The sequence below is a fragment of the Lissotriton helveticus genome, chromosome 3_2 (genome assembly GCF_964261635.1).
Source record: "Lissotriton helveticus chromosome 3_2, aLisHel1.1, whole genome shotgun sequence".
Classification (NCBI taxonomy): Eukaryota; Metazoa; Chordata; class Amphibia; order Caudata; family Salamandridae; genus Lissotriton; species Lissotriton helveticus.
Window position 1 is genome coordinate 370,711,031 of NC_136062.1, and position 144,179 is coordinate 370,855,209.

Genomic DNA, 144,179 nt, shown 5'->3' on the forward strand with positions numbered 1-144,179 from the left:
GACACATGACACCACATGACACATGCCACCACATGACACATGACACCACATGACTAAACAATGACACATGACAACACATGATAACACATGACACATGATGATACATGGCACATGACATATGATGGCACGTGGCACCACATGACAATACATGACACATGACACCACATGAAACCACATGACAACACATGACAATGCATGACACATGATGACACATGATACATGATGACACATGACACCACATGACTGACAACACATGACACATGATGACACATGGCACCACATGAAACATGATGACACATGACATATGACACCACATGATGACACATGATGACACATGATGACACATGACACCACATGACTGACAACATATGACACATGATGGCACATGATGACATGGTACCACATGACACCACATGACACATGACACATAACACCACATGACACCATATGACACATGATACCACATGACACATGACCATGTGACACCACATGACATGACACCACATGACACCACATGATACCACGTGACAAATGACACCACATGACACATGATGACACATGGCACCAAATGACACATGATGACACATAACAACACATGATAATACATGACACATGATGACACATAGCACATGACACCACATGACACAGCACAACACATGACACCACATGACACCACTTGACACCACATGACAGCACATGACACATACCACATGACACAGCATGACACATCACCACGTGACAACACATGACATGACACCACATGACACATGACACCACATGACACATGACACCACATGACACATGATGACACATGACAACACATGATAACACATGACACATGATGACACATGGCACATGACACCATATGACACCAGATACCACATGACACATGACATATGATGGCACATGAAACCACATGACAATACATGACACATGACACCACATGATGACACATGATACATGATGACACATGACATCACATGACTGACAACACATGATGACACATGGCACCACATGAAACATGATGACACATGACACCACATGACACCACATGACACCACATGACACATGACACATACCACATGACACAACATGACACATGACCATGTGACACCACATAACATGACACCACATGACACCACATGACACATGATGACACATGGCACCACATGACAATACATGACACATGACAAATGACACCACATGAAACCACATGACAACACATGACAATGCATGACACATGACACCACATGATGACACATGATATATGATGACACATGACACAACACGACTGACAACACATGACACATGATGACACTGGCACCACATGACTGACAACACATGACACATGACGACACATGATGACACATGGCACCACATGAAACATGATGACACATGACATTGGGAGATTATGCTAAGTGGTCTAAGCCTCACGAGAATGTTCCCTGCAAATGTGATGATTTTTCTGACCAGGACATATTGCATTTTGTGTTTTTCTGCCCCTTTTTTAAGAGTGGCAGGGATAAATGTATCAAGCCAATTCTAAAGGATAAAGAGTTTAAGCAGGTAAAACCGGCTCTATTGTACCTGCAGCTTATGGAATCACCATTAGTAATGTATGGGGTAGCTAACTTCTTGACAGTCTCAATACAGTCCAGGCAAAATAGACTTCGGCCGTCTGTGGTTCTACATCATGGAAATGATGAATGACCAAAATAATTTTAGGTAATAGTTTTGTAACAACTGAACTGCAGTAAATATCAATTTATGAATTTTGCAAGGTTTGCACATTTTTTCTATGGTTGTAAAAAAAAAAAAAAAATTGAAACTGTGATTAATTGGACGTATAGTTACCCTGATCACCACTGAAGATGTGTATTCATTGAACCCTTGTTTTTAACAATTTTTAAAACTGTTTTTTAACAACTTATTGTGTTTTTGATGATTAAATGTGACTGCATAGCATACTTTTATGATTTTAAAATAATCGATTAAAGTGGTTTTGACTCTGACTCTGACACATGACACCACATGACACATGACACCACATGACACCACATGACACATGACACCACATGACACCACTTGACACCATATAACACCACATGACACATGACACATAACACCACATGACACCACTTGACACATGACACCATATGATACATGACCATGTGACACCACATGACATGACACCACATGACACCACATGATACCACATGACACCACATGACACATGATGACACATGATACCACATGACACATGATGACACATAACACATGATAACACATGATAACACATGACACATGATGACACATGGCACATGACACCACATGACACAGCATGACACATGACACATGATACCACATGACAACACATGACACCACATGACACCACATGACACAAGACACCACATGATACCACATGACACATGACACCACATGACACATGACACGTAATACCACATGACACCACATGATATGACACCACATGACACATGACACAACATGACACATGACACCACATGACACATGATGTCACATGATGACACATGACACATGATGACACGTGGCACATGACACCACAGAACACCACATGACACCACATGATACCATATGACACCACATGATGCATGATAAGACATGACACCACATGACACCACATGACACATGTTGACACATGACACCACATGACACCACATGACATATTACGACACATGACAATACATTATGACACATGACACACGATGACATATGGCACATGATACCATATGACACCACATGACACCACATGACACACTACACTACATGACACCACATGACACATGACACCACTTGACACCACATGACACCACATGACACATGACACCACATGACACATGACCATGTAACACCATATGACAAGACACCACATGACACCACATGACACCACATGACACATGACACCACATGACACATGGCACATGATGACACATGACACCACATGATACATGACCCATGATAACACATGATGACACATGTCATATGACACCACATGACACCTGATGACACATTGCACCACATGACAACACAGCCACACGACACATGATACCACATGACACATGACACCACATGACACCACTTGACACCATATGACACCACATGACACATGACACATAATACCACATGACATGACTTGACACATGACACCACATGACACATGATCATGTGATACCACATGACATGACACCACATGACACCACATGATATCACATGATACCACATGACACATGATGACACATGACACCACATGACACATGATGACACATAACAACACATGATAACACATGATAACACATGACACATGATGCCACATGGCACATGACACTACATGACACAGCACGACATATGACACCACAAGACAACACATGACACCACATGACACAAGATACCACATGACACCACATGACACATGACACATGACACGTAACACCACATGACACCACATGATATGACACTACATGACATCACATGACACATGACACCACATAACACATGACACATGACACCACATGACACATGATGTCACATGATGACACATGACACATGATGACACGTGGCACATGACACCACATAACACCACATGACACCACATGACACCATACGATACCACATGATGCATGATAAGACATGACACCACATGACACCACATGACACATGTTGACACATGACACCACATGACACCACATGACATATTACGACACATGACAACACATGACACACGATGACACAGGACACATGGCACCATATGACACCACATGACACCACATGACACACTACACCACATGACACCACATGACACATGATACCACTTGACTCCACATGACACCACATGACACCACATGACACATGACCATGTAACACCATATGACAAGACACCACATGACACCACATGATACCACATGTCACATGACACCACATGACACATGGCACATGATGACACATGACACCACATGACACATGACACATGATAACACATGACACATGATGACACATGTCATATGATACCACATGACACCACATGACACATGATGACACATTGCACCACATGACAACACATGACACCACACGACACATGATACCACATGACACATGACACCACATAACACATGATACCACATGACACATGACACCACATGCCACCACATGATATGAAACCACATGACACCACATGACACATGACACAACATGACATGATATATGACACCACATGACAAATGACCCATGACCATGTGACACGACATGACATGACACCACATGACACCACATGATACCACATGACACATGATGATACATGACATCACATGACACATGATAACACATGACAACACATGACACCTGATACCACATGACACATGACATATGATGGCACATGACACCACTTGACAATACATGACACATGGCACCACATAAAACCACATGACAATACATGACACATGATACCACATGATGACACATGATACATGATGACACATGATACCACATGACTGACAACACATGACACATGATGGCACATGATGACACATGGCACCACATGAAACATGATGACACATGACACCACATGACACCACATGACACATGACACCACATGACACCACTTGACACCACATGACACATGACACATGACCACGTGATACCACATGACATGACACCACATGACACATGACACCACAGGACACATGACACCACATGACACATGATGACACATGACAACACATGATAACAAATGACACATGATGACACATGGCACATGAAACCACATGACACCTGATACCACATGACACATGACATATGATGGCACATGACATCACATGAAACATGATGACACATGACACCACATGACACATGACACCACATGATACCACTTGACACAACATGACACATGACACATGACCACATGACACCACATGACATGACACCACATGACATATGACACCACATGATACATGACACCACATGACACATGATGACACATGACAACACATGATAACACATGACACATGATGACCCATGGCACATGAAACCACATGACACCTGATACCACATGACACAAGACATATGATGGCACATGACACCACATGACAATACATGACACATGACACCACATGAAACCACATGACAATACATGACACATGACACCACATGACTGACAACATATGACATGATGGCACATGATGACACATGGCACCACATGAAACATGATAACACATGACACCACATGACGCATGACACCACATGACACCACATGACACATGACACCACATGACACCACATGACACCACATGACACATACCACATGACACAACATGACACATGACCACATGACACCACATGACATGACACCACATGACATATCACACCACATGACTCATGACACATGATGACACATTAAGCCACATGACACATGATGACACATGACAACACATGATAACACATGACACATGATGACACATGGCATATGACACCACATGATACCACATGACACATGACACCACATGACAACAAATGGCACCACATGACATATGCCACCACATGACGCCACATGACACCAATTGACACTACATGATACCACATTACTCATGACACATGACACCACATGACACCACATGACACATGACATCACATGACACCACATGACACCACATGACTGACAACACATGACACATGACGACACATGGTGACACATGATGACACATGGCACCACATGAAACATACTGACACATGACACCACATGACACTACATGACACCACTTGACACCACATGACACATAACACCACATGACACCACATGACACCATATGACACCACATGACACATGACACATTGCACCACATGAAACATGATGACATATGACACCACATGACACATGACACCACATGACACATGACACCACATAACACCACATGACACATACTACATGACACAACATGACACATGACCACGTGACACCATATGACATGACACCAAATGACACATCATACCATATGACACATGACACATGATGACACATGAAGCCACATGACACATGATGACACATGACAACACATGATAACACATGACACATGATGACACATGGCATATGACACCACATGACACCACATGACACATGATGACACATGACGCCACATGACACCAATTGACACTACATGTCACCACATGGCACATGACACCACATGACACATGACACCACATGACTCGTGACACAACATGACACCACATGATATGACACCACATGACAACTCATGATGACATATGATGACACATGACACCCCATGACACCACATGACTGACAACACATGACACATGATGACACATGGCATCACATGAAACATACTGACACATGACATCACATGACACCTCATGACAAATGACACATGACATCACATGACACCACTTGACACCACATGATACCACATGACACATAACACCACATGACACCACATGACACATGACACCACATGACACATGACACCACATGACGTATGATGACACATGACAACACATGATAACACATGACACATGATGACACATGGCACATGACACCACATGACAACACCACATGACACATGACACCACATGATATGACACCACATGACACTTGATACCACATGACACATGATGACACATGACACCACATGACACATGACAACACATGACACATGATGACACATGGCACACAACACCACATGACACCACATGACACATGAAACCACATGACACATGACATATAATGGCACATGACACCACATGAAACCACATGACAACACATGACAATACATGACACATGACACCACATGATGACACATGATACGTGATGACATATGACACCACATGACTGACAACACATGACACATGATGGCACATGACACATTGCACCACATAAAACATGATAACACATGACACCACATGACACATGACACCACATGACACCAAATGACACATGACACATGACACCGCATTGCACATGACACCACATGACACATGACACCACATGATATGGCACCACATGACACCACATGACACAACACAACATGACATATGACACCACATGACACATGACCATGTGATACCACATGACATGACACCACATGATACCACATGATACCACATGACACATGACACAACATGGCACATGAAGATACATGACACCACATGACACATGATAACACATGACACATGATGACACATGTCACATGATGATACATGACACCACATGACACATGATGACACATGACAACATATGATAATACATGACACATGATGACACATGGCACATGACACCACATGACACCTGATACCACATGACACATGAGATTTGCTGGCACATGACACCACATGACACATGACACCACATGAAACCACATGACAATACATGATACATGATACCACATGATGACACATGATACATGATGACTTATGACACCACATGACACATGATGGCACATGATGACACATGGCACCACATGAATCATGACACCACATGACACCACATGACACATGACACCACATGACACCACGACACCACATGACACATGACACATACCACATGATAAAACATGACACATGCCACATGACCACGTGACACCACATGTCATAACACCACATGACACATGACACCACATGACACATGATGACACATGATACCACATGACACATGATGACACATGACAACACATGATAACATATGACACATGATGACACATGGCATATGACACCACATGACACCACATGACACATGACGACACATGACACCACACGACATATGACACCACATGACACCACATGACACCAATTGACACTACATGACACCACATGATACCACATGACACATGACACCACATGACACATGACACCACATGATATGACACCACATAACACCACATGACACCACATGATGACACATGACGACACATTACACCACTTGACACCACATGACTGACAACACATGACACATGATGACACATAATGACACATGATAACACATGGTACCACATGAAGCATGATGATACATGAAATCACATGACACCACATGACAAATGACATATGACACCACATGACACCACTTGACACCACATGACACCACATGACACATGACACCACATGACACATGACCCCACATGACACATGATGACACATGAAACATGATGACACATGACACCACATGACACCACATGACACATGACATATGATGGCACATGGCACCACATGACAATACATGACACATGACACATGACACCACATGAAACCACATGACAACACATGTCAATGCAGGACACATCACACCACATGATGACACAGGATACATGATGACACATGACACCACATGACTGACAACACATGACACATTTTAAACTCACAGACACAGCATGCTTGGCCCTGATCTAAATCCATACCCCAGTAACACCAAGTATTGTTCTATCGATGTCTCACTAGCTCCCTGGCCAAAGTTCAAGTTCAAGTTCAAGTTCAGGCATTTATAAAGCGCACTACTCACCCAGAGGGTCTCAAGGCGCTAGAGGGAGGAGTTCATTGTTTGTCGAATATCCATGTTTTCAGTTCTTTTCTGAAGGAGGTGTGATTCTGAGTAAGGCGGAGGTGGGTGGGGAGTGAGTTCCAGGTCTTGGAAGCCAGGAAGGAGAAGGATCTGCCACCCATGATGGTTTTTCGGATGCGCGGGACTGCGGCGAGGGCTTGATTGGATGATCTTAGTTGGCGGGTGGGATAGTAGAAGGACAGTCGGGTGTTGAGGCATTCGGGTCCTAGATTATAAAGGACCTTGTGTGCGTGGGTAAGAAGGCGGAAAGTAATTCTTTTATTGACGGGAAGCCAGTGGAGGTTTTTTAAGTGACCGGTGATGTGCTCTTGGCGCGGGATGTCTAATATGAGTCTCGCTGATGCGTTTTGGATGCGCTGGAGCTTTTTCTGCAATTTTGTTGTAATTCCGGTGTAGAGTGTGTTGCCATAGTCCAGTCGGCTCGTGACCAGTGCATGGGTGACAGTTTTTCTCGTTTCGAGGGGGATCCAGCGGAAGATATTTTTGAGAATGCGAAGGACGTTAAAGCAGGAGGACGATACGGCGTTGACTTGTCTGGACATTGAGAGAGAGGAGTCTAGAATGAAGCCAAGGTTACGTGCATGGTCTGTGGGTGAGGGCGCTGATCCCAAAGCGGAAGGCCACAAGGAGTCGTCCCAAGCTGAGGGGGAGGATCCTAGGATGAGCACCTCCGTTTTGTCTGAGTTGAGTTTTAAGCGGCTCTGTTTCATCCATTCGGCTACTTCTTTCATACCTTCGTGGAGGTTGTTTTTGGCGGTGTTGGGGTCTTTGGTGAGGGAAAGGATTAGCTGGGTGTCGTTGGCGTAGGAGATGATATTGAGGTTGTGTTGACGTGCGATGGAGGTGAGGGGACTCATGTAGACGTTGAAGAGGGTGGGACTGAGTGAGGAGCCTTGAGGTACGCCGCAGATTACTTCGGTGGGCTCTGAGTAGAAAGGGGGGAGTCGGACTCTCTGGGTTCTCCCGGCTAGGAACGAGATGATCCAGTCCAAGGCTTTACCTTGAATGCCGATGTTGTTGAGGCGTTGTATGAGGGTGTTATGACAGACAGTGTCGAAGGCGGCGGAGAGGTCGAGTAGAATGAGGGCCACTGTTTCACCGTTGTCCAGGAGTGCTCGGATGTCGTCGGTCGTCGCAATGAGGGCGGTTTCGGTGCTGTGTTTGGCTCGAAAGCCGTTCTGTGAGGGATCCAGGGAGTTGTTGGATTCAAGGAAGGCTGCGAGTTGGCTATTGACGGCTTTCTCGATGACTTTGGCCGGGAAAGGGAGGAGGGAAATGGGTCGGTAGTTTTTCAGTTCTGAGGGTCTGCTGTTGGTTTTTTCGGAAGGGCGCTGAGTTCGGCGTGTTTCCATATTTCTGGAAAGGTGGCGGAGTTGAAGGAGCAGTTGATGACGTTGCGGAGATGTGGGGCGATGATGGAGTTAGCTTTGTTGAAGATGTAGTGGGGACAGGGGTCAGAAGGTGAGCCGGAGTGGATTGAGTTCATGAGGCGAATGGTGTCTTCAATGGTGACTGGGTTCCAAGAGTTAAGGTAGTTAGTTGGAAGGGTGGGATCTGAAGGGGGTGGGATGAGTTGTTCGTTGGGAGTATTCTTGAAGCTGTTGTGGATGTCGGCAATTTTGTTGTAGAAGAAGGAGGATAACGCATCGCAGAGGACTTGGGAGTTAGTGATGTCGTTGGATGCTGCGGGAGGGTTGGTGAATTCTTTGATGATATTGAAGCGTTCCTTCAAACACCTCTTAGACATGAATGGTCAGCGCCAAGATGCTCCGTGGAACGTAAGCTGCGCTATACAAAAATAAAATTACATTACATTACATTACATTACACATGATGACACATGGCACCACATGAAACATGATGACACATGATACCACATGGCACATGACACCACATGACACCAAATGACACATGACACCACATGACACCACTTGACACCATATAACGCCACATGACACATGACACCACATGACACCATATGACACATGACACCACATGACACATGACACATGACCATGTGACACCACATGACATGATACCATATGACACAACATACCACATGACACATGACACATGATGACACATGACACCACATGACACATGATGACACATGACACATGACATATGATGGCACATGACACCACATGACAATACATGACACATGACACCACATGAAACCAAATGACAATACATGACATATGACACCACATGATGACACATGATACATGATGACACATGACACATGACCATGTAACACCATATGACATGGCACCACATGACACATGACACCACATGACACATGACACCACATGACACATGATGACACATGACAACACATGATAACATATGACACATGATACCACATGACACATGACACCACATCACACATGACACCACATGACACATGACACATGACACCACATGATATAAAACCACATGACACCACATAACACATGACACAACACAACATGACATATGACACCACATGACACATGACCATGTGACACCACATGACATGACACCACATGATACCACATGATACCACATGACATATGCCACAACATGACACATGATGATACATGACACCACATGACACATGATAACACATGACATATGATGACACATGTCACATGACACCACATGACACCTGATACCACATGACACATGACATATGATGGCACATGACACCACATGACAATACATGACACATGACACCACATGAAACCAAATGACAATACATGACACAAGACACCACATGATGACACATGATACATGATTACACATGATACCACATGACACCACTTGACACCATATGACACCACATGACACATGACATATAACATGACCATGTAACACCATATAACATGGCACCACATGACACATGATACCACATGACACATGACACCACATGACACATGATGACACATGACAACACATGATAACACATGACACATGATGACACATGGCACATGACACCACATGACACCTGATACGACATGACACATGACATATGATGGCACATGATATCACATGACAATACATGATGACACCACATGAAACCACATGACAATATATGACACATGACACCAGATGATGACACATGATACATAATGACACATGACAGCACATGACTGACAACATATGACACATGATGGCACATAATGACACATGGCACCACATGAAACATGACACCACATGACACCACATGACACATGACATCACATGACACCACAACACCACATGACACATGACACATACCACATGACACAACATGACACATGACACATGACCACGTGACACCACATGTCATGACACCACATGACACCACATGACACATGACACCACATGACACATGACACGTAACACCATATGACAACACATGATATGACATCACATGATACCACATGACACATGACACCTCATGACACCACATGACTCATGATGTCACATGATGACACATAACACATGATGACACATGGCACATGACACCACATAACACCACATGATACCACATGACACATGACACCATATGACACCACATGATGCTTGATGGCACATGACACCACATGACACATGTTGACACATGACAACACATGACACTACATGACATATAACAACACATGACAACACATGATGACACATGACACATGACACATGACACCACGTGACACCACATGACACACTACACCACATGACACATGACACCACATGACACTTGATACCACATGACACCACTTGACACCACATGACACCACATTACACATGACACCACATGACCACATGACACCACATGACATGACATCACATGACACCACATGATACCACATGACACATGACACATGATGACACATGACACATGATGACACATGACACCACATGACACATGATGACGCATAACACATGAAACATGACACATGTCATATGACACCACATGACACCACATGACACCACATGACACATGACACCATGTGACATATGATGAAACATGACAACACATGTTAACACATGACACGTGATGACACATGGCACATGACCACATGACACCTGATACCACATGATACATGACATATGATGTTACATGACACCACATGACAATACATGACACATGACACCACATGAAACCACATGACAATACATGACACATGACAACACATGATGACACATGATACATGATGACACATGACACCACATGACTGACAACACATGACACATGATGGTACATGATGACACATGGCACCACATGAAACATGACACCACATGACACCACATGACACCACATGACACATGACACCATATGACACATGACACCACATGACACCACATGACACAAGACACATACCAAATGACACAACATTACACATGACACATGACCATGTGACACCACATGATATGACACCACATGACACATGACACCACATGACACATGACTCATGATGACACATGACACCACATGACACATGATGACACATGACAACACATGATAACACATTACAAATAATGACACTTGGCATATGACACCACATGACACCACATGACACATGATGACACATGACACCACATGATAACACATGACACCACACAACATATGATACCACATGACAACACATGACATTAATTGACACTACATGACACCACATGACTCATGACACATGACACCATGTGGCACATGACACCACATGACATGTGACACCACATGACACCACATTATATGACACCCCATGACACATGACACCACATGACACCACATGAAACCACATGATAACACATGACACCACATTATACCACATGACACCACATGACACCACATGATGAAACATGATGACACATGATGACGCATGACACCACATGACACCATATGACTGACAACACATGACACATGACAACACATGTTGGTACATGGCACATGATACCACATGACACATCATGACACATGACACCACATGACACATTACACAACATGACACCACATGACACATGACACCACATGGCACCACATGACACATGATGGGACATGATGACACATGGCACCATATGAAACATGATGACACATGATACCACATGACACATGACACCACATGACATGACATGATACATGACACCTCATGACACATGACACATACCACATTACATAACATGACACATGACACATGACCATGTGACACCACATGACATGACACCATATGACACATGACACATGATGACACATGACACCACATGACACATGATGATACATGACAATACATGAGAACACATGACACATGATGGCACATGGCATATGACACCACATGACACATGATGATACATGACACCACATGATACATGATAACACATGACATATGATGACACATGTCACATGACACCACATGACACCTGATACCACATGACACATGACATATGATGGCACATGACACCACATGACAATACATGACACATGACACCACATGAAACCAAATGACAATACATGACACAAGACACCACATGATGACACATGATACATGATGACACATGACACCAGATGACACCACTTGACACCATATGACACCACATGACACATGACATATAACATCACATGACACCACATGACACATGACACCACATGACACATGACATATGACCATGTAACACCATATGACATGGCACCACATGACACATGACACCACATGACACATGACACCACATGACACATGATGACACATGACAACACATGATAACACATGACACATGATGACACATGGCACATGACACCACATGACACCACATGACACCTGATACGACATGACACATGACATATGATGGCACATGACATCACATGACAATACATGATGACACCACATGAAACCACATGACAATATATGACACATGACACCATATGATGACACATGATACATAATGACACATGACAGCACATGACTGACAACATATGACACATGATGGCACATAATGACACATGGCACCACATGAAACATGACACCACATGACACATGACATCACATGACACCACAACACCACATGACACATGACACATACCACATGACACAACATGACACATGACACATGACCACGTGACACCACATGTCATGACACCACATGACACATGACACCACATGACACATGACACGTAACACCACATGACAACACATGATATGACATCACATGATACCACATGACACATGATGTCACATGATGACACATAACACATGATGACACATGGCACATGACACCACATAACACCACATGATACCACATGACACATGACACCATATGACACATGTTGACACATGACAACACATGACACTACATGACATATAACAACACATGACAACACATGATGACACATGACACATGACACATGACACCACGTGACACCACATGACACACTACACCACATGACACATGACACCACATGACACATGATACCACATGACACCACTTGACACCACATGACACCACATTACACATGACATAACATGACCACATGACACCACATGACATGACATCACATGACACCACATGATACCACATGACACATGACACATGATGACACATGACACATGATGACACATGACACCACATGACACATGATGACGCATAACACATGAAACATGACACATGTCATATGACACCACATGACACCACATGACACATGACACCACATGACACCATGTGACATATGATGACACATGACAACACATGTTAACACATGACACGTGATGACACATGGCACATGACCACATGACACCTGATACCACATGATACATGACATATGATGTTACATGACACCACATGACAATACATGACACATGACACCACATGAAACCACATGACAATACATGACACATGACAACACATGATGACACATGATACATGATGACACATGACACCACATGACTGACAACACATGACACATGATGGTACATGATGACACATGGCACCACATGAAACATGACACCACATGACACCACATGACACCACATGACACATGACACCATATGACACATGACACCACATGACACCACATGACACAAGACACATACCATATGACACAACATTACACATGACACATGACCATGTGACACCACATGATATGACACCACATGACACATGATACCACATGACACATGACTCATGATGACACATGACACCACATGACACATGATGACACATGACAACACATGATAACACATTACAAATAATGAAACTTGGCATATGACACCACTTGACACCACATGACACATGATGACACATGACACCACATGATAACACATGACACCACACAACATATGACACCACATGACAACACATGACATTAATTGACACTACATGACACCACATGACTCATGACACATGACACCATGTGGCACATGACACCACATGACATGTGACACCACATGACACCACATTATATGACACCACATGACACATGACACCACATGACACCACATGAAACCACATGATAACACATGACACCACATTATACCACATGACACCACATGACACCACATGATGAAACATGATGACACATGACGACACATGACACCACATGACACCATATGACTGACAACACATGACACATGACAACACATGTTGATACATGGCACATGATACCACATGACACATCATGACACATGACACCACATGACACATTACACAACATGACACCACATGACACATGACACCACATGGCACCACATGACACATGATGGGACATGATGACACATGGCACCATATGAAACATGATGACACATGATACCACATGACACATGACACCACATGACATGACATGATACATGACACCACATGACACATGACACATACCACATTACATAACATGACACATGACACATGACCATGTGACACCACATGACATGACACCATATGACACATGACACATGATGACGCATGACACCACATGACACATGATGATACATGACAATACATGATAACACATGACACATGATGGCACATGGAATATGACACCACATGACACATGACAACACATGACACCACATGACACCACACGACATATGACACCACATGATGCCACATGACACCAATTGATACCACATGACACCAAATGACTCATGACGCATGACACCACATGACACCATATGACACATGACATCACATGACACATGACATGTGACACCACATGACACCACATGATATGACACCACATGACACCACATGATGACAAATGATGACACATGACACCACATGACACCACATGACTGACAACACATGACACATGACACATAATGACACATGATGACACATGGCACCACATGAAACATGATGACACATGACATCACATGACACCACATGAAACATGATGACACATGACATCACATGACACCACATGACAAATGACACATGACACCTCATGACACCACTTGACATCACATGACACCACATGACACATTACACCACATGACACATGAAACCACATGGCATATGATGACACATGACAACACATGACACATGACATATGACCATGTAACACCATATGACATGGCACCACATGACACATGACACCACATGACACATGACACCACATGACACATGATGACACATGACGACACATGACACCACATGACACCATATGACTGACAACACATGACACATGACAACACATGTTGATACATGGCACATGATACCACATGACACATCATGACACATGACACCACATGACACATTACACAACATGACACCACATGACACATGACACCACATGGCACCACATGACACATGATGGGACATGATGACACATGGCACCATATGAAACATGATGACACATGATACCACATGACACATGACACCACATGACATGACATGATACATGACACCACATGACACATGACACATACCACATTACATAACATGACACATGACACATGACCATGTGACACCACATGACATGACACCATATGACACATGACACATGATGACGCATGACACCACATGACACATGATGATACATGACAATACATGATAACACATGACACATGATGGCACATGGAATATGACACCACATGACACATGACAACACATGACACCACATGACACCACACGACATATGACACCACATGATGCCACATGACACCAATTGATACCACATGACACCAAATGACTCATGACGCATGACACCACATGACACCATATGACACATGACATCACATGACACATGACATGTGACACCACATGACACCACATGATATGACACCACATGACACCACATGATGACAAATGATGACACATGACACCACATGACACCACATGACTGACAACACATGACACATGACACATAATGACACATGATGACACATGGCACCACATGAAACATGATGACACATGACATCACATGACACCACATGAAACATGATGACACATGACATCACATGACACCACATGACAAATGACACATGACACCTCATGACACCACTTGACATCACATGACACCACATGACACATTACACCACATGACACATGAAACCACATGGCATATGATGACACATGACAACACATGACACATGACATATGACCATGTAACACCATATGACATGGCACCACATGACACATGACACCACATGACACATGACACCACATGACACATGATGACACATGACAACACATGATAACACATGACACATGATGACACATGGCACATGACACCACATGACACCTGATATGACATGACACATGACATATGATGGCAGATGACATCACATGACAATACATGATGACACCACATGAAACCACATGACAATATATGACACATGACACCATATGATGACACATGATACATAATGACACATGACAGCACATGACTGACAACATATGACACATGATGGCACATAATGACACATGGCACCACATGAAACATGACACCACATGACACCACATGACACATGACATCACATGACACCACAACACCACATGACACATGACACATACCACATGACACAACATGACACATGACACATGACCACGTGACACCACATGTCATGACACCACATGACACCACATGACACATGACACCACATGACACATGACTCGTAACACCACATGACAACACATGATATGACATCACATGATACCACATGACACATGACACCACATGACACCACATGACTCATGATGTCACATGATGACACATAACACATGATGACACATGGCACATGACACCACATAACACCACATGATACCACATGACACATGACACCATATGATACCACATGATGCTTGATGGCACATGACACCACATGACACATGTTGACACATGACAACACATGACACTACATGACATATAACAACACATGACAACACATGATGACTCATGACACATGACACATGACACCACGTGACACCACATGACACACTACACCACATGACACATGACACCACATGACACATGATACCACATGACACCACTTGATACCACATGACACCACATTACACATGACACCACATGACCACATGACACCACATGACATGACATCACATGACACCACATGATACCACATGACACATGATGACACATGACACATGATGACACATGACACCACATGACACATGATGACGCATAACACATGAAACATGACACATGTCATATGACACCACATGACACCACATGACACATGACACCACATGACACCATGTGACATATGATGACACATGACAACACATGTTAACACATGACACGTGATGACACATGGCACATGACCACATGACACCTGATACCACATGATACATGACATATGATGTTACATGACACCACATGACAATACATGACACATGACACCACATGAAACCACATGACAATACATGACACATGACAACACATGATGACACATGATACATGATGACACATGACACCACATGACTGACAACACATGACACATGATGATACATGATGACACATGGCACCACATGAAACATGACACCACATGACACCACATGACACCACATGACACATGACACCATATGACACATGACACCACATGACACCACATGACACAAGACACATACCATATGACACAACATTACACATGACACATGACCATGTGACACCACATGATATGACACCACATGACACATGACACCACATGACACATGACTCATGATGACACATGACACCACATGACACATGATGACACATGAAAACACATGATAACACATTACAAATAATGACACTTGGCATATGACACCACATGACACCACATGACACATGATGACACATGACACCACATGATAACACATGACACCACACAACATATGACATCACATGACAACACATGACATTAATTGACACTACATGACACCACATGACTCATGACACATGACACCATGTGGCACATGACACCACATGACATGTGACACCACATGACACCACATTATATGACACCACATGACACATGACACCACATGACACCACATGAAACCACATGATAACACATGACACCACATTATACCACATGACACCACATGACACCACATGATGAAACATGATGACACATGATGACACATGACACCACATGACACCATATGACTGACAACACATGACACATGACAACACATGTTGATACATGGCACATGATATCACATGACACATCATGACACATGACACCACATGACACATTACACAACATGACACCACATGACACATGACACCACATGGCACCACATGACACATGATGGGACATGATGACACATGGCACCATATGAAACATGATGACACATGATACCACATGACACATGACACCACATGACATGACATGATACATGACACCACATGACACATGACACATACCACATTACATAACATGACACATGACACATGACCATGTGACACCACATGACATGACACCATATGACACATGACACATGATGACACATGACACCACATGACACATGATGATACATGACAATACATGACAACACATGACACATGATGGCACATGGCATATGACACCACATGACACATGACGACACATGACACCACATGACAACACATGACACCACACGACATATGACACCACATGATGCCACATGACACCAATTGATACTACATGACACCAAATGACTCATGACGCATGACACCACATGACACCACATGACACATGACATCACATGACACATGACACGTGACACCACATGACACCACATGATATGATACCACATGACACCACATGATGACAAATGATGACACATGACACCACATGACACCACATGACTGACAACACATGACACACGACACATAATGACACATGATGACACATGGCACCACATGAAACATGATGACACATGACATCACATGACACCACATGAAACAGGATGACACATGACATCACATGACACCACATGACAAATGACACATGACACCTCATGACACCACTTGACATCACATGACACCACATGACACATTACACCACATGACACATGAAACCACATGGCATATGATGACACATGACAACACATGACACATGATGACACATGGCACATGACACCACATGACACCACATGACACATGACATATGATGGCACATGGCACCACATGACAATACATGACACATGACACCTTAATAAACCACATGACATCACATGACAATACATGACACATGATGACACATGATATATGATGACACATGACACCACATGACTGACAACACATGACACATGATGACACATGGCACCACATGAAACATGATGACACATGACACATGACACCATATGAAACCACATGATGATACATGATGACACATGACGACAGATGATACCACATGACTGACAACACATAACACATGACGACACATGATGACACATGATGACACATGGCACCACATGAAACATGATGACACATGACACCACATGACACATGACACCACATGACACCACATGACACATGACACTACCTGACACCACTTGACACCATATGACACCACACGACTGACAACACATGACACATGATGACACATGGCACCACATGAAACATGATGATACATGACACATGACACCATATGAAACCACATGATGATACATGATGACACATGACGACAGATGATACCACATGACTGACAACACATAACACATGACGACACATGATGACACATGATGACACATGGCACCACATGAAACATGATGACACATGACACCACATGACACATAACACCACATGACACCACATGACACATGACACATTGCACATGACCATGTGACACCACATGACATGACACCACATGACATATGATACATGACACCACATGGCACATGACACCACATGACACTGCATGACTCATGACACATGACACCACATAGCATATGACATGTGACACCACATGATATGACACCACAAGACACCACATGACATATATGACACCACATGACACCACATGAAACCACATGATGACACATGATGACACATGACAACACATGAAACCACATGACACCATATGACTGACAACACATGACACATGATGACACATGACAACACATGACACATGACAACACATGACAACACATGACATATGACACCACATGACACGGCTTGAAATCACATGATACATGACACATAACACCACATGACATATGACACCACATGGCACATGACACTTGACCATGTGACACCACATGACATGACACCACATGACACGACTTTATACCACATGATACCACATGACACCACATGATGACACATAATGACACATGACACCACATGACACCATATGACTGACAACACATGACACATGACAACCCATGATAACACATGAAACATGATGACACATGGCACATGACACCACATGACACAGGACACCACATGACAACACATGACACTACATGACACATTACACCACATGACGCATAACACATGAAACATGACACATGTCATATGACACCACATGACACCACATGACACATGACACCACATGACACCATGTGACATATGATGACACATGACAACACATGTTAACACATGACACGTGATGACACATGGCACATGACCACATGACACCTGATACCACATGATACATGACATATGATGTTACATGACACCACATGACAATACATGACACATGACACCACATGAAACCACATGACAATACATGACACATGACAACACATGATGACACATGATACATGATGACACATGACACCACATGACTGACAACACATGACACATGATGATACATGATGACACATGGCACCACATGAAACATGACACCACATGACACCACATGACACCACATGACACATGACACCATATGACACATGACACCACATGACACCACATGACACAAGACACATACCATATGACACAACATTACACATGACACATGACCATGTGACACCACATGATATGACACCACATGACACATGACACCACATGACACATGACTCATGATGACACATGACACCACATGACACATGATGACACATGAAAACACATGATAACACATTACAAATAATGACACTTGGCATATGACACCACATGACACCACATGACACATGATGACACATGACACCACATGATAACACATGACACCACACAACATATGACATCACATGACAACACATGACATTAATTGACACTACATGACACCACATGACTCATGACACATGACACCATGTGGCACATGACACCACATGACATGTGACACCACATGACACCACATTATATGACACCACATGACACATGACACCACATGACACCACATGAAACCACATGATAACACATGACACCACATTATACCACATGACACCACATGACACCACATGATGAAACATGATGACACATGATGACACATGACACCACATGACACCATATGACTGACAACACATGACACATGACAACACATGTTGATACATGGCACATGATATCACATGACACATCATGACACATGACACCACATGACACATTACACAACATGACACCACATGACACATGACACCACATGGCACCACATGACACATGATGGGACATGATGACACATGGCACCATATGAAACATGATGACACATGATACCACATGACACATGACACCACATGACATGACATGATACATGACACCACATGACACATGACACATACCACATTACATAACATGACACATGACACATGACCATGTGACACCACATGACATGACACCATATGACACATGACACATGATGACACATGACACCACATGACACATGATGATACATGACAATACATGACAACACATGACACATGATGGCACATGGCATATGACACCACATGACACATGACGACACATGACACCACATGACAACACATGACACCACACGACATATGACACCACATGATGCCACATGACACCAATTGATACTACATGACACCAAATGACTCATGACGCATGACACCACATGACACCACATGACACATGACATCACATGACACATGACACGTGACACCACATGACACCACATGATATGATACCACATGACACCACATGATGACAAATGATGACACATGACACCACATGACACCACATGACTGACAACACATGACACACGACACATAATGACACATGATGACACATGGCACCACATGAAACATGATGACACATGACATCACATGACACCACATGAAACAGGATGACACATGACATCACATGACACCACATGACAAATGACACATGACACCTCATGACACCACTTGACATCACATGACACCACATGACACATTACACCACATGACACATGAAACCACATGGCATATGATGACACATGACAACACATGACACATGATGACACATGGCACATGACACCACATGACACCACATGACACATGACATATGATGGCACATGGCACCACATGACAATACATGACACATGACACCTTAATAAACCACATGACATCACATGACAATACATGACACATGATGACACATGATATATGATGACACATGACACCACATGACTGACAACACATGACACATGATGACACATGGCACCACATGAAACATGATGACACATGACACATGACACCATATGAAACCACATGATGATACATGATGACACATGACGACAGATGATACCACATGACTGACAACACATAACACATGACGACACATGATGACACATGATGACACATGGCACCACATGAAACATGATGACACATGACACCACATGACACATGACACCACATGACACCACATGACACATGACACTACCTGACACCACTTGACACCATATGACACCACACGACTGACAACACATGACACATGATGACACATGGCACCACATGAAACATGATGATACATGACACATGACACCATATGAAACCACATGATGATACATGATGACACATGACGACAGATGATACCACATGACTGACAACACATAACACATGACGACACATGATGACACATGATGACACATGGCACCACATGAAACATGATGACACATGACACCACATGACACATAACACCACATGACACCACATGACACATGACACATTGCACATGACCATGTGACACCACATGACATGACACCACATGACATATGATACATGACACCACATGGCACATGACACCACATGACACTGCATGACTCATGACACATGACACCACATAGCATATGACATGTGACACCACATGATATGACACCACAAGACACCACATGACATATATGACACCACATGACACCACATGAAACCACATGATGACACATGATGACACATGACAACACATGAAACCACATGACACCATATGACTGACAACACATGACACATGATGACACATGACAACACATGACACATGACAACACATGACAACACATGACATATGACACCACATGACACGGCTTGAAATCACATGATACATGACACATAACACCACATGACATATGACACCACATGGCACATGACACTTGACCATGTGACACCACATGACATGACACCACATGACACGACTTTATACCACATGATACCACATGACACCACATGATGACACATAATGACACATGACACCACATGACACCATATGACTGACAACACATGACACATGACAACCCATGATAACACATGAAACATGATGACACATGGCACATGACACCACATGACACAGGACACCACATGACAACACATGACACTACATGACACATTACACCACATGACACCACATGACACATGATACCACATGACACATAACACCACATGACATCACATGATATGACACCACATGACACCACATGACACATGATACCACATGACACATGACACCACATGACGTCACATGATGACACATGATGACACATGGCACATGACAATACATGACATATGATGGCACATGGAACCACATGACAATACATGACACATGACACCACATGAAACCACATGACAACGTATGACAATACTTGACACATGACACCACATGATGACACAAGATACATGATGACACATGACACCACATGACTGACAACACATGACACATGATGGCACATGATGACACATGATGACACATGGCACCACATGAAACATGATGACACATGACACCACATGACACCACATGACACCACATGATGACACATGATGACACATGATGACACATGACACCACATGACTGATAACACATGACACATGACGACACATGATGACACATGATGACACATGGCACCACATGACACATGATGACACATGGCACATGACACCATATGACACAGCATGACACATGATGACACATGACACCACATGACAACACATGACACCACATGACACCACATGACACCACATGACACATGACACGTAACACCACATGACACCACATGATATGACATCACATGACACATGACACCACATGACACCACATGACACATGATGTCACATGACGACACATGACACATGATGGCACATGACACCACATAATACTATATGACACCACATGACATATGCCACCATATGATACCACATGACGCATGATAGCACATGACACCACATGACACCACATGACACCACATGACACATGTTGACACATGACACCACATGACACCACAGGCCATATGACAACACATGACAACACATGATGACACATGACACACGATGACACATGATACATGACATCATATGACACCACATGACACCACATGACACCACATGACACACTATACCACATGACACCACATGACACCACATGACACCACATGACACATGACCATGTGACACCACATGACATGACACCACATGACACATGACACATGATGACACATGATAACACATGATACATGATGACACATGACACCACATGACAACACATGACACCACATGACACATGATACCACATGACACATGACACCATATGACACATGACACCACATGACACATGACACATGACACCACATGATATAAAACCACATGACACTACATGACACAACACAACATGACATATGATACCACATGACACATGACCATGTGATACCACATGACATGACACCACATGATACCACATGATACCACATGACACATGACACAACATGACACATGAAGATACATGACACCACATGACACATGATAACACATGACACATGATGACACATGTCACATGACACCACATGACACCTGATACCACATGACACATGACATATGATGGCACATGACACCACGTGACAATACATGACACATGACACCACATGAAACCAAATGACAATACATGACATATGACATCACATGATGACACATGATACATGATGACACATGACACATGACCATGTAACACCATATGACATGGCACCACATGACACATGACACCCCATGACACATGACACCACATGACACATGATGACACATGACAACACATGATAACATATGACACATGATACCACATGACACATGACACCACATCACACATGACACCACATGACACATGACACATGACACATGACACCACATGATATAAAACCACATGACACCACATAACACATGACACAACACAACATGACATATGACACCACATGACACATGACCATGTGACACCACATGACATGACACCACATGATACCACATGATACCACATGACACATGCCACAACATGACACATGATGATACATGACACCACATGACACATGATAACACATGACATATGATGACACATGTCACATGACACCACATGACACCTGATACCACATGACACATGACATATGATGGCACATGACACCACATGACAATACATGACACATGACACCACATGAAACCAAATGACAATACATGACACAAGACACCACATGATGACACATGATACATGATGACACATGACACCAGATGACACCACTTGACACCATATGACACCACATGACACATGACATATAACATCACATGACACCACATGACACATGACACCACATGACACATGACATATGACCATGTAACACCATATGACATGGCACCACATGACACATGACACCACATGACACATGACACCACATGACACATGATGACACATGACAACACATGATAACACATGACACATGATGACACATGGCACATGACACCACATGACACCTGATACGACATGACACATGACATATAATGGCACATGACATCACATGACAATATATGATGACACCACATGAAACCACATGACAATATATGACACATGACACCATATGATGACACATGATACATAATGACACATGACAGCACATGACTGACAACATATGACACATGATGGCATATAATGACACATGGCACCACATGAAACATGACACCACATGACACATGACATCACATGACACCACAACACCACATGACACATGACACATACCACATGACACAACATGACACATGACACATGACCACGTGACACCACATGTCATGACACCACATGACACATGACACCACATGACACATGACACGTAATACCACATGACAACACATGATATGACATCACATGATACCACATGACACATGATGACACATGATGACACATAACACATGATGACACATGGCACATGACACCACATAACACCACATGATACCACATGACACATGACACCATATGACACATGTTGACACATGACAACACATGACACTACATGACATATAACAACACATGACAACACATGATGACACATGACACATGACACATGACACCACGTGACACCACATGACACACTACACCACATGACACATGACACCACATGACACATGATACCACATGACACCACTTGACACCACATGACACCACATTACACATGACACCACATGACCACATGACACCACATGACATGATATCACATGACACCACATGATACCACATGACACATGACACATGATGACACATGACACATGATGACACATGACACCACATGACACATGATGACGCATAACACATGAAACATGACACATGTCATATGACACCACATGACACCACATGACACCACATGACACATGACACCACATGACACCATGTGACATATGATGACACATGACAACACATGTTAACACATGACACGTGATGACACATGGCACATGACCACATGACAACTGATACCACATGATACATGACATATGATGTTACATGACACTACATGACAATACATGACACATGACACCACATGAAACCACATGACAATACATGACACATGACAACACATGATGACACATGATACATGATGACACATGACACCACATGACTGACAACACATGACACATGATGGTACATGATGACACATGGCACCACATGAAACATGACACCACATGACACCACATGACACCACATGACACATGACACCATATGACACATGACACCACATGACACCACATGACACAAGACACATACCATATGACACAACATTACACATGACACATGACCATGTGACACCACATGATATGACACCACATGACACATGATACCACATGACACATAACTCATGATGACACATGACACCACATGACACATGATGACACATGACAACACATGATAACACATTACAAATAATGACACTTGGCATATGACACCACTTGACACCACATGACACATGATGACACATGACACCACATGATAACACATGACACCACACAACATATGACACCACATGACAACACATGACATTAATTGACACTACATGACACCACATGACTCATGACACATGACACCATGTGGCACATGACACCACATGACATGTGACACCACATGACACCACATTATATGACACCACATGACACATGACACCACATGACACCACATGAAACCACATGATAACACATGACACCACATTATACCACATGACACCACATGACACCACATGATGAAACATGATGACACATGACGACACATGACACCACATGACACCATATGACTGACAACACATGACACATGACAACACATGTTGATACATGGCACATGATACCACATGACACATCATGACACATGACACCACATGACACATTACACAACATGACACCACATGACACATGACACCACATGGCACTACATGACACATGATGGGACATGATGACACATGGCACCATATGAAACATGATGACACATGATACCACATGACACATGACACCACATGACATGACATGATACATGACACCACATGACACATGACACATACCACATTACATAACATGCCACATGACACATGACCATGTGACACCACATGACATGACACCATATGACACATGACACATGATGACGCATGACACCACATGACACATGATGATACATGACAATACATGATAACACATGACACATGATGGCACATGGCATATGACACCACATGACACATGACGACACATGACACCACATGACAACACATGATACCACACAACATATGACACCACATGATGCCACATGACACCAATTGATACCACATGACACCAAATGACTCATGACGCATGACACCATATGACACATGACATCACATGACACATGACATGTGACACCACATGACACCACATGATATGACACCACATGACACCACATGATGACAAATGATGACACATGACACCACATGACACCACATGACTGACAACACATGACACACGACACATAATGACACATGATGACACATGGCACCACATGAAACATGATGACACATGACATCACATGACACCACATGAAACATGATGACACATGACGTCACATGACACCACATGACAAATGACACATGACACCTCATGACACCACTTGACATCACATGACACCACATGACACATTACACCACATGACACATGAAACCACATGGCATATGATGACACATGACAACACATGACACATGATATATGACCATGTAACACCATATGACATGGCACCACATGACACATGACACCACATGACACATGACACCACATGACACATGATGACACATGACAACACATGATAACACATGACACATGATGACACATGGCACATGACACCACATGACACCTGATATGACATGACACATGACATATGATGGCAGATGACATCACATGACAATACATGATGACACCACATGAAACCACATGACAATATATGACACATGACACCATATGATGACACATGATACATAATGACACATGACAGCACATGACTGACAACATATGACACATGATGGCACATAATGACACATGGCACCACATGAAACATGACACCACATGACACCACATGACACATGACATCACATGACACCACAACACCACATGACACATGACACATACCACATGACACAACATGACACATGACACATGAACACGTGACACCACATGTCATGACACCACATGACACCACATGACACATGACACCACACGACACATGACACGTAACACCATATGACAACACATGATATGACATCACATGATACCACATGACACATGATATCACATGATGACACATAACACATGATGACACATGGCACATGACACCATATGACACCACATGATGCTTGATGGCACATGACACCACATGACACATGTTGACACATGACAACACATGACACTACATGACATATAACAACACATGACAACACATGATGACACATGACACATGACACATGACACCACGTGACACCACATGACACACTACACCACATGACACATGACAACACATGACACATGATACCACATGACACCACTTGACACCACATGACACCACATTACACATGACACCACATGACCACATGACACCACATGACATGACATCACATGACACCACATGATACCACATGACACATGACACATGATGACACATGACACATGATGACACATGACACCACATGACACATGATGACGCATAACACATGAAACATGACACATGTCATATGATATCACATGACACCACATGACACCACATGACACATGACATCACATGACACCATGTGACATATGATGACACATGACAACACATGTTAACACATGACACGTGATGACACATGGCACATGACCACATGACACCTGATACCACATGATACATGACATATGATGTTACATGACACCACATGACAATACATGACACATGACACCACATGAAACCACATGACAATACATGACACATGACAACACATGATGACACATGATACATGATGACACATGACACCACATGACTGACAACACATGACACATGATGGTACATGATGACACATGGCACCACATGAAACATGACACCACATGACACCACATGACACCACATGACACCACATGACACCATATGACACATGACACCACATGACACCACATGACACAAGACACATACCATATGACACAACATTACACATGACACATGACCATGTGACACCACATGATATGACACCACATGACACATGACACCACATGACACATGACTCATGATGACACATGACACCACATGACACATGATGACACATGACAACACATGATAACACATTACAAATAATGACACTTGGCATATGACACCACTTGACACCACGTGACACATGATGACACATGATACCACATGATAACACATGACACCACACAACATATGACACCACATGACAACACATGACATTAATTGACACTACATGACACCACATGACTCATGACACATGACACCATGTGGCATATGACACCACATGACATGTGAAACCACATGACACCACATTATATGACACCACATGACACATGACACCACATGACACCACATGAAACCACATGATAACACATGACACCACATTATACCACATGACACCACATGACACCACATGATGAAACATGATGACACATGACGACACATGATACCACATGACACCATATGACTGACAACACATGACACATGACAACACATGTTGATACATGGCACATGATACCACATGACATATCATGACACATGACGCCACATGACACATTACACAACATGACACCACATGACACATGACACCACATGGCACCACATGACACATGATGGGACATGATGACACATGGCACCATATGAAACATGATGACACATGATACCACATGACACATGACACCACATGACATGACATGATACCTGACACCACATGACACATGACACATACCACATTACATAACATGACACATGACACATGACCATGTGACACCACATGACATGACACCATATGACACATGACACATGATGACACATGACACCACATGACACATGATGATACATGACAATACATGATAACACATGACACATGATGGCACATGGCATATGACACCACATGACACATGACGACACATGACACCACATGACAACACATGACACCACACGACATATGACACCACATGATGCCGCATGACACCAATTGATACTACATGACACCAAATGACTCATGACGCATGACACCACATGACACCACATGACACATGACATCACATGACACATGACACGTGACACCACATGACACCACATGATATGACACCACATGACACCACATGATGACAAATGATGACACATGACACCACATGACACCACATGACTGACAACACATGACACACGACACATAATGACACATGATGACACATGGCACCACATGAAACATGATGACACATGACATCACATGACACCACATGAAACATGATGACACATGACATCACATGACACCACATGACAAATGACACATGACACCTCATGACACCACTTGACATCATATGACACCACATGACACATTACACCACATGACACATGAAACCACATGGCATATGATGACACATGACAACACATGACACATGATGACACATGGCACATGACACCACATGACACCACATGACACATGACATATGATGGCACATGGCACCACATGATAATACATGACACATGACACCTTAATAAACCACATGACATCACATGACAATAGATGACACATGATGACACATGATATATGATGACACATGACACCACATGACTGACAACACATGACACATGATGACACATGGCACCACATGAAACATGATGACACATGACACATGACACCATATGAAACCACATGATGATACATGATGACACATGACGACAGATGATACCACATGACTGACAACACATAACACATGACGACACATGATGACACATGATGACACATGGCACCACATGAAACATGATGACACATGACACCACATGATACATGACACCACATGACACAACATGACACATGACACTACCTGACACCACTTGACACCATATGACACCACACGACTGACAACACATGACACATGATGACACATGGCACCACATGAAACATGATGATACATGACACATGACACCATATGAAACCACATGATGATACATGATGACACATGATGACAGATGATACCACATGACTGACAACACATAACACATGATGACACATGGCACCACATGAAACATGATGACACATGACACCACATGACACATAACACCACATGACACCATATGACACATGACACATTGCACATGACCATGTGACACCACATGACATGACACCACATGACATATGATACATGACACCACATGGCACTTGACACCACATGACACGTGACACCACATGACACTGCATGACTCATGACACATGACACCACATGGCACATGACATGTGACACCACATGACACCACATGATATGACACCACATGACACCACATGACATATGACACCACATGAAACCACATGATGACACATGATGACACATGACAACACATGAAACCACATGACACCATATGACTGACAACACATGACACATGATGACACATGACAACACATGACACATGATGACACATGGCACATGACACCACATGACACCACATGACACATGACATATGATGGCACATGGCACCACATGACAATACATGACACATGACACCTTAATAAACCACATGACATCACATGACAATACATGACACATGATGACACATGATATATGATGACACATGACACCACATGACTGACAACACATGACACATGATGACACATGGCACCACATGAAACATGATGACACATGACACATGACACCATATGAAACCACATGATGATACATGATGACACATGACGACAGATGATACCACATGACTGACAACACATAACACATGACGACACATGATGACACATGATGACACATGGCACCACATGAAACATGATGACACATGACACCACATGACACATAACACCACATGACACCACATGACACATGACACATTGCACATGACCATGTGACACCACATGACATGACACCACATGACATATGATACATGACACCACATGGCACATGACACCACATGACACTGCATGACTCATGACACATGACACCACATAGCATATGACATGTGACACCACATGATATGACACCACAAGACACCACATGACATATATGACACCACATGACACCACATGAAACCACATGATGACACATGATGACACATGACAACACATGAAACCACATGACACCATATGACTGACAACACATGACACATGATGACACATGACAACACATGACACATGACAACACATGACAACACATGACATATGACACCACATGACACGGCTTGAAATCACATGATACATGACACATAACACCACATGACATATGACACCACATGGCACATGACACTTGACCATGTGACACCACATGACATGACACCACATGACACGACTTTATACCACATGATACCACATGACACCACATGATGACACATAATGACACATGACACCACATGACACCATATGACTGACAACACATGACACATGACAACCCATGATAACACATGAAACATGATGACACATGGCACATGACACCACATGACACAGGACACCACATGACAACACATGACACTACATGACACATTACACCACATGACACCACATGACACATGATACCACATGACACATAACACCACATGACATCACATGATATGACACCACATGACACCACATGACACATGATACCACATGACACATGACACCACATGACGTCACATGATGACACATGATGACACATGGCACATGACAATACATGACATATGATGGCACATGGAACCACATGACAATACATGACACATGACACCACATGAAACCACATGACAACGTATGACAATACTTGACACATGACACCACATGATGACACAAGATACATGATGACACATGACACCACATGACTGACAACACATGACACATGATGGCACATGATGACACATGATGACACATGGCACCACATGAAACATGATGACACATGACACCACATGACACCACATGACACCACATGATGACACATGATGACACATGATGACACATGACACCACATGACTGATAACACATGACACATGACGACACATGATGACACATGATGACACATGGCACCACATGACACATGATGACACATGGCACATGACACCATATGACACAGCATGACACATGATGACACATGACACCACATGACAACACATGACACCACATGACACCACATGACACCACATGACACATGACACGTAACACCACATGACACCACATGATATGACATCACATGACACATGACACCACATGACACCACATGACACATGATGTCACATGACGACACATGACACATGATGGCACATGACACCACATAATACTATATGACACCACATGACATATGCCACCATATGATACCACATGACGCATGATAGCACATGACACCACATGACACCACATGACACCACATGACACATGTTGACACATGACACCACATGACACCACAGGCCATATGACAACACATGACAACACATGATGACACATGACACACGATGACACATGATACATGACATCATATGACACCACATGACACCACATGACACCACATGACACACTATACCACATGACACCACATGACACCACATGACACCACATGACACATGACCATGTGACACCACATGACATGACACCACATGACACATGACACATGATGACACATGATAACACATGATACATGATGACACATGACACCACATGACAACACATGACACCACATGACACATGATACCACATGACACATGACACCATATGACACATGACACCACATGACACATGACACATGACACCACATGATATAAAACCACATGACACTACATGACACAACACAACATGACATATGATACCACATGACACATGACCATGTGATACCACATGACATGACACCACATGATACCACATGATACCACATGACACATGACACAACATGACACATGAAGATACATGACACCACATGACACATGATAACACATGACACATGATGACACATGTCACATGACACCACATGACACCTGATACCACATGACACATGACATATGATGGCACATGACACCACGTGACAATACATGACACATGACACCACATGAAACCAAATGACAATACATGACATATGACATCACATGATGACACATGATACATGATGACACATGACACATGACCATGTAACACCATATGACATGGCACCACATGACACATGACACCCCATGACACATGACACCACATGACACATGATGACACATGACAACTGATGATAACATATGACACATGATACCACATGACACATGACACCACATCACACATGACACCACATGACACATGACACATGACACATGACACCACATGATATAAAACCACATGACACCACATAACACATGACACAACACAACATGACATATGACACCACATGACACATGACCATGTGACACCACATGACATGACACCACATGATACCACATGATACCACATGACACATGCCACAACATGACACATGATGATACATGACACCACATGACACATGATAACACATGACATATGATGACACATGTCACATGATACCACATGACACCTGATACCACATGACACATGACATATGATGGCACATGACACCACATGACAATACATGACACATGACACCACATGAAACCAAATGACAATACATGACACAAGACACCACATGATGACACATGATACATGATGACACATGACACCAGATGACACCACTTGACACCATATGACACCACATGACACATGACATATAACATCACATGACACCACATGACACATGACACCACATGACACATGACATATGACCATGTAACACCATATGACATGGCACCACATGACACATGACACCACATGACACATGACACCACATGACACATGATGACACATGACAACACATGATAACACATGACACATGATGACACATGGCACATGACACCACATGACACCTGATACGACATGACACATGACATATGATGGCACATGACATCACATGACAATATATGATGACACCACATGAAACCACATGACAATATATGACACATGACACCATATGATGACACATGATACATAATGACACATGACAGCACATGACTGACAACATATGACACATGATGGCATATAATGACACATGGCACCACATGAAACATGACACCACATGACACATGACATCACATGACACCACAACACCACATGACACATGACACATACCACATGACACAACATGACACATGACACATGACCACGTGACACCACATGTCATGACACCACATGACACATGACACCACATGACACATGACACGTAATACCACATGACAACACATGATATGACATCACATGATACCACATGACACATGATGACACATGATGACACATAACACATGATGACACATGGCACATGACACCACATAACACCACATGATACCACATGACACATGACACCATATGACACATGTTGACACATGACAACACATGACACTACATGACATATAACAACACATGACAACACATGATGACACATGACACATGACACATGACACCACGTGACACCACATGACACACTACACCACATGACACATGACACCACATGACACATGATACCACATGACACCACTTGACACCACATGACACCACATTACACATGACACCACATGACCACATGACACCACATGACATGATATCACATGACACCACATGATACCACATGACACATGACACATGATGACACATGACACATGATGACACATGACACCACATGACACATGATGACGCATAACACATGAAACATGACACATGTCATATGACACCACATGACACCACATGACACCACATGACACATGACACCACATGACACCATGTGACATATGATGACACATGACAACACATGTTAACACATGACACGTGATGACACATGGCACATGACCACATGACACCTGATACCACATGATACATGACATATGATGTTACATGACACTACATGACAATACATGACACATGACACCACATGAAACCACATGACAATACATGACACATGACAACACATGATGACACATGATACATGATGACACATGACACCACATGACTGACAACACATGACACATGATGGTACATGATGACACATGGCACCACATGAAACATGACACCACATGACACCACATGACACCACATGACACATGACACCATATGACACATGACACCACATGACACCACATGACACAAGACACATACCATATGACACAACATTACACATGACACATGACCATGTGACACCACATGATATGACACCACATGACACATGATACCACATGACACATAACTCATGATGACACATGACACCACATGACACATGATGACACTTGACAACACATGATAACACATTACAAATAATGACACTTGGCATATGACACCACTTGACACCACATGACACATGATGACACATGACACCACATGATAACACATGACACCACACAACATATGACACCACATGACAACACATGACATTAATTGACACTACATGACACCACATGACTCATGACACATGACACCATGTGGCACATGACACCACATGACATGTGACACCACATGACACCACATTATATGACACCACATGACACATGACACCACATGACACCACATGAAACCACATGATAACACATGACACCACATTATACCACATGACACCACATGACACCACATGATGAAACATGATGACACATGACGACACATGACACCACATGACACCATATGACTGACAACACATGACACATGACAACACATGTTGATACATGGCACATGATACCACATGACACATCATGACACATGACACCACATGACACATTACACAACATGACACCACATGACACATGACACCACATGGCACTACATGACACATGATGGGACATGATGACACATGGCACCATATGAAACATGATGACACATGATACCACATGACACATGACACCACATGACATGACATGATACATGACACCACATGACACATGACACATACCACATTACATAACATGCCACATGACACATGACCATGTGACACCACATGACATGACACCATATGACACATGACACATGATGACGCATGACACCACATGACACATGATGATACATGACAATACATGATAACACATGACACATGATGGCACATGGCATATGACACCACATGACACATGACGACACATGACACCACATGACAACACATGATACCACACAACATATGACACCACATGATGCCACATGACACCAATTGATACCACATGACACCAAATGACTCATGACGCATGACACCATATGACACATGACATCACATGACACATGACATGTGACACCACATGACACCACATGATATGACACCACATGACACCACATGATGACAAATGATGACACATGACACCACATGACACCACATGACTGACAACACATGACACACGACACATAATGACACATGATGACACATGGCACCACATGAAACATGATGACACATGACATCACATGACACCACATGAAACATGATGACACATGACATCACATGACACCACATGACAAATGACACATGACACCTCATGACACCACTTGACATCACATGACACCACATGACACATTACACCACATGACACATGAAACCACATGGCATATGATGACACATGACAACACATGACACATGATATATGACCATGTAACACCATATGACATGGCACCACATGACACATGACACCACATGACACATGACACCACATGACACATGATGACACATGACAACACATGATAACACATGACACATGATGACACATGGCACATGACACCACATGACACCTGATATGACATGACACATGACATATGATGGCAGATGACATCACATGACAATACATGATGACACCACATGAAACCACATGACAATATATGACACATGACACCATATGATGACACATGATACATAATGACACATGACAGCACATGACTGACAACATATGACACATGATGGCACATAATGACACATGGCACCACATGAAACATGACACCACATGACACCACATGACACATGACATCACATGACACCACAACACCACATGACACATGACACATACCACATGACACAACATGACACATGACACATGAACACGTGACACCACATGTCATGACACCACATGACACCACATGACACATGACACCACACGACACATGACACGTAACACCATATGACAACACATGATATGACATCACATGATACCACATGACACATGATATCACATGATGACACATAACACATGATGACACATGGCACATGACACCATATGACACCACATGATGCTTGATGGCACATGACACCACATGACACATGTTGACACATGACAACACATGACACTACATGACATATAACAACACATGACAACACATGATGACACATGACACATGACACATGACACCACGTGACACCACATGACACACTACACCACATGACACATGACAACACATGACACATGATACCACATGACACCACTTGACACCACATGACACCACATTACACATGACACCACATGACCACATGACACCACATGACATGACATCACATGACACCACATGATACCACATGACACATGACACATGATGACACATGACACATGATGACACATGACACCACATGACACATGATGACGCATAACACATGAAACATGACACATGTCATATGATATCACATGACACCACATGACACCACATGACACATGACATCACATGACACCATGTGACATATGATGACACATGACAACACATGTTAACACATGACACGTGATGACACATGGCACATGACCACATGACACCTGATACCACATGATACATGACATATGATGTTACATGACACCACATGACAATACATGACACATGACACCACATGAAACCACATGACAATACATGACACATGACAACACATGATGACACATGATACATGATGACACATGACACCACATGACTGACAACACATGACACATGATGGTACATGATGACACATGGCACCACATGAAACATGACACCACATGACACCACATGACACCACATGACACCACATGACACCATATGACACATGACACCACATGACACCACATGACACAAGACACATACCATATGACACAACATTACACATGACACATGACCATGTGACACCACATGATATGACACCACATGACACATGACACCACATGACACATGACTCATGATGACACATGACACCACATGACACATGATGACACATGACAACACATGATAACACATTACAAATAATGACACTTGGCATATGACACCACTTGACACCACGTGACACATGATGACACATGATACCACATGATAACACATGACACCACACAACATATGACACCACATGACAACACATGACATTAATTGACACTACATGACACCACATGACTCATGACACATGACACCATGTGGCATATGACACCACATGACATGTGAAACCACATGACACCACATTATATGACACCACATGACACATGACACCACATGAAACCACATGATAACACATGACACCACATTATACCACATGACACCACATGACACCACATGATGAAACATGATGACACATGACGACACATGATACCACATGACACCATATGACTGACAACACATGACACATGACAACACATGTTGATACATGGCACATGATACCACATGACATATCATGACACATGACGCCACATGACACATTACACAACATGACACCACATGACACATGACACCACATGGCACCACATGACACATGATGGGACATGATGACACATGGCACCATATGAAACATGATGACACATGATACCACATGACACATGACACCACATGACATGACATGATACCTGACACCACATGACACATGACACATACCACATTACATAACATGACACATGACACATGACCATGTGACACCACATGACATGACACCATATGACACATGACACATGATGACACATAACACCACATGACACATGATGATACATGACAATACATGATAACACATGACACATGATGGCACATGGCATATGACACCACATGACACATGACGACACATGACACCACATGACAACACATGACACCACACGACATATGACACCACATGATGCCGCATGACACCAATTGATACTACATGACACCAAATGACTCATGACGCATGACACCACATGACACCACATGACACATGACATCACATGACACATGACACGTGACACCACATGACACCACATGATATGACACCACATGACACCACATGATGACAAATGATGACACATGACACCACATGACACCACATGACTGACAACACATGACACACGACACATAATGACACATGATGACACATGGCACCACATGAAACATGATGACACATGACATCACATGACACCACATGAAACATGATGACACATGACATCACATGACACCACATGACAAATGACACATGACACCTCATGACACCACTTGACATCACATGACACCACATGACACATTACACCACATGACACATGAAACCACATGGCATATGATGACACATGACAACACATGACACATGATGACACATGGCACATGACACCACATGACACCACATGACACATGACATATGATGGCACATGGCACCACATGATAATACATGACACATGACACCTTAATAAACCACATGACATCACATGACAATAGATGACACATGATGACACATGATATATGATGACACATGACACCACATGACTGACAACACATGACACATGATGACACATGGCACCACATGAAACATGATGACACATGACACATGACACCATATGAAACCACATGATGATACATGATGACACATGACGACAGATGATACCACATGACTGACAACACATAACACATGACGACACATGATGACACATGATGACACATGGCACCACATGAAACATGATGACACATGACACCACATGATACATGACACCACATGACACAACATGACACATGACACTACCTGACACCACTTGACACCATATGACACCACACGACTGACAACACATGACACATGATGACACATGGCACCACATGAAACATGATGATACATGACACATGACACCATATGAAACCACATGATGATACATGATGACACATGATGACAGATGATACCACATGACTGACAACACATAACACATGATGACACATGGCACCACATGAAACATGATGACACATGACACCACATGACACATAACACCACATGACACCATATGACACATGACACATTGCACATGACCATGTGACACCACATGACATGACACCACATGACATATGATACATGACACCACATGGCACTTGACACCACATGACACGTGACACCACATGACACTGCATGACTCATGACACATGACACCACATGGCACATGACATGTGACACCACATGACACCACATGATATGACACCACATGACACCACATGACATATGACACCACATGAAACCACATGATGACACATGATGACACATGACAACACATGAAACCACATGACACCATATGACTGACAACACATGACACATGATGACACATGACAACACATGACACATGACAATACATGACAACACATGACATATGACACCACATGACACGGCTTGAAATCACATGATACATGACACATAACACCACATGACATATGACACCACATGGCACATGACACTTGACCATGTGACACCACATGACATGACACCACATGACACGACTTTATACCACATGATACCACATGACACCACATGATGACACATGATGACACATGACTACACTTGACACCACATGACACTATCTGACACATGACACATAACTCCACATGACACCACATGACACATGAAACCACATGACACATGACACATGACACATGACCATGTGACACCAAATGACAATACATGACACATGACACCACATGATGACACATGATACATGATGACACATGACACCACATGACACCACTTGACACCATATGACACCACATGACACATGACACATAACACCACATGACACCACATGACACATGACACCACATGACACATGACCATGTAACACCATATGACATGGCACCACATGACACATGACACCACATGACACATGACACCACATGACACATGATGACACATGACAACACATGATAACACATGACACATGATGACACATGGCACCGGGGGTGGCTTCCTTCGGAACCAGGACCACAGGGCTATCCCATGGGCTGTCAGAGGCCTCGACCACCCCGAGAGCTAGCATCTTTGATACCTCGGCCTTGATACAGGCCCGGACTCGGTCAGGGACGCGGTAGGCTCTGTGCCGTACCGGTGGGCTGTCCCCGGTGTCAACGTTGTGGACGCACCAGTTGGTGACGCCGGGGGTGAGGGAGAAGAGGTCCGAGAACTGTCCCAACAAATGGCGACAGTCCCCGCGCTGCTCGGGAGAGAGGGAGGAGGAGAGTCTCACTCCCTCTACGGAGCCGTCTTTCTCTCTGGTACACAGGAGATCGGGGAGAGGCTCCGTTTCTTCCTCTTCCCCGTCGTCCGTGGTGAGGAGCAAGCTCAACTCCTACCTGGCGAAGTGGGGCTTGAGGCGGTTCACGTGAAGGACCCGCAAGGGGTTCCTGGGGGACTCTACATCGATGAGGTAGGTCACCTGACTCTTGCGCTCTACCACCTTGAAGGGCCCTGTCCACTTGTCTTGCAGGGCACAGGGCTCCACGGGGGCCATCACCCAGACCTGCTGTCCGGGTTGAAACTCGACCAGAGTGGCATTCTGGTCATACCACCGTTTCATTTCTTCTTGACTGGCCTCGAGGTTGGCCTCGGCCAGTTCTCTGAACTTCCTCGTCTGGTTCCGGAGGGCCAGAATGTATCGAAACACATCGGGAGGGGGCTCTGGGGCCGCTGTCTCCCACCCTTCCTTGACCAGGGTGAGGGGTCCCCTGACGGGGTGCCCATAGAGGAGCCCGAAGGGGCTGAACCCCAGGGACTTCTGGGGGACTTCGCAGTATGCGAAGAGGAGACAGGGAAGGAGGACGTCCCACTTACGCCTCAGGAGCTCTTCGAGACCCATGATCATTCCCTTGAGGGTCCGGTTGAATCGCTCCACCAGACCGTTACCCTGGGGGTGATATGGGGTGGTAAATTTGTACGTCACCCCACATTTTTGGAGATGAAGTTGGTCCCTCGGTCGCTGACGACTTCTCGGGGGAATCCCACCCAGGAAAAGATGGCCATAAGGGCCCGCCCCACTATGGGGGCGGTCACCGTTCAGAGGGGAATGGCTTCGGGGTATCGGGTGGCATGGTCCACCAAGACAAGGATAAAGCGGTGCCCCAGGGAGGTCCGGGGGTCGAGGGGGCCCACGATGTCGATTCCCACCCTTTCAAAGGGGGTACTGACCACGGGGAAGGGTTGGAGGGGGGCCTTGCGCTTCCCCCCGCTCTTTCCGCTGGACTGACACGTGGGGCAGGACTTACAGTGGGCCTCAACATTGGAGCGCATGCCCGGCCAGTAAAAGTGGGTGACTAGGCGGTGATATGTTTTGTCTTGACCCAAGTGTCCTGCCAGGGGCACATCGTGGGCCAAGTTCAGGAGAAAGCCGCGGAAGTGTAGGGGTACCACCAGCACTCGGGCTGACCCTAGCTCGGCGGACTTTTGTTCGCTATACAAGAGGCCGTTTTCCCAATAGACAAAGTGGGAGTTGGACTGGTCACTGGCGGCCTGGGCGGCGGCCTTCTGCCGCGGCCCAACCAAGGATGGACAGGAGGTCTGTTCTAGGCAGAATTCTTCTCGGGATGGTCCTCCTTCCTGGCGCCACTGGGCCAGCTCAGGAAGATCGTCCAAGCTCGGGGTCAGCTCGACGTCGGGGCCGAGGGGCCCTGCGTCGGGGGGAAGCTCCCCCCTCGGAATAGCTCAGGGGTCTCAGGGGATTCAGGGACCTCGGGGTCCTCGGGGGTAGCCGGTGCCACCTCTACAGTCGCCCCTTCGGGGGTGGTCCTTCGGGCGGTCAACGACCGGGTGCTCACACAGGCCCACTCGGGCAGGCCCACCATCTCCAAGTGGGTCCTTTTCTCAACCCGCTGCCATGGGGAGCTCTCTAGATCGTTGCCGAGCAGGCAGTCCATGGGCATGTCTGAGCGGACCGCCACTCGTAACTCTCCGGAGATGCCCCCCCATTCGAACGGGACTTGAGCTATCCGACAGGTGCGGACGGAGTTATCGGCTGCGATCACCCTGCAGGAGATGTGGGGAACAATCTGGGCTTCGGTGACGAGGTGCCGTTTGACAGCAGTGATACTGGCCCCAGTGTCTCGGAGCGCCCCTATGTGGTGGCCATTGACAGTCACCTGCTGTCGGTATTTCTCTGTGTTGTCGGGTAGGGGGGCTCCTGGGACCATCTCCCTATCACCCAGGGAGACTAACATCATCGCTGCGGGGTCTGCTGCCTCGAACTCTTCCTCCCCCTCCTCTTCTAGGGCTACTGAGGTGATGTGGCGCACTGGGGGCCCTGCAGCGGCAGGCTTCTGGAAAAAAGGGCAGCGGGGGTAATTGGCATAGTACCCTGGCTGCTGGCAATGGTAGCAGGCTTGGCTGACCCAGGGCCCTGGCTTAGCTGGGGGGAACCCTGCGTGCGCTGTGGGAGGCGAGGTGCCAGGCTGGTTTCTGGGGGGGCTGCGCGGGGACCCTACCTGGGATCCCCTCTGTCTATTCTGACTTCCCCCTCCCCTCTGGTGGAAGATCCCTGTTCATTTCGGCCAGAGTCTCCCCCGGGCCCCCGGGGTACTCTGGTGCTCACCCAGCGATCGGCCTCGATGGCCAGTTTCCGTGGGTCAGCCAACTTGCTGTCCAGGAGGTGCTGTCAGAGTTCCACAAAGCAATTCAGGGACAAATGTTCATACGCAATGAGGTCGATGAGTCCCTCGAAGGTGGACACTTTGCTGCCCTTGATCCACCCTTCCAGGGCCCGGCTGTAGAAATTGACATATTCTACCCATGTGGTGCCGGGGATCTTCTTGCATTCTCGGAAGCGTTGGCGGTACATTTCTGGGGTGAGCCCGTACCTTGTGAGGAGGGCCTCTTTCATGTGGCTGTAGGAGGTCTGTTTGGCAGACGGTCGGTCGAGTAGGGTGTCTCTCCCCTCACTCAGGAATCGACCCCACAGCCCGGCTCCCCAATCTTTCTGCGGAACTCGGTGGAAGGTCATGGCGACCTCGTAGGCCTTGAACCATTGCTGGATGTCATCGTTTTTGTAATATTCTTTGACCACATCCTTGGGGATATGGACCTTGGGTTCCACTGGGGGAACGGACTCTCGGGTTGCTGCTGTTCGGTTGTCTTCGTTCCGGGCCTTTAGTTCTATTTCCAATACGCTGCGCTCGTGCTCCAGCTGGAGCTTCTTTCCGTCATGTTCTCACTGGAGTTTCTTCTCCTCCAGTTCTCCTTACAGCCGCAGCTGCTCGATGGCTAGCTTTTCCTCGGCCAGCTTGAGTTCTACCTCCAACTTCAACCGAGCTAGTTCTAGCTCGTGGCTTCGGTTGCGTTCTCGGTCGGTCATCTCTTCTCGAGATAGACCTCTCTCTGTGCTGTGAGTCCGCGTCGGGGACTCGGCTCTTTCTTGCTCTGGGGCGTGGGTTTTGATCCGGGGGTTTCCCCCTCCATCGGCTTCTGTTGGTGCTGGAGGTTGGGCTCCGGTCTCCATCCAGGCTGTTAGGGCTTGTTGAAAGTTCGCTTTGGTGTTTAGTCCCGTTGTCGGGATTTGGCGATTTATGCAAAACTGCTTCAGCTGCCGGTGTGTATAATCTCCCAGAAGTTCCATCTGGAAGGTGGTTTCGTCGTTGGTGATGCTCATGGTTGCTCTTCGTTCAGGTAGTGTGTCAGTGCTGTACGATCCCTAGACGTAGGTTCTTATCCCACCGCTGCCACCAATGTTAGAAGGGGCGATCTCAGAGGGCCAGGTTGTGCTTCCCCAGACACCCCAAGACCCACCTCTTCCCCAGAACTTGCCGAGTCTTGATTGTGAGGTCCTCACCGGGGAGGTCTTCGGGTCTAGGATCATACACACGGAGCTCACACCACACTATGAACAGACACCACACCGTTGGAATCTAGTAACAAGTTCTTTATATAAGTAATAAACGAAGGAAGCACTCTTATATACACAGTGGTCGAGGGACCACAAAGTCTTGGAGGATTCAGGAAGGGGGAAGCGGGACAGTCTTTTAGTCTCTGGGTCAGTACGAGGCGTACCCTACGCACAGCTCTCAATCCTCGAGCCGGGGGATACGGGATGATGGTCGTACTGGCTGCCTCACCTCCGTCGAGTCGGCTCGGTCGTGATGGTGGTCTCGATGGTCCAGCCGGACCAGAGTACTCCTCGAGCCGCGACGAGGTCAGCAGGGCTCAATCTGGAGAAGTTTGTGAGGAGCCGCGACAGCGTCAGCAGGACTCGGGTGGTCTTAGAGGTCGAGCCGCGACAGCGTCAGCAGGGCTCTGATGGTTACAAGTTCAGCTTGAGCCGTGACAGCGTCAGCAGGGCTCCGGTGGTCTGAGAGATCGAGCCGCGACAGCGTCAGCAGGGCTCCGATGGTTACAGGTTCAGCTTGGGCCGCGACAGCAGGGCTCAAGTGGTTCAGTTCCTTAAGGCGAAGAAGGAGCCGCGACAGCGTCAGCAGGGCTCAGAGGTTCAGGATGAGTCTTCTTAGTGTCAGCCGCGATCAGATCAGCAGGGCTTCAGTTCCAAGATACAACTGCCCGCTAGTTGTCGGGCCGGCCCAGTTATAGTCCTTTTTCTCTTGGATCTCCGGACCCTCGCAGGCAGAGGTCTCCTGCCCGGGGGGCTGGTCGTTGGCGAGGTCCGGCGGTTGGCTCTTTGATCCCTTGGAAAGATGGGTCCGGGAATTCCCAGACGCCCAGCGGGTCTGGAGCCAGCCCTCGGGGAGGCCAGAGGGGTGATCGAAACTGGCCCACAGGGGAGGGCCAAAGGTATGACAGATACCAGACTCTCAGGGGAGGCCAGAGGTGCCATCGAAACTCCCCGGCTTATCTCACTCGGGAAGCCCTTTACCCCCCATCCGGGACTGGCGCGCCTTTGGAGTCTGGGTTTCGCGGGGGCCGGGGTCACGCTAGACCCAGGGAGACAGGGATGTCGGGAAGGGAAGATGGCGTCCAGGCCTTGTGGGGCATGCAAGGTTTAGGGGCTCGGAGCCGGACATGGAGCGGGAAAGGCAGGCCTGGTCGAGGTTCTAGGGGGATCTAGGCTTAACTGGAGTAGGACGACCAGGCTCGGGGTGCAGGCTACCTTAACGGGGAGGCTGCGCAGGGGACTCGGGGTACAGGCTTACGCTCACAGGGTGTGGAGGGACAGAGATGAACCACGCCACGAGGCCGGGTCCAACAATGATGACACATGACACAACATGACACATGACACCACATGACACCAAATGACACATGACATCACAAGACACCACTTGACACCATATGACACCACATGACACATGACACATAACACCACATGACACATGACACCACATGACACATGACACATGACCATGTGATACCACATGACATGACACTAAATGACACCACATGATACCACATGACACATGGGACCACATGACACATGATGACACATGACACCACATGACACATGATGACACATGGCACATGACACCACATGACACAGCATGAAACATGACAACACATGACACCACATGACAACACATGACACCACATGACACAAGACACCACATGACATCACATTTTATCACGACACATAACACCACATGACACCACATGATATGACATCACATGACACCACATGACACATGACACCACATGTCACATGACGACACATGACACATGATGGCACATGACATCACATAACACGACATGACACCACATGACACATGATACCATATGACACCACATGACGCATGATGGCACATGACACCACATAACACATGTTGACACATGACACCACATTACACCACATGACATATGACGATACATGACAACACATGATGACACATGACACATGATGACACATGACACCACATGACACATAACACCAAATGACACATGACACCACATGACACCACATGACACCACATGACACATGACCACATGACACCACATGACATGACATCACATGACACCATATGATACCACATGACACATGACACCACATGACACATGATGACACATGACACCACATGACACATGATGAGGCATAACACATGAAACATGATGACACATGTCATATGACACCACATAACACCACATGACACCACATGACACATGACACCACATGACACCACGTGACACATGATGACACATGACAACACATGATGACACATGGCATATGACACCTGATACCACATGATACATGACATATGATGTTACATGAGACCACATGACAATACATGACACATGACACCACATGAAACCACATGACAATACATGACACATGATAACACATGATGACACATGATACATGATGACACATGACACCGCATGACTGACGATACCACATGACACCACATGACACATGACACCACATGACACCACATGACACCATATGACACCACATGACACATGACACATGGCACCACATGAAACATGATGACATATGACACCACATGACACATGACACCACATGACACATGACACCACATGACACCACATGACACATACTACATGACACAACATGACACATGACCACATGACACCATATGACATGACACCACATGACACATCATACCACATGACACATGATGACACATGTCATATGATACCACATGACACCACATGACACATGATGACACATTGCACCACATGACAAAACATGACACCACACGACACATGATACCACATGACACATGACACCACATAACACATGATACCACATGACACATGACACCACATGCCACCACATGATATGAAACCACATGACACCACATGACACATGACACAACATGACATGATATATGACACCACATGACAAATGACCCATGACCATGTGACACGACATGACATGACACCTCATGACACCACATGATACCACATGACACATGATGATACATGACACCACATGACACATGATAACATATGACAACACATGACACCTGATACCACATGACACATGACATATGATGGCACATGACACCACTTGACAATACATGACACATGGCACCACATAAAACTACATGACAATACATGACACATGATACCACATGATGACACATGACACCACATGACTGACAACACATGACACATGATGGCACATGATGACACATGGCACCACATGAATAATGATCACACATGACACCACATGACACCACATGACACATGACACCACATGACACCACTTGACACCACATGACACATGACCACGTGACATCACATGACATGACACCACATGACACATGACACCACAGGACACATGACACCACATGACACATGATGACACATGACAACACATGATAACAAATGACACATGATGACACATGGCACATGAAACCACATGACACCTGATACCACATGACACATGACATATGATGGCACATGACATCACATGAAACATGATGACACATGACACCACATGACACATGACACCACATGACACCACTTGACACAACATGACACATGACACATGACCACATGACACCACATGACATGACACCACATGACATATGACACCACATGATACATGACACCACATGACACATGATGACACATGACAACACATGATAACACATGACACATGATGACCCATGGCACATGAAACCACATGACGCCTGATACCACATGACACATGACATATGATGGCACATGACACCACATGACAATACATGACACATGACACCACATGAAACCACATGACAATACATGACACATGACACCACATGACTGACAACATATGACATGATGGCACATGATGACACATGGCACCACATGAAACATGATAACACATGACACCACATGACGCATGACACCACATGACACCACATGACACATGACACCACATGACACCACATGACACCACATGACACATGACCACATGACACCACATGACATGACACCACATGACATATCACACCACATGACACATGACACATGATGACACATTAAGCCACATGACACATGATGACACATGACAACACATGATAACACATGACACATGATGACACATGGCATATGACACCACATGATACCACATGACACATGACACCACATGACAACAAATGGCACCACATGACATATGCCACCACATGACGCCACATGACACCAATTGACACTACATGATACCACATTACTCATGACACATGACACCACATGACACCACAAGACATGACATCACATGACACCACATGACACCACATGACTGACAACACATGACACATGACGACACATGGTGACACATGATGACACATGGCACCACATGAAACATACTGACACATGACACCACATGACACTATATGACACCACTTGACACCACATGACACATAACACCACATGACACCACATGACACCATATGACACCACATGACACATTCAACAACAGGGAGGGACATTGGGGGGACAATATTTATAGGGGTCCAGTGTGCATGTCCCAAAAGCTGAGCAACAATAGATTGCACACAGTTCCCCTGAAGATGGGTGATGGCGTAAGGCGGTGTGCTGTCTTCCTCTCTCCCTCGTGTGCGAGGCGTTAGCATGCCTCAGTAAAGCAGGGAAGGGTATCCCTTGTCGGAACTAGGGATGCCTCACACAACAGACTGGTTTAACGGCTGTTGTCATGTCACCAGTTAGTCGTATCGTAAAATCATCGGCTCCCTGCTCCAGCGTCAAGCCGGCGCTGCAATGCCTGACGGGTAGCACTAGGTGCTACACTCTTGTGGAGATCTTTTGTTCCTATGCCGATAGGTGTAAGGGTGTGAGGGCCCTAGTGAGTGAAGTAGTGAGCGTGGGTGAGGTGGATTAAAACAGGTTGGTATGATACACCACATGACACCACATGATGACAAATGATGACACATGACACCACATGACACCACATGACTGACAACACATGACACACGACACATATTGACACATGATGACACATGGCACCACATGAAACATGATGACACATGACATCACATGACACCACATGAAACATGATGACACATGACATCACATGACACCACATGACAAATGACACATGACACCTCATGACACCACTTGACATCACATGACACCACATGACACATTACACCACATGACACATGAAACCACATGGCATATGATGACACATGACAACACATGACACATGATGACACATGGCACATGACACCACATGACACCACATGACACATGACATATGATGGCACATGGCACCACATGACAATACAGGACACATGACACCTTAATAAACCACATGACATCACATGACAATACATGACACATGATGACACATGATATATGATGACACATGACACCACATGACTGACAACACATGACACATGATGACACATGGCACCACATGAAACATGATGACACATGACACATGACACCATATGAAACCACATGATGATACATGATGACACATGACGACAGATGATACCACATGACTGACAACACATAACACATGACGACACATGATGACACATGATGACACATGGCACCACATGAAACATGATGACACATGATACCACATGACACATGACACCACATGACACCACATGACACATGACACTACCTGACACCACTTGACACCATATGACACCACACGACTGACAACACATGACACATGATGACACATGGCACCACATGAAACATGATGATACATGACACATGACACCATATGAAACCACATGATGATACATGATGACACATGACGACAGATGATACCACATGACTGACAACACATAACACATGACGACACATGATGACACATGATGACACATGGCACCACATGAAACATGATGACACATGACACCACATGACACATAACACCACATGACACCACATGACACATGACACATTGCACATGACCATGTGACACCACATGACATGACACCACATGACATATGATACATGACACCACATGGCACATGACACCACATGACATGTGACACCACATGACACTGCATGACTCATGACACATGACACCACATGGCACATGACATGTGACACCACATGACACCACATGATATGACACCACATGACACCACATGACATATGACACCACATGACACCACACGAAACCACATGATGACACATGATGACACATGACAACACATGAAACCACATGACACCATATGACTGACAACACATGACACATGATGACACATGACAACACATGACACATGACAACACATGACAACACATGACATATGACACCACATGACACGGCTTGAAATCACATGATACATGACACATAACACCACGTGACATATGACACCACATGGCACATGACACTTGACCATGTGACACCACATGACATGACACCACATGACACAACTTTATACCACATGATACCACATGACACCACATGATGACACATGATGACACATGACACCACATGACACCATATGACTGACAACACATGACACATGACAACCCATGATAACACATGAAACATGATGACACATGGCACATGACACCACATGACACAGGACACCACATGACAACACATGACACTACATGACACATTACACCACATGACACCACATGACACATGATACCACATGACACATAACACCACATGACATCACATGATATGACACCACATGACACCACATGACACATGATACCACATGACACATGACACCACATGACGTCACATGATGACACATGACACATGATGACACATGGCACATGACACCACATGACATATGATGGCACATGGAACCACATGACAATACATGACACATGACACCACATGAAACCACTTGACAACGTCTGACAATACTTGACACATGACACCACATGATGACACAAGATACATGATGACACATGACACCACATGACTGACAACACATGACACATGATGGCACATGATGACACATGATGACACATGGCACCACATGAAACATGATGACACATGACACCACATGACACCACATGACACCACATGACACCACATGATGACACATGATGACACATGATGACACATGATGACACATGACACCACATGACTGACAACACATGACGACACATGATGACACATGATGACACATGGCACCACATGACACATGATGACACATGGCACATGACACCACATGACACAGCATGACACATGATGACACATGACACCACATGACAACACATGACACCACATGACACCACATGACACATGACACCACATGACACATGACACGTAACACCACATGACACCACATGATATGACATCACATGACACATGACACAACATGACACCACATGACACATGATGTCACATGACGACACATGACACATGATGGCACATGACACCACATAATACTATATGACATCACATGACATATGCCACCATATGATACCACATGACGCATGATAGCACATGACACCACATGATACCACATGACACATGTTGACACATGACACCACATGACACCACATGCCATATGACAACACATGACAACACATGATGACACATGACACACGATGACACGTGATACATGACATCATATGACACCACATGACACCACATGACACCACATGACACACTATACCACATGACACCACATGACACCACATGACACATGACCATGTGACACCACATGACATGACACCACATGACACATGACACATGATGACACATGATAACACATGACACATGATGACACATGACACCACATGACACCACATGACACATGATACCACATGACACATGACACCACATGACACATGACACCACATGACATATGACACCACAAGATATAAAACCACATGACACTACATGACACAACACAACATGACATATGATACCACATGACACATGACCATGTGATATCACATGACATGACACCACATGATACCACATGATACCACATGACACATGACACAACATGACACATGAAGATACATGACACCACATGACACATGATAACACATGACACATGATGACACATGTCACATGACACCACATGACACCTGATACCACATGACACATGACATATGATGGCACATGACACCACATGACAATACATGACACATGACACCACATGAAACCAAATGACAATACATGACATATGACACCACATGATGACACATGATACATGATGACACATGACACATGACCATGTAACACCATATGACATGGCACCACATGACACATGACACCACATGACACATGACACCACATGACACATGATGACACATGACAACACATGATAACATATGACACATAATACCACATGACATATGACACCACATGACACATGACACCACATGACACATGACACATGACACCACATGATATAAAACCACATGACACCACATAACACATGACACAACACAACATGACATATGACACCACATGACACATGACCATGTGACACCACATGACATGACACCACATGATACCACATGATACCACATGACACATGCCACAACATGACACATGATGATACATGACACCACATGACACATGATAACACATGACATATGATGACACATGTCACATGACACCACATGACACCTGATACCACATGACACATGACATATGATGGCACATGACACCACATGACAATACATGACACATGACACCACATGAAACCAAATGACAATACATGACACAAGACACCACATGATGACACATGATACATGATGACACATGACACCACATGACACCACTTGACACCATATGACACCACATGACACATGACATATAACATCACATGACACCACATGACACATGACACCACATGACACATGACATATGACCATGTAACACCATATGACATGGCACCACATGACACATGACACCACATGACACATGACACCACATGACACATGATGACACATGACAACACATGATAACACATAACACATGATGAAACATGGCACATGACACCACATGACACCTGATACGACATGACACATGACATATGATGGCACATGACATCACATGACAATACATGATGACACCACATGAAACCACATGACAATATATGACACATGACACCATATGATGACACATGATGCATAATGACACATGACAGCACATGACTGACAACATATGATACATGATGGCACATAATGACACATGGCACCACATGAAACATGACACCACATGACACCACATGACACATGACATCACATGACACCACAACACCACATGACACATGACACATACCACATGACATAACATGACACAAGAGACATGACCACGTGACACCACATGTCATGACACCACATGACACCACATGACACATGACACCACATGACACATGACACGTAACACCACATGACAACACATGATATGACATCACATGATACCACATGACACATGATGTCACATGATGACACATAACACATGATGACACATGGCACATGACACCACATAACACCACATGATACCACATGACACATGACACCATATGACACCACATGATGCTTGATGGCACATGACACCACATGACACATGTTGACACATGACAACACATGACACTACATGACATATAACAACACATGACAACACATGATGACACATGACACATGACACCACGTGACACCACATGACACACTACACCACATGACACATGACACCACATGACACATGATACCACATGACACCACTTGACACCACATGACACCACATTAAACATGACACCACATGACCACATGACACCACATGACATGACATCACATGACACCACATGATACCACATGACACATGACACATGATGACACATGACACATGATGACACATGACACCACATGATACATGATGACGCATAACACATGAAACATGACACATGTCATATGACACCACATGACACCACATGACACCACATGACACATGATACCGTATGACACCATGTGACATATGATGACACATGACAACACATGTTAACACATGACACGTGATGACACATGGCACATGACCACATGACACCTGATACCACATGATACATGACATATGATGTTACATGACACCACATGACAATACATGACACATGACACCACATGATAACATATGACACCACACAACATATGACACCACATGACAACACATGACATTAATTGACACTACATGACACCACATGACTCATGACACATGACACCATGTGGCATATGACACCACATGACATGTGAAACCACATGACACAACATTATATGACACCACATGACACATGACACCACATGACACATGATGACACATGACACCACATGACACATGATGAGGCATAATAACACATGAAACATGATGACACATGTCATATGACACCACATGACACCACATGACACATGACACCACATGACACCACGTGACACATGATGACACATGACAACACATGATGACACATGGCATATGACACCTGATACCACATGATACATGACATATGATGTTACATGAGACCACATGACAATACATGACACATGACACCACATGAAACCACATGACAATACATGACACATGATAACACATGATGACACATGATACATGATGACACATGACACCGCATGACTGACGATACCACATGACACCACATGACACATGACACCACATGACACCACATGACACCATATGACACCACATGACACATGACACATGGCACCACATGAAACATGATGACATATGACACCACATGACACATGACACCACATGACACATGACACCACATGACACCATATGACACATACTACATGACACAACATGACACATGACCACATGACACCATATGACATGACACCACATGACACATCATACCACATGACACATGATGACACATGTCATATGATACCACATGACACCACATGACACATGATGACACATTGCACCACATGACAAAACATGACACCACACGACACATGATACCACATGACACATGACACCACATAACACATGATACCACATGACACATGACACCACATGCCACCACATGATATGAAACCACATGACACCATATGACACATGACACAACATGACATGATATATGACACCACATGACAAATGACCCATGACCATGTGACACGACATGACATGACACCACATGACACCACATGATACCACATGACACATGATGATACATGACACCACATGACACATGATAACACATGACAACACATGACACCTGATACCACATGACACATGACATATGATGGCACATGACACCACTTGACAATACATGACACATGGCACCACATAAAACCACATGACAATACATGACACATGATACCACATGATGACACATGACACCACATGACTGACAACACATGACACATGATGGCACATGATGACACATGGCACCACATGAATAATGATGACACATGACACCACATGACACATGACACCACATGACACCACTTGACACCACATGACACATGACCACGTGACATCACATGACATGACACCACATGACACATGACACCACAGGACACATGACACCACATGACACATGATGACACATGACAACACATGATAACAAATGACACATGATGACACATGGCACATGAAACCACATGACACCTGATACCACATGACACATGACATATGATGGCACATGACATTACATGAAACATGATGACACATGACACCACATGACACATGACACCACATGACACCACTTGACACAACATGACACATGACACATGACCACATGACACCACATGACATGACACCACATGACATATGACACCACATGATACATGACACCACATGACACATGATGACACATGACAACACATGATAACACATGACACATGATGACCCATGGCACATGAAACCACATGACGCCTGATACCACATGACACATGACATATGATGGCACATGACACCACATGACAATACATGACACATGACACCACATGAAACCACATGACAATACATGACACATGACACCACATGACTGACAACATATGACATGATGGCACATGATGACACATGGCACCACATGAAACATGATAACACATGACACCACATGACGCATGACACCACATGACACCACATGACACATGACACCACATGACACATGACCACATGACATCACATGACATGACACCACATGACATATCACACCACATGACACATGACACATGATGACACATTAAGCCACATGACACATGATGACACATGACAACACATGATAACACATGACACATGATGACACATGGCATATGACACCACATGATACCACATGACACATGACACCACATGACAACAAATGGCACCACATGACATATGCCACCACATGACGCCACATGACACCAATTGACACTACATGATACCACATTACTCATGACACATGACACCACATGACACCACAAGACATGACATCACATGACACCACATGACACCACATGACTGACAACACATGACACATGACGACACATGGTGACACATGATGACACATGGCACCACATGAAACATACTGACACATGACACCACATGACACTATATGACACCACTTGACACCACATGACACATAACACCACATGACACCACATGACACCATACGACACCACATGACACATTCAACAACAGGGAGGGACATTGGGGGGACAATATTTATAGGGGTCCAGTGTGCATGTCCCAAAAGCTGAGCAACAATAGATTGCACACAGTTCCCCTGAAGATGGGTGATGGCGTAAGGCGGTGTGCTGTCTTCCTCTCTCCCTCGTGTGCGAGGCGTTAGCGTGCCTCAGTAAAGCAGGGAAGGGTATCCCTTGTCGGAACTAGGGATGCCTCACACAACAGACTGGTTTAACGGCTGTTGTCATGTCACCAGTTAGTCGTATCGTAACATCATCGGCTCCCTGCTCCAGCGTCAAGCCGGCGCTGCAATGCCTGACGGGTAGCACTAGGTGCTACACTCTTGTGGAGATCTTTTGTTCCTATGCCGATAGGTGTAAGGGTGTGAGGGCCCTAGTGAGTGAAGTAGTGAGCGTGGGTGAGGTGGATTAAAACAGGTTGGTATGATACACCACATGACACCACATGATGACAAATGATGACACATGACACCACATGACACCACATGACTGACAACACATGACACACGACACATATTGACACATGATGACACATGGCACCACATGAAACATGATGACACATGACATCACATGACACCACATGAAACATGATGACACATGACATCACATGACACCACATGACAAATGACACATGACACCTCATGACACCACTTGACATCACATGACACCACATGACACATTACACCACATGACACATGAAACCACATGGCATATGATGACACATGACAACACATGACACATGATGACACATGGCACATGACACCACATGACACCACATGACACATGACATATGATGGCACATGGCACCACATGACAATACAGGACACATGACACCTTAATAAACCACATGACATCACATGACAATACATGACACATGATGACACATGATATATGATGACACATGACACCACATGACTGACAACACATGACACATGATGACACATGGCACCACATGAAACATGATGACACATGACACATGACACCATATGAAACCACATGATGATACATGATGACACATGACGACAGATGATACCACATGACTGACAACACATAACACATGACGACACATGATGACACATGATGACACATGGCACCACATGAAACATGATGACACATGACACCACATGACACATGACACCACATGACACCACATGACACATGACACTACCTGACATCACTTGACACCATATGACACCACACGACTGACAACACATGACACATGATGACACATGGCACCACATGAAACATGATGATACATGACACATGACACCATATGAAACCACATGATGATACATGATGACACATGACGACAGATGATACCACATGACTGACAACACATAACACATGACGACACATGATGACACATGATGACACATGGCACCACATGAAACATGATGACACATGACACCACATGACACATAACACCACATGACACCACATGACACATGACACATTGCACATGACCATGTGACACCACATGACATGACACCACATGACATATGATACATGACACCACATGGCACATGACACCACATGACACGTGACACCACATTACACTGCATGACTCATGACACATGACACCACATGGCACATGACATGTGACACCACATGACACCACATGATATGACACCACATGACACCACATGACATATGACACCACATGACACCACATGAAACCACATGATGACACATGATGACACATGACAACACATGAAACCACATGACACCATATGACTGACAACACATGACACATGATGACACATGACAACACATGACACATGACAACACATGACAACACATGACATATGACACCATATGACACGGCTTGAAATCACATGATACATGACACATAACACCACGTGACATATGACACCACATGGCACATGACACTTGACCATGTGACACCACATGACATGACACCACATGACACAACTTTATACCACATGATACCACATGACACCACATGATGACACATGATGACACATGACACCACATGACACCATATGACTGACAACACATGACACATGACAACCCATGATAACACATGAAACATGATGACACATGGCACATGACACCACATGACACAGGACACCACATGACAACACATGACACTACATGACACATTACACCACATGACACCACATGACACATGATACCACATGACACATAACACCACATGACATCACATGATATGACACCACATGACACCACATGACACATGATACCACATGACACATGACACCACATGACGTCACATGATGACACATGACACATGATGACACATGGCACATGACACCACATGACATATGATGGCACATGGAACCACATGACAATACATGACACATGACACCACATGAAACCACTTGACAACGTCTGACAATACTTGACACATGACACCACATGATGACACAAGATACATGATGACACATGACACCACATGACTGACAACACATGACACATGATGGCACATTATGACACATGATGACACATGGCACCACATGAAACATGATGACACATGACACCACATGACACCACATGACACCACATGACACCACATGATGACACATGATGACACATGATGACACATGACACCACATGACTGACAACACATGACGACACATGATGACACATGATGACACATGGCACCACATGACACATGATGACACATGGCACATGACACCACATGACACAGCATGACACATGATGACACATGACACCACATGACAACACATGACACCACATGACACCACATGACACATGACACCACATGACACATGACACGTAACACCACATGACACCACATGATATGACATCACATGACACATGACACAACATGACACCACATGACACATGATGTCACATGACGACACATGACACATGATGGCACATGACACCACATAATACTATATGACATCACATGACATATGCCACCATATGATACCACATGACGCATGATAGCACATGACACCACATGACACCACATGACACATGTTGACACATGACACCACATGACACCACATGCCATATGACAACACATGACAACACATGATGACACATGACACACGATGACACGTGATACATGACATCATATGACACCACATGACACCACATGACACCACATGACACACTATACCACATGACACCACATGACACCACATGACACCACATGACACATGACCATGTGACACCACATGACATGACACCACATGACACATGACACATGATGACACATGATAACACATGACACATGATGACACATGACACCACATGACAACACATGACACCACATGACACATGATACCACATGACACATGACACCACATGACACATGACACCACATGACATATGACACCACATGATATAAAACCACATGACACTACATGACACAACACAACATGACATATGATACCACATGACACATGACCATGTGATATCACATGACATGACACCACATGATACCACATGATACCACATGACACATGACACCACATGACACATGATAACACATGACACATGATGACACATGTCACATGACACCACATGACACCTGATACCACATGACACATGACATATGATGGCACATGACACCACATGACAATACATGACACATGACACCACATGAAACCAAATGACAATACATGACATATGACACCACATGATGACACATGATACATGATGACACATGACACATGACCATGTAACACCATATGACATGGCACCACATGACACATGACACCACATGACACATGACACCACATGACACATGATGACACATGACAACACATGATAACATATGACACATAATACCACATGACATATGACACCACATCACACATGACACCACATGACACATGACACATGACACCACATGATATAAAACCACATGACACCACATAACACATGACACAACACAACATGACATATGACACCACATGACACATGACCATGTGACACCACATGACATGACACCACATGATACCACATGATACCACATGACACATGCCACAACATGACACATGATGATACATGACACCACATGACACATGATAACACATGACATATGATGACACATGTCACATGACACCACATGACACCTGATACCACATGACACATGACATATGATGGCACATGACACCACATGACAATACATGACACATGACACCACATGAAACCAAATGACAATACATGACACAAGACATCACATGATGACACATGATACATGATGACACATGACACCACATGACACCACTTGACACCATATGACACCACATGACACATGACATATAACATCACATGACACCACATGACACATGATACCACATGACACATGACATATGACCATGTAACACCATATGACATGGCACCACATGACACATGACACCACATGACACATGACACCACATGACACATGATGACACATGACAACACATGATAACACATGATAACACATGACACATGATGACACATGGCACATGACACCACATGACACCTGATACGACATGACACATGACATATGATGGCACATGACATCACATGACAATACATGATGACACCACATGAAACCACATGACAATATATGACACATGACACCATATGATGACACATGATACATAATGACACATGACAGCACATGACTGACAAAATATGATACATGATGGCACATAATGACACATGGCACCACATGAAACATGACACCACATGACACCACATGACACATGACATCACATGACACCACAACACCACATGACACATGACACATACCACATGACATAACATGACACAAGACACATGACCACGTGACACCACATGTCATGACACCACATGACACCACATGACACATGACACCACATGACACATGACACGTAACACCACATGACAACACATGATATGACATCACATGATACCACATGACACATGATGTCACATGATGACACATAACACATGATGACACATGGCACATGACACCACATAACACCACATGATACCACATGACACATGACACCATATGACACCACATGATGCTTGATGGCACATGACACCACATGACACATGTTGACACATGACAACACATGACACTACATGACATATAACAACACATGACAACACATGATGACACATGACACATGACACCATGTGACACCACATGACACACTACACCACATGACACATGACACCACATGACACATGATACCACATGACACCACTTGACACCACATGACACCACATTAAACATGACACCACATGACCACATGACACCACATGACATGACATCACATGACACCACATGATACCACATGACACATGACACATGATGACACATGACACATGATGACACATGACACCACATGACACATGATGACGCATAACACATGAAACATGACACATGTCATATGACACCACATGACACTACATGACACATGACACCACATGACACCATGTGACATATGATGACATATGACAACACATGTTAACACATGACACGTGATGACACATGGCACATGACCACATGACACCTGATACCACATGATACATGACATATGATGTTACATGACACCACATGACAATACATGACACATGACACCACATGATAACACATGACACCACACAACATATGACACCACATGACAACACATGACATTAATTGACACTACATGACACCACATGACTCATGACACATGACACCATGTGGCATATGACACCACATGACATGTGAAACCACATGACACAACATTATATGACACCACATGACACATGACACCACATGACACCACATGAAACCACATGATAACACATGACACCACATTATACCACATGATACCACATGACACCACATGATGAAACATGATGACACATGACGACACATGACACCACATGACACCATATGACTGACAACACATGACACATGACAACACATGTTGATACATGGCACATGATACCACATGACACATCATGACACATGACACCACATGACACATTACACAACATGACACCACATGACACATGACACCACATGGCACCACATGACACATGATGGGACATGATGACACATGGCACCATATGAAACATGATGACACATGATACCACATGACACATGACACCACATGACATGACATGATACCTGACACCACATGACACATGACACATACCACATTACATAACATGACACAGGACACATGACCATGTGACACCACATAACATGACACCATATGACACATGACACATGATGACACATGACACCACATGACACATGATGATACATGACAATACATGATAACACATGACACATGATGGCACATGGCATATGACACCACATGACACATGACACTACATGACAACACATGACACCACACGACATATGACACCACATGATGCCACATGACACCAATTGATACTACATGATACCAAATGACTCATGACGCATGACACCACATGACACCACATGACACATGACATCACATGACACATGACACGTGACACCACATGACACCACATGATATGACACCACATGACACCACATGATGACAAATGATGACACATGACACCACATGACACCACATGACTGACAACACATGACACACGACACATAATGACACATGATGACACATGGCACCACATGAAACATGATGACACATGACATCACATGACACCACATGAAACATGATGACACATGACATCACATGACACCACATGACAAATGACACATGACACCTCATGACACCACTTGACATCACATGACACCACATGACACATTACACCACATGACACATGAAACCACATGGCATATGATGACACATGACAACACATGACACATGATGACACATGGCACATGACACCACATGACACCACATGACACATGACATATGATGGCACATGGCACCACATGACAATACATGACACATGACACCTTAATAAACCACATGACATCACATGACAATACATGACACATGATGACACATGATATATGATGACACATGACACCACATGACTGACAACACATGACACATGATGACACATGGCACCACATGAAACATGATGACACATGACACATGACACCATATGAAACCACATGATGATACATGATGACACATGACGACAGATGATACCACATGACTGACAACACATAACACATGACGACACATGATGACACATGGCACCACATGAAACATGATGACACATGACACCACATGACACATGACACCACATGACACCACATGACACATGACACTACCTGACACCACTTGACACCATATGACACCACACGACTGACAACACATGACACATGATGACACATGGCACCACATGAAACATGATGATACATGACACATGACACCATATGAAACCACATGATGATACATGATGACACATGATGACAGATGATACCACATGACTGACAACACATAACACATGACGACACATGATGACACATGATGACACATGGCACCACATGAAACATGATGACACATGACACCACATGACACATAACACCACATGACACCACATGACACATGACACATTGCACATGACCATGTGACACCACATGACATGACACCACATGACATATGATACATGACACCACATGGCACATGACACCACATGACACGTGACACCACATGACACTGCATGACTCATGACACATGACACCACATGGCACATGACATGTGACACCACATGACACCACATGATATGACACCACATGACACCACATGACATATGACACCACATGAAACCACATGATGACACATGATGACACATGACAACACATGAAACCACATGACACCATATGACTGACAACACATGACACATGATGACACATGACAACACATGACACATGACAACACATGACAACACATGACATATGACACCACATGACACGGCTTGAAATCACATGATACATGACACATAACACCACATGACATATGACACCACATGGCACATGACACTTGACCATGTGACACCACATGACATGACACCACATGACACGACTTTATACCACATGATACCACATGACACCACATGATGACACATGATGACACATGACACCACATGACACCATATGACTGACAACACATGACACATGACAACCCATGATAACACATGAAACATGATGACACATGGCACATGACACCACATGACACAGGACACCACATGACAACACATGACACTACATGACACATTACACCACATGACACCACATGACACATGATACCACATGACACATAACACCACATGACATCACATGATATGACACCACATGACACCACATGACACATGATACCACATGACACATGACACCACATGACGTCACATGATGACACATGACACATGATGACACATGGCACATGACACCACATGACATATGATGGCACATGGAACCACATGACAATACATGACACATGACACCACATGAAACCACATGACAACGTATGACAATACTTGACACATGACACCACATGATGACACAAGATACATGATGACACATGACACCACATGACTGACAACACATGACACATGATGGCACATGATGACACATGGCACCACATGAAACATGATGACACATGACACCACATGACACCACATGACACCACATGATGACACATGATGACACATGATGACGCATGACACCACATGACTGACAACACATGACACATGACGACACATGATGACACATGATGACACATGGCACCACATGAAACATGATGACCCATGACACCACATGACACATGACACCACATGACACATGACACCACATGACTACACTTGACACCACATGACACTATCTGACACATGACACATAACTCCACATGACACCACATGACACATGAAACCACATGACACATGACACATGACCATGTGACACCACATGACATGACACCACATGATACCACATGCCACATGACATCATATGACACATGATGACAAATCACACAACATGACATATGATGACACATAACAACACATGATTACACATGACACATGATGACACATGGCACATGACACCACATGACACAGCATGACACATGATGACACATGGCACCACATGATAACACATGACACCACATGACACAAGACACCACATGACACCACATGACACATGATACCACATGACACATGACATCACATGACACATGACACATGACACCACATGACAAATGATGTCACATGACGACATAAGACACATGATGACACATGGCACATGACACCACATGACACAGCATGACACATGACGACACATGACACCACACGACACCACATGACACAAGACACCACATGACACATGACACATGACACGTAACACCACATGACACCACATGATATGACATCACATGACACCACATGACACATGACACCACATGACACATGACACCACATGACACATGATGTCACATGACGACACATGACACATGATGACACATGGCACATGACACCATATAACATCACATGAAACCACATGACACATGCCACCATATGATACCATATGACGCATGATAGCACATGATACCACATGACACCACATGATACATGTTGACACATGACACCACATGACACCATATGCCATATGACAACACATGACAACACATGATGACACATGACACATGATGACACATGGCACATGACATCATATGACACCACATGACACCACATGCCACCACATGACACACTATACCACATGACACCACATGACACCACATGACACCACATGACACATGACACAAGACCATGTGACACCACATGACATGACACCACATGACACCACATGATACCACATGACACATGACACCACATGACACATGACACATGATGACACATGATAACACATGACACATGATGACACATGTCATATGACACCACATGACATCACATGACACATGATGACACATGACACCACATGACAACACATGACACCACACGACACATGATACCACATGACACATGATACCACATGACACATGACACCACATGACACATGACACATGACACCACATGATATAAAACCACATGACACCACATGACACATGACACAACATGACATATGACACAACATGACACATGACACATGACACCACATGAAACCAAATGACAATACATGACACATGACACCACATGATGACACATGATTCATGATGACACATGACACCACATGACACCACTTGACACCATATGACACCACATGACACATGACACATAACACCACATGACACCACATGACACATGACACCACATGACACATGACCATGTAACACCATATGACATGGCACCATATGACACATGACACCACATGACACATGACACATGATGACACATGACAACACATGATAACACATGACACATGATGACACATGGCACCGGGGGTGGCTTCCTTCGGAACCAGGACCACAGGGCTATCCCATGGGCTGTCAGAGGCCTCGACCACCCCGAGAGCTAGCATCTTTGATACCTCGGCCTTGATACAGGCCCGGACTCGGTCAGGGACGCGGTAGGCTCTGTGCCGTACCGGTGGGCTGTCCCCGGTGTCCACGTTGTGGACGCACCAGTTGGTGACGCCGGGGGTGAGGGAGAAGAGGTCCGAGAACTGTCCCAACAACTGGCGACAGTCCCCGCGCTGCTCGGGAGAGAGGGAGGAGGAGAGTCTCACTCCCTCTACGGAGCCGTCTTTCTCTCTGGTACACAGGAGATCAGGGAGAGGCTCCGTTTCTTCCTCTTCCCCGTCGTCCGTGGTGAGGAGCAAGCTCAACTCCTACCGGGCGAAGTGGGGCTTGAGGCGGTTCACGTGAAGGACCCGCAAGGGGTTCCTGGGGGACTCTACATCAATGAGGTAGGTCACCTGACTCTTGCGCTCTACCACCTTGAAGGGCCCTGTCCACTTGTCTTGCAGGGCACAGGGCTCCACGGGGGCCATCACCCAGACCTGCTGTCCGGGTTGAAACTCGACCAGAGTGGCATTCTGGTCATACCACCGTTTCATTTCTTCTTGACTGGCCTCGAGGTTGGCCTCGGCCAGTTCTCTGAACTTCCTCGTCTGGTTCCGGAGGGCCAGAATGTATCGAAACACATCGGGAGGGGGCTCTGGGGCCGCTGTCTCCCACCCTTCCTTGACCAGGGTGAGGGGTCCCCTGATGGGGTGCCCATAGAGGAGCCCGAAGGGGCTGAACCCCAGGGACTTCTGGGGGACTTTGCAGTATGCGAAGAGGAGACAGGGAAGGAGGACGTCCCACTTACGCCTCAGGAGCTCTTCGAGACCCATGATCATTCCCTTGAGGGTCCGGTTGAATCGCTCCACCAGACCGTTACCCTGGGGGTGATATGGGGTGGTAAATTTGTACGTCACCCCACATTTTTGGAGATGAAGTTGGTCCCTCGGTCGCTGACGACTTCTCGGGGGAATCCCACCCAGGAAAAGATGGCCATAAGGGCCCGCCCCACTATGGGGGCGGTCACCGTTCAGAGGGGAATGGCTTCGGGGTATCGGGTGGCATGGTCCACCAAGACAAGGATAAAGCGGTGCCCCAGGGAGGTCCGGGGGTCGAGGGGGCCCACGATGTCGATTCCCACCCTTTCAAAGGGGGTACTGACCACGGGGAAGGGTTGGAGGGGGCCTTGCGCTTCCCCCCGCTCTTTCCGCTGGACTGACACGTGGGGCAGGACTTACAGTGGGCCTCAACATTGGAGCGCATGCCCGGCCAGTAAAAGTGGGTGACTAGGCGGTGATATGTTTTGTCTTGACCCAAGTGTCCCGCCAGGGGCACATCGTGGGCCAAGTTCAGGAGAAAGCCGCGGAAGTGTAGGGGTACCACCAGCACTCGGGCTGACCCTAGCTCGGCGGACTTTTGTTCGCTATACAAGAGGCCGTTTTCCCAATAGACAAAGTGGGAGTTGGACTGGTCACCGGCGGCCTGGGCGGCGGCCTTCTGCCGCGGCCCAACCAAGGATGGACAGGAGGTCTGTTCTAGGCAGAATTCTTCTCGGGATGGTCCTCCTTCCTGGCGCCACTGGGCCAGCTCAGGAAGATCGTCCAAGCTCGGGGTCGGCTCGACGTCGGGGCCGAGGGGCCCTGCGTCGGGGGGAAGCTCCCCCCTCGGAATAGCTATGGGGTCTCAGGGGATTCAGGGACCTCGGGGTCCTCGGGGGTAGCCGGAGCCACCTCTACAGTCGCCCCTTCGGGGGTGGTCCTTCGGGCGGTCAACGACCGGGTGCTCACACAGGCCCACTCGGGCAGGCCCACCATCTCCAAGTGGGTCCTTTTCTCAACCCACTGCCATGGGGAGCTCTCTAGATCGTTGCCGAGCAGGCAGTCCACGGGCATGTCTGAGCGGACCGCCACTCGTAACTCTCCGGAGACGCCCCCCATTCGAACGGGACTTGAGCTATCCGACAGGTGCGGACGGAGTTATCGGCTGCGATCACCCTGCAGGAGATGTGGGGAACAATCTGGGCTTCGGTGACGAGGTGCCGTTTGACAGCAGTGATACTGGCCCCAGTGTCTCGGAGCGCCCCTATGTGGTGGCCATTGACAGTCACCTGCTGTCGGTATTTCTCTGTGTTGTCGGGTAGGGGGGCTCCTGGGACCATCTCCCTATCACCCAGGGAGACTAACTTCATCGCTGCGGGGTCTGCTGCCTCGAACTCTTCCTCCCCCTCCTCTTCTAGGGCTACTGAGGTGATGTGGCGCACTGGGGGCCCTGCAGCGGCAGGCTTCTGGAAAAAAGGGCAGCGGGGGTAATTCGCATAGTACCCTGGCTGCTGGCAATGGTAGCAGGCTTGGATGACCCAGGGCCCTGGCTTAGCTGGGGGGAACCCTGCGTGCGCTGTGGGAGGCGAGGTGCCAGGCTGGTTTCTGGGGGGGCTGCGCGGGGACCCTACCTGGGATCCCCTCTGTCTATTCTGACTTCCCCCTCCCCTCTGGTGGAAGATCCCTGTTCATTTCGGCCAGAGTCTCCCCCGGGCCCCCGGGGTACTCTGGTGCTCACCCAGCGATCGGCCTCGATGGCCAGTTTCCGTGGGTCAGCCAACTTGCTGTCCAGGAGGTGCTGTCAGAGTTCCACAAAGCAATTCAGGGACAAATGTTCATACGCAATGAGGTCGATGAGTCCCTCGAAGGTGGACACTTTGCTGCCCTTGATCCACCCTTCCAGGGCCCGGCTGTAGAAATTGACATATTCTACCCATGTGGTGCCGGGGATCTTCTTGCATTCTCGGAAGCATTGGCGGTACATTTCTGGGGTGAGCCCGTACCTTGTGAGGAGGGCCTCTTTCATGTGGCTGTAGGAGGTCTGTTTGGCAGACAGTCGGTCGAGTAGGGTGTCTCTCCCCTCACTCAGGAATCGACCCCACAGCCCGGCTCCCCAATCTTTCTGCGGAACTCGGTGGGAGGTCATGGCGACCTCGTAGGCCTTGAACCATTGCTGGATGTCATCGTTTTTGTAATATTCTTTGACCACATCCTTGGGGATATGGACCTTGGGTTCCACCGGGGGAACGGACTCTCGGGTTGCTGCTGTTCGTTTGTCTTCGTTCTGGGCCTTTAGTTCTATTTCCAATATGCTGCGCTCGTGCTCCAGCTGGAGCTTCTTTCCGTCATGTTCTCACTGGAGTTTCTTCTCCTCCAGTTCTCCTTGCAGCCGCAGCTGCTCGATGGCTAGCTTTTCCTCGGCCAGCTTGAGTTCTACCTCCAACTTCAACCGGGCTAGTTCTAGCTCGTGGCTTCGGTTGCGTTCTCGGTCGGTCATCTCTTCTCGAGATAGACCTCTCTCTGTGCTGTGAGTCCGCGTCGGGGACTCGGCTCTTTCTTGCTCTGGGGCGTGGGTTTCGATCCGGGGGGCTCCCCCTCCATCGGCTTCTGTTGGTGCTGGAGGTTGGGCTCCGGTCTCCATCCAGGCTGTTAGGGCTTGTTGAAAGTCCTCTTTGGTGTTTAGTCCCGTTGTCGGGATTTGGCGATTTATGCAAAACTGCTTCAGCTGCCGGTGTGTATAATCTCCCAGAAGTTCCATCTGGAAGGTGGTTTCGTCGTTGGTGATGCTCATGGTTGCTCTTAGTTCAGGTAGTGTGTCAGTGCTGTACGATCCCTAGACGTAGGTTCTTATCCCACCGCTGCCACCAATGTTAGAAGGGGCGATCTCAGAGGGCCAGGTTGTGCTTCCCCAGACACCCCAAGACCCACCTCTTCCCCAGAACTTGCCGAGTCTTGATTGTGAGGTCCTCACCGGGGAGGTCTTCGGGTCTAGGATCGTACACATGGAGCTCACACCACACTATGAACAGACACCACACCGTTGGAATCTAGTAACAAGTTCTTTATATAAGCAATAAACGAAGGAAGCACTCTTATATACACAGTGGTCGAGGGACCACAAAGTCTTGGAGGATTCAGGAAGGGGGAAGCGGGACAGTCTTTTAGTCTCTGGGTCAGTACGAGGCGTACCCTACGCACAGCTCTCAATCCTCGAGCCGGGGGATACGGGATGATGGTCGTACTGGCTGCCTCACCTCCGTCGAGTTGGCTCGGTCGTGATGGTGGTCTCGATGGTCCAGCCGGACCAGAGTACTCCTCGAGCCGCGACGAGGTCAGCAGGGCTCAATCTGGAGAAGTTCGTGAGGAGCCGCGACAGCGTCAGCAGGACTCGGGTGGTCTTAGAGGTCGAGCCGCAACAGCGTCAGCAGGGCTCCGATGGTTACAAGTTCAGCTTGAGCCGCGACAGCGTCAGCAGGGCTCCGGTGGTCTGAGAGATCGAGCCGCGACAGCGTCAGCAGGGCTCCGATGGTTACAAGTTCAGCTTGGGCCGCGACAGCGTCAGCAGGGCTCAGGTGGTTCAGTTCCTTAAGGTGAAGAAGGAGCCGCGACACCGTCAGCAGGGCTCAGAGGTTCAGGATGAGTCTTCTTAGGGTCAGCCACGATCAGATCAGCAGGGCTTCAGTTCCAAGATACAACTGCCCGCTAGTTGTCGGGCCGGCCCAGTTATAGTCCTTTTTCTCTTGGATCTCCGGACCCTCGCAGGCAGAGGTCTCCTGCCCGGGGGGCTGGTCGTTGGCGAGGTCCGGCGGTTGGCTCTTTTATCCCTTGGAAAGATGGGTCCAGGAATTCCCAGACGCCCAGCGGGTCTGGAGCCAGACCTCGGGGAGGACAGAGGGGTGATCGAAACTGTCCCACAGGGGAGGGCCAAAGGTGTGACAGATACCAGACTCTCAGGGGAGGCCGGAGGTGCCATCGAAACTCGGGGAGCCCTTTACCCCCCATCCGGGACTGGCGCGCCTTTGGAGTCTGGGCTTCGCGGGGGCCGGGGTCACGCTAGGCCCAGGGAGAGAGGGATGTCGGGAAGGGAAGATGGCGTCCGGGCCTTGTGGGGCATGCAAGGTTTAGGGGCTCGGAGCCGGACGTGGAGCGGGAAAGGCAGGCCTGGTCGAGGTTCTAGGGGGATCTAGGCTTAACTGGAGTAGGACGACCAGGCTCGGGGTGCAGGCTACCCTAACGGGGAGGCTGCGCAGGGGACTCGGGGTACAGGCTTACGCTCACAGGGTGTGGAGGGACAGAGATGAACCACGCCACGAGGCCGGGTCCAACATGCGTCCCTCCCAGCTGAAGGCGGGGAGAACTACCCATCCTCTTGGGGGTTCTCTTCGCTGAGGCGGAAGAATCGGGACAGGCCGTCTGCGTTGGTGTGGTCAGAGCCAGGCCGGTGCTCAACAGTGAAGTCCATCCCCTGGAGGGAGATGGACCAGCGCAGCAATTTGGGATTCTCCCCTCTCATCTGCATTAGCCACCGGAGAGGTTGGTGGTCGGTCTGGACCCGGAAGTGAGTACCGAACAGGTAGGGCCTCAGCTTCTTCAGGGCCCAAACCACCGTGAAGGCCTCCCGCTCGATGGTGCTCCACCTTTGTTCTCGAGGGAGTAGCCTTCGGCTAATGAATGCCAGTGGTTGGTCTAGGCCGCTCTCGTTCACCTGGGACAGGACTGCTCCGATGCCATGCTCGGATGCGTCCGTCTGGACTACAAACTCTCGTGAGTAGTCGGGGGTCTGTAGGATGGGGGCAGTGCACATGGCGTCTTTTAAGTTTTGAACGCCTCTTGGCAAGCAGAGGTCCAGCTGACTTTCTTCGGCTGGTTTTTGGAGGTTAACTCCGTGAGGGGGCTACGATGCTGCCGTACCCCTTGATGAACCGTCGGTAGTACCCCGTGAGCCCTAGAAATGCCCGTACTTCCATCTGGGTCGTGGGGGCCTCCCAGGCCACAATGGCATCGATCTTGGGCTGGAGGGGGGCTACGAGGCCGCTTCCGACCTGGTGCCCGAGGTAGACTACGGACCCTTGTCCGATCTGGCACTTGCTCGCCTTAATGGTGAGACCGGCCCTTCTCAGGGCAGTCAGCACCGCCCAGAGGTGCTGGAGGTGCTCGGGCCAGTGGGAACTGTACACTGCTATATCGTCCAGATACGCAGTGCTGAACTCCTCCAACCCCGCCAGTACCTGGTTCACCAGTCTCTGGAAGGTGGCGGGGGCGTTCTTCATCCCGAAGGGCATCACCCGGAAATGGTAGTGACCATCCGGGGTGGAAAACGCGGATCTTTCCTTGGCTCCCTCGGTGAGGGTGATCTGCCAGTATCCACTGGTCAGGTCGAACGTGCTAAGGAAGCGAGCAGCCCGAGGCGATCGATAAGCTCGTCTGCTCGGGGGATGGGATGCGCATCGGTTCTGGTGACTGCGTTGAGCCTGCGGTAGTCAACGCAGAACCTCAGCTCGGGAACAGCACCGGGGGTGGCTTCCTTCGGAACCAGGACCACAGGGCTATCCCATGGGCTGTCAGAGGCCTCGACCACCCCGAGAGCTAGCATCTTTGATACCTCGGCCTTGATACAGGCCCGGACTCGGTCAGGGACGCGGTAGGCTCTGTGCCGTACCGGTGGGCTGTCCCCGGTGTCCACGTTGTGGACGCACCAGTTGGTAACGCCGGGGGTGGAGTTCTGGACTTTTTCGGTTCCGTCCAGAGGTGTCAGGGATAACACCCGAAGACCCCGGAGTTCTACCTGCCTCGGTGCACAAACAAACAGAACACGGGCTTCTCGATGGTGGCGTCAAAGACCAAAGGTTTATTACTGCAGGGACACAGAAGTCACAGAAACTACACATGGCAGTATCTAGGAGCCTGTTCGATTTGTACAAAATGGGTTGCTCCTTAAATACTAAATATTCTGCTTGGGGCAAATTCTTTACATGCTAGTACAGTTCTAAACATTCGTGTCCTAAACAATAAATATTTGGCATTTACACAAGAATCGTCTACAGTGTCTGATGTCAAAATTTTAAGAACGAGGGGTTCCCACTATTCCATCATAATCTCATGTCAGCTTTTCATTCAAGAGCCGGACCGCCTCATCGTAAATTTCGTTACCTCCCCCTAATAAAGGCCCAGGAGGGAAGGAGCAGAGCCAGGTGCAGAAGATAGAAAAGTAGGATAAGAGATGTTTGTGGGTCGTAAATGGGCAAGGTTACCAGCTTCGGCCGCCTAATCATGATCAGGCCAACGGACACGAGAACCAGTATAGCAGGACTGGCCTCAGGCTGGGGAGGCAGCTCTTGCTGAGTCATGCTGCCACAGCGTTGCTTGCCTAAGGTGCACGTGTCACTAGCAAGGAGAATTGCCTGCTAAAGCCTACGTGTCCTTAATTGAAAGAGGTCATTGCGTGTCCATTGACTATGTGAGGGCAAGGAATACAAAATGTCTGCCGTACTCTAAGATGGATGCCATGGGTAGAACAGAAATGTGTTTGTAACAGGAGTGCTCTTGCTCGTAGCATAGCGAAAACACCAGGATATACTAAATGGATCATTTGCGGTTCACTGATACCAAAATTATGTATTTGCGACAATGTTAAAAACACGGGTTCCAATCGTCACGGAACCTCAGACCCTCCTTTTGCCCTTACATAGGCAATTACTCAGTCTATGTCGGAGTCTAACTCTATGCTCATTAGGTCAGTGACATGTTGTTGCATCATCATCTTGTCTCGTACCTTCTCTCCAAATGCAGGTGGTTTTCTGAAACAGGTTGCAGCACAGAGACTACACAAAGCGGGACCACATTGGATAATAAGGCAGCACGAGAACAGAAATACTAGGATGACACCAATGACCATCAGAACCTTCCATCCCCACGCTGATACCAGAGTCCAAAACCACTCCATGAAGGACCAGTTTCCCTTGTCTACGTGTATAGAGTCGGAAATCTTGTGTAGCTTAGAGATCGCTTCATAGACGGTTGGAGCATTATTGGGGATAAAAACACAGCAGCTCGATTGGATCATTCTGCATACCCCACCTCGATCTGCAAGTATTACGTCTAGAACCATTCGATTCTGTAACGTCATGAGACGATCTGCCTGAAGCTCAGCTGTTAAGTTACTAAGGGCACCAGCAGTTTCTGTAATAGTAGATTCAACTACCCGTGTTAGTTGACGTAGATTTCTACTATTGGCCATAGGCCCCCAAAACGGAAGGAAACCTTTGAAGAAGTCTCCAGCTTCCTGACCAGCGGTATCTTCCTTGCTGAAGACACCTCTTGCTACTCTGGTCTTGTGGTAATCTGAAGAAGCAGTGTATGTCGGAGGTAACAATCGAGCAATATAACATGAACCTGAGAAGTCAGCAGGCAGCCATGTATATGCTCTGTCTTGACAGATGAAGTAAGTACCCCTAGCAGTAAGGAAGGCAGGGGAGGAGTTAGACGGAAATACGTAAGTCTCAACGCACTCACTCCTCCCTAGCTGAGCTCTCAGATTTCTCCCATTTCCTTGCAAACAGACCTGACCTCGGTGAGGCACGACCCAGACTGAAGTGGAGCTTTTACGCTTGCTTTCTCCCAAACTAAGGCGGTACTCTGTAGAGTTCCAACTCAAATACACCCGTAATTCATCTCTAGGGTAAGATGGAGTATTATTGACGTCTTTAATCATGTCAATAATTCCCTGGACTAAAGCTTTGTTGGCTGAGTTGTATTTAGTGGACCGTGGTGGACGCGGAGGATAGGTCTCAAGGGCATAGGAAAAAATGGTCTGAAAGGCCTGGAATGATCCATTATAGCTAAAAGGCAAGACTAGATAGGGAATGCCTTTATCCATAGTGTGAGGTATCAAGCCACACACCCAGCAGTCTGTAGTATTAACTACCAGTTGGTGTTGATGCAAGAGCTGTACAAATGTATTGTTAATAAATTCTGAGTGTCGAGCTTGTTCGTGTTCAGGAAACGAGTGAAAAGAATGCATAGAAGAAACCGTAGAAGTAGTAGGATCAAGGGGAGGTACTGTAGTTACCGGCATAAAAATTAAATGCACACCAAAGATGATTCCACCCACCAACGTTATCAAAACAATTAAAAATGTAACTGCACATTGCATTAGAAAGCATTTGCTGTGAAGTATTCTGTACAGTCTATTTCTGCGAACATAAATTACATTCTTTCGTTGCAGCTCAGGAAGCTCCATCTTCTACAATCCGCTCGTGACCACTGATGATGTGTATGTAGATGAAAATGCCTCTATCAGCCCTGGGAGTTCCCAGAACTAACAGAAAGATCGACCTTGTGTCTGACCCCCGCAGATTCAACTAGGCACACAGCCACGACCCTACGGCTACCCAGACGGCAAGGCAAAATTTAAAACAACAAAATAATAGCAAACTTCCTGGCTGGAAGCAATGTATCAAAGATTCAAATGTGAAAATAGGCAGTTTCCTGCTTTATTTGTCCATATTGCGAGAACGCAAATTGTATCTCAGTTTTGCAGGAGCTGTCTGATCTGGAAACAATGTATTTTCAGCCGACGTTGCAATGCTCACGTTTGCAGATGGCAAATGTTCTTTTGGTGCAGATGGCAAATGTTCAGGGTTCAAAAGAGCAGTTTCAGGAGGAGAGCCAGAGTTTGATGTATCAGTGATCAGTTCTGCATCACTGAAAGGGATGAAACTGGGTATTTGTTCTGCTTCAGAGGCACTGATTCCTTTCTTTACCCAGTTGTCATAAGGAAGTGGCAGAGGCACACGTTTGACGTGTGTCGTATGGATCCAATTCTTCCGTCCGGCCACACGAATAGCAGTTCTCGTCGCCAATAAGACTTGGAAGGGGCCAACGAATCTGGGCTGAAGATTTTTCATTCTTGCAAAATTTCTAATGACTACTTGATCCCCAGGTTTCAGCTGTTGACCTGGACTCTCCGGTGGCTTTGGTAATGCATCGAAAACCTGTTGGTGAATAAGGCTCAATTTAGCAGTCAAGTCGAAAAGGTAATCAATTAACATTGGGTATTCCAGCTGCTTAAATTCTTTCGGTCTAGGTACCCCCCAAACATTTGCAGGACGACCAAAAATTATTTCATATGGACTAAGCCCTACTCTAGAATGTACAGTTGCTCTTGTTGATAACAAAGCCAAAGGCAGTGCATCTGGCCAGGGCAAACGCGTGGACGCTTGTATCTTAGCAAGTTTCAGTTTAAGGGTGCCATTGTAACCCTCAACTAAACCCGCAGACTGGGGATGATTCGCACTGTGAAACTTTTGTTTAATCCCTAAGCCGGCACACACACTCTGCATAACTTTCCCTACGAACTCACTTCCGTTATCTGACCATACAATCCGTGGCATTCCGAATCTGGGGAAGTATTCTTTAAGAAGGATTTTGGCAGTGGACAAAGCAGTATTGTCCTTCAGTGGGTATGCTTCGATCCATCTGGAGAACGCACAAACTACCACTAGGACGTACTTTAGATTGTTGCAACGATCCATATGAATGAAGTCTAACTGAATCACTTCAAAGGGGCAGGAAGGAGGAGCGAAGTGACCTGCAGGTGTGGGGATCCCCTTGCCAGGATTATGCATCAAGCATACCATACAATTTCTCACCACTCTCTCTGCACACTTACTAATCCCATCATTCTTCCAAACTGGAGCCAACATCTTACAAATCCCTTTAGAACTGATATGCGCTGTTCCATGTGCCATCGTTACTACTGCAAGCACATACGCATCAGGCAACATCCAACGCTGTTGTTCCGACAAGTCAATCCAACACCCACTTGAGTCCAATTTACCCGTGCTCTCTTTCCATGCAAGCTTTTCCTCCTCAGTCGCCTCTTTCTGAATTTCTTTCACACTTTCCACTGTGTCCTCACACATTCCAGACTCAGAAATCCATCTTGCAGACGTTGTAACATACATTCTAATCATCATATTTCTAGCTGTCTGTTTAGCAGTCTCATCAGCAAAAGCATTCCCACGACCAACATCATCCGTGATTGCTTTATGAGCACTGCATTTCACAATCGCAACTTCAGTCGGCAAGGTTAAAGATTCCAACAAGTCATTAACTAGTTGACCATGTTGGATCTTAGTCCCATGGGACGTAATGAAACCTCTCGCTTTCCACAAACGGCCAAAACTATGAGCCACGCCGAACGCGTACTGGCTATCTGTGAATACATTCACTCTCTTTCCCTTAGCTAAAACGCACGCTCTTGTTAGCGCGATCAATTCTGCGGCCTGGGCAGAATTCTGACTCACTCTTGCAGTCTCCACAATCGTACTCAAAGTCGTTACTGCATAGGCAGCAGTCACGTCACCATTCTCCAATTTGAAGCAAGACCCATCAACATACAACGTGCCATCTGGATCTGATAACGGAGTGTCTTTTAAATCAATTCGTCCTTTTGTCTCTTCCTCAGTTCTGAAACAACAGTCGTGTGGTTCGGAATCACTCGACTCTTGACTAGTCGGCAACAATGTTGCTGGATTCAATACATTGCATCTTTTGATCTGAATATGACTCGCTAGCAATGTCAGTTCGTAACCTGATAATCTAGCACTGGTAAGGTGCTGCGTCGTGGTTCGGTTCATGAGTGTATCCACAGCATGAGGAACCATAACCACTAGCATGTTGTTCATTACTAAACCAGCAGATTGTCGAATGGAGGCTGCAGCTGCGGCCGTAGCTCTCAAGCAACTAGGCAACGCTCTAGCTACCGGATCTAACGTTGATGAAAAATACGCACAAGGGCGTTGTTTATCACCAAATTTTTGTGTCAAAACACTCAACGCACAACCTTCTCTCTCATGGACATAGAGCGTGAATGGCTTACTGTAATCGGGTGTACCCAATACAGGAGCTGAACACAGTGCATTTCGTAACTCAGAAAAACTCTCCTGACATTCGGCGGACCATGGCACTGGACTCGGAACATTTTTCCCAGTCAAAGCTACCAATGGTTTTGCCAAAAGAGAAAAATTTGGGATCCATTGCCTACAATATGAGGTAATACCTAAAAAGGCACGTACTTCTCTCTGCGTGCTAGGAACATTCATCTGTGTAATTGCTTTTATTCTCTCTGGGGTCAACTTCCTTCCCTCCTTTGACAAGAGATGACCTAGGTAGGTCACTTCTTGGCAACAGTATTGCATTTTTGAAGGTGACACCTTGTGATTCAAATTTGACAAATGATGCAATAAAGAAATTGTAGCTGTTTTGCAAGTCTCCTTGTCATCGGCAGCCACTAGAAGATCATCGACATATTGTGCTAAAGCAGAACCAGGAGGAAGTACAAATGAGTCTAACTGGCTTTTTAATGCTTGACTATAAATAGATGGGCTTTCACAATAACCTTGTGGAGCACGTTTAAACCTGAAGCTTCGTCCTCCTAGAGAGAAACCGAAGAAATCTCTGCTTTCCTCGGCTATCGGAATGCTGAAAAAGGCATTTTTCAAGTCGATAACCGAAAACCATGCCGCTGTAGCAGGAATCAATGTTAACAATGCAGTAATGTCTGGAACTACAGGAAACTGTGGAATCACAATTTTATTAACCTCTCTAAGATCAATTACAAACCTATATACTGGAGGTTTTGTTGGGTCAGTTCGTTTCAGAATAGGCAGTACAGGACTATTACAGACATTACCTCTAGTTTCTTCTACAACGTCTTTCTTGATCAGATCTTGTACTATCAGTAGGAGCGCACGCTCTCCTTCACTAGAGATTCTGTATTGTGGAATTTGTGGAAATTTTACATTCGCTTTCAAAGTTACTACATATGGTGGGATTTCCAAAAGACCTACATCATTAGGACCAGTCGCCCAAAGAGTATCAGGGAGAGAACGCAGCTCTGGTGGGAGCGCATCCATCGACAAGTACATTGGAGAGGTGATTCTTTTACCCAACGTAAGCTGTACTCCTTCTGGAGAACAGTCCAATGTCGCATATAGGCGTTTTAACAAGTCTAAACCAAGCAGATTTTCATTACAACCTGTCGTCAAAATCAGGGGTGCTTTCAAGTGGCGGGGTCCAACAGAAATAGACAAAGGACCAGAAACAGGGTTGTGAACAGGGGCGCCTGAAAAACCTACTGAAACATTTGTTGAGCCAGACAAAGGTGCACCAGGGAGTTTCGCATGTATGATAGAACTTTTTGCTGCACCAGTATCCAACAGAAACGGTTCGACTATACCTGATGTTGCTACTGCGACATAAGGCCCACTCTGATCTACTGGAACTGATACTACTCCCTCTCTTTGTCCATGGCTGTCCTAGTACTCCCTTGGCTGAACTTTCTCACTAGCTTCATAGTAGTCTTCAACATGATACTGTTGAGACCTATTTTGTTGGGCAGATTGTCCATTTCGCTGATCGAAATGATTAGAAGGGCGATCACTTGTCTGTGGAGGCATAGCACCTCGTCCTCGACCTCTAGAGTTTTGTATAGAACTACCACGACCTCTCTGAGCTGTCGCAGCATTATTTTGCGCTAAGACTGGACACTCAGTCTTATAATGGCCTTCCATTTTGCAATAAGCACATTGATTCCATTGGTACTGTGGCCTCTGAGAATTATACTCCGTCCTTTGATATGACCCTTGCTGTGTATTAGTCTGATTCGTGCGAGGCGGATATGCTTGCTGTAAAAGAACTTTAGTTTTTAAATCTTTCGTCTTTTTATCTGATTTTTCTTTCTCCTCTTTATCCCTATTTTCATAGTACTGGGCAGTCGCAAGTATTTGCGCAGTCGTAGAGACAGCCCACGCACTCTCAGAATTCTTTAATTTACCACTAAGTTCTGGCAACAGATTGTGCACAAATTTATCAACAAATAATCTCTGGCCTCCTTCTGTGCTCATATCCTGACCACTATGATCCACAAAAGTCTCCTCGAATCTTGTGAAAAAGTCGGAGACGCTTTCGTCTTTCTTCTGTCTGCACGCGGACAATTTGTCCCAGTTAACGCGCAATGCTGGCATCAGGGTCTTCATTAAATCGATTATTCTACAGGGCAAATTAGCAATTAAGGGTTCAGGTTTGGAACCACCTGTTTGCTGACCATCCGCCACAATTATAGCTGCCCAATCACCACCTAGGGCAACTGGATGATTCTCTTTCCGAATTTTAGCCCAAATTGGTTGCGGTACTACATTACCAAATAGCAGATCTATGTCAGCTAGATTCAATACACAAGCTTCAACCGTCTGAGCCAACTCTTTGTAGTACCCTGCAGGATTTTTACGCGGATCCGGCAAGGCCTGTTTCACTGCTAATACTTCAGCTCGCTTCCATGGAATATGGATACATATTGGGCCGGAGCGGCTGCAATACCAAGGTTTACATTAGCTTGCACAGCTTCACGCCAAATTGGTGGAACCTCCCTCATTGGGTATTGATGACTTTGTTTCGTACTACGTTTCTCTAACTCTCTCGGTGAACGAAGTGATGGGTCATTCCTATAACTTAAAATTAGTTCCATCGCTTCTTTTATATTTTGACCAACTATCATACCTGCAGCAAACTCTTTCTGAACATTAATTAATTCTTCTAGATTTGATTCAGAGTCATCCTCTTCCAATTCCTCACGTAGAAGGAAGCACATTTCATCGAACACATATCGTTGTGTCGGTTCGTTCCATTGCATAAATGTATCTAATACATCTTGTACATTATATCTTCCAACTTTCGAAACCCATCTAAGAGCAGTGGAATCTAATATTCCCCGTTCTTCAGTGCTAGGAAGCTGACTACGTCTCTGCACAGAGTCAGAGGTAGGAGTCTTAATCAGAGTTTTATAGAAGGTAGATAAAATATTAGAGACAGAATCAGTGATTCTCCGACGAACAGAAAGCGGAGTCATAATATTAGCAGAAGCAGTAAATAGAGTAGCAGTTGGAACAGATAGAACAGGAACAGTAGGAGTAGCGGGCAAAGTAGCCTGTGAACTAGCAGGTGTGAGCGATACAGGTATAGGTAAAAAGGCCGGCAACCCTGGAAGAGGGGGTGCCGAAGGAACATTAATTTTGACCACAGGAGGTACAGGAACTTGATTCAGAGGAGCAGGAACACCAGGTTGTCCAGCAACCGGTAATTGAACATTCGGTATAGGTGGAGCCGTAGCACCTTGTGCATACGGTGGGGGTGATCGTAACAAGTAAGACAACAGGGGATCCTTTTCAGGGTCCTCTACTATCTTAGCCGTACTCGATGGCAAAGCAGGATAGCACTTGTCTATCGCTAAATTACGCTCTCTATTGGCCACCTCCATCGCTTTCTCAGACTCGTTGAGTTGCAGCTGCTTAGCAGACTGTTCTAAAGTCAACTCTTGCTCTTTCTGTTCTTTCTTCAACTTTTTAATTTCTCTCTGTTTAGATTCTTTTCGCCAATAACGGAAAGAATCAAACATTGCCGGCCGGGCTTTCTTCTTGAACAATTTCGTTTCTAAGTTATCAAGAACTTGAGGTTCAAAACTACCATGCAGTGGCCAACTAAGGACACCATCTTTCTCTGTATAGTGGATCCATACCTCGTTATAAGAGATAGGGCCCACACCAAATTTGCAATATAGATCATAAAGGGGAGTTCCAATCGGAGGAACCGAACACGAGTCCTCCAACTGGGAATCACTGTTGCAACTAAAACAAGACACCATACAATTTTTCCGACTTACCATTTTCTAATCCGGAACACAGAACAGACAAAACACAAACAAAAGGTGTGCACTCGAACCAAGAACCAAGAACTTAGGCCTACCAAAGCGAACATATGTATCGATACCCAAACTAAACCAAATGATTATCTTAACCAGAACAACCAGTGATAATCTTACGAAACCAAACCAAACCAAAAACTAAAAGGATTATCCAAACAGGAGCAACCCTTATGAAGTAACCAACTAGCAACCACTAAATACTTAATACTTAACTGAGGCACTGAAGACGTCACCAAGGAGAAACCCGTCACGTCTCGCCGTACTAAGGACTGCACCTCGGGTCCAAGACAGGGCGACGGTCAAAGCAACGGACCACTGTAGCCATCCGAACGGGAACCCTCGTGGAAGAGAACGTCGGGCCACTTTTGCGATATGCCGGGATCGATGAAGTGGGGCGCCTCCCTCTGGAATCTTCACACGAAGCTTCTCGAACTCTTCAGGCTTTTGGACCAGTACCGAATGACGTCGCCCCACATTGGGCGCCAATTGGAGGTCTGGACTTTTTCGGTTCCATCCACAGGTGTCAGGGATAACACCCGAAGACCCCGGAGTTCTACCTGCCTCGGTGCACAAACAAACAGAAACACGGGCTTCTCGATGGTGGCGTCAAAGACCAAAGGTTTATTACTGCAGGGACACAGAAGTCACAGAAACTACACATGGCAGTATCTAGGAGCCTGTTCGATTTGTACAAAATGGGTTGCTCCTTAAATACTAAATATTCTGCTTGGGGCAAATTCTTTACATGCTAGTACAGTTCTAAACATTCGTGTCCTAAACAATAAATATTTGGCATTTACACAAGAATCGTCTACAGTGTCTGATGTCAAAATTTTAAGAACGAGGGGTTCCCACTATTCCATCATAATCTCATGTCAGCTTTTCATTCAAGAGCCGGACCGCCTCATCGTAAATTTCGTTACCTCCCCCTAATAAAGGCCCAGGAGGGAAGGAGCAGAGCCAGGTGCAGAAGATAGAAAAGTAGGATAAGAGATGTTTGTGGGTCGCAAATGGGCAAGGTTACCAGCTTCGGCCACCTAATCATGATCAGGCCAACGAACACGAGAACCAGTATAGCAGGACTGGCCTCAGGCTGGGGAGGCAGCTCTTGCTGAGTCATGCTGCCACAGCGTTGCTTGCCTAAGGTGCACGTGTCACTAGCAAGGAGAATTGCCTGCTAAAGCCTACGTGTCCTTAATTGAAAGAGGTCATTGCGTGTCCATTGACTATGTGAGGGCAAGGAATACAAAATGTCTGCCGTACTCTAAGATGGATGCCATGGGTAGAACAGAAATGTGTTTGTAACAGGAGTGCTCTTGCTCGTAGCATAGCAAAAACACCAGGATATACTAAATGGATCATTTGCGGTTCACTCATACCAAAATTATGTATTTGCGACAATGTTAAAAACACGGGTTCCAATCGTCACGGAACCTCAGAGGTGAGGGAGAAGAGGTCCGAGAACTGTCCCAACAACTGGCGACAGTCCCCGCGCTGCTCGGGAGAGAGGGAGGAGGAGAGTCTCACTCCCTCTACGGAGCCGTCTTTCTCTCTGGTACACAGGAGATCGGGGAGAGGCTCCGTTTCTTCCTCTTCCCCGTCGTCCGTGGTGAGGAGCAAGCTCAACTCGGACCGGGCGAAGTGGGGCTTGAGGCGGTTCACGGGAAGGACCCGCAAGGGGTTCCTGGGGGACTCTACATCGATGAGGTAGGTCACCTGACTCTTGCGCTCTACCACCTTGAAGGGCCCTGTCCACTTGTCTTGCAGGGCACAGGGCTCCACGGGGGCCATCACCCAGACCTGCTGTCCGGGTTAAAACTCGACCAGAGTGGCATTCTGGTCATACCACCGTTTCATTTCTTCTTGACTGGCCTCGAGGTTGGCCTCGGCCAGTTCTCTGAACTTCCTCGTCTGGTTCCGGAGGGCCAGAATGTATCGAAACACATCGGGAGGGGGCTCTGGGGCCGCTGTCTCCCACCCTTCCTTGACCATGGTGAGGGGTCCCCTGACGGGGTGCCCATAGAGGAGCCCGAAGGGGCTGAACCCCAGGGACTTCTGGGGAACTTCGCGGTATGCGAAGAGGAGACAGGGAAGGAGGACGTCCCACTTACGCCTCAGGAGCTCTTCGAGACCCATGATCATTCCCTTGAGGGTCCGGTTGAATCGCTCCACCAGACCGTTACCCTGGGGGTGATATGGGGTGGTAAATTTGTACGTCACCCCACATTTTTGGAGATGAAGTTGGTCCCTCGGTCGCTGACGACTTCTCGGGGGAATCCCACCCAGGAAAAGATGGCCATAAGGGCCCGCCCCACTACGGGGGTGGTCACCGTTCAGAGGGGAATGGCTTTGGGGTATCGGGTGGCATGGTCCACCAAGACAAGGATAAAGCAGTGCCCCAGGGAGGTCCGGGGGTCGAGGGGGCCCACGATGTCGATTCCCACCCTTTCAAAGGGGGTACTGACCACGGGGAAGGGTTGGAGGGGGGCCTTGCGCTTCCCCCCGCTCTTTCCGCTGGACTGACACGTGGGGCAGGACTTACAGTGGGCCTCAACATTGGAGCGCATGCCCGGCCAGTAAAAGTGGGTGACTAGGCGGTGATATGTTTTGTCTTGACCCAAGTGTCCCGCCAGGGGCACATCGTGGGCCAAGTTCAGGAGAAAGCCGCGGAAGTGTAGGGGTACCACCAGCACTCGGGCTGACCCTAGCCCGGCGGACTTTTGTTCGCTATACAAGAGGCCGTTTTCCCAATAGACAAAGTGGGAGTTGGACTGGTCACCGGCGGCCTGGGCGGCGGCCTTCTGCCGCGGCCCAACCAAGGATGGACAGGAGATCTGTTCTAGGCAGAATTCTTCTCGGGATGGTCCTCCTTCCTGGCGCCACTGGGCCAGCTCAGGAAGATCGTCCAAGCTCGGGTCGGCTCGACGTCGGAGCCGAGGGGCCCTGCGTCGGGGGGAAGCTCCCCCCAGGGAATAGCTCAGGGGTCTCAGGGGATTCAGGGACCTCGGGGTCCTCGGGGGTAGCCGGTGCCACCTCTACAGTCGCCCCTTCGGGGGTGGTCCTTCGGGCGGTCAACGACCGGGTGCTCACACAGGCCCACTCGGGCAGGCCCACCATCTCCAAGTGGGTCCTTTTCTCAACCCGCTGCCATGGGGAGCTCTCTAGATCGTTGCCGAGCAGGCAGTCCACGGGCATGTCTGAGCGGACCGCCACTCGTAACTCTCCGGAGACGCCCCCCCATTCGAACGGGACTTGAGCTATCCGACAGGTGCGGACGGAGTTATCGGCTGCGATCACCCTGCAGGAGATGTGGGGAACAATCTGGGCTTCGGTGACGAGGTGCCGTTTGACAGTAGTGATACTGGCCCCAGTGTCTCGGAGCGCCCCTATGTGGTGGCCATTGACAGTCACCTGCTGTCGGTATTTCTCTGTGTTGTCGGGTAGGGGGGCTCCTGGGACCATCTCCCTATCACCCAGGGAGACTAACATCATCGCTGCGGGGTCTGCTGCCTCAAACTCTTCCTCCCCCTCCTCTTCTAGGGCTACTGAGGTGATGTGGTGCACTGGGGGCCCTGCAGCGGCAGGCTTCTGGAACAAAGGGCAGCGGGGGTAATTGGCATAGTACCCTGGCTGCTGGCAATGGTAGCAGGCTTGGCTGACCCAGGGCCCTGGCTTAGCTGGGGGGAACCCTGCGTGCGCTGTGGGAGGCAAGGTGCCAGGCTGGTTTCTGGGGGGGCTGCACGGGGACCCTACCTGGGATCCCCTCTGTCTATTCTGACTTCCCCCTCCCCTCTGGTGGAAGATCCCTGTTCATTTCGGCCAGAGTCTCCCCCGGGCCCCCGGGGTACTCTGGTGCTCACCCAGCGATCGGCCTCGATGGCCAGTTTCCGTGGGTCAGCCAACTTGCTGTCCAGGAGGTGCTGTCAGAGTTCCACAAAGCAATTCAGGGACAAATGTTCATACGCAATGAGGTCGATGAGTCCCTCGAAGGTGGACACTTTGCTGCCCTTGATCCACCCTTCCAGGGCCCGGCTGTAGAAATTGACATATTCTACCCATGTGGTGCCGGGGATCTTCTTGCATTCTCGGAAGCGTTGGCGGTACATTTCTGGGGTGAGCCCGTACCTTGTGAGGAGGGCCTCTTTCATGTGGCTGTAGGAGGTCTGTTTGGCAGACGGTCGGTCAAGTAGGGTGTCTCTCCCCTCACTCAGGAATCGACCCCACAGCCCGGCTCCCCAATCTTTCTGCGGAACTCGGTGGGAGGTCATGGCGACCTCGTAGGCCTTGAACCATTGCTGGATGTCATCGTTTTTGTAATATTCTTTGACCACATCCTTGGGGATATGGACCTTGGGTTCCACCGGGGGAATGGACTCTCGGGTTGCTGCTGTTCGGTTGTCTTCGTTCTGGGCCTTTAGTTCGATTTCCAATACGCTGCGCACGTGCTCCAGCTGGAGCTTCTTTCCGTCATGTTCTCACTGGAGTTTCTTCTCCTCCAGTTCTCCTTGCAGCCGCAGCTGCTCGATGGCTAGCTTTTCCTCGGCCAGCTTGAGTTCTACCTCCATCTTCAACCGGGCTAGTTCTAGCTCGTGGCTTCGGTTGCGTTCTCGGTCGGTCATCTCTTCTCGAGATAGACCTCTCTCTGTGCTGTGAGTCCGCGTCGGGGACTCGGCTCTTTCTTGCTCTGGGGCGTGGGTTTCGATCCGGGGGGCTCCCCCTCCATCGGCTTCTGTTGGTGCTGGAGGTTGGGCTCCGGTCTCCATCCAGGCTGTTAGGGCTTGTTGAAAGTCCTCTTTGGTGTTTAGTCCCGTTGTCGGGATTTGGCGATTTATGCAAAACTGCTTCAGCTGCCGGTGTGTATAATCTCCCAGAAGTTCCATCTGGAAGGTGGTTTCGTCGTTGGTGATGCTCATGGTTGCTCTTCGTTCAGGTAGTGTGTCAGTGCTGTACGATCCCTAGACGTAGGTTCTTATCCCACCGCTGCCACCAATGTTAGAAGGGGCGATCTCAGAGGGCCAGGTTGTGCTTCCCCAGACACCCCAAGACCCACCTCTTCCCCAGAACTTGCCGAGTCTTGATTGTGAGGTCCTCACCGGGGAGGTCTTCGGGTCTAGGATCGTACACACGGAGCTCACACCACACTATGAACAGACACCACACCGTTGGAATCTAGTAACAAGTTCTTTATATAAGCAATAAACGAAGGAAGCACTCTTATATACACAGTGGTCGAGGGACCACAAAGTCTTGGAGGATTCAGGAAGGGGGAAGCGGGACAGTCTTTTAGTCTCTGGGTCAGTACGAGGCGTACCCTACGCACAGCTCTCAATCCTCGAGCCGGGGGATACGGGATGATGATCGTACTGGCTGCCTCACCTCCGTCGAGTCGGCTCGGTCGTGATGGTGGTCTCGATGGTCCAGCCGGACCAGAGTACTCCTCGAGCCGCGACGAGGTCAGCAGGGCTCAATCTGGAGAAGTTCGTGAGGAGCCGCGACAGCGTCAGCAGGACTCGGGTGGTCTTAGAGGTCGAGCCGCGACAGCGTCAGCAGGGCTCTGATGGTTACAAGTTCAGCTTGAGCCGTGACAGCGTCAGCAGGGCTCCGGTGGTCTGAGAGATCGAGCCGCGACAGCGTCAGCAGGGCTCCGATGGTTACAGGTTCAGCTTGGGCCGCGACAGCAGGGCTCAAGTGGTTCAGTTCCTTAAGGCGAAGAAGGAGCCGCGACAGCGTCAGCAGGGCTCAGAGGTTCAGGATGAGTCTTCTTAGGGTCAGCCGCGATCAGATCAGCAGGGCTTCAGTTCCAAGATACAACTGCCCGCTAGTTGTCGGGCCGGCCCAGTTATAGTCCTTTTTCTCTTGGATCTCCGGACCCTCGCAGGCAGAGGTCTCCTGCCCGGGGGGCTGGTCGTTGGCGAGGTCCGGCGGTTGGCTCTTTGATCCCTTGGAAAGATGGGTCCGGGAATTCCCAGACGCCCAGCGGGTCTGGAGCCAGCCCTCGGGGAGGCCAGAGGGGTGATCGAAACTGGCCCACAGGGGACGGCCAAAGGTGTGACAGATACCAGACTCTCAGGGGAGGCCAGAGGTGCCATCGAAACTCCCCGGCTTATCTCACTCGGGGAGCCCTTTACCCCCCATCCGGGACTGGCGCGCCTTTGGAGTCTGGGTTTCGCGGGGGCCGGGGTCACGCTAGACCCAGGGAGACAGGGATGTTGGGAAGGGAAGATGGCGTCCGGGCCTTGTGGGGCATGCAAGGTTTAGGGGCTCGGAGCCGGACATGGAGCGGGAAAGGCAGGCCTGGTCGAGGTTCTAGGGGGATTTAGGCTTAACTGGAGTAGGACGACCAGGCTCGGGGTGCAGGCTACCCTAACGGGGAGGCTGCGCAGGGGACTCGGGGTACAGGCTTACGCTCACAGGGTGTGGAGGGACAGAGATGAACCACGCCACGAGGCCGGGTCCAACACGCGTCCCCCCCAGCTGAAGGCGGGGAGAACTACCCCTCCTCTTGGGGGTTCTCTTCGCTGAGGCGGAAGAATCGGGACAGGCCGTCTGCGTTGGTGTGGTCAGAGCCAGGCCGGTGCTCAACAGTGAAGTCCATCCCCTGGAGGGAGATGGACCAGCGCAGCAATTTGGGATTCTCCCCTCTCATCTGCATTAGCCACCGGAGAGGTTGGTGGTCGGTCTGGACCCGGAAGTGAGTACCGAACAGGTAGGGCCTCAGCTTCTTCAGGGCCCAAACCACCGTGAAGGCCTCCCGCTCGATGGTGCTCCACCTTTGTTCTCGAGGGAGTAGCCTTCGGCTAATGAATGCCAGTGGTTGGTCTAGGCCGCTCTCGTTCACCTGGGACAGGACTGCTCCGATGCCATGCTCGGATGCGTCCGTCTGGACTACAAACTCTCGTGAGTAGTCGGGGGCCTGTAGGATGGGGGCAGTGCACATGGCGTCTTTTAAGTTTTGAACGCCTCTTGGCAAGCAGAGGTCCAGCTGACTTTCTTCGGCTGGTTTTTGGAGGTTAACTCCGTGAGGGGGCTACGATGCTGCCATACCCCTTGATGAACTGTCGGTAGTACCCCATGAGCCCTAGAAACGCCCGTACTTCCATCTGGGTCGTGGGGGCCTCCCAGGCCACAATGGCATCGATCTTGGGCTGGAGGGGGGCTACGAGGCCGCTTCCGACCTGGTGCCCGAGGTAGACTACGGACCCTTGTCCGATCTGGCACTTGCTCGCCTTAATGGTGAGACCGGCCCTTCTCAGGGCAGTCAGCACCGCCCAGAGGTGCTGGAGGTGCTCGGGCCAGTGGGAACTGTACACTGCTATATCGTCCAGATACGCAGTGCTGAACTCCTCCAACCCCGCCAGTACCTGGTTCACCAGTCTCTGGAAGGTGGCGGGGGCGTTCTTCATCCCGAAGGGCATCACCCGGAAATGGTAGTGACCATCCGGGGTGGAAAACGCGGATCTTTCCTTGGCTCCCTCGGTGAGGGTGATCTGCCAGTATCCACTGGTCAGGTCGAACGTGCTAAGGAAGCGAGCAGCCCCGAGGCGATCGATAAGCTCGTCTGCTCGGGGGATGGGATGCGCATCGGTTCTGGTGACTGCGTTGAGCCTGCGTTAGTCAACGCAGAACCTCAGCTCGGGAACAGCACCGGGGGTGGCTTCCTTCGGAACCAGGACCACAGGGCTATCCCATGGCTGTCAGAGGCCTCGACCACCCCGAGAGCTAGCATCTTTGATACCTCGGCCTTGATACAGGCCCGGACTCAGTCAGGGACGCGGTAGGCTCTGTGCCGTACCGGTGGGCTGTCCCCGGTGTCCACGTTGTGGACGCACCAGTTGGTAACGCCGGGGGTGGAGTTCTGGACTTTTTCGGTTCTGTCCAGAGGTGTCAGGGATAACACCCGAAGACCCCGGAGTTCTACCTGCCTCGGTGCACAAACAAACAGAAACACGGGCTTCTCGATGGTGGCGTCAAAGACCAAAGGTTTATTACTGCAGGGACACAGAAGTCACAGAAACTACACATGGCAGTATCTAGGAGCCTGTTCGATTTGTACAAAATGGTTTGCTCCTTAAATACTAAATATTCTGCTTGGGGCAAATTCTTTACATGCTAGTACAGTTCTAAACATTCGTGTCCTAAACAATAAATATTTGGCATTTACACAAGAATCGTCTACAGTGTCTGATGTCAAAATTTTAAGAACGAGGGGTTCCCACTATTCCATCATAATCTCATGTCAGCTTTTCATTCAAGAGCCGGACCGCCTCATCGTAAATTTCGTTACCTCCCCCTAATAAAGGCCCAGGAGGGAAGGAGCAGAGCCAGGTGCAGAAGATAGAAAAGTAGGATAAGAGATGTTTGTGGGTCGTAAATGGGCAAGGTTACCAGCTTCGGCCGCCTAATCATGATCAGGCCAACGGACACGAGAACCAGTATAGCAGGACTGGCCTCAGGCTGGGGAGGCAGCTCTTGCTGAGTCATGCTGCCACAGCGTTGCTTGCCTAAGGTGCACGTGTCACTAGCAAGGAGAATTGCCTGCTAAAGCCTACGTGTCCTTAATTGAAAGAGGTCATTGCGTGTCCATTGACTATGTGAGGGCAAGGAATACAAAATGTCTGCCGTACTCTAAGATGGATGCCATGGGTAGAACAGAAATGTGTTTGTAACAGGAGTGCTCTTGCTCGTAGCATAGCGAAAACACCAGGATATACTAAATGGATCATTTGCGGTTCACTGATACCAAAATGATGTATTTGCGACAATGTTAAAAACACGGGTTCCAATCGTCACGGAACCTCAGACCCTCCTTTTGCCCTTACATAGGCAATTACTCAGTCTATGTCGGAGTCTAACTCTATGCTCATTAGGTCAGTGACATGTTGTTGCATCATCATCTTGTCTCGTACCTTCTCTCCAAATGCAGGTGGTTTTCTGAAACAGGTTGCAGCACAGAGACTACACAAAGCGGGACCACATTGGATAATAAGGCAGCACGAGAACAGAAATACTAGGATGACACCAATGACCATCAGAACCTTCCATCCCCACGCTGATACCAGAGTCCAAAACCACTCCATGAAGGACCAGTTTCCCTTGTCTACGTGTATAGAGTCGGAAATCTTGTGTAGCTTAGAGATCGCTTCATAGACGGTTGGAGCATTATTGGGGATAAAAACACAGCAGCTCGATTGGATCATTCTGCATACCCCACCTCGATCTGCAAGTATTACGTCTAGAACCATTCGATTCTGTAACGTCATGAGACGATCTGCCTGAAGCTCAGCTGTTAAGTTACTAAGGGCACCAGCAGTTTCTGTAATAGTAGATTCAACTACCCGTGTTAGTTGACGTAGATTTCTACTATTGGCCATAGGCCCCCAAAACGGAAGGAAACCTTTGAAGAAGTCTCCAGCTTCCTGACCAGCGGTATCTTCCTTGCTGAAGATACCTCTTGCTACTCTGGTCTTGTGGTAATCTGAAGAAGCAGTGTATGTCGGAGGTAACAATCGAGCAATATAACATGAACCTGAGAAGTCAGCAGGCAGCCATGTATACGCTCTGTCTTGACAGATGAAGTAAGTACCCCTAGCAGTAAGGAAGGCAGGGGAGGAGTTAGACGGAAATACGTAAGTCTCAACGCACTCACTCCTCCCTAGCTGAGCTCTCAGATTTCTCCCATTTCCTTGCAAACAGACCTGACCTCGGTGAGGCACGACCCAGACTGAAGTGGAGCTTTTACGCTTGCTTTCTCCCAAACTAAGGCGGTACTCTGTAGAGTTCCAACTCAAATACACCCGTAATTCATCTCTAGGGTAAGATGGAGTATTATTGACGTCTTTAATCTTGTCAATAATTCCCTGGACTAAAGCTTTGTTGGCTGAGTTGTATTTAGTGGACCGTGGTGGACGCGGAGGATAGGTCTCAAGGGCATAGGAAAAAATGGTCTGAAAGGCCTGGAATGATCCATTATAGCTAAAAGGCAAGACTAGATAGGGAATGCCTTTATCCATAGTGTGAGGTATCAAGCCACACACCCAGCAGTCTGTAGTATTAACTACCAGTTGGTGTTGATGCAAGAGCTGTACAAATGTATTGTAAATAAATTCTGAGTGTCGAGCTTGTTCGTGTTCAGGAAACGAGTGAAAAGAATGCATAGAAGAAACCGTAGAAGTAGTAGGATCAAGGGGAGGTACTGTAGTTACCGGCATAAAAATTAAATGCACACCAAAGATGATTCCACCCACCAACGTTATCAAAACAATTAAAAATGTAACTGCACATTGCATTAGAAAGCATTTGCTGTGAAGTATTCTGTACAGTCTATTTCTGCGAACATAAATTACATTCTTTCGTTGCAGCTCAGGAAGCTCCATCTTCTACAATCCGCTCGTGACCACTGATGATGTGTACGTAGATGAAAATGCCTCTATCAGCCCTGGGAGTTCCCAGAACTAACAGAAAGATCGACCTTGTGTCTGACCCCCGCAGATTCAACTAGGCACACAGCCACGACCCTACGGCTACCCAGACGGCAAGGCAAAATTTAAAACAACAAAATAATAGCAAACTTCCTGGCTGGAAGCAATGTATCAAAGATTCAAATGTGAAAATAGGCAGTTTCCTGCTTTATTTGTCCATATTGCGGGAACGCAAATTGTATCTCAGTTTTGCAGGAGCTGTCTGATCTGGAAACAATGTATTTTCAGCCGACGTTGCAATGCTCACGTTTGCAGATGGCAAATGTTCTTTTGGTGCAGATGGCAAATGTTCAGGGTTCAAAAGAGCAGTTTCAGGAGGAGAGCCAGAGTTTGATGTATCAGTGATCAGTTCTGCATCACTGAAAGGGATGAAACTGGGTATTTGTTCTGCTTCAGAGGCACTGATTCCTTTCTTTACCCAGTTGTCATAAGGAAGTGGCAGAGGCACACGTTTGACGTGTGTCGTATGGATCCAATTCTTCCGTCCGACCACACGAATAGCAGTTCTCGTCGCCAATAAGACTTGGAAGGGGCCAACGAATCTGGGCTGAAGATTTTTCGTTCTTGCAAAATTTCTAATGACTACTTGATCCCCAGGTTTCAGCTGTTGACCTGGACTCTCCGGTGGCTTTGGTAATGCATCGAAAACCTGTTGGTGAATAAGGCTCAATTTAGCAGTCAAGTCGAAAAGGTAATCAATTAACATTGGGTATTCCAGCTGCTTAAATTCTTTCGGTCTAGGTACCCCCCAAACATTTGCAGGACGACCAAAAATTATTTCATATGGACTAAGCCCTACTCTAGAATGTACAGTTGCTCTTGTTGATAACAAAGCCAAAGGCAGTGCATCTGGCCAGGGCAAACCCGTGGACGCTTGTATCTTAGCAAGTTTCAGTTTAAGGGTGCCATTGTAACCCTCAACTAAACCCGCAGACTGGGGATGATTCGCACTGTGAAACTTTTGTTTAATCCCTAAGCCGGCACACACACTCTGCATAACTTTCCCTACGAACTCACTTCCGTTATCTGACCATACAATCCGTGGCATTCCGAATCTGGGGAAGTATTCTTTAAGAAGGATTTTGGCAGTGGACAAAGCAGTATTGTCCTTCAGTGGGTATGCTTCGATCCATCTGGAGAACGCACAAACTACCACTAGGACGTACTTTAGATTGTTGCAACGATCCATATGAATGAAGTCTAACTGAATCACTTCAAAGGGGCAGGAAGGAGGAGCGAAGTGACCTGCAGGTGTGGGGATCCCCTTGCCAGGATTATGCATCAAGCATACCATACAATTTCTCACCACTCTCTCTGCACACTTACTAATCCCATCATTCTTCCAAACTGGAGCCAACATCTTACAAATCCCTTTAGAACTGATATGCGCTGTTCCATGTGCCATCGTTACTACTGCAAGCACATACGCATCAGGCAACATCCAACGCTGTTGTTCCGACAAGTCAATCCAACACCCACTCGAGTCCAATTTACCCGTGCTCTCTTTCCATGCAAGCTTTTCCTCCTCAGTCGCCTCTTTCTGAATTTCTTTCACACTTTCCACTGTGTCCTCACACATTCCAGACTCAGAAATCCATCTTGCAGACGTTGTAACATACATTCTACTCATCATATTTCTAGCTGTCTGTTTAGCAGTCTCATCAGCAAAAGCATTCCCACGACCAACATCATCCGTGATTGCTTTATGAGCACTGCATTTCACAATCGCAACTTCAGTCGACAAGGTTAAAGATTCCAACAAGTCATTAACTAGTTGACCATGTTGGATCTTAGTCCCATGGGACGTAATGAAACCTCTCTCTTTCCACAAACGGCCAAAACTATGAGCCACGCCGAACGCGTACTGGCTATCTGTGAATACATTCACTCTCTTTCCCTTAGCTAAAACGCACGCTCTTGTTAGCGCGATCAATTCTGCGGCCTGGGCAGAATTCTGACTCACTCTTGCAGTCTCCACAATCGTACTCAAAGTCGTTACTGCATAGGCAGCAGTCACGTCACCATTCTCCAATTTGAAGCAAGACCCATCAACATACAACGTGCCATCTGGATCTGATAACGGAGTGTCTTTTAAATCAATTCGTCCTTTTGTCTCTTCCTCAGTTCTGAAACAACAGTCGTGTGGTTCGGAATCACTCGACTCTTGACTAGTCGGCAACAATGTTGCTGGATTCAATACATTGCATCTTTTGATCTGAATATGACTCGCTAGCAATGTCAGTTCGTAACCTGATAATCGAGCACTGGTAAGGTGCTGCGTCTTGGTTCGGTTCATGAGTGTATCCACAGCATGAGGAACCATAACCACTAGCATGTTGTTCATTACTAAACCAGCAGATTGTCGAATGGAGGCTGCAGCTGCGGCCGTAGCTCTCAAGCAACTAGGCAACGCTCTAGCTACCGGATCTAACGTTGATGAAAAATACGCACAAGGGCGTTGTTTATCACCAAATTTATGTGTCAAAACACTCAACGCACAACCTTCTCTCTCATGGACATAGAGCGTGAATGGCTTACTGTAATCGGGTGTACCCAATACAGGAGCTGAACACAGTGCATTTCGTAACTCAGAAAAACTCTCCTGACATTCGGCGGACCATGGCACTGGACTCGGAACATTTTTCCCAGTCAAAGCTACCAATGGTTTTGCCAAAAGAGAAACATTTGGGATCCATTGCCTACAATATGAGGTAATACCTAAAAAGGCACGTACTTCTCTCTGCGTGCTAGGAACATTCATCTGTGTAATTGCTTTTATTCTCTCTGGGGTCAACTTCCTTCCCTCCTTTGACAAGAGATGACCTAGGTAGGTCACTTCTTGGCAACAGTATTGCATTTTTGAAGGTGACACCTTGTGATTCAAATTTGACAAATGATGCAATAAAGAAATTGTAGCTGTTTTGCAAGTCTCCTTGTCATCGGCAGCCACTAGAAGATCATCGACATATTGTGCTAAAGCAGAACCAGGAGGAAGTACAAATGAGTCTAACTGGCTTTTTAATGCTTGACTATAAATAGATGGGCTTTCACAATAACCTTGTGGAGCACGTTTAAACCTGAAGCTTCGTCCTCCTAGAGAGAAACCGAAGATATCTCTGCTTTCCTCGGCTATCGGAATGCTGAAAAAGGCATTTTTCAAGTCGATAACCGAAAACCATGCCGCTGTAGCAGGAATCAATGTTAACAATGCAGTAATGTCTGGAACCACAGGAAACTGTGGAATCACAATTTTATTAACCTCTCTAAGATCAATTACAAACCTATATACTGGAGGTTTTGTTGGGTCAGTTCGTTTCAGAATAGGCAGTACAGGACTATTACAGACATTACCTCTAGTTTCTTCTACAACGTCTTTCTTGATCAGATCTTGTACTATCAGTAGGAGCGCACGCTCACCTTCACTAGAGATTCTGTATTGTGGAATTCGTGGAAATTTTACATTCGCTTTCAAAGTTACTACATATGGTGGGATTTCCAAAAGACCTACATCATTAGGACCAGTCGCCCAAAGAGTATCAGGGAGAGAACGCAGCTCTGGTGGGAGCGCATCCATCGACAAGTACATTGGAGAGGTGATTCTTTTACCCAACGTAAGCTGTACTCCTTCTGGAGAACAGTCCAATGTCGCATATAGGCGTTTTAACAAGTCTAAACCAAGCAGATTTTCATTACAACCTGTCGTCAAAATCAGGGGTGCTTTCAAGTGGCGGGGTCCAACAGAAATAGACAAAGGACCAGAAACAGGGTTGTGAACAGGGGCGCCTGAAAAACCTACTGAAACATTTGTTGAGCCAGACAAAGGTGCGCCAGGGAGTTTCGCATGTATGATAGAACTTTTTGCTGCACCAGTATCCAACAGAAATGGTTCGACTATACCTGATGTTGCTACTGCGACATAAGGCCCACTCTGATCTACTGGAACTGATACTACTCCCTCTCTTTGTCCATGGCTGTCCTAGTACTCCCTTGGCTGAACTTTCTCACTAGCTTCATAGTAGTCTTCAACATGATACTGTTGAGACCTATTTTGTTGGGCAGATTGTCCATTTCGCTGATCGAAATGATTAGAAGGGCGATCACTTGTCTGTGGAGGCATAGCACCTCGTCCTTGACCTCTAGAGTTTTGTATAGAACTACCACGACCTCTCTGAGCTGTCGCAGCATTATTTTGCGCTAAGACTGGACACTCAGTCTTATAATGGCCTTCCATTTTGCAATAAGCACATTGATTCCATTGGTACTGTGGCCTCTGAGAATTATACTCCGTCCTTTGATATGACCCTTGCTGTGTATTAGTCTGATTCGTGCGAGGCGGATATGCTTGCTGTAAAAGAACTTTAGTTTTTAAATCTTTCGTCTTTTTATCTGATTTTTCTTTTTCCTCTTTATCCCTATTTTCATAGTACTGGGCAGTCGCAATTATTTGCGCAGTCGTAGAGACAGCCCACGCACTCTCAGAATTCTTTAATTTACCACTAAGTTCTGGCAACAGATTGTGCACAAATTTATCAACAAATAATCTCTGGCCTCCTTCTGTGCTCATATCCTGACCACTATGATCCACAAAAGTCTCCTCGAATCTTGTGAAAAAGTCGGAGACGCTTTCGTCTTTCTTCTGTCTGCACGCGGACAATTTGTCCCAGTTAACGCGCAATGCTGGCATCAGGGTCTTCATTAAATTCGATTATTCTACAGGGCAAATTAGCAATTACGGGTTCAGGTTTGGAACCACCTGTTTGCTGACCATCCGCCGCAATTATAGCTGCCCAATCACCACCTAGGGCAACTGGATGATTCTCTTTCCAAATTTTAGCCCAAATTGGTTGCGGTACTACATTACCAAATAGCAGATCTATGTCAGCTAGATTCAATACACAAGCTTCAACCGTCTGAGCCAACTCTTTGTAGTACCCTGCAGGATTTTTACGCGGATCCGGCAAGGCCTGTTTCACTGCTAATACTTCAGCTCGCTTCCATGGAATATGTATCCATACTCTCTGGAATTGGGCCGGAGCGGCTGCAATACCAAGGTTTACATTAGCTTGCACAGCTTCACGCCAAATTGGTGGAACCTCCCTCATTGGGTATTGATGACTTTGTTTCGTACTACGTTTCTCTAACTCTCTCGGTGAACGAAGTGATGGGTCATTCCTATAACTTAAAATTAGTTCCATCGCTTCTTTTATATTTTGACCAACTATCATACCTGCAGCAAACTCTTTCTGAACATTAATTAATTCTTCTAGATTTGATTCAGAGTCATCCTCTTCCAATTCCTCACGTAGAAGGAAGCACATTTCATCGAACACATATCGTTGTGTCGGTTCGTTCCATTGCATAAATGTATCTAATACATCTTGTACATTATATCTTCCAACTTTCGAAACCCATCTAAGAGCAGTGGAATCTAATATTCCCCGTTCTTCAGTGCTAGGAAGCTGACTACGTCTCTGCACAGAGTCAGAGGTAGGAGTCTTAATCAGAGTTTTATAGAAGGGAGATAAAATATTAGAGACAGAATCAGTGATTCTCCGACGAACAGAAAGCGGAGTCATAATATTAGCAGAAGCAGTAAATAGAGTAGCAGTTGGAACAGATAGAACAGGAACAGTAGGAGTAGCGGGCAAAGTAGCCTGTGAACTAGCAGGTGTGAGCGATACAGGTATAGGTAAAAAGGCCGGCAACCCTGGAAGAGGGGGTGCCGAAGGAACATTAATTTTGACCACAGGAGGTACAGGAACTTGATTCAGAGGAGCAGGAACACCAGGTTGTCCAGCAACTGGTAATTGAACATTCGGTATAGGTGGAGCCGTAGCACCTTGTGCATACGGTGGGGGTGATCGTAACAAGTAAGACAACAGGGGATCCTTTTCAGGGTCCTCTACTATCTTAGCCGTACTCGATGGCAAAGCAGGATAGCACTTGTCTATCGCTAAATTACGCTCTCTATTGGCCACCTCCATCGCTTTCTCAGACTCGTTGAGTTGCAGCTGCTTAGCAGACTGTTCTAAAGTCAACTCTTGCTCTTTCTGTTCTTTCTTCAACTTTTTAATTTCTCTCTGTTTAGATTCTTTTCGCCAATAACGGAAAGAATCAAACATTGCCGGCCGGGCTTTCTTCTTGAACAATTTCGTTTCTAAGTTATCAAGAACTTGAGGTTCAAAACTACCATGCAGTGGCCAACTAAGGACACCATCTTTCTCTGTATAGTGGATCCATACCTCGTTATAAGAGATAGGGCCCACACCAAATTTGCAATATAGATCATAAAGGGGAGTTCCAATCGGAGGAACCGAACACGAGTCCTCCAACTGGGAATCACTGTTGCAACTAAAACAAGACACCATACAATTTTTCCGACTTACCATTTTCTAATCCGGAACACAGAACAGACAAAACACAAACAAAAGGTGTGCACTCGAACCAAGAACCAAGAACTTAGGCCTACCAAAGCGAACAAATGTATCGATACCCAAACTAAACCAAATGATTATCTTAACCAGAACAACCAGTGATAATCTTACGAAACCAAACCAAACCAAAAACTAAAAGGATTATCCAAACAGGAGCAACCCTTATGAAGTAACCAACTAGCAACCACTTAATACTTAATACTTAACTGAGGCACTGAAGACGTCACCAAGGAGAAACCCGTCACGTCTCGCCGTACTAAGGACTGCACCTCGGGTCCAAGACAGGGCGACGGTCAAAGCAACGGACCACTGTAGCCATCCGAACGGGAACCCTCGTGGAAGAGAACGTCGGGCCACTTTTGCGATATGCCGGGATCGATGAAGTGGGGCGCCTCCCTCTGGAATCTTCACACGAAGCTTCTCGAACTCTTCAGGCTTTTGGACCGGTACCGAATGACGTCGCCCCACGTTGGGCGCCAATTGGAGTTCTGGACTTTTTCGGTTCCGTCCAGAGGTGTCAGGGATAACACCCGAAGACCCCGGAGTTCTACCTGCCTCGGTGCACAAACAAACAGAAACACGGGCTTCTCGATGGTGGCGTCAAAGACCAAAGGTTTATTACTGCAGGGACACAGAAGTCACAGAAACTACACATGGCAGTATCTAGGAGCCTGTTCGATTTGTACAAAATGGGTTGCTCCTTAAATACTAAATATTCTGCTTGGGGCAAATTCTTTACATGCTAGTACAGTTCTAAACATTCGTGTCCTAAACAATAAATATTTAGCATTTACACAAGAATCGTCTACAGTGTCTGATGTCAAAATTTTAAGAACGAGGGGTTCCCACTATTCCATCATAATCTCATGTCAGCTTTTCATTCAAGAGCCGGACCGCCTCATCGTAAATTTCGTTACCTCCCCCTAATAAAGGCCCAGGAGGGAAGGAGCAGAGCCAGGTGCAGAAGATAGAAAAGTAGGATAAGAGATGTTTGTGGGTCGCAAATGGGCAAGGTTACCAGCTTCGGCCGCCTAATCATGATCAGGCCAACGGACACGAGAACCAGTATAGCAGGACTGGCCTCAGGCTGGGGAGGCAGCTCTTGCTGAGTCATGCTGCCACAGCGTTGCTTGCCTAAGGTGCACGTGTCACTAGCAAGGAGAATTGCCTGCTAAAGCCTACGTGTCCTTAATTGAAAGAGGTCATTGCGTGTCCATTGACTATGTGAGGGCAAGGAATACAAAATGTCTGCCGTACTCTAAGATGGATGCCATGGGTAGAACAGAAATGTGTTTGTAACAGGAGTGCTCTTGCTCGTAGCATAGCGAAAACACCAGGATATACTAAATGGATCATTTGCGGTTCACTGATACCAAAATTATGTATTTGCGACAATGTTAAAAACACGGGTTCCAATCGTCACGGAACCTCAGAGGTGAGGGAGAAGAGGTCCAAGAACTGTCCCAACAACTGGCGACAGTCCCCGCGCTGCTCGGGAGAGAGGGAGGAGGAGAGTCTCACTCCCTCTACGGAGCCGTCTTTCTCTCTGGTACACAGGAGATCGGGGAGAGGCTCCGTTTCTTCCTCTTCCCCGTCGTCCGTGGTGAGGAGCAAGCTCAACTCGGACCGGGCGAAGTGGGGCTTGAGGCGGTTCACGTGAAGGACCCGCAAGGGGTTCCTGGGGGACTCTACATCGATGAGGTAGGTCACCTGACTCTTGCGCTCTACCACCTTGAAGGGCCCTGTCCACTTGTCTTGCAGGGCACAGGGCTCCACGGGGGCCATCACCCAGACCTGCTGTCCGGGTTGAAACTCGACCAGAGTGGCATTCTGGTCATACCACCGTTTCATTTCTTCTTGACTGGCCTCGAGGTTGGCCTCGGCCAGTTCTCTGAACTTCCTCGTCTGGTTCCGGAGGGCCAGAATGTATCGAAACACATCGGGAGGGGGCTCTGGGGCCGCTGTCTCCCACCCTTCCTTGACCATGGTGAGGGGTCCCCTGACGGGGTGCCCATAGAGGAGCCCGAAGGGGCTGAACCCCAGGGACTTCTGGGGGACTTCGCGGTATGCGAAGAGGAGACAGGGAAGGAGGACGTCCCACTTACGCCTCAGGAGCTCTTCGAGACCCATGATCATTCCCTTGAGGGTCCGGTTGAATCGCTCCACCAGACCGTTACCCTGGGGGTGATATGGGGTGGTAAATTTGTACGTCACCCCACATTTTTGGAGATGAAGTTGGTCCCTCGGTCGCTGACGACTTCTCGGGGGAATCCCACCCAGGAAAAGATGGCCATAAGGGCCCGCCCTACTACGGGGGCGGTCACCGTTCAGAGGGGAATGGCTTCGGGGTATCGGGTGGCATGGTCCACCAAGACAAGGATAAAGCAGTGCCCCAGGGAGGTCCGGGGGTCGAGGGGGCCCACGATGTCGATTCCCACCCTTTCAAAGGGGGTACTGACCACGGGGAAGGGTTGGAGGGGGGCCTTGCACTTCCCCCCGCTCTTTCCGCTGGACTGACACGTGGGGCAGGACTTACAGTGGGCCTCAACATTGGAGCGCATGCCCGGCCAGTAAAAGTGGGTGACTAGGCGGTGATATGTTTTGTCTTGACCCAAGTGTCCCGCCAGGGGCACATCGTGGGCCAAGTTCAGGAGAAAGCCGCGGAAGTGTAGGGGTACCACCAGCACTCGGGCTGACCCTAGCCCGGCGGACTTTTGTTCGCTATACAAGAGGCCGTTTTCCCAATAGACAAAGTGGGAGTTGGACTGGTCACCGGCGGCCTGGGCGGCGGCCTTCTGCCGCGGCCCAACCAAGGATGGACAGGAGGTCTGTTCTAGGCAGAATTCTTCTCGGGATGGTCCTCCTTCCTGGCGCCACTGGGCCAGCTCAGGAAGATCGTCCAAGCTCGGGGTCGGCTCGACGTCGGGGCCGAGGGGCCCTGCGTCGGGGGGAAGCTCCCCCCGGGGAATAGCTCAGGGGTCTCAGGGGATTCAGGGACCTCGGGGTCCTCGGGGGTAGCCGGTGCCACCTCTACAGTTGCCCCTTCGGGGGTGGTCCTTCGGGCAGTCAACGACCGGGTGCTCACACAGGCCCACTCGGGCAGGCCCACCATCTCCAAGTGGGTCCTTTTCTCAACCCGCTGCCATGGGGAGCTCTCTAGATCGTTGCCGAGCAGGCAGTCCACGGGCATGTCTGAGCGGACCGCCACTCGTAACTCTCCGGAGACGCCCCCCCATTCGAACGGGACTTGAGCTATCCGACAGGTGCGGACGGAGTTATCGGCTGCGATCACCCTGCAGGAGATGTGGGGAACAATCTGGGCTTCGGTGACGAGGTGCCGTTTGACAGCAGTGATACTGGCCCCAGTGTCTCGGAGCGCCCCTATGTGGTGGCCATTGACAGTCACCTGCTGTCGGTATTTCTCTGTGTTGTCGGGTAGGGGGGCTCCTGGGACCATCTCCCTATCACCCAGGGAGACTAACATCATCGCTGCGGGGTCTGCTGCCTCGAACTCTTCCTCCCCCTCCTCTTCTAGGGCTACTGAGGTGATGTGGCGCACTGGGGGCCCTGCAGCGGCAGGCTTCTGGAACAAAGGGCAGCGGGGGTAATTGGCATAGTACCCTGGCTGCTGGCAATGGTAGCAGGCTTGGCTGACCCAGGGCCCTGGCTTAGCTGGGGGGAACCCTGCGTGCGCTGTGGGAGGCGAGGTACCAGGCTGGTTTCTGGGGGGGCTGCGCGGGGACCCTACCTGGGATCCCCTCTGTCTATTCTGACTTCCCCCTCCCCTCTGGTGGAAGATCCCTGTTCATTTCGGCCAGAGTCTCCCCCGGGCCCCCGGGGTACTCTGGTGCTCACCCAGCGATCGGCCTCGATGGCCAGTTTCCGTGGGTCAGCCAACTTGCTGTCCAGGAGGTGCTGTCAGAGTTCCACAAAGCAATTCAGGGACAAATGTTCATACGCAATGAGGTCGATGAGTCCCTCGAAGGTGGACACTTTGCTGCCCTTGATCCACCCTTCCAGGGCCCGGCTGTAGAAATTGACATATTCTACCCATGTGGTGCCGGGGATCTTCTTGCATTCTCGGAAGCGTTGGCGGTACATTTCTGGGGTGAGCCCGTACCTTGTGAGGAGGGCCTCTTTCATGTGGCTGTAGGAGGTCTGTTTGGCAGACGGTCGGTCGAGTAGGGTGTCTCTCCCCTCACTCAGGAATCGACCCCACAGCCCGGCTACCCAATCTTTCTGCGGAACTCGGTGGGAGGTCATGGCGACCTCGTAGGCCTTGAACCATTGCTGGATGTCATCGTTTTTGTAATATTCTTTGACCACATCCTTGGGGATATGGACCTTGGTTTCCACCGGGGGAACGGACTCTCGGGTTGCTGCTGTTCGGTTGTCTTCGTTCCGGGCCTTTAGTTCTATTTCCAATACGCTGCGCTCGTGCTCCAGCTGGAGCTTCTTTCCGTCATGTTCTCACTGGAGTTTCTTCTCCTCCAGTTCTCCTTGCAGCCGCAGCTGCTCGATGGCTAGCTTTTCCTCGGCCAGCTTGAGTTCTACCTCCATCTTCAACCGGGCTAGTTCTAGCTCGTGGCTTCGGTTGCGTTCTCGGTCGGTCATCTCTTCTCGAGATAGACCTCTCTCTGTGCTGTGAGTCCGCGTCGGGGACTCGGCTCTTTCTTGCTCTGGGGCGTGGGTTTCGATCCGGGGGCTCCCCCTCCATCGGCTTCTGTTGGTGCTGGAGGTTGGGCTCCGGTCTCCATCCAGGCTGTTAGGGCTTGTTGAAAGTCCTCTTTGGTGTTTAGTCCCGTTGTCGGGATTTGGCGATTTATGCAAAACTGCTTCAGCTGCCGGTGTGTATAATCTCCCAGAAGTTCCATCTGGAAGGTGGTTTCGTCGTTGGTGATGCTCATGGTTGCTCTTCGTTCAGGTAGTGTGTCAGTGCTGTACGATCCCTAGACGTAGGTTCTTATCCCACCGCTGCCACCAATGTTAGAAGGGGCGATCTCAGAGGGCCAGGTTGTGCTTCCCCAGACACCCCAAGACCCACCTCTTCCCCAGAACTTGCCGAGTCTTGATTGTGAGGTCCTCACCGGGGAGGTCTTCGGGTCTAGGATCGTACACACGGAGCTCACACCACACTATGAACAGACACCACACCGTTGGAATCTAGTAACAAGTTCTTTATATAAGCAATAAACGAAGGAAGCACTCTTATATACACAGTGGTCGAGGGACCACAAAGTCTTGGAGGATTCAGGAAGGGGGAAGCGGGACAGTCTTTTAGTCTCTGGGTCAGTACGAGGCGTACCCTACGCACAGCTCTCAATCCTCGAGCCGGGGGATACGGGATGATGATCGTACTGGCTGCCTCACCTCCGTCGAGTCGGCTCGGTCGTGATGGTGGTCTCGATGGTCCAGCCGGACCAGAGTACTCCTCGAGCCGCGACGAGGTCAGCAGGGCTCAATCTGGAGAAGTTCGTGAGGAGCCGCAACAGCGTCAGCAGGACTCGGGTGGTCTTAGAGGTCGAGCCGCGACAGCGTCAGCAGGGCTCTGATGGTTACAAGTTCAGCTTGAGCCGTGACAGCGTCAGCAGGGCTCCGGTGGTCTGAGAGATCGAGCCGCGACAGCGTCAGCAGGGCTCCGATGGTTACAGGTTCAGCTTGGGCCGCGACAGCAGGGCTCAAGTGGTTCAGTTCCTTAAGGCGAAGAAGGAGCCGCGACAGCGTCAGCAGGGCTCAGAGGTTCAGGATGAGTCTTCTTAGGGTCAGCCGCGATCAGATCAGCAGGGCTTCAGTTCCAAGATACAACTGCCCGCTAGTTGTCGGGCCGGCCCAGTTATAGTCCTTTTTCTCTTGGATCTCCGGACCCTCGCAGGCAGAGGTCTCCTGCCCGGGGGGCTGGTCGTTGGCGAGGTCCGGTGGTTGGCTCTTTGATCCCTTGGAAAGATGGGTCCGGGAATTCCCAGACGCCCAGCGGGTCTGGAGCCAGCCCTCGGGGAGGCCAGAGGGGTGATCGAAACTGGCCCACAGGGGACGGCCAAAGGTGTGACAGATACCAGACTCTCAGGGGAGGCCAGAGGTGCCATCGAAACTCCCCGGCTTATCTCACTCGGGGAGCCCTTTACCCCCCATCCGGGACTGGCGCGCCTTTGGAGTCTGGGTTTCGCGGGGGCCGGGGTCACGCTAGACCCAGGGAGACAGGGATGTTGGGAAGGGAAGATGGCGTCCGGGCCTTGTGGGGCATGCAAGGTTTAGGGGCTCGGAGCCGGACATGGAGCGGGAAAGGCAGGCCCGGTCGAGGTTCTAGGGGGATCTAGGCTTAACTGGAGTAGGACGACCAGGCTCGGGGTGCAGGCTACCCTAACGGGGAGGCTGCGCAGGGGACTCGGGGTACAGGCTTACGCTCACAGGGTGCGGAGGGACAGAGATGAACAACGCCACGAGGCCGGGTCCAACAATGATGACACATGACACAACATGACACATGACACCACATGACACCAAATGACACATGACACCACAAGACACCACTTGACACCATATGACACCACATGACACATGACACATAACACCACATGACACATGACACCACATGACACATGACACATGACCATGTGATATCACATGACATGACACTAAATGACACCACATGATACCACATGACACATGAGACCACATGACACATGATGACACATGACACCACATGACACATGATGACACATGGCACATGACACCACATGACACAGCATGAAACATGACGACACATGACACCACATGACAACACATGACACCACATGACACAAGACACCACATGACATCACATTTCATCACATGACACATAACACCACATGACACCACATGATATGACATCACATGACACCAAATGACACATGACACCACATGTCACATGACGACACATGACACATGATGACACATGGCACATGACACCACATAACATGACATGACACCACATGACACATGATACCATATGACACCACATGACGCATGATGGCACATGACACCACATGACACCACATAACACATGTTGACACATGACACCACATTACACCACATGACATATGACGATACATGACAACACATGATGACACATGACACATGATGACACATGACACCACATGACACATAACACCAAATGACACATGACACCACATGACACCACATGACACATGACACCACATGACACATGACCACATGACACCACATGACATGACATCACATGACACCATATGATACCACATGACACATGACACCACATGACACATGACACCACATGACACATGATGAGGCATAATAACACATGAAACATGATGACACATGTCATATGACACCACATGACACCACATGACACCACATGACACATGACACCACATGACACCATGTGACACATGATGACACATGACAACACATGATGACACATGGCATATGACACCACATGACACCTGATACCACATGATACATGACATATGATGTTACATGACACCACATGACAATACATGACACATGACACCACATGAAACCACATGACAATACATGACACATGACAACACATGATGACACATGATACATGATGACACATGACACCGCATGACTGACGATACCACATGACACCACATGACACCACATGATACCACATGACACATGACACATACCACATGACACAACATTACACATGACACATGACCACATGACACCACTTGATATGACACCACATGACACATGACACCACATGACACATGACCCATGATGACACATGACACCACATGACACATGATGACACATTACACCACATGACACATGACACCACATGACACATGATACCACATGACACCACTTGACACCATATGACATCACATGACATGACACATAACTCCACAGGAGGAGCTAATGTGATTTGTTTACAGGAAACTTGGTGTGTCAACATGTTGAATGTGTCCAAAGATTTTTATGTCTTGGAAGTGCCTGCTGCCCCCTCCAAGAAAGGACACGCCAGGGGGGGGAATCGCCTGTTTATTGTCTAATAAATCGCAATGGAGATTCTCCCATTATATTGACCCCAGTAAACTCTTCCATGCTATAACTATAGAAAATTTGTTTAATGATGGCACTAAGTCCCCTATCGTGATTTTAAATGTTTATATTCCTCCAGAAGAACGTTTTAATGTGTTAATGAAGCGGGTATTTCGTTATGCGGATCAGATTAAAAATGTTCCATCTCCTCCGGAGGTTCTGATCATGGGCGATTTGAATTGTAAGATCTCTAATGTAAGTCTGGATCTTTTTAGGAATAAGTCTAAAGAAGAGGCGCACTTTATTCCCCAAGCTCTCTTCCCCGAAAAGTCAGTGACAAATAAAAGAGGGAAGATCCTGCTAAATGAATTAGTGGCCGTCGACGGGCTCATAGTAAATGGTAGATTCCCGTCGGACGTCCCTGCAAAATTTACCCATAAGTCTCCCTTTGGGTCTTCCATCTTGGATTATGTCATCGCTGACTATGGCTTGTTTCCATCTATTCTCGACTTTAAAATTGTACCCACCCCTCTGAGTGATCACAGTTTATTATTTGTAACTATTTCCTTAAAAACCCTGCTTACTGCACCTTGGTCCCTTAGCGGCAGCGATGCTGCCTTCCATGCTTCTTCTGGAAGGTGTTATTGGAATGCCGCAGCCGTTAAAGGAGTGCAGGAACTTTTATCTGATACTGTTTTAGCTCTTAATGAGTGGCGTGGTAATGAAATAGTATACTTCGAAGAATTTTTGCGGAAGATTACTTCTTGTGCAAAAAAATCTTCCCGACCAATAAGAGGGGTTGAAGTTCCCAGGGCACTGTGCACCTTAAATAAGGAAATTAACAACCTTGTCCGGGAACAATACTTGGATAGAGGTATAGAATGTGGAAGAGAGATTTCAAGGCTAAAAAGGAAGAGAAGTAGACTTAAACTAAAAATAAAAAAGGCTAAGGAGGACATTATCTGGATCGATCTGCGGGAATCGGTCGTCCATGGTAGGATTAGAGATTTCTGGGCAATAATAGGTAAGGGGTGTGGGTCCAGACTAAGCCCCTCCCCTATTCCCATAGCGGAAGAGGTATGGTCCATCTACATTCGGGACCTTTATGCAGGGAATGGTATTTCTGATACTATTGCTTCGGATGATTTCCTAGGTAGTGTTAACACTATTGCGCAGGATGCGGACGGCCTTTCGAATTTTCCTCTAGTAAAAGAAATCGAGATGGCCATAAAAAACATGCGTGCATCTGGGGCAATGGGACCTGATGAACTCCCCATGACGATCCTTAAACAGGACCCGCTCGGGTGGAGTAAAATACTGTACCCCCTGTTTAAAGTATGTTTTTTGTCTAAAAAGGTTCCTGCCTCGTGGAGGGGGAGTATTCTGGTCCCAATTTTCAAGAAGGGAATTAGGGATTGCCCAAGTAACTATCGTCTGATTGCGCTCCTCGACTCAATCGGGAAGGTCTTTGCGAAATGCCTTCTAGGATTTCTTTCCGCTTGGGTTGAGGAGAACAATATCCTGCCGTTTGCACAGACTGGGTTCCGTAGGAATCACGGAACCCTGGATAATCTTACTGCTCTACAGGTAGTTACGGACAAATACGTACAGGTGAGACGGGGGACGGGGTATGCAGCTTTTATTGATTTCTCCACTGCGTTCGATAAAGTGGATCGCGGAACGCTTTGGAGAAAATTGGCTGCGCTCGGTCTCCCGTCTCACCTGTTGGAGCTGGTGCGGGCTCTCCACACAGAGACCTGGTGTAGGGTCCTGTTGGGGGGTGAAGGGGGGCTTTCTGACCCAATTCCATCGAGCAATGGCCTTAAACAAGGCTGTTTACTGGCTCCCCTCCTATTTTCTCTATATACGGCTGATTTGCCCGCCACTCTGTCAGCCACTGAGGGTATCGCCCCCTTGCTGGGGGGGAGCCCTGTATCTTGTCTGATGTATGCCGATGATGTCCTCATTCTTGACTTAACGCCCAAAGGACTCTCAAATCGGCTGCATGCCCTCCATAGTTATGAGGTGGCTCATTGTATGAAGATTAATATAACCAAGAGTAAATTCATGTGTATAGTAGGAAAAAAGAGGTGTCGAGCTGCAGATTTTGGTTGGTGTATCGGGGGGCAAAAATTGGAGGTTGTAAAGTCATATATTTTTCTGGGGAAAATTGTTACGGCTAATCTGAGTGAGAAGCTCCATATAGAGCATTGTTCTCGCAAAGCTCTTGCCCATGGCAAAGGTTTAAACTCACTATACCATGCAACGGGGAAACGGCACTTTCAGATTCTATTGGAGGTGTATAGATCTAAAATCCCCGCCACAATTTTGTATGGTATAGAGTTAATAGAGTTGAAAAAGTGGGACTTCTGCCATAGGATTGAGGGGAAACTCTTAAGATCTCTCTCCTCATTAAATTCTGCCTGCTCTCTGGCCGCCTGTAGGCTTGAATTTGGTCTAAGGAGCAGTTGGGTACAGGGTCTCTGTGCCCTAGTAAGATGGGTGGCCTGTCTTGCAAGAGCGGAAGCTGGGACACTGAGAGCACTCATTAAAAGTGAATTACTAGGTAATTTCAATGAGTTTTCCCAACTTGTTTGTAACTTCAGAAAAGCCGTAACTCTTTTAAAATTAGACGAAAAGTCTCTTTTTGTGTACTCCCCTACTCAGTTAAAACTTGTGCTAAAAGCAGCCTCCTGGGACCTCTGCTTTCAATCGGATAAAAAATTAATCCATGGGAAAAGGAATGTACATATCCTTCTCGATACTTATCTGATGAAGCAGCCACAATACTATGTGCGATGGTCCCTTCCACATGGTATACGTAGATTTTGGTTCCTGTTGCGATACGATTTAATTCCTTTAAATCTCTTGTTTTCCAAATGGTACGGCTCCACCTCTTTGTGTAATCTATGTCATCTAAATATTCAGGACTGTACGCATGTTCTACTGATTTGCCCTGCGTTATGTAAATTGCGCTCTAGATGGATAAAAGTTATTTGTCTCCGTCTGGGCATTCTAACTCTGAATGATTTTCTTCATGCACTTTATTGTCCCCCTAACGAAATGTTCTGCTTCTACATTTTTAATTTTTTTAAAGGTTTTTTAGCTATTTATTAATAATCAATGGAGACGCCCTCTTGATTTGCCAAATTTTCTACTGCTTTGGCGTGTGAATTAGTCTATATGTAATTTATGTACTTGTTGGCGGACACTTTTTTGCAGTTGCACTGTTTTGTATTTTATTTCTGTATATTTTATGTGGCCCTCTGTTGAGAGCCAAAACATAATAAATAAATTGATTGACACATAACTCCACATGACACCACATGACACATGACACAACATGACACATGACACATGACCATGTGACACCACATGACATGACACCACATGACACCACATGATACCACATGATACATGACACCCATGACACATGATGACAAATGACACCACATGACACATTATGACACATAACAACACATGATAACACATGACACATGATGACACATGGCACATGACACCACATGACACAGCCTGACACATGACGACACATGACATCACATGACAACATATGACACCACATGACACAAGACACCACATGACACCACATGACACATGACACCACATGCCACATGATGACACATGACACCACATGATAACACATGACACCACATGACATATGACACCACATGACGCCACATGACACCAATTGACACAACATGACACCACATGACTCATGACACATGACACCACATGACACCACATGACACCACATGACACATGACACGTGACACCACATGACACCACATGATATGACATCACATGACACCACATGACATCACATGATGACACATGACACAATACACCACATGATACCACATGATTGACAACACATGACACATGATGTCACATAATGACATATGATGACACATGGCACCACATGAAACATGATGACACATGAAATCACATGACACCACATGACAAATGACACATGATACCACATGACACCACTTGACACCACATGACACCACATGACACATGACACCACATGATATATGATGACACATGACACATGATGACACATGGCACATGATACCACATGACACCACATGACATATGATGGCACATGGCACCACATCACAATACATGACACATGACACCACATAAAACCACATGACAACACATGACAATGCATGACACATGACACCACATGATGACACATGATACATGATGACACATGACACCACATGACTGACAACACATGACACATGATGACACATGGTACCACATGAACATGATGACACATGACACCACATGATGACACATGGCGACACATGACACCACATGACTGACAACACATGACACATGATGACATATGATGACACATGGCACCACATGAAACATGATGACACATGACACCTCATGACACATGACACCACATGACACCAAATGACACATGACACCACATGACACCACTTGACACCATATGACACCACATGACACATGACACATAACACCACATGACACATGACACCACATGACACATGACCATGTGACACCACATGACATGACACTAAATGACACCACATGATACCACATGACACATGACACCACATGACACATGATGACACATGACACCACATGACACATGATGACACATGGCACATGACACCACATGACACAGCATGACACATGACGACACATGACACCACATGACAACACATGACACCACATGACATATGACACTTGACACGTAACACCACATGACACCACATGATATGACATCACATGACACCACATGACACATGACACCACATGACACATGATGTCACATGACGATACATGACACATGATGACACAAGGCACATGACACCACATAACACCACATGACACCACATGACACATGACACCATATGACACCACATGACGCATTATGGCACATGACACCACATGACACCACATAACACATGTTGACACATGACACCACATTACACCACATGACATATGATGATACATGACAACACATGATGACACATGACACATGATGACACATGACACCACATGACACATAACACCAAATGACACATGACACCACATGACACCACATGACACATGACCACATGACACCACATGACATGACATCACATGACACCATATGATACCACATGACACATGACACCACATGACACATGATGACACATGACACCACATGACACATGATGACGCATAATAACACATGAAACATGATGACACATGTCATATGACACCACATGACACCACATGACACCACATGACACCACGTGACACATGATGACACATGACAACACATGACACATGATAACACATGGCACATGACACCACATGACACCTGATACCACATGATACATGACATATGATGTTACATGACACCACATGACAATACATGACACATGACACCACATGAAACCACATGACAATACATGACACATGACAACACATGATGACACATGATACATGATGACACATGACACCGCATGACTGACAACACATGACACATGATGGTACATGATGACACATGGCACCACATGACACCACATGACACATGACACCATATGACACCACATGACACATGACACATACCACATGATACAACATTATACATGACACATGACCACTTGACACCACATGATATGACACCACATGGCACATGACACCACATGACACATGACCCATGATGACACATGACACCACATGATACATGATGACACATGACACCACATGACACATGACACCACATGACACATGATACCATATGACACCACTTGACACCATATGACACCACATGACACATGACACATAACTCCACATGACACCACATGACACATGACACCACATGACACATGACACATGGCACATGGCCATGTGACACCACATGACATGACACCACATGATACCACATGACACATAACACCACATGACACATGATGACAAATTACACCACATGACACATGATGACACATGACACCACATGACAACACATGACACCACACGACATATGACACCACATGATGCCACATGACACCAATTGACACTACATGACACCACATGACTCATGACTCTTGATACCACATGACACCACATGACACCACATGACACATGACACGTGACACCACATGATATCACATGATATGACACCACATGACACCACATGACACCACATGATGACACATGACACATTACACCACATGACACCACATGACTGACAACACATGACACATGATGACAGATAATGACACATGATTGTAGTGTAGTTCCTATTATCCCAATAGGCTCTGCGCATTGGAATAATACCTTCAATAGTATAGGCCTAGACCAGACGTTAACTAGGTCTACTACTGTCGATATTAGACCTTAAGTTTTGGGTTTTGCCAGCTAGCTCAGAGTTCACTAGAAACTTTCTCGAATAGGCAAGGAGGAGTTGAACCTCCCTGGATAGACAAGAAGGGATTTAGTTTCTGACAACCATAGAACATGACAACTTTGCTCTCCCCTAATCAAGAGTGTATCTCTAGAGTCGTGTGAAAACAAAAGACGACTTATTTTACTCAGTCAGTACGTGCATTCTTAGTCTCACCAGATTGTAGAGAAAAGGAAGAGACGGGCGTGTTCAATAAAAGATGTTATTTATTGATCAGTCTCTTTTCTCATACAAGAGAAATGGATCGATATTATTGCAATACTTATGGTTAAGTAAAGTGCATACAATAAAAGCAGAAGTATAAAATAATACTGTAAAAACATTGATATGGTTTCTAAGCCATATGATGGTTTAATATGAATAAAATGAATACATACACATTTACATTTGACTAATCGTACTCAACTGGTGTTTCTAACTACGCCTACCCCGTGTACCTGACCTAAGTCTAATACGTGGGCGGGAATAGAAAGTTACAGTTTAAGTTAAGTTTGTTTTGCCAAGTGACTGACTAAAGAATTCTCTGCAAGGGGTTATTCAGTTCTGTACCTGGACTCTAGGATGAATGAGGGATGGTATCTCTCGTCTCTGGTCTCGATATCCCAGGCTGCCTGCGAGGGCTACACGGAAGCGCCGGAGCTGGATTTCTCGGCAGGAGAAAAGACAGCTTCTCGTTCTCAGCGCGTCAGGAAGGCGGGGCTGCGCCAGCGGGGTCTGCTCTGCTCTGGGCTTCGGCAAGTCTGGCTGCTCCGATCTCGTCACCACCGCGTGTGTTTGCATAGGGCAATATCGGTAATATTTATACCTTTAAGGTGCCGAGATTGACGTAAGGATGGACATAGATACGTCAATAAGGATGTCATACGACCTGGTCGTTAGCACATTCTTTTGCTGAAGTTCTCGGTGAAATCAAAACAATGGCCGCAGGGTTTTTCCCTGGTCTGTCATAGGTTTGATTTGTTTTGAGAACTCCCTATGCCTTATCAGGGGCTGGAGGAATATCGCTTGTCTAATTAGATGGCAAGCGTTATGACCTAATCAGATAACACGTTCCTGTGCCGTAGTGTGGCTTTATCAGATAACGGTTCCTGCATCATGGGGGTTTTCTGCCTCATGGGATGGCTGCTAGTTAACTTGTTAACCAGAATATGGTCAGGAATAGGGGGATCGATACAGAACCTATAGGAATACATCACACCCACTCCACGCTAACTATGGACATATTTACTAATCTATGCATAGTAAAAACATACTGTAGAGTATCGTGTATACCTTACCACCCCAAAATACATAAATGCAGTTTGAAATTATCAAATATACGGAAAAAACAGTCACATGTAATATATGCACTCAAGCTGTAGAATAATGCTAAAGTAATTACGCATATCTATACATTATCACTAATTTGTATATGAGAATTTACACATGAAATGGCTCTTAATACAGAAAAAAGGTTCGAGACCATTCCATCACAGAATACAATAATTATGAATATACCAGCGGGCAGCTAATGTCTATAAAGTATCTAAAAATTGAAATTTTAGTTCTCTAAGAATAGTTCTTACTTTAAGCAGAAAATAAGTGTCCCGAAAAATTTGTAAAAATATTTTGGGGCTGCTGAAAAAAATTGCTGTCCATGAACTGGAGGGAAAATTGTTCATGGTATTTTGCTATTCTAGTTGAAGGCCAAATTCAGGGAACGCTGTGTGCGAGCTTGCTCAAAAGTCTCTATTTCTGCTCTGGTGAGAACATCATATCATTTAGACTCTCGAAAAAGTTGTCAACAGCTTCCTGAGAGAGTTCCACTAACTCGGAAAAAGATGTAACCATGCATTCGTGCGCATGATTGTCTCCATTGACGTTTTGATTAGTATTGCTGACAGAAGGTCGTACCTGATCAATGCTGCTTTCATCTTGAACTTCACTACCCCTTAATCGTAGTGGTAAAGCTTCCACGAATGCCGTCATCAGGATTGGTAGCCGTTGAGGGCAGCACAAAGCATGAGCCTTTATTGGACTCAACAATGTTTCAGCATCCATTGGCGCATCTGATTGTAGAGTCAGACAGGTGTCTAACACGCATTCTTCTCCGCATAGCAAGCACCTTAATACAGGTAAAACACATCGTTGCCACATTGGTCGAAATGAAAGAAACCAAGTCATGTTCAGGTCTCTAAGCCGGGATAGTCCCAGGATTTTTGATATCCGGTCCCGGTATCCAATGGCTAGGATTGTTTCTTCCCTTGTCGCAGGTGTTTTGTCTGTGACATGGTTTGCCATAACGAAATATAAGGACTAGGAATAGGATTCCTGCAATTAGTCCCAAAATGAGGGGAAGTCCGCCAAAAATTGAATGGACGAAATCTGGAAAAATACCCAGTATGGGTTTGAATGGTGTTAATGCCATCGAAAATACTGTCTTAAATACTTTTGAGACTCCACTGGTATCAGAAATATTTAAGATTTCATTCAGGATTTCTGCGAAATGTATGGGGGAATTAGTTGATAATAAGGAGTGAATATCTGCAGTCGTCCTTGCGACTAGGAGATCATACGTTTCTTTTGATGACGTGAGTCTGGTCGGCGTCTGAAGAAGCACTGTTTTCATTCTGCTTAAAGTATCTATTCTAATAGAAGTAATTTTCAAGTTGGGCCATGCCCTTGCCTCCCTGTCTGGAAGGGAGCTGGGGAACAATAAGCGTCCACAGCACTTGACCTTCGCAGTCGTGGTTACGAGATAAGGAGTCCCGGGCATAAGACTACAGCATCTGCGATCTACAATTAGAATGTAATTCCCATTATAGAGTCTTTGAAAGAATGGTTCTATCTCTGTTGCAGGTGCGCCTAGCTGGTGACATGAAAGGTTATTTGAGTTCCCTTCACAGGCTCCATGCAAACTAATTCCATTACACAGAAGTGTACCGCTCAGTGACATCGCACAATTATTGCCACTAAGAAACACTTTCTGTCCTTTATTACTGACACATGCATGTGAATAGGGCAGGTTCCATGTTGTTTTAATGTACCCCTTTCCCAATTTTTCGTACATGCCAGCCTGTATATATTTTTGGCAGTATTGAAACCTGAAGGTTGATATTGGAATATTAATTATCCCATGTATTATCCATTCACTGACAGGTCGTTCTGACATTGTCACTGGTAATCTCTCGAGTTTCTCAATGCTCAGGATTGTATAATCAGCACCCTTTTGTGCCATACTGATTTGTTTATCAGTAAGGTTAAAGATATTGAATAGTGACGTTGTGTTGATTAAACTCCAAGGCACATAGCCTGAACGCAGATTTTGTAACGTCCAGCCAAGCTGTACAATAGAACGCAATTGGGATTGACCGTGTTGTAACAACAGTAAGTCTTGCAATAATATGTCGATTGCTGAAGACACAATGCTGTCCAGAGAAAAAATTCTGGAGGACAGAGTCATTAACCCATTGTCCACTACAGAAAGTGATTTTTCCAAATTAATACGGTCAATTTCCCGTATTCTTTCTGCTGTCTCAATTTGAGTCACCTTCCAGGCCTCGTTGTATGCTGCATATACAGAGGCTGCTATGAAACGTTTCTGACGCTGTTTGCGCGGTCCCATAATGAAATCACGCAAGTCAGCACCATCAGTAAGTAAAGTTAGGTGTTGCTTAATTTCTGCCAGTGTGGAAGTCTGTAGCCACTGAAGGCATAATTTGCCCACACTGTAGGTGGTTAATATTCCTGGGTGTTGTCTTTGGGAATATCTAGGGTCTGGCCTGGTCATTTTGAACCCCTGTGTTTTGTTCAGGAATCTGTTTTGACAGTTATTAGTATCTGTGGGCCAGATCAACCACTGTTTCCAATCAGGATGTGTTCTGTTTTGGTTTAATACATAATTTACGTCTATCTCTTCATCTGTGGAGCTATTGCTGTTCATTGTTGGTTTTGGAATAGACGGTTTATTTAAGTCTTTGATTTTGGCTAAGCCAAGACAGGTAGTTTGTTGAACAGTATCATTTAAAAATATAATTTGTTCTGGGATCATGCAGGCTCTAAACAAATATTCTATACCCTGTACTTGCCATTCTTTTGTACCCCAAACACTTTTTACTTCAACATTTTTGTCCCAATAATCAAAACCAAAAGTATTTATTTGTTCAAAGAATGAGTCTGAATATATCAATTTCGTGTTTGTTATCATGGTCTTTGTCCCTGTCTTATTTGACAATTTGAAATAAAATGTTTCAGCATTACTTGTGTTAAAACCTGAAAAGTATGAATATTTGTCATAAACGGTTCTTGAGCTTCCTTTTGGAGGGGTTGCACAATGTTCCCATTGATTATAATTTAAAACATTTCTAGGTTGTGCAGATCTATGTAGAAAATGGTTACTGTGAGAAGTTGGCCTGATAGGTGATGTTTCCAATTCTGGAACCACCTATTATCAGACCAAACAATCCCTTATGGTGTCAGGTTGTAAGTCAACCTTGTTAGACAAGCTATCCTAGGGGTAGCATGGACTAAGCAGCCTAAAGGCTTAACTTAAGAGGTCGTGTTAAGCGAGCTGTTTTACCACATACAATCCTGTAATATCAAATGAAAGGACACCACACAAGTATATATTATAAAAATATGTGTGTTTATTACTAAAAACAATCCCCAGTATTCTTTATGAATAAAGGGGCACAAGCGTTAAATCAAAAGCACAGTTTAAACATACAAAGTTGCACAATTATGGATGAGGGCGGGGGGCCACTCAAACCATGTACTAAACAAGTGGTATAAGAGATACCAATCGAACAGTGGTTAGGCCTAGGGCCTAGGGAATCGCTGGGAGCAGTCAGGACAAGCAGTGCTGAAGTCGGGAGAGGCCCACGGGATTCGGGAGCAGTGCGGAAAGCACACGCATGCACCAATGTTAACCAATGGTGCGTAAAAGTTGTAAAGTTAAAGTTTAAGGACACTTCCGCTGAACCTAGAGGAACAAAACTTAAGACACAGACCCTAGAGATGTGTACCAGTGTGGGAACACCGGCGGAGCAAAGTTACCTCACCCACAGGAAGCGGGTGCACAGGGTCGAAGTTGAGTCGGGTTTCGTCACGCAGGCTCTTGGTGCTTGAAGCTGAAAGGGCTGCAGGCGGGGTGAAAGAGAAGTGTCCGGTGGAGTCCAAGGGTGGACTCGAGTAGAAAAGTACCTGAAAGCAGAGGGGACAGAGTCTGGGTCACTCAGCAGTGACCAGGGTGGAACCAGGACGGAACCAGGCAATGTCAGGCGCAATCAGGTCGCTGTCGAGGAGCTTCTCTCCGCTGTCACGTGGGCTCTGGGGCATCTACGATGTCCAGGAGCAGGTCACGATCTGTCCCACGCAGGCTCTCACCGTCGGCGCTGTCGGCTTCAAGATTGGAGCAAACAACACTTGGCAAAAGCAATCTACGCGGAACCGGGAGATTGCTTCTCACTAAAACCAGGAGGGTCAGAGTGGGGGCTCCTTTTCAGGGGAGCTGGTGCAGATATGGAGCAACCAGATTCGCAAGTCGATTTCATGTTTTCGTCGGCACAGGGGCCACTAGCCAGCTGGCAAATGACCGGGCCAACGCATTGAGCCAAAAGAAGCAGAAGGGCCCCACGCAGCACTCGTCGAGTGTGGAGGGCTGAACTTCGGTGCAAGTGTGGCGCAGGGTTGGGGCTTCTCAAACCCCGGTGTACAGCTTCAAGGGTCACTCGTGGGCTGCACGGTCAGCGTCTCGTGGTCAATTCAAGATGGCATGCCCCACGCTTCCGGTTGCCTCCACGGGTCTCAGCTCTGCAGGGACTGTGGATCGGGCTGTTCGAAAGCAGGCAAGCTTGATCTCGTCGATCTCTGTCGCTCGAGTTCCAGCGGGAACTGCAACAAAGTAGATGTCGATAGCTGGATGGTGCCTGTTTGCACAGGGTGGTCACTCCTTGACCACAAGGGAGATTCTTCAGGCTTCTACGTCGAGTAGGATGTCAAAGGGTCCAGAATTTCGTTTCTTATGTGTCTTCAGGATAATCTGAAGTGCATTGGCACTGCTCCCAGTCTTATAATAATTTTGGGGGCTGGATTACCTGCTAGGTCCCCTCCTATGGGTGGGACCCAGGAAGTGGGTGGATACACCCCCTTCCTTTGATCCAGGCCGCCCTGGCACGAGGGCTGGAGTGCCCCAGAACCGGTTTGGCCGGATTATGCAAGGGGCAGCCTTGTGCGCCCCAAGCAGTGTCTGGTTTCTTTCAAACCTCCTTGCTACAATCCACTATCTCCTGTCTGGAGGGTGATAACACCCCCCTGCGACAGGAAACCCTTTGTCCAGGTCCCATTTGGCTGAGTTTCGGTCAGCTGCAGGGGGCCAGACTCTTGTCTGTGGCAGAGGCATCCATTTTGTGGATCTAAGGCCCTTTTAGAAATTAACCGCATTTAAGTAAAGTAACATGTCTTACCCCTCTAGAGGGGTGGAATGCTATCCCCGTCGCCAGAACTGGCGAGGGGATAGTATTCCAAATCGTATGACACCTTACACGACATGTTTTGATAAAGCCAAACCAGAGTTGCTATATAACCGCGAGGATTATAATGCACTTAAGAGTATATGGTATGGCATTATCCTGAAACAGCTTAGCGAGTTGTTCCCGACAGCTGCAGACAGGCTCAGCTCATGCTAGAGCTCCATCTCACATTAAACCACGCACTCTGCCTCCAGGATTGATGAGGCCTTCCATAGGAGTGGCTCACAGGTTTATATGTGTCCAGATATAGGTTTAGATATAGGTATACTATATCTAAGTAAGGGGTGATTACACCACCTTACCCCAGCTGAGTGATCAGCCAGTTGTGTCAATTTAAGAACCAGCCAGGGGTGGCAAAAGATATGCTGCAGCCCCTGGTAGGCCTTGGTGGCTCCTATGCCCTGGGCACCTATAGTGCATTATACAGGGGCTGACAAGGAGTCCATTTCCAATTGTGGTATGTACCTAGGGTACATGGAATCCATTTTACAGAGAGAGCAGATGGCCTGGGGCCCTGATTAGCAGGGAACCAGGTCAACTAAGTCAAAAAACCAGCTAAACACAGGCAAAAAATCTGGGGTAACCATAGTCAGGTAGCCACCTTCCTACACAACCCCCCCAAACTAAAGGAGATAAGGCTATCCTTGGCCAGGTAAGCCTATATTGCCTGAGTGGCCATATAAGGAAGTACCTGCACTAGCATGGGTACCCCCTGTCTCATGGTCCACTAAGCAGTCCCTCACCCTTGGGGTATTAGAGGGTCTCCACCATAGGGAATCACTACCTTGGGTGTGTTTATGCAAAGTTAAAGGCTGGTTTGGATATGGAGTATAGAAGTGAGGCTCTACTAATTTAGGGCTTAGCTTCCTCCAATTATCTTCCACCATGTGTGCCTTTCTTTCTTTAACTGAGTTGCACTGTGCTCTCAGGGTCAGCCTCTGGCTACCTAAAGCTGGAGGCTGGGTCCCTCTGTTTGGCTTGCTGGAGGGACAGTTCAGGTTTGGGCCCTTTGGGTCCCAGGTTTGGCTGTGCCCAACAGAATCCATCTGTGGGAGGTCCCTAACTGTTTTAAGGGGGCTCCCTCAGGAGTTTTTAAAGTTTTCACCTCACTAGGGCTACTAGTTTTGGTGCCCCTAATCTGTTGATGGGGGTGCTTTATTTGACAGGGGGCCCTCTGGGTCTCACTGTCCTTCTTGCTCTCTGCAGCCCTGGGCTGGCTAAGGTAAGGGAGAGAGGGGCAGGTTACCTGCTCCAGACTGGGTCCCACCTGAGAAGGGTCCACTGACATCAGAGGCTCTGTCAGGCTAGGCCTAACCACCTCTGGGGCAGTTCCTTCATCAGGGGTAAGATCAGTTCCCTGAGGAGGCTGATCCTTTCCTAAAGTCTGGTGAGGGGGAGATTTCTCGTCCTCCTCTGTGCTCTCAGTTTGTGTGGAGTTATCCATCATTTCAGGCTTCACAACCCACATATCAGTTTGAGTTTGGGCTGTGGCCATCACAGCCCCACCAACCTTTTCAGGAGGAGACTCAGTTTGGGTTTCTGCTGTTATCATAACAGCTTTGCTATTCTGTTCAGGAAGAGCTTTTGCTAAAGATGGGGCAGAGAGTTGCTCAGCCCTACCAACCTTTTCAGGAAGGACATCTTGAATTGGGGCTGTAGCCATTACAGCCCCACTAACCTTTCCATTGGAATTTTTACCATTCTAGAATGGGTTTCCTGTTCAACCTCAGCCCAGGCTGAGATTTCCAAATCATTACCAAGTAGACAGTCCACAGGCAAGTTTGATGACACTGCCACTCTCTTTGGGCCAATGACACCTCCCCAGCTGAGACTTACTACTGCCATGGGATGATTTGTTTTGATGCCATCAATGTTTGTCACCTGGTATGTGGCACCAGGTAAAAGTTACTTAGAGGGGACTATACCATCAGCCACCATGGTGATGCTAGCCCCTGTGTCTCTAAAAGCTTCAACTTTCAAACCATTGATGATGGGCTCTTGTCTATACTTGCTCAAGGTATTTGGGCAATCAGAGAAGTTGGCAAACCCCATGCCAGTCTCATAAACAAGATCATTGGGTGATGGGGACCTGGATAGGCCAGGGTCCACCTGAGCTCCAAAAGTAAACCCACCCAGATTCCTGGGTGTGCTCCCACTTCCTGGGGGATTACTGCTGACAGTAACAGGAGGTGTTGGAGCTGGCTTTGGAGGTATATTTTCTTTATTGCCATTCTTGGGACAACAGTTGTCTGTTTTGTAATGCCCAACCTGTTTACAGACATGACAATAAGGCTTTTTCTCTGTTGAAGAAGTGTCTTGGGACCCACCCCCATTCTTGGAGTTTTGGGGCCCTGGGGAAGTCTTTTCTTTATTTTTATCCCCACCCTTATCTTGAGGCTTGGTAGCCTCCTTCTTCTGGTTACTGTCTTGATTCTTAGGCCTAATCCTGGTTCTGACCCACTTGTCTGCCTTCTTTCCCAATTCTTGGGGAGAGGTCAGATCAGAGTCTACCAGGTGCTGGTGTAAGAGCTGGTTCTGACAATTACTTAGGATCTGCTCCCTCATAATCAAATTATACAATCCTGTAAAGTCATGTACTTTGCTGCCATGTAGCCAACCCTCCAGAGCCTTAGTAGCACAATCTACAAAATCAGTCCAGTCCCGTGTCTGTGTCTTCTGGGTGTCTCTGAACTTCAACCTGTACTGTTCAGTGGTTAAGCCAAACCCATCTATTAGGACACTCTTCAGGACTTTGTAATTGTTTGCATCCTCATGTCTGACAGTGAGGAGCTTATCTCTCCCTTTCTCTGAAAAGGAGTACCATAAGATTGCTGCCCACTGTTCCTCAGGAACCTGCTGTACCATGCAGGCTCTCTCAAGAGCAGTTATCCACTTGTGGATGTCATCCCCTTCCTTGTAGGGGGGCACAATCTTTGTCAGGTTTCTACTATCATAGGACCTGGGTTTCTCTTTAGGAATATTGCTGCCACCAGTGGCATCTAAGCCACACAATTTCTGCTCTCTTGCCAAGGCAAGTCTAGCTTGAGCCAAGGCTACCTCCTCCCTCTCTATTTGGAGTTTGACAGCCCTCATTCTGGCCCTATGCTCTAGCTTTTGAGAAGCAGTCATGCCTCTCTGAGATTCTCTTGAGGCACTAGAAATATGAGAGTCCCCTGAGGGAGATCTCACTCTTCTGTTGCCTGGGAGAATGATATGGTGGGATCTGGGGAGGTGCTGGCCCTCTCCATTTCCCAGTAGGTCTAAGTTGGCCTGGTTAAGCCTGGCAACTTGAACCTGGCTACCCCTCTGTTCCTGATCTTCTGGGTCCTCTACATCTGAGTCCTCCTCCTCCTCTTCTTCCTCCTCTTCTCCTTCCTCTTGAGGGGTATCAGTTACAGGGGGGTTCACTCCATCTCCTGATTCTAAGGGAGCTTCATTTCCCTTCTCTAAGTCATCCTGCTCTAGAATGGCTATCAGGATAGGACAGGTGGGACTTCTGCCCCTTTTTAACCCTCTTGATATGCACAAGGCAATCAAGTCCTTTCGGGTTAACTTGTCATAGCTGGAAGTTGCCTTGGTAAGGTCAACTGTCACAGGAGCAGACCCTGAGGCTTTTCCTGTGTCAGACATGACTGCTAGTGAGGTGTAAGTGGTGCACTTACCTACACTAAGTGTTTTCCTAGTGTACCTTGCTAGTGAGTTGTAGTCAGGGTGTGCTAATCCCTTTAATCTACAACTACTAAGTTCAGTAGAACTTAATATGCTAAGCTTTTGATTTATATGTACCTAGAGGTACTTGATGTGATCTTTCAATTTGATAAAAGATTGCAATGGCAAAACAACAGCAAGCTCAAATCGGCACCGCTGCTCACCAATGTGAGAAGTTGGCCTGATAGGTGATGTTTCCAATTCTGGAACCACCTATTATCAGACCAAACAATCCCTTATGGTGTCAGGTTGTAAGTCAACCTTGTTAGACAAGCTATCCTAGGGGTAGCATGGACTAAGCAGCCTAAAGGCTTAACTTAAGAGGTCGTGTTAAGCGAGCTGTTTTACCACATACAATCCTGTAATATCAAATGAAAGGACACCACACAAGTATATATTATAAAAATATATGTGTTTATTACTAAAAACAATCCCCAGTATTCTTTATGAATAAAGGGGCACAAGCGTTAAATCAAAAGCACAGTTTAAACATACAAAGTTGCACAATTATGGATGAGGGCGGGGGGCCACTCAAACCATATACTAAACAAGTGGTATAAGAGATACCAATCGAACAGTGGTTAGGCCTAGGGCCTAGGGAATCGCTGGGAGCAGTCAGGACAAGCAGTGCTGAAGTCGGGAGAGGCCCACGGGATTCAGGAGCAGTGTGGAAAGCGCACGCATGCACCAATGTTAACCAATGGTGCGTAAAAGTTGTAAAGTTAAAGTTTAAGGACACTTCCGCTGAACCTAGAGGAACAAAACTTAAGACACAGACCCTAGAGATGTGTACCAGTGTGGGAACACCGGCAGAGCAAAGTTACCTCACCCACAGGAAGCGGGTGCACAGGGTCGAAGTTGAGTCGGGTTTCGTCACGCAGGCTCTTGGTGCTTGAAGCTGAAAGGGCTGCAGGCGGGGTGAAAGAGAAGTGTCCGGTGGAGTCCAAGGGTGGACTCGAGTCGAAAAGTACCTGAAAGCAGAGGGGACAGAGTCTGGGTCACTCAGCAGTGACCAGGGTGGAACCAGGACGGAACCAGGCAATGTCGGGCGCAATCAGGTCGCTGTTGAGGAGCTTCTCTCCACTGTCACGTGGGCTCTGGGGCATCTACGATGTCCAGGAGCAGGTCACGATCTGTCCCACGCAGGTTCTCGCCGTCGGCGCTGTCGGCTTCAAGATTGGAGCAAACAACACTTGGCAAAAGCAATCTACGTGGAACCGGGAGATTGCTTCTCACTCGAACCAGGAGGGTCAGAGTGGAGGCTCCTTTTCAGGGGAGCTGGTGCAGATCTGGAGCAACCAGATTCGCAAGTCGATTTCAAGTTTTCGTCGGCACAGGGGCCACTAGCCGGCTGGCAAGTGACTGGGCCAATGCATTGAGCCAAAAGAAGCAGAAGGGCCCCACGCAGCACTCGTCAAGTGTGGAGGGCTGAACTTCGGTGCAAGTGTGGCTCAGGGTTGGGGCTTCTCAAACCCCGGTGTACAGCTTCGAGGGTCACTCGTGGGCTGCACGGTCAGCATCTCGTGGTCAATTCAAGATGGCGTGCCCCACGCTTCCGGTCGCCTCCACGGGTCTCAGCTCTGCAGGGACTGTGGATCGGGCTGTTGGAAAGCAGGCAAGCTTGATCTCGTTGATCTCTGTCGCTCGAGTTCCGGCGGGAACTGCAACAAAGTAGACATCGATAGCTGGATGGTGCCTGTTTGCACAGGGTGGTCACTCCTTGACCACAAGGGAGATTCTTCGGGCTTCTACGTCGAGTAGGATGTCGAAGGGTCCAGAATTTCGTTTCTTATGTTTCTTCAGGATAATCTGAAGTGCATTGGCACTTCTCCCAGTCTTATACTAATTTTGGGGGCTGGATTACCTGCTAAGTCCCCTCCTATGGGTGGGACCCAGGAAGTGGGTGGATACACCCCCTTCCTTTGATCCAGGCCACCCTGGCACGAGGGCTGGAGTGCCCCAGAACCGGTTTGGCCGGATTATGCAAGGGGCAGCCTTGTGCGCCCCAAGCAGTGTCTGGTTTCTTTCAAACCTCCCTGCTACAATCCACTATCTCCTGTCTGGAGGGTGATAACACCCCCCTGCGACAGGAAACCCTTTGTCCAGGTCCCATTTGGCTGAGTTTCGGTCAGCTGCAGGGGGCCAGACTCTTGTCTGTGGCAGAGGCATCCATTTTGTGGATCTAAGGCCCTTTTAGAAATTAACCGCATTTAAGTAAAGTAACATGTCTTACCCCTCTAGAGGGGTGGAATGCTATCCCCGTCGCCAGAACTGGCGAGGGGATAGTATTCCAAATCGTATGACACCTTACCCGACATGTTTTGATAAAGCCAAACCAGAGTTGCTATATAACCGCGAGGATTATAATGCACTTAAGAGTATATGGTATGGCATTATCCTGAAACAGCTTAGGGAGTTGTTCCCGACAGCTGCAGACAGGCTCAGCTCATGCTAGAGCTCCATCTCACATTAAACCACGCACTCTGCTTCCAGGATTGATGAGGCCTTCCATAGGAGTTGCTCACAGGTTTATATGTGTCCAGATATAGGTTTAGATATAGGTATACTATATCTAAGTAAGGGGTGATTACACCACCTTACCCCAGCTGAGTGATCAGCCAGTTGTGTCAATTTAAGAACCAGCCAGGGGTGGCAAAAGATATGCTGCAGCCCCTGGTAGGACTTGGTGGCTCCTATGCCCTGCGCACCTATAGTGCATTATACAGAGGCTGACAAGGAGTCCATTTCCAATTGTGGTATGTACCTAGGGTACATGGAATCCATTTTACAGAGAGAGCAGATGGCCTGGGGCCCTGATTAGCAGGGAACCAGGTCAACTAAGTTAAAAAACCAGCTAAACACAGGCAAAAAATCTGGGGTAACCATAGTCAGGTAGCCACCTTCCTACAGTTACCATAGTGGTTATAACAGTACATACTATCATAATTTGTCGAACCCTGCAAATAATCATGTTTGGTAAATTTAGCAGACATCCCTAAGTCAGACATCATGTTATTTATACTTTCAAAGTCCCAATCATCAGCAAATGAGCTTGGTTTTACAAAGTCACTCAACGAGATCTTAATTTGGTGTGGATATTTCAGGATTTCAACCGGACCATAAATTTCGTAGTCAGTTTTGTCCCATGCTACCCCACCCGGTATAGGATTGGCTGTGAAGTTGACTGAAGAAAGTTCTCTTTTCTCGACGTGTGAAGATGTGTGTGGTTTGAGGATCAAGTTGATTTATTGACTTGCTGTGTCCATTTTAGCATATTTTCCCTCAATGAAGCGTCCCAAAGTTAGCACCATGATGAGCCAAAGTATGAGGATAAATGCACCAAAACCCACCCAAAATTCAATCCATGGAGAAATTAGATATGTTTCTTTCAGTTGTTTCAAAAGTACTTTAACTTTATCTTTAAAGGTTTTTGTTGATGGCTGTGTTTTTGATTCAGTGGAGCCTTCAGAGGAATCATCGAAGTTTATGAAGTAGCCGGATGCAGTTCTGTCAATTGTTCCAATTGCTTCAGGATTACTGTTTCTTGCATAGTCGTTTGTTACTTCATTATAGATTGGTGTGTCTCTGCTAAATGTTTTTATTTGGGTTTTCAGAGGTCTAAGTTCCATTGCATTGTTGCATAGTCCTTGTTGTAGTTCTGTAGGCGTTTCGAATGTGATTAGCCTTTTAGATTGAACCTCTGTGTTAGTAGCAAATCTTGGTGTTCTACTACTTCTCGGGAGTCCACTTGACCTACTATTTGTTATCGGCCACATGTTGTGGTTTTACCAGGTCGATGGATACAACTCGGTTCTCCTTTTTACCAGCAAGCGGCGGTAGTACAACTGATCTTGTCCCGTTGATAGACAAGACAGGAACTGCTTTTCTGTAAGAAGGCCCAAATTCCTTCTTTACCGCGATCTTTTCTCTGACTAGATCCCCGACTTTTGGAATCCAGACAGGTCTTGCTGGGACAGGTGGTGGTTCTTCAGTGGTTGTTGGCTGCTGTTTCAACTTTATGTTGCTCAGGTCTTTTCTTGTTTCGTTTAAGTCCTGCAAAATAGCCAAACGATCTTTGATATCAAAGCTTTTTTCCTTCACCACTGAAGTCTGACTGTCGAGATCTAAGACTAACATCCTAGTTCCAAACAATAATTCGTACGGACTGAATCCCTTCAGAGAATTTCTTGGCAAGTTATTTAGACTAAGTTGGACACTTATTAGATGTTTGACCCACCCAGCTCCCGAACCTAATACCTTCGCCGTTATAGATTGCTTTATGCCTTGGTTTTTTCTTTACACCATCCCGTATCCCTCAGGAAGGAAGTGAGAAGAGTCCCGCTGTGTTATGCTCATTTGGCCATGTTTCCCCTCAGGCTGGAGGGCCAGATTGAAAACAATGGTCAAACGTAGCATGCTCTTAGCGTATATGCCATTTAGACTCGCAAATCTTTGTATAACAGTCCAGACGTCAGCCGAGTGCCGGTGATCTACATTATAAGTGGAAACTAGCCTGTATATGTTAATCGGACGCTTTGCTTTTTACTGTTGATCTTTTCTGGAGTGAAACGACACGGTATTACACCGTTTCTCTCACCACTGCGATTTCTGTTACAGTTTGGGCAGTTCTTTACAAAAATGGTATGATGCAGGCTCATGCCTGGCCACCAGTACCTTGATTGTAATTCTTCCAGAGAATCTTTTAGTTTGAGGTGTCTGAGACCCTCGCCCATATGTGCGTCTGCTATTAACAAGTCTCTCCTGTCCGTGTTTTGAATCACTCTATCCCCCACTCCAGGGATTCGAGCAAAAGGGACGGAGTTTGCATCGATTATGTATGTATAATTGAGTGGATAGTTGATCGGTAGCGCTGAGCAGTCGCCTTTTGATGATGTTTTTACCGCCAGCACTGTTTCACCGTCAATATACTTCACTGTACGCTTTTTTCGAGCTACGGAAGCCGATTTAGTTGCTACCGCTGTGGCTGTCTCAGCCAATGAATTCCCTGCAACGTGAACGCCATCACGCTGATGACTCAGTGAGTGTGTCACGTGAGTCTTTGGTAGTTCTTTTTGTAAAAGAGCTATTTGTTCCCAAAGCAGTTTTTGCTTTATTGTTGCACCTGTGTCATCTTTGTAACCGTTTTGAATCCATGTCTGCAAATCGTTGTTATATGATTTGACGCAGTAATATGAATCGGACACTATAAGTGTCGGGAATTCGCGATCCGCATTATCTAGCGCCATTTTCAATGCTATTATTTCAGTCTGTTGTTCTGAATTAGTTTCTACTGAGTGTGTTTTTGTTAATAGAGGTCTTAGTTTACCTCCGCGCCACACTTCTTTTGTAATCTCACATGTGGGGTTGTATGCTTGTTCTCCCCAAACGGAGGGTTGAGCATGTCCGTCTGTATAGATTACACAAGCGTATTGTCGTAAGGGCAGAATGTCGATAGGCAGAGGGAATGTTCTTTCATATTCTAGATTTTTTAATTCCTTTAGTTCTGGATCAAAGTAGTAGTATACTTTGTCCGTTGTAATCGAATTCACCCATTGTATCCATTCCGGATTCAATGTTGTTGTTGGTAAATTACACGGTATTGTTAATGCCTCAAAGGCTGATTCTGCTGTTCTGACTGTGATGTGTCTACCGTCCGCTTGATCTTTTTCTCTAGCTATTGCGGTTTGAACTGCATGAACAATGTTTTCTTTAATGCTGAATTTCTTTTCAGCTTCTGTGTACAAGTGTGATTTGAATGCAATTGGTACCTTTTCTCCCTCATTAGAGGTCAGGTATGTGAATCCGCATCTCCCTGGGATGACTCGAATCACAAGATTGCGTGTGTTATCACGTGTTTCTAATTTTGTTTTAATTAACATGTCTGTTTGTAAGGATCTCAGACTTTCTGTGTGTATTTGAGTCCAATTGGTTCTTTTAAAATCTGGTTTTATTAGATCATAAAGGGGTTTGACCCTTTCTGCGTAATTTGCAATGTATGTTCTTCCGAAATTTAGGAAGCCTAGAATTGACTGTAAGTTTTTTAGTGTTCTAGGTGCTTGGAGTACGGCACATTTCTCTAGGAAATTGTCAGCCAGGCTTTTGCCTTCACTTGATAATTCGTATCCTAAGAACAGGACTGTTAGATGGGCAATTCTGGATTTTTTAAAGTTGAATTTGTAACCCTCTGCTGCGAACCCAAGTATTATGGTGTTCACTCTCTTCAAGTGAGTATCCAAGTCATCATCTGTTAAGTATATGTCGTCGACATAAGATAATGCTTCATCATCATATGTTTGTAGTAATTCTGTTACTCTCGCTGAGAATACCCCTGGGCTATTCTTGTACCCCTGGGCTAACCGACAGAATTGTTTTTGAGTGCCATTTATTGAGAATGCAGACAAATATCTGCTCTCTGGTGCTATGTTTTGACAAAAGAATCCATTAGAGATGTCTAATGTTGTTTTGTATTTTTTGCGCACTATGTTATTCATTAGTGCAGCACTGTGCGAGTTTTGCACTGCAAAAGTTTTGCAACATGAGTTAAGGTGACGGTAATCCAAAACTAGACGATATGAATTGTCTGGTTTGGAGACCGGAAACAAAGGGTTGTTCATTTGTGAGGTGCAAGTTTCAATCACCCCCTGGTATTCTAGTTGATCTAGGATTTCTTTTACCTGTTTTTTAGCTTCTTGCTTAATTGGGTACTGTCTTTGTGCAGTAGGTTGTGATTTTAACTGGATTTTGTGAGGAGGAGAGTCCTCATCCCATCCTACATGATTTTTATATAAAGCAGGAGCTTGAGCTACTGCCCACTTTCTGGCAAGTGTGTATTTTTATGAATTGGGATATGATTTGAGAAGGCAGGCATAATTATTTCTTCGCCATGAGGGCACTCCCTGACAAACTCTGGTGGCCAGTCTTTTTCAGCTAGAAGGATGTCATAGCCCTTGGAGAGATTATCCCAAAATAGTCCCCTTATTTTTCTAGTCTTATCCCCTTCTATACGTAAAGTTATTTCATATATTTTGTGAGGTTTGCTAACTCTGGTGTCTGTAGTTTCCACTTGAAGATATTCATTCGTGTCCACTGTCTCCAGAAGATTCATAAGGACTTTGCGAGCTATGCTCACTTCTGCTGCGCTGTCTAGCATTGTCTGAGCCCATTCTCCGTTTTTCAGTTGTGTCCTCAGTATTCTCGGCATTGTTAACTACCTTGATACTGGCTACCTTCTTTTTTGGAAATTGTAGTTTCTTTTTTAGATGAGCAGGTTCCTTGTCTTTGGACTTGGCGTGCTCTTCTCTTTGTTCTGATCGTCCTCTTCTTTCCGATTTCTGCGAGGAAGTCTGAAAAGATTGAGAGGGACGTGTATCAATGTCTTGATATCTATCAAGCTTCTTTATATTATCCCTATTTCTAAGGTTATATCTTTTCCTAGAGGGGTCACTTTGGGGTGACCTGTGTCTCTGGTTCGGAGATTTTTCTCTCCGCCTAGGAGACCTTCCTCTGGACTGGAATTTCTTTTCTTTAGGATTGGATTGTTTGTTTCCATCCCAGCTCTTTTTTTGTGATGTTGAATTATTATTAAAAAATATTTTTTCAGGACTTTCAATCAGTTGCGGTTTTACTGGTATTCCACCTAAACTATCTCTACCTAGTTCCTCATAGGATTTTTCTATAATTCTGGCAATTTCAACTGGTTGGTCTGCTATATCTGTCTCCTTTAGCCTCTGGCGGATCGCCACGTTTGCTGCTTCGACCTTTATGTTGGCTAATAATATGGCCGAGACCTGCTTGAAGTCTTTTAGTAATTTCATACCAAGAGTTAAAGCGGGTTCTGGACCGTATTCGTCTTGAATTTGTTTTAGCACATCTGGTATTACCGAAATGGATGGAACACCGTGCGTTTTTGTGTAGATGGAAGCAAAGACTGTACCCCAAGTGTCACAGTCCTCCACGTGTGGTGCGATTCCCATTGGAAGACAGATAGTCAGAATCCTGTGTTTTTCTAACGGGGTGGTGTCTGGAAACACCGCCTCTATTTGGGTGATTTTTTGTGCTAACCAGAATGGTATTTGTTCCCGTTTAGCTGGTACTTTACCTAGGCAGGATTGTATGTTCTGTGGTGTAATTTTATTTGTGTTCCCCTGGTGAGGGGTCAGCTGTGGAATTGTAATTGCTGGTTGAATTGTTGAAGTCCGCATCACATATTGGACTAATTGTCTATGTAATTTTATTAATTGTTTTAGCTGTGTTAGAAGCTCTGGTGCAGGCATTCTTTCGATGTCTGGATGTGGTGTGTATCCGGCTAGGACCGGCCACGTTGCTCCTGGTCTACCTAAGGGACCGAGCCTGGTGATGTGATTATTATGTTTTAGGGCGCCATTAAATAAGAGCAGATGCTCTTGAAATTTAAGTGGTACTTCCACCTCCTCGAAAGGAGTGTACTCATTAGGAGGGTCCTCTGTTTTGTAATAGTGGAAGTACTTTGTTACAGCATTTGCTGCTGGAAAATGTATCCATGAATAATATACCTCTGTCTGCCGATATTCGTGTTCCTCAATCACGAATATGACTGTGCCACCTCTAGGTGTCAGTTCATTTTCTATAAGTTTTAAAGTTATAGATTTCCTCTTGATGACCGGGATGAGTATTATATCCGGGTCTGTGTCTTGCAGTGCATTATCAGCTGCTGCGAGTTCAGTTGCTATCCTAACTGTCTCTCTTTCTTCATCACTGTCTCCCATTTTACCGACAGGAAGGTTATTTAGTTTGTTTGCAGATCAGGTTTCTTATGGAAACAAAGATTAGATGCACAATATTTTGGAACAGTGTATCCTTCAACGTTGACTAAACCAAGAACCATACATAGGAGTTTCCTCCTGCGAGGTCTGGCGGATATTACCTTTTACCCACTCCAGACGTCTTTGGAGTATTATGGGAAAAGGGGGTCTGAGTGAAAAAGCACGACTGAGTTACTCTAAATGTCTTACGTTAGTTTTATCGCCCTTCCAAACGTGTTGGGCGCCATGTAGTGTAGTTCCTATTATCCCAATAGGCTCTGCGCATTGGAATAATACCTTCAATAGTATAGGCCTAGACCAGACGTTAACTAGGTCTACTACTGTCGATATTAGACTTAAAGTTTTGGGTTTTTCCAGCTAGCTCAGAGTTCACTAGAAACTTTCTCGAATAGGCAAGGAGGAGTTGAACCTCCCTGGATAGACAAGAAGGGATTTAGTTTCTGACAACCATAGAACATGACAACTTTGCTCTCCCCTAATCAAGAGTGTATCTCTAGAGTCGTGTGAAAACAAAAGACGACTTATTTTACTCAGTCAGTACGTGCATTCTTAGTCTCACCAGATTGTAGAGAAAAGGAAGAGACGGGCGTGTTCAATAAAAGATGGTATTTATTGATCAGTCTCTTTTCTCATACAAGAGAAATGGATCGATATTATTGCAATACTTATGGTTAAGTAAAGTGCATACAATAAAAGCAGAAGTATAAAATAATACTGTAAAAACATTGATATGGTTTCTAAGCCATATGATGGTTTAAAATGAATAAAATGAATAAAATGAATAAAATGAATACATACACATTTACATTTGACTAATCGTACTCAACTGGTGTTTCTAACTACGCCTACCCCGTGTACCTGACCTAAGCCTAATACGTGGGCGGGAATAGAAAGTTACAGTTTAAGTTAAGTTTGTTTTGCCAAGTGACTGACTAAAGAATTCTCTGCAAGGGGTTATTCAGTTCTGTACCTGGACTCTAGGATGAATGAGGGATGGTATCTCTCGTCTCTGGTCTCGATATCCCAGGCTGCCTGCGAGGGCTACCCGGAAGCGCCGGAGCTGGATTTCTCGGCAGGAGAAAAGACAGCTTCTCGTTCTCAGCGCGTCAGGAAGGCGGGGCTGCGCCAGCGGGGTCTGCTCTGCTCTGGGCTTCGGCAAGTCTGGCTGCTCCGATCTCGTCACCACCGCGTGTGTTTGCATAGGGCAATATCGGTAATATTTATACCTTTAAGGTGCCGAGATTGACGTAAGGATGGACATAGATACGTCAATAAGGATGTCATACGACCTGGTCGTTAGCACATTCTTTTGCTGAAGTTCTCGGTGAAATCAAAACAATGGCCGCAGGGTTTTTCCCAGGTCTGTCATAGGTTTGATTTGTTTTGAGAACTCCGTATGCCTTATCAGGGGCTGGAGGAATATCGTTTGTCTAATTAGATGGCAAGCGTTATGACCTAATCAGATAACACGTTCCTGTGCCGTAGTGTGGCTTTATCAGATAACGGTTCCTGCATCATGGGGGTTTTCTGCCTCATGGGATGGCTGCTAGTTAACTTGTTAACCAGAATATGGTCAGGAATAGGGGGATCGATACAGAACCTATAGGAATACGACACATGGCACCACATGAAACATGATGACACATGAAATCACATGACACCACATGACAAATGACACATGATACCACATGACACCACTTGACACCACATGACACCACATGACACATAACATCACATGACACCACATGACTCATGACACCACATGGCACATGACACCACATGATATATGATGACACATGACACATGATGACACATGGCACATGACACCATATGACACCACATGACATATGATGGCACATGGCACCACATAACAATACATGACACATGACACATGACACCACATGAAACCACATGACAACACATGACAATGCATGACACATGACACCACATGATGACACATGATACATGATGACACATGACACCACATGACTGACAACACATGACACATGATGACACATGGCACCACATGAAACATGATGATACATGACACATGACACCACATGATGACACATGATGACACATGACGACACATGATACCACATGACTGACAACACATGACACATGATGACACATGATGATACATGATGACACATGATGACACATGGCACCACATGAAACATGATGACACATGACACCGCATGACACATGACACCACATGACACCAAATGACACATGACACCACTTGACACCATATGACACCACATGACACATGACACATAACACCACATGACACATGACACCACATGACACATGACCATGTGACACCACATGACATGACACTAAATGACATCACATGATACCACATGACACATGACACCACATGACACATGATGACACATGACACCACATGATACATGATGACACATGGCACATGACACCCCATGACACAGCATGACACATGACGACACATGACACCACATGACACAAGACACCACGTGACACAAGACACCACATGACACCACATGACACCACATGACACATGACACATGACACGTAACACCACATGACACCACATGATATGACATCACATGACACCACATGACACATGACACCACATGACACATGACAACACATGACACATGATGTCACATGACGACACATGACACATGATGACACATGGCACATGACACCACAAAACACCACATGACACCACATGACACATGACACCATATGACACCACATGACGCATGATGGCACATGACACCACATGACACCACATGACACATGTTGACACATGACACCACATTACACCACATGACATATGACGACACATGACAACACATGATGACACATGACACATTATGACACATGACACCATATGACACATAACACCAAATGACACATGACACCACATGACACCACTTGATACCACATGACACCACATGAAACATGACACCACATGACACATGACCACATGACACCACATGACATGATATCACATGACACCATATGATACCATATGACACATGACACCACATGACATATGACACATGATGACACATGACACCACATGACACATGATGATGCATAATAACACATGAAACATGATGACACATGTCATATGACACCACATGTCACCACATGACACCACATGACACATGACACCACATGACACCACCTGACACATGATGACACATGACAACACATGATAACACATGACACATGATGACACATGGCACATGACACCACATGACACCTGATACCACATGATACATAACATATGATGTTACATGACACCACATGACAATACATGACACATGACACCACATGAAACCACATGACAATACATGACACATGACAACACATGATGACACATGATACATGATGACACATGACACCGCATGACTGACAACACATGACACATGATGGTACATGATGACACATGGCACCACATGAAACATAATGACACATGACACCATATAACACATGACACCACATGACACCACATGACACATGACACCACATGACACCACATGACACATGACACATACCACATGACACAACATTACACATGACACATGACCTCGTGACACCACATAATATGACACCACATGACACATGACACCACATGACACATGACCCATGATGACACATGACACCACATGACACATGAAGACACATGACAACAATTGATAACACATGACAAATGATGATACATGGCATATGACACCACATGACACCACATGACACATGACGACACATGACACTACATGACAACACATGACAACACACAACATATGACACCACATGATACCACATGACATTAATTGACACTACATGACACCACATGACTCATGACACATGACACCATGTGGCACATGACACCACATGACACGTGACACCACATGACACCACATGATATGACACCACATGACACCACATGACACATGACACCACATGACACCACATGAAACACCATGATGACACATATTAACACATGACACCACATGACACATGACACTTGACCATGTGACACCACATGACATGACACCACATGACACCACATTATACCACATTACACCACATGACACCACATGACACATGATGACACATGATGACACATGACACCACATGACACCATATGACTGACAACACATGACACATGACAACACATGATAACACATGAAACATGGTGACACATGGCACATGACACCACATATATATATATATATCAATAGAGAGAGTGAGGGAATTACACTAGCTATGTGTGGAGGGAACTCCTGGTCCCCGGGGTTAGTAATAAGCAACAATGGAGGAGTACCCCCTAGGAGAAAAAACAGAAAAGAGTATTTTCTGTGTCTAGAGCGTAAAGCTCAGGTTAGCACAGTCTGGCCCAACCCGTTCAAGGACAAAGCCTGTCCTTGAAGAAGACCCCTCACTCACCAACCTGGTTGGTGACATGCTTCATCATCGGGGTCCCACCCCATAGGCCGAATGCCCATATGGTGTGCTACGACACCTGATTACAGTGGAGCAGGTTTTTTTGATTTGTTTATATGTGCAGGAAGCTACAGTGAAACGTGTGTTAAAAAAGGGGCCAATCTACTCACAACAAGATTTTATTCTTGAGTGTTTGTACCCTTATAAAAACAGTGTGGCACCTGTGCCTAACTAGGAAGGCTTTGGTGTCTCAAGAAGTGTGTTAGATTAAGAATAGCAAGGTGTGCTATGTGATTTATACAAGTTAGGTCTACATGTTTCAACCATTCAAAATTATTGGTTTTCGTCAGGACCGTGGTGGTTAAACGGGGTGGTCCGCACACGCTAAGGTGCGTCCAGCCCACGCTCAACTAAAGACCAAAAATGATGGTCTAGTTTAAAAAAAGTGTCTTTATCCTGGGTCAGGAGAAAAACCTGCAAGAAAGAAATTGTTGTATAGGGTTGGGATTACATACTGGGGATGACAAGAGACAAGGGTACACATTTAACAATTATGGTGTTTAGTGAAATCGCCCAAGTAAGTTGACACAGGCACACCTTATTGATCAGCACGTACTCGTGGTCTATCGGCAATGATAGACTAATGTGCTTCAAATGGTAAATTACCGGAGCGTAGAACCACTCGACATTGTTTGGATATGGTGGTCTAATGGTATGGCAAGGATGGTGGGAGGGGAAGTGAGGGAGAATGATCGGCATTCGTAATGCGGCGTTTGGCAAGTTCAGGCATTGCAACTGGTGTTCAACGGCTAAGTAATCAGGCCGCTTTTAAGCGGGAGGTGCAGTTGACCTATATACAAAACTTGTGTATTGTTAGATTCAGCTTACACTTGAAGCGGTAATTGTCGCTTCATGGGCATTGGAGTATCCAAGACGGCAAGTTTCCGTCACCTGGAAAGTTTTGAAAACAAGGACAGGACTACAATTAGTAAAACCGTCCTAGCTTGGTGCCTCGAGTTCGGTATAGAAACGGTGTGTGGCGGGAATCGCCATACATAACCTTCGAGGACAGCACTTACTTGCGGCTTCTGCTCGTCTGGAGTTTTAAACCTACTTGGCCATTACTCAGGATGCCCCGTGGAGTGATCAGTTTGCTCTGCGGTGCTCGGGAAGTAAGCTTCATGCTACTTCCTGGGTGGGCGGGGCACCAGTTAGGGTCCTCCGGTGGGCCAATCAGAGCTGGTCAAAGGGGCGGTGTCGGCTACAGAGCCAGTGACGTTGCCGCTGACGTGTCTTGTTGTGAAACCATGGCAACTGTGCTAGTTAGGACGGTGACGTTTCATGCAGAAATTGAGATAAAGAGTGGGAATTATGTACAGAAC